This window comes from Dendrobates tinctorius, unplaced genomic scaffold (genome assembly GCF_039654945.1).
Source record: "Dendrobates tinctorius isolate UK_male_01 unplaced genomic scaffold, ASM3965494v1 ptg000326l, whole genome shotgun sequence".
Taxonomy (NCBI): domain Eukaryota; kingdom Metazoa; phylum Chordata; class Amphibia; order Anura; family Dendrobatidae; genus Dendrobates; species Dendrobates tinctorius.
Genome location: NW_027361993.1, coordinates 6273854 through 6418032, shown reverse-complemented (window position 1 = coordinate 6418032; position 144179 = coordinate 6273854). Strand labels below are relative to the sequence as shown.

Here is a 144179-nt window from a genome sequence, read left to right as displayed (position 1 = left end):
ATTTCTGGCTTCTTCAGTATCCCCATGTGGTGGACCAGGCCCCAAAACTGCATCATTTCAACTGAGTCCACAGGAGACCAGTTAGAATATGATGAACCGGGGTTTTGCGCCAAAAATTGACGAGCGTACAAATTAGTTTGCTTCGACATGAGGTTAACAAAATCATCAGAGAAAAAGACTTTGAAAAAGTCTATTTCTGTGAGGCCGGTGGTGTCAAACTTGATTCCTGATTCTGCCACAAAATCAGGAATCAGTGGCTCGTAATTTTCAGGGGGCGAGGTCCATACAGGGTCTGCTGAATCAGCTTCGGGCATGGTGGGCGCTGCCTCATCTTCTGTCCTGGAGCGTCTGCGTGGTGGTTCCGCAGGACCCAAGGAGGAAGATGAGGAGGGGGAAGAGGAAGAGGATGAAGAATCCGAAAAATAAAGAAAAGTGGGATTCTCTCCCTCGCTATCAGTGTCGAAGGCAAAGAAAGAATATGCCTCCTCCATTGAACAGCGCTGTTGGGACGAACGTGATGAGCGGGACATTTTTTGTGAATATGGTGCTTGGGTGTACTTTATTTATAACTATGTGTATGTGTAGAGGGGGCTAGAGATTGGTGCACAGTATTCTGTAAAGAAAAAGCTAAAAGAAAAAAGGAAATGGGGAGAAAAATACCTGTAAAAACAAAAGTCTAAAACAGCAGGCCGTAGCTCTGATAAGTGAACGGCGTCACTTATCAATGTTCAGTGGCTGCTGCTGGGTGTGCGTACAGATGTGGTGCAAGGGGGGGTGAAAAAAAAGGAAATCAGCAGGCACAAGCTCTGATAAGTGAACTATGTCACTTATCAAAGTTTGGCGGCTGCGGGATGCAAATATGGAGTTGGCGCAAAGGGGGCTGCTAAATGTGCGCACAGAGGCGGCGCAAAGGGGGATGGAGGGGGTAAAAAAAGGGGGAAGGGAGGATGAAGAGAGATCGGACAGGGATCAGGGATTAGCACTTACGATTGTACTCAGGAGGCGCAAAGGGGGGTGAAAAAAAAGGAAATCAGAAGACACAAGCACTGATAAGTGAACTATGTCACTTATCAAAGTTTGGCGACTGTGAGATGCAAATACGGAGTTGATGCAAAGGGGGCTGAGGAAAAAAAAACAAGCATGAGTGTTGATCGGTGAACTGCGTCACTAATCAACGCTCGGCGGCTGCTAAATGTGTGCATGAAGGCGGCGCAAAGGGGGGTGGAGGGGAGTAAAAAGAGAGGGTAGGGGAAAGTGGAGATGGGGGGATTGGGGGGGTGAAGATAGATTGGGGGTGAAGATAGATTGGGGGGTGAAGATAGATTGGGCAGGGATCGGGGATAAGGCAATACAGTTGTAGGGTTTTTCTTCTTTCTTCAGCAGGGATTGTGATGCTACAAGCTGCTGTGGCACCACAATACCCAGCACACCAGGAGATCCAGACATATGACCACTCTCTAGAGAATCCTCAGCTAGTGTGAGGACCCCCTGCAGAGCTTTCATACAGGTCACAGGCAGGTCAGGGACAGGTCACAGAGCGGTCACATCGCTGCTGTGACCTGTCATTGGTGGGATCGAATGATAACATTGATCCACCAATCCCTGCTCTGCCTGGTGACCATGGCAACCACCTAGGATCGAAGCTCACAGCTCCGATTCCAAGTCAAGTCATGGCCAGGTCACCAGCAGGGCACAGAGCCTGACCACAGCTGTGCCCTGTGATGGCGGGATCGACGATGACATCGATCACGCCAATCAGCTCCTACAGACCCTGCTGGGCCTGTACCAGGCTCCGGCCTAGGATTGGTGCTAATACATCTCGATCCTAGCCTAGGACCTCATTGTTTCAGCCGCTTGATTGGCTGAAACAATGAGAAGCGCTGTGATTGGCTGTTTCGATTTGAACAGCCAATCACAGCGCTTGGGAGGAAGGGAGGGTGGCAACAAACCCTGGGATACCGAGGCCATCTACCATAAGGTAAGATGGCATCGGAATTTTAATGCGACCACAGCGACTTAAGTCGCGATGTCGCATTAAATGCCATGACGTACTATCCCGTCCATGGGAGCTAAGTCCCAGGTCACATGGATGGGATAGTATGCAATGGCAGACAGGGGTTAAAGCACATCCGCTTGCTTGGAGTTGACTGTGCAAGATTGTTAGTTTGTTCCCTACACGCTTGCTAGTTCTCAGGTCCCTGTCCGCTCGTACCCACTACTTCTGCTAGTTTCCGCCTGTCTGCCCCTAACCTTCTTCCTAGTACCTACTTGTCAAGTCTGTATTTCAGCCAGTACCTGCTGTGGCCATCTGTATATCAGCTGGACCTGTGTGAACCTGCCATGCCAGCCTGTATATCAGCCGGACCTGCCTGCATCTGTCGTGCCAATCTGTATATCAGCCGGACCCGCGTACATCTGCCGTGCCAGCCTGTATATCAGGCTGACCCGCCTGCATCTACCGTGCCAGCCTTTAAATCAACAGCACACGCTTGCACCTGCCGTGCCGATCTGTATATCAGCCGGACCAACCTGTACCTGCCATGTCAGTCTGTATATCAGCCATAGGCCGGTGTCCCACTTGCAACTGCAACGCGAGAAACTCGCGCGAGTCTCTCGTCTCAATACCCGGCACTGCCGCCGGCACTCGGGACCGGAGTGTGCGACTGCATGTATTTCTATGCAGCTGAACGCTCCGGTCCCAACTGCCGGAGGCGAGGGGGGAGACTCGCGTGAGTTTCTCGCATTGCAGTTGCCAGTGGGGCACTGGCCATACTCTCTTACTGGACCGTTCCAGCTACCTGTCCTTTGAGGGTCAGATGCCGTGCATCCGAGGTCTGTTCTCGAGTAGCACTTGGTGTCCATCGGGAGTCAAGCCTAGCTTCACCATCAGGGGCTCTAGTGAAGTCAGGTGCTCACCTAGTCTTGCCCCTCCAGGCTCTCCTCCGACCAGGGAACAGTCGTTCCATCACTCCCGTTACAATATCCTCAAGGATTCCTTATCATTGTTTCCTTTGTCACTAGACATTATATATTTATGTATACTGGATATTCTGTATATTTCATGCACAGTGCACTATATAGATAGGCCATGTGTCAGTTGTGAACAGTCGCTATTGTCTGCAAAAGCTGTGTAATGACATGGCAAACTATATTCCACCCGTGCTTGGTGGGAAACAGCACGTCACACAGTAAATCTTATTTAGATGCTGCTGAGGAAAATCTGCACTTTTGCACGATCTTGACACAACTTGTTCAGGTCGACCACTTGTCATCCTTTGATTATACAAATTGGTTTTCTTTAATGCTATGGAGTCGGTGTTCTTTTTCTTAGTTTTCGCTTCAGTCAATAATCACCTGGGAGTCAAGTATTTAACATTGTAGTATGAAATCTAAAAAGGTTTTATTAGGACTCGGAACAAATAATGCAGTGTTCTTGGAATTTTTTAGAGGCAGGAAAGAAAAAACATGAAAGTAGGATTTGTACTTTTGGCTTGTACTTTTGTTCCAAAAAACCCTTCATGTGTGATTCCTGTTTATAAAAACCCCTGATAGGTCTGTTTTTGAAACATGCTTATATTCCTCATTAAATGATATGCCGCAAATTTTCTTTGAACACCGCATTGTGTTTTGTCAAAATGGGGAGTTGATATGGTTGGTACTAATTGTATATTGTGTGCAGGAACCTGCCTTATTGACAAAGGGAATGGTAATTACCAGTATTCATATATTTCCAAGAGGAATAACAATAGAGAAGCACAATGCAGAGGTGTAATAAATAGGCTTCCGAATTGTCATTTTGCTGACAGGGTCCCTTTAAGGCTCCCCAGCCTCTGTATCAGGTGCCACAACTTCCACTGTTGGCTTTGCACTTACCATAGGCATCTGATGAAAATTCGTGAAAACTAATATGATGCTTAAATTTGCTGAGGTTGTTTTTACTTTTGATACATTTCATGCAGGCCTATAGAAAAATTGTGTCTTTTTATATTTCATCATCATTATTGCATTGTTAGTAGCTCATCTATTACATAATCTATTTAGTCTATTGAACCTTCAGTATTCTATCACCTTAGGGTGACCAATGAAAAAACACCAACTCAGCTCCGATGATGTAATCCTAATTACAGTTGCATCACCTACTTCTTTAAATGCTCTCTGTGTAAGGTATACAGTTTTAGGATTTCTTAGCTATTTTTCTTAGCATACTGACATGTTTCTATATGTTTTTTCAGATATGCCTCATTCTTGCATTAACAAAGCGGGTAGTTTTTACTAGATATGCGGAGAAGTCACTTTTGCATCACAAAGGCGAAACTTGACTACCATTATAAGGAAAGCCTACAAACTGTATTTTGGCAGCGGAATAGGAGATCAGGACAACAGTTGGGCTCCACACATATTCTTGTATGGGGAGAAGCAATCTATGTCTTTTGTAGTCCCAATGATCTGGAGAGAGCCAAGTGATCACGCTAACAATTGCTATTTCTGCATGGCGCCCCCATTAGGAAAGGAGTTTCAAAAAAGAAGTGGACTTTACAGTATCCAAAATTCCATCTGCAATACTCTCAGTACCACATACAGAAGAATTGCTGGTTCCAAAAGCACCAGAAACATTTTTAGTTGAGTCAAATGGTGAAGAAGGGGCCCTTGGTATCATGAAGCATCTTCCTCTCACGACCCAGATTTCTGTCAGCAGCCTCAACTGAATCATACCTTATAATACTAAGTGAACTGAAAGATCTTGTTAGAGATTTCGATGTGCCGAAGAGTAAGACTGAGCTCTTAGGTTCCCGGCTACAGCTGTGGAATCTCCTAGTGGACGATTTTCAGAATTCTTTGTTCCGCAACCATTATAAAGATCTTGTCCAGTACTTCTCATAGAGAGCTATCTTGTGACATATAACAACATTAACAGTATAATGGAAGCTCTGAAGATACATCATAATCCAAAGGAATAGAAGCTCTTCATTGATTCGTCCAAAACAAGCCTAAAAGCCGTCCTTCTGCATAATGGCAATGCTCTACCTTTAATTCCAGTTGGTTATGCAGTGCACATGAAAGAAACCTATGACAACATGTTATAACCAACATTTGTGGCCCCTCTGTGGTGACTTAAAGGTGGTTGCCAGGGTGGATACACAATGTACTAATGCTTTCTGTGTTAGTGAAATAGTCGTGCCAGAGAATATCACTACACTAAGAGACTGGCCTCTCTGACAGTCACTTCAGTCAGGGAGTAAAAATGTCCTGCATCCAGCGATTGTTGACCCACATCAGACTTTGTTACACTCATTTTTATATATATACTAGCTGAAGAGCCCGGCGTTGCCCGTGCATAGTAACTAACTATGGTCAGTAATAACAAATTATAATGGGTGGGGCTATGTGGAGTGGGCGTGGCCAATACACGCATACACTTATTTTTATATATATATAGATAGATGGTGGTATGTATGTGTGTGTGTGTGTGTGTGTCAGCCACGCCAACTCCACATAGCCCCACCCAATCACTAAGCATCTTTCATTTCACCAGAACTGTTTAAAAGAAGCTGAGCTGTGATTGGTTGCTATGAGCAACAGTTTTCCTTGTAGACAGTTGTGGTAACTGAGGCCTATTATTCTTATCATTTCTATTGTGTTATCGTCCTTCTGTAAAGCTGGAAATAACACAATTAATTACTGTGCTTACACAGAACACCCTCTGACACAGACTGCAGGGGGGGGTCCAGAGGGAGCCCAGTATCACACAGGATTGGATTAGATACACAACTCAGCAGAGAGTATCAACCAGCTTAGGATTAGATACACAGCTCAGCAGTCAGTAACACAGGATAGGATTATATACACAGCTCAGCAGTCAGTATCACACAGGATAGGATTAGATACACAGCTCAGCAGTCAGTAACACAGGATAGGATTAGATACACAGCTCAGCAGTCAGTATCACACAGGATAGGATTAGATACACAGCTTAGCAACAGGATGTGCCAAAGGAGAGGACATTTTCACTCCAAGAATTCCACTCATTCCATCTGATTTGCCTTTTGATTTTAAACGCCTCCAGTTTCCACTTCAACTGGCATTTGCAATGTCCATTAACAATGCTCAGGAAAAGTTCTTGAAAGTAGTAGGGATCAATTTGCAATCTCCATGCTTTTCTCATGGTCAACTTTACGTGGCCTGTTCAAGAGTTGGAACTGCCAAAAATCTGTTCATCTTTGCACCGAAAGGAAAAACCAAAAATGTTGTTTATCAAAAGGCTCTTGAATGAGTTGAAAATAAAATACTATTAATACTTCTTTTCCTCATAGATTGTAAGCTTGCAAGCAGGGCCCTCAATCCTCTTGGTATCTGTTATGATCTAGGTGATTATTGTAATGATGTAATGTCTATCGTCTGTACAAGTCCCCTCTGAAATGTAAAGTGCTGCGGAATATGTCGGTGCTATAGAAATAAAATGTATTATTATTATTACTTATGTAATCGTTTAGTTAATTTGTGTTGCAAATCTGTAGTGTTGACCATATGATGTGAAATGTTTTTATGTGCAATATAATGATTATAATTTGTTATAACTGACCATAGTTAGTTACTATGCCCGGGCAACGCCGGGCTCTTCAGCTAGTTGCAGATAAAGTTGGACCTAATGAAAAACTTTGTAAAGGCAAAGTATAAAAATGGAAAAGCATTCATTGATAAATTTCTAAGGTTTGAATGAAGCAAAAATAAAAGGAAAGAGTCTTTAATGGACCTCATATTCATAAGCTTCTTCAAGATGAGGAATTTCTCCATTTGTTGCAGGGTGAGGAAAAGGCTCCATGGGTAGCAATCACATCAGTGGTAACTCAATTTTTGGGAAAGTTAAGAGCAGATGACTATGAAGAATTGGTGGAAAATCTCCTCAAAACATGTAGGGATATTGGCTGTAACATGTCCTTAAAGATTCATTTCTTAGATTCGCATCTAGACTTTTTTCCACCAAACCGCGGAGCAGTGAGTGACAAACACAATGAGAGATTTCACCAAGATATTGAAGCTATGGAAAAAGATATCAAGAAAAATGAAATCCTTCAATGCTTGCACATTACTGTTGGACAATTGTAAGAGATAATCTGATGTAGGAGTACAAGAGATAAGCAAAAAAAAGAGTTGACACTGAATGAGAAGTAAATTTTGTAGTGCAATTTCTGTAACCGATTATAATTCATAATTGTGTGCTAAGTTTCCTCTAAATAAATATCAAAATTGGTATAAAATATTCTGCATCTTTATACTTGTAAAAAATTGTTTCAAAGTTCTGAAACTTTTATGCATTAAATACAGTATATGCAGCAGTAAAAGGAAAACTGTTGTCATAATGTGACTCGACCCCAACGCGTGGTCGGTCAACGGACGGCGCAACTCACACACAACGGGATGGAAAAGGCGAAAGGAAGGTTCTAACGATAGGGAATGAGGGATGGTCATCACCTGAGCTCAGCCTGAGCCAGTCCCTACATTCTCCTAACACCCTATGCAGGTCCTTCCCTCTGAAATTAACCCCAATGACCTGAAAGGAAAAAAATATTTAACTTAGTGGAGCCAGAACTGCCACAAATCCAAACATGGATCGTGACAAATGTTTAATATCATATAAACAAGAGCCAATGTAAAATTGTCATTGTCAGATTTGAATTCAAGAGGTCAAAATCATTAAGAATGGCTTATTTCATATCTGAACCTGACAACTTGTGAAAATATATAGAGCAGGAGATTCACAGTTTCCAGCATATCCTGCCTAGTTCCATCTAAGCAACTTCATCACTCTTCCTGCTCTTATGTTTTGGTAATACCACTACAATTGGATCGGTGAATGCTTGTCACAAGTATACGCAGATTGATTACTGATGGCCTATTGAATGATGCTGCTGTACCAGTAGCTGATGAAATATTGGTTAGGTACGGTAATGCTAAACTCTGAGCAGATGCACATTCCCAATATCCACTTTTTCTAGTGGTTTTACACCTACAGAGCTAGTGTACACTTTATAAATTTCTGGTCCTATACAGACTAAGCCAGAGGTGTATCTAGATTTTCTAGCACCCGGGGAAAAATTCAGTTTGACACCCCCCCCCCCCCCCCCAAGCACATATGTGATTTTCATACTTAGTCACGTGCTGACGAGCCGCTCTAATTCTCTCAATGTTCAGTGAAAAGCTGAGAGAAGCAGGAAGAAAAGCTCGTTGTCACGTGACACTTATTATCAATCTTTTCATCATAAAATAACTTAAACTAACAATAACCCTTTATTTTATTACAGAAGAAAAATTAAAAAGAAGAAAAAGGAGAAGTGAGTTCGTTTTTTTGTCTTTTTCTTCTTTTTTCCCTTTTTTTCTTTTTTTCTTTCCTTCTCCTTTTTCTTCTTTTTAAGTTTTCTTCTGTAATAAAATAAAGGGTTATTGTTAGTTTAAGTTATTTTATGATGAAAAGATTGATAATTATGTCATTTTAGGCGTTTGAACTTTGACTCCTTGCATGTGACTATTGGCGCCCATTTTTTTACATTTTGAGTGTATATAGTCCTGGGATAACGCCGTCTGCTCATGTTTGTCATCCCCTGAGGAAGAAGTGATCCCACTTCGAAACGCGTTGGGAATAAATGATAATTCTTCAATCATAATTGGAATCCTGTACTTTGTCGAGCAGCGCACGGAAGTCCAAAAAACAAGTACCGTAAGAATTGACACTGATAGGATTGGCATGCTTCATTTTATAATTAAAGAGCTTGTCCATTTTTGAGATGAAAGTCTGCAGTCACTCAAGATGACCACAACCTTCTTAATTCTCAAAGTGCATGCACTGCTCACTTTTAGGATTCTCCCTCCCTTGCCGGTGGCAAGAGTGGATGGTCATGTAAGCACACGTATGTGTCTCATCACACTAAATCTTCCCTCACCCACACACTAAATCTCCCCTCTTTTACACTAAATCTTCGGTGTCTTTAGCTTCACTAGAGCACTTATCACCAATGTGCACCTCTGCAGCGCCGGCGAGTGACATCAGCAGCGTGATCACATGACACTGCTGTTGTCGCCCTGGCCCAGTGGTCAGAGCTTCAATAATTCTCTCCTTTCTGAAAGATTGACAACCATCTCAGAGAACGGCCGACTCCTATTCCAGGGTTGGAATGGCAAAATGCAGCCATCGAGGGAGACACATCGGACCATGCATTAGGAGGCCCGACGGCACCCCCTGACAACTGCGTCTGGGGCAAATGCCCTGCCTGTCCCCCCCCCCTAAATATGCCTCTGGAGTAAGCCAATGTCAATTTGCCATCTTTTCCATAAAACACTTGAAACTTCAGGGAGAAATCCAATGTTCTTACATTCACACTGCGCCTTTTGTTTTGTTAACCCATAGGGCCTTATTGCTAAGTCAGAAGTCAGCCAAAATAGCAGCTGTCTCTGCTGATTTAATGATGGAATGATGGATGGCATTTTTTATTATGTCTCTTTTCCCCTTTTTTTTAATTTATAACCCATCTTATTGAAATTACCTTTTACCTGAAAATGGTAAAGTGCAGGGAAGGTTCAGCATAAAGAATGGGTAATTTAATATCCGTTAAGGGATTTAAAGGGGTTTACTAGTCTGACACACTATGACAAGGCCTGCATCTGTATGAGCAGGACTTGATCAGGGTGGGTTTTAAGATTTTGGATGTAAAAATTAACAGCACACAGAGAGGTTAAATTAGCAAAATGCAAAGCCTACTATGAAATTCATATGCAATGCAACTGCGGAGCAGTTGCGCGCAGTCTCCACCAGGGGGCGCTGTTACAGGAAAGAAGGGTCGCACTTACTATGCAGCACCTTGGTGCAGAAGTGTAGGCTGCCACAAGGAGGCGGCAGAGTAGTCAGACAGACCAGAGTCAGCAAGAAACAGGAAGACGAAGTACCAGAGGTCACAGCAATGCACGAGCCAAATGTCAGAGCCAGACGGGAGCGCGGTATCCAAAACGTGAGACGGAAAGCGGAGTCAAGGTGCAAACCAGTGGGTCAAAAGCCGGTCGGAGAACATAGTACCAGAGACAGAAAAACTGGAGACAGAGCTCAGAGTTCAAGCCGAATCATACACTTTAGGGAAATCATCAAACGTACACAAAGTCAGGGATCCGGAATAGGTCAGACACAAACATGGGAAGTCAGAGGCAGAAGGATCACTGCAGTATACAGATCAGCTGCTCAAGCAAAGGACTAGAACTATCACTGACAAAGACTACCAAAAATAGCACCAATAAATAGCCACCCAAGTACCAAAGAGAGGCAGGAAAAGTTAACCCCTCCATGACCAGGCCGGTGAAAGACAACCAAGAAGCAAACCCTGACCTGGATCATGAAAAAATAGCTTTTAAGTACATGCACATTAGTTCCTTTTCCCAGTTCCTGGCAGGGCGGACACTCATCCTAGAGTATCATTTCTGGTGAGTAGCAGACATGTAATATTAGTAGAACTATAAAGCTCAGCACAAGTTCTGCTGTAACACATTCAGCCATCTGTGGTTTTCTGAGTCTACAGCGTTATTACTATACTAGATGGTGGCCCGATTCTAACGCATCGGGTATTCTAGAATATGGCCAGCGGGAGACTGACATTCAAAAGATGGTCCAGGACGATCCACCATCTGGTCGCCGCTGTGTGTCACACTGCAACTCCCGCCGCAGGAAAAACGCATGCGAATTTGCATGCATTTTCCCGCAGAATTCAAGCGCATTCCAAGTGATTTGAAGCATCGCTTGGAATGTGACTGACAGTTGGTCACACTTGTCAAGCATGGTGTTTGACAATTGTGATCAACTTTTTACTATTGATGCTGCCTATGCAGCATCAATAGTAAAAGAATGTAAAAAATAATAAAAAAAATTTAAAAAAAGGTTATTCTCACCTTCCAACGGCCCCCGATCTCCTCTTCACGCTCCCGGCATCTTCCAGTCCCAGTAATGCTTAGCGCGAAGGACCGGAGATGATGTCACTCTCGCGAGAGCATGATGTCATCAGCGGTCTTTCGCGCAAGGCATTACTGGGACCGGAAGATGCCGGGTGCATGGTGAGAGGAGGGCGCGACCAATCAGCGACGCGGATTTCCGTTACAGACAGACAGAATTAGACGATTATATAGTAGATTTGCATATAGAGAGAACAGGGCATTTGAACATGCACACAGCTCCGGTAGTGATTAGGAGAACTGCATTGATAGCAGCCTTTAGTGGAAACTGGTGATTTTGCATGATTTATAACAGCAGCTTGTAAGGGCAAAAATTGGGAGGGAGTTTTTGAAATCAATGAATCAATGGGCTGGAGAGAGGCAGCTGGTATAAAGTTAACCCCTCTCTTGAAATGTAAGTACTGCACCCTATTAGCCAGGATCTTGGGAGGCAGTAATGTAAGATAAATAAATAAAAGTTCTCATTGCCGGAGAATGACAGCATATAGAAAAAGCAAGTCAATTGTAAACTTGATTATTTTCATGCAGTCTAAGTAAATCAATGTAATAGCTTGAGAATACTCATTTAAAAATGAACTGTCTCTAGGCCAAAAGTGTCAAGCTTTGCCCTCATTTTATACCTTCTGGTCCCTTGAGTATTTTTTTTTCTTCTATAAAATCTGCAATACAATTTCAGAGATATGGGCCTTTGTAAACAGTGCAAATTCTTGTGTTCTTTTTCAAGGAGGTGCTGCTCACAGGGTTATTATGCAGAGCGGCCCAAAGATTCTCCCCCAGAATCCACCTCCCCCATGTCCAGGGAAATAGATGCTTTGCTGGACTATTTCTGGCTAATTAGCATATCAGAAGCAATATAAAGTTTGGGGGCCTTGGGGAACCGATTCACACCAGGATATATAATTGTCACATGTTACAATAAACGCAGCAAATAGAGTCCTGTTTTTCCTTAGTTTTATACCATTTTAGGCACTTGAGTCCCAAGTTTCTGCTTCATGTACTATGTCATGTACTTTGTGCCCTTTCTTTCCTAAGTTGTGCCCCCTTATCCCTCCAGTAATGAAGATGCATATTTTCCCTTTATCCAACTGAGTGTTCACCACAGAGCGTCTATATGGGCATTTGGCCAGAGTCAAAGAAAAAGGCAATCAAAACATGTCTGCTTCATAGAGGAAAAAAATGGCCCCTGAAAAGGTCACATCTGAAGGGTGTCTCAGCATGGTTTCCAAAGATGAGATTATCTCACATGACCATGCTAAGAACTCTGCAGTCATCAGGTCATCATGTTTGCTCCTAGTATTGGAGCAGAAGAGAGAAGCATTATTGGAGTGCCAGGCCCATTTGTCTTGCAGCCGATGTGGTAATTGCAAAGATCTCGGCTTGGTAACGTGACAAATATCATTATAGGAGAATACGTTGTGACTTTGTGGGTGCTTGCTTTTTTCCCTCTATGATTAAATCATGTTTTGATTAGCCAGCATCATAGAGGGAAAAAAGCAAACGCCCACAAAGTTCTATGGTACAGTGGGTACGGAAAGTATTCAGACTCCTTTAAATTTTTCAATTTGTTTCATTGCAGCCATTTGGTAAATTCAAAAAAGTTTATTTTGTTCTCATTAATGTACAGTCTAAACCCCATCTTGACTGAAAAAAAAACAGAAATGTAGACATTTTTGCAAATTTATTAAAAAAGAAAAACTGAAATATCACATGGTCATAAGTAGTCAGACCCTTTGCTCAGTATTGAGTAGAAGCACCCTTTTGAGCTAGTACAGCCATGAGCCTTCTTGGGAATGATGCAAGAAGTTTTTCATACCTGGATTTGGGGATCCTTTGCCATTCTTCCTTGCAGATCCCCTCCAGTTCCGTCAGGTTGGATGGTAAATGTTGGCGGACAGCCATTTTCAGGTCTCTCCAGAGATGCTCAACTGGGTTTATGCCAGGGCTCTGAAGCCACTCCTTTGTAATTTTAGCTGTGTGCTTAGGGTCATTGACTTGTTGGAAGGTGAACCTTCAGCCAAGTCTGAGGTCCAGAGCACTCTGGAAGAGGTTTTCATCCAGGATATCTCTGCACTTGGCCGCATTAATGTTTTCTTCAATGGCCACAAGTCATCCTGTCCCTGCAGCTGAAAAACACCCCCGTAGCATGATGCTGCCACCACCATGTTTCCCTGTTGGGATTGTATTGGGCAAGTGATGAGCAATGCTTGGTTTTCTCCACACATACCACTTACAATTATCACATGCACCTACACCTGCGGTCAATAGCCGGCAGCGCTTTAGATGCAGCGGACATGTGCAGCATCCAAAGCGCTGTCAATTACTGAATGTCTGCACATACCCTAAAGAGGCCACGAAACAAGCATTGAACGACTTCAATTTTGTTGATTGCTTAGCGGCCTGAACTCAGCGCATGTAAATACAACAAATGTTTCTGTGTGATGGTGCAATATGTGAGTATTTGGGACCCCACTAAAAACTTTTGCCCACGGCCCCACTTTGTCTAATACCGGCCCTGGTTACTCTACATTGTAGTTTGGCTCATCATGTCACTTAGAAATGGTGTCAGTACCTACAAACCCACATAGAAGCTGCTCATCCTGTTTCCAGGGATGGACAGGAAGCACCATGTGTAATCCTGTTCCCAGTGTTACAGGACAGAAGATTCTCAGTTGATGATTAATGGACATTCTTACATAACTCATCTCACTTAGCAGGAACTGCAGTGAGCTCCACGTGTCTGCCTCTCATCTCTTGTTCTAAGAGAAACAACCAGTAAAAACTGCAATTAAAGACATATGTATGCACGCCGAAGATGCTAGTACAGGTCTTGCTATTATTTACAGCTTTTCAAATTCATTAATATTTTTACTCAACGGAGCACAGCAGTTATGGTTCGCTTACGCGAGTGCATAAATCGGACTAGTGCAATGCGAGAAAACATCGCCTTGTACTCTGACAAATGTTATTCAATGAGGCAGTGCTCATCTGCGAGTATCTCCTCAGTTCTAATCGAACTGAGGAAAAAAATTGAGTGAACGCAAGAATCAGATTGGACTCGCAAATGCAAGTCAATGGGTGCGAGAAAAAAATTATACGGCGTATGGACCATGCGTATGCTGTCCGATTTTTACGCACACATCTCAAAGGAAACCCGGAATTTCAGCAGCCAAGTACAGTAAATTCACAGCCAGAACCCTCAGAATAGAGAGAACAGATAAATGTCCTGTAGCTATTTAATGTCACAACCCCCCTACATACAATAAACTTGCAACCTTTAGTGCCTTTCATGTGGCATTAAAGGGTGTTTCGCCATATTTAACCTATTCAATAAATAAATAATAATAAAAAAAGATGTGAGGTTCCCCCTATTTTTGATAACCATCCAAGGTAAAGCAGACAGTTGCGGGTATATATTATCAGGCCTGGTTATTGGACCCTTCCCAGCCTAAAAAAACAGCCCGCCGCCACCCCAGAATTGGCGTATCACATGAGATGCGCCAATTCTGGCGCTTCGTCCGGCTCTTCCAGATTGCCCTGGAGCAGGGGTAATTGGGGTAATGATATTGGGGTTAATCACAGCTGCCATCAAACCCTCTGGTTAGTAATGGAGAGGTGTCTATCAGACACCCTTATCGCTAACCCCATAATAAAAATAAAATCACACACACAGAAAAAAACACTTTATTTGAATAAAAACTCCCGCACACTATCCCTTGTTCACCAATTTACTGGAAAAAAAAAATTCCACGCCGGTCTGACATAATCCACCTAATCCAAAGTAGTCCAGAAAAGGAAAAACCTGAAAAATATAGAAAGACAAAAATAAAAACAAGAGACACTCACCAGTTCACAAATATATTACTCAAAATATTTCCACGAAGCTCCGCCATAGTCCTCATCCCTCAAATCTGTTTTCGGTGACTGTGTATAGCAGCAAAGTTCCTGCTATTCACATGCGCCGGGTAGTGACGACAATGCTCATCAAAGTTGCCAGGTCTTGCTGAATGTAGCATGAGCAGTGACGATGATGAACATTGTCGTGATTACCTGAAGCCTGTGAAAAGCGGTCACTTAACTGCTATTCACAGTCGCTGGAGACATCTGGGAACATGGACTACGGCGGAGCTTCGTGGAAATATTTTGGGTAATTAATTGGTGAATGAATGACTCTCGCTTATTTTAGTTTCTGTCTTTTTATGTGATGCACCAATTCTGGGACGGCTGTTTGCTAGTATTTTTAGGTGGGATTTCATGCATATAATCCAAAATGGAGTCTCTCTCGTCCCTCACACCTCCCCATTATAGAGGGCGCTAGGGGGTATCACATTCCTGTGTTCCACCGCACACTTCCGCAACCTCCCCTTGCCGGGATAACCCATCAGCATTCCCATGGTTGCGCCCCCTTTTGTGGTGAATGGTGAATTGGTATCGCGTGAGGGTCCAGCATAGCAACCTCCCATTCGTCCCGGAGACCGTGTGCAACCAGCTGAGGGGGTTGAGGTCCGTTTCCACAATAAAGGGATGCCAGTACAAATAGGGCTGCAGACACTGCAGGGCCCATACAATTGCCAGGCATTCCTTTTCCATCGTGGAGTAGGCCACCTCTCTCGGCACTAGCTTTCTGCTCAGGTACAGGACGGAATGACCCTGGCCTGCTGCGTTGACCTGGCTGAGCACGGCACCAAAGCCAAAATCACTGGTATCGGTCTGCACTAAAAACGGCCGCCATTCAAGGTCTGCAGCTTGTAGTACTGGGGAGCTGGAGAGAGCGGTCTTGAGCACCTGAAAAGCGGTCTCGCTGGCGACTGACCAGTTGACCGCAAGAGGCAGCTTTTTCTTGGTGAGGTCCGTCAGGGGCTTGGCGAAAGTACTATAGTGTGTAACAAACCTGCTATAGTACCCAGTGGTCCCCAGGAAGGACATCACCTGTTTCTTGGTCCTGAGGGTGGGCCAAGATGCGATGGCATCCACTTTCCTGGGTTCTGGCTTGGTGCTGTCTTTTGCAAGGATGTCTTTTTTAAGGATAACATCAGAAATATGCCAGACATAACTCCCTGCTGTAGATGCTTCATTATTATGATTACTATGCTTCATTGTTGCTATCAATCTGACAAACAATCTGCTTCCTTCTCAGGTATGTCCACTGGCTGCTGCAATACCATAACCCATCTTTCCTGATCCCAATCACCCTGTATCTCTCTGTTACTGGTATGTCCACTGGCTGCTTTCTCATCTTATTTCCATGATTCTAACACACAATTTGGCCTTATCTGTCCATTCGAATCTATCTCCTTTTGCATTTTCTCTTCTGACTTCTAATTAATCATCTCCTGTGTCTGTGTCCAGTCTTCCTGCTGCTCCTCCCTTCAGATCACACCTGGGCCTTTTAATGTGCTGTTAAGTTGCTATAAATTCAGAGACACAGGGCTGTCTAGACCTTGGGCTGTCTTTTGCAAGGATGTCTTTCTTAAGGATAACATCAGAATTATGCCAGAAATGAGCCAGTAGTGACCAGAAGGTATGACTACCTGCTGTGTTTACATGAACTAAATATATTTTGCCTTCAAACTTACTCTCACCATGCTGACATACGCTATAACAGTTTTGGCTCCATTACTCCTCACTAGAGTTGAGCGACTTTGGTCGGATCGGGTTTCGTGAAACCCGAATGAAACAAAATAAGTTTCAGATGAAACTCGTCCGACTAGAGCAAAAAAAGTCGGAGTTTCGTCCGACTTTTATTTCCCATTGACTTGCATTGGGGTCGGGTTTCGGACGAAACTCCGACTTTGTTTTGCTCTAGTCGGACGAGTTTCATCTGAAACTTATTTTGTTTCATTCGGGTTTCACGAAACCCGATCCGACCAAAGTCGCTCAACTCTACTCCTCACTCTACTTCACTATCCGCAAACCCCAGCACCCACTAACCAAATAATAATCTTGCCTTCCCTCTTGCCTCCCCACCTGACCTCCTCTGCTGACCTACTCCTTGACTTCAGAGCTCTCCTAATAAAATACAAAACAAGTCGCCCACCCTCCTTCTCCCACATGCTCTCCCTCTCTCTGCTTCTCCTCACTGCTGGCGACATATCAACCAACCCTGGACCCCCACAGCTCATACTTCCCATTATTACCCCTTCTATCATTCCCAACCCAATACAAACACCAGAAATCTTTCCCACCTCAAATCCGTGCCCTTGACAACCACCACCCTGCTCCCACTCTCTGGATCACTCTGGAATGCCCGCTCCATCTGCAATAAACTCCATGTTATTCACGACCTCTTTACGTCTCGTAATTTCTCCTTCCTTGGCCTCACCGAAACATGGCTGACACCCTTCGACACCGCCTTCCCTGCTGCGCTATGTTACGGCGGCCTCCATTTCACCCACACTCCTTGCCCTGGTAACAGAAATGGTGGAGGAGTGGGCCTTCTCCTTTCTTCCAACTGCACCTTCAACCCAATCCCACCTCTTCCCTCCCCAATCCTCCCCTCTTTGCATGCCAGACCAATGCCCAAACCCCAAACCTCCCTACCTAACATCACTGAAGGGGAGCTTGCCAAATCACACCTCACCACTTGTGCACGTGACCCTATCCCATCCCACCTCCTCCCCAACATCACCACCACTCTTATCCCATCTCTAACCCACCTCTTCAACCTATCACTAACTTCCGGTACCTTCCCTTCTGCCTTCAAGCATGCCACAATCACGCCTAGCCTTAAAAAGCCAACCCTCGACCCAACAGCAATGTCCAGCTATCACCCAATATCACTGCTCCCAATCGTTTCTAAACTCCTGGAACAACATGTCCACGCTGAACTTTCCTCCCACCTCTCATATAACTTGCTCTTTGACAATCTACAATCTGGTTTCCTTCCCCATCATTCCACTGAGACAGCCCTGACCAAAATTACCAACGACCTACTTACAGCCAAAGCTAGCGGACAATACTCTATACTCCTCCTTCTAGACCTGTCCTCTGCTTTTGACACAGTTGACCACTGCCTCCTACTACAGATCCTCTCCTCCTTTGGCATCAAAGACCTCGCCCTATCCTGGATCTCCTCATACCTTTCCAACCGCATATTCAGCGTCTCCCACTAACACACTACCTCCTCATCTCACCCTCTCTCTGTTTGAGTCCCCCAAGGCTCTGTTCTAGGACTCCTACTCTTCTCAATCTATACACTTGGCCTGGTTCAACTCATAAAGTCCCATGGATTCTAGTACCACCTTTATGCCGATGATACTCAGATCTACCTCTCTGGCCCAGACGTCACCTCTCTGCTGTCCAGAATCCCGGAGCGTCTATCAGCCATATCCTCCTTCTTCTCCTCTCGCTTCCTCAAACTCAATGTGGGCAAACCTGAACTGATCATCTTTCCCCATCTCACAGATTTTCCTTACCCGACCTATCTATAACAATTGACGACATCACACTTTCCCCCATACCAGAGGTCCGCTGCCTTGGAGTAACCCTTGATTCTGCCCTGTCCTTCAAACCACACATCCAAGCTCTCTCCATCTGCTGTCGCATCCAGCTCAAAAATATTTCCAGAATCCGTCCCTTCCTCAACCCTCATTCTATTAAAACGCTTGTACATGCCCTCATCTTCTCCTGCCTCGACTATTGCAACATCCTTTTCTGTGGCCTCCCTGCTAACACCCTCGCACCTCTCCAGTCCATCCTTAACTCTGCCGCCTGACTAATTCATCTCTCTCCTCGCTACTCCTCCGCTTCTCCACTCTACAAATCTCTTCACTGGCTCCCATTCCCTCAGCGCATCCAATTCAAATTACTAATACTGACCTACAAGGCCATCTATAACCTGTCTCCTCCATATATCTCTAAGCTAATCTCCCGATATCTTCCCCCACGTAATCTCTGTTCCTCTCAAGACCTCCTGCTCTCCTCCACACTTATTAGCTCCTCACCGAACCGCCTCCAAGACTTCTCCCGAATAGCCCCCATCCTCTGGAATTCTTTGCCCCAACACGTCCGACTATCAACCACAATCGGATTCTTCAGACGGAACCTGAAAACCCATCTCTTCAGGAAAGCCTGCAGCCTGCAATGATCCCTGCTGCCTCCCCACCACTACTGGAGCTATGTTCATGTGGAAGGCCTTCCTCCTTCCACGGGCATGGCCTAGGGTGACCAGGTACCTAACGTCATTGAGCCGCTGGTGCACTAGTTATGGGTCCGCCCAGGCTGCCTGAAGCTTGTCCTGTTGTACGGGGACCAGTACCCACACTTTCTGACCCACCTGGTAGGTCCTTTCACAAGCGTTCTGGTCGTACCAGTGCTTCTGGTCAGCCTGAGCCTGGGTCATATTGTCCTGCACCAGCCGCAACAAAGCTGTCATTTTGTCCCAGAAGCGCATGATGTACTCAACGATCACTCCAGGGGTGGCCAAGTATCCTTCCCATGCCTCTTTCACCAGAGCAAGGGGCCCTCGTACACGCCACCCATACAAGAGCTCGAAGGCGGCGAACCTCGTTGAGGCCTGTGGAGCCTCCCGGTAGGCAGATAGTAGGTGTGGGAGGTACCACTCCCAGTCACTCTCATGGGAATCAACCAACATCTTAAGCATCTGCTTGTGGGTGCCATTGAACCTCTCATACAGACCATTAGTATGCAGATGGTACAGGCTGGCCATCTGATGTTGCACTTGTATTTGCTTACAAATGGACTCCATCAGCTGCGACATGAACTGTGTCCCTCGGTCGGTGAGCACTTCCTGGGGGAAATCCCACTCGTCATGACGAGTGGATGACAAAGCTATCGCTTATGGGTACAGGGTGGCATGAACCTCTACAATTAGTATGTAGCGTTTCCCGTTGCGGCTGGGAACGGACAGTGGTCCGATGAGATCTGCAGCCACCCTCCGGAAAGGTTTTTCAATGATGGGCAGTAGCACCAGTGGGGCTTTGGGATGCTGCCCCACCTTCCCCACCCTCTGACAGGTGTCACACAAAAGGCATTAGGCAGCCACATCGGCCCCCATTTTAGGCCAGTAGAAATGCTGGGCTAGCCTGGCCTTGGTCTTAGCGATCCCCAAGTGTCCAGCCATCGGAACATCATGTGCGATCCGCAACAACTTAGCCCGGAATGGATAGAGTACCACTAACTGTTGGTCCCTAGGTCACGCCTCTGGTGACTCTTACTGAACCAACACCCGGGAAGCCTTCCCTGGTCCCAGACCACCCGCTTGAGGTCTGAGTCCGTGAACGGCTGTGCTGCCTGCTCCTTAAGGGCCTTCAGGCTCTTGTCGGCTTCCAATGCTGCCTGTAACCCCTGACTGGACATGGCCAGAATGGATGAAACTGCCACGTCTTCTGTCAGTTCCCCAGGACCCATCTCCAAGCCTCCCTCTGGCTCAGCCGCCACTTGGTCAGAAGGTGGAAGGCCGTCTGACCTCCATGAGGCTCCTTGGGCTCCAGCACTCACACTCCTGGTGACAGCCGCCACAACTGCTGTAACCCTGGGTAGTGCCTGCTTCCCCTCAGCTTCCACACAAGTTGCTGAGTCTGGTGGACCAACCCGGTCTCCTGACATCCTGGGTGTGGGAACCTCCTGCCCTGGGGCCTTACCTGGAAGCTCCACCTCTCCTGTGACAGCCCCAATCCCATTAGTGCATTTCCCTTTCTGCAGCAGTACAGAACCCAGCAGTCTGAACTCATCTAGGGGCACTACAATCACTGCGGCAGCCACTCCCGCCAATTCTGCTTCTGGCCTTGCAGCTACATGCCCCCTACCAGCACACTGTCTCATCACACCTGGGGGCATTCTCACACCTTGCTGTGTCTTCTGGCTCCGTCTCATCTGCATGCGCTGCATGTGTCCTGTCAGCACAGGAGTGACTCTCAGCTCTCATATCCTCCCTTGATGCAGAAGGGATAGGCAACACACTTACAACATTACTAGCAGCAGACAAATCAAGACACAGGACCAGGACTTGGAGTCTCAGTAGCCACATAAAGTGACACTAGCCGCCCCAAATCCGTCGCAAGTAAAACATTCATGGGAATATTCGCCGACATGCCCACCTCCCTCATTCCTATCCTGGTGCCCCAGTCCAAGTTGACCCTAGCGTAAGGCAGCGCCGCTTCAACCCCTCCAATCCTGGATACGGGGAGGTGCTATGATTGGGTCACCGAGGAGGAGAGCAGGCCCCGGCTAAGCCTCAGAAAACCAGAGAGGTTTGTAACTAAGCGGATTGCAGACCCCTGATCCTATCCACACAACTAGCAGTAGCCGTGGAGCGTACCTACGATAATCCTAGACGCCTCGGCACAGCTGGAGAGCTAACTAAGCCTAAAGCAAGAAAGGGGAAATCTAAACTGCCCCACTGCAGACCCCAAAGGAATAGATAACCCCCAAACATATATTGTCGGTGAGACAAGATGAAAACACAAACGCAGGCACGAAAATAGACTGAGCAAATGATGGGGCCCACAGTGACTAGACAGGACAGGAAAGGAAAGACACTGTCTGCAATCACGCAAAAAGTCCAACACGTCTGATGCACAAAAACACTGAAGTCACACGACTTCACACCCCACTATATCAGCACTCTGGTATATATTCTGAAAGCAGAGCAAAACGAGGCCAATCTAACAGGGGACAAAACAAACTTGCACAAGCAGTAACATATGGGCGTGATTCGGCACAGCCCCAGCCGGAGTTGGCTGACCCGCACAAAACAGAGATAGACAAAACCAGATCAAATGCAAACAGAATAGCAAATGAACCACTTAGCTGAACATGCAGGGACAGAGCTGGAGACATTAGACCTCAGGAGGCACAGGAAGAAAATCACCAGCAGGGATAGAGGGAGTCGGCTGTCTTAAATCCCAATCTGAAACTCCAGATCTCCAATCGTCATCCTCATTATCAGGTGGCAAGCCTCTGTCAATCAGATCAGCTCCATTACCTCCAGTAACCACCAGAGGGAGCCCAGAAAGAGAACTCACAACAGGGAGGGTTTTTCCGGGTATCAAGTCCTGGGGGGCACCATCTCAGGCCGCACGAAGGTCATCTTGGTGCCGGTGTCCCGCAGTCCCATAGCAGTGGTGTGGTTTATGGTTATGGGCTGGTAATTGTCACGGGACTGCCCACCACCCCCACCCACAAACATGAAAGGGGACGGTATTGGGGATGAGGACGGGGCCTTGTGGCACTGGTGACACATGGCCCTAAAGTCACTATTAGAACAAAAGTATTAAACCGCACCTCTCAAATGTCAAAATCTTATAGACAAAGTTCCTGAGGCGCACGTCAAATACCAGGGAGTCCAACCTGATGGGCTTTTATTTTTTAAATCGACTACAGGATGGTAGGGGGGCAGTCCATTTCTTCCCCTGGCCCAAGTTTTCCATGTGGTCCATGGCCACAGATTCCAGTTAAAAACCCTGCAGTAAAGGGTTTGAGTGTGTCAAGGTCAGTGTCAGATTTAGTTTGGTCTTGCAAGCATACAGAGCAGAAGGCTCTTCAGAGAGCTCCACCCTTGTGAGGCAACGCAGGCCAGGCACCCTTCAGCATACAAGGCGCCATGGCAACGGGTCTTGGAGGTAGACGGTCCGGTGCCCGGCTGCGATCCGGAGGTGGACTGGCGTGTTTATCGACTGCAATCCAGAGGATATGTTTCCCAGCTGCGATCTGGAGGATATCATGTGCTGTGTCTTGCTGTGAGTTGAGCATTAGGCTTCTTTCACACATCAGTTCTTAAGCATCAGGCGCGATGCGGCGAAAAATGTAAAAGCCGGATCCGGCGCTGGATGCCACTGGATCCGGCTTTTTTCCCATAGACTAGCATTATCGCTGCATTGCGCCTGATGGCCATGCGGCGTGTCCGGCTTTTGCTGGATACGGCAAAAAATGCCTGTCCGGCGTCAGCAAAAAACATTCCCTGCAACGTTTTTTGACAGCGCCGGATCGCTTTTTTCCACTGCGCATGCCCGAAGACTCTCTCGCCCTCTCCCTCTCCTGCACCATCTCCGGCCTCAACAGATGATCCGACGGGCTGCGGCTTCTACCGGATCAGGTTTGACAACTTTTCAACGCAGCCCGCCGGATTTAAAAAGCTGAAGTCTGAAAGTAGCCTTAAAGAGACTTTTGTTTGGACTTTGCTGGGTCACTGCCTCATCACTGCTCAGTGTGGATACTGGTGCGCTACAGCACACAGTTTTTTTACTAGTTTTTATAGCGTAAACTATCCAAATCCTCCTAAAAATCTCAAGACTCGAGTAAAACATTTAGGCTACTTTCACACATCAGTTTTTTGCCGTCAGGCAGGATCCGGCTATTTTTAGAAAAAACGGATCCGGCATAAATTTTGGAGAACTGTAGAAACGGATCCGTTTTTTTGCTGGATCCGTCTAGCAGGTTATATCTGTTCCTGGGGGCTGGCCAATTGGATCTGAGCATGCGCAGACTTAAAAAAACCGGATCCGGTGGCTGGATCCGTCTTTTTCTGGGTCCGGCGCATTCCGGCGCCCATAAACTTTCATTGTAGCAAAAAGCTGGAAGCGCCGGATCCGGCGCTTCCGGCTTTTTCGCCGGAGACAAAAAACGTTACAGTAGCCGTTTTTTCCAGACGCCGGAATGAGACAAGTTGCCGGATCCGGCAAAAAACGGATGAAACGCAATGCCATCCGGCGCGATCCGGCGCTAATGCAAGTCAATGGGGAAAAACTGGATCCGGCATTGCATTTTGCCAGATCCGGTTTTACAAAAAAAAGCCGGATCGCGCCTGAAGGCAAAAAACTGATGTGTGAAAGAGGCCTTAGTTTCTGCTCTGAAAACTCAGCAAAAAGACCCAGTGTGCACATAGCCTAAAAGTGGACTGCTGGTCAAAGCGGACTTCTCCTTTAAAGTTCATCAACTTCTGTCTGAATGTGTTAAAATATAACTAATAAATAAATGATGTAAAAGGAAGTAGCTGCGCTCCATAATTAAAAAAGCAAACAATATGCGGAGCAGATAAAACAAAAGGTCATGTTAGTACAGTTGTGGGCAGTGTGAATGGCCTTACACGCTAATTGTTCATGAGGCTGATGCAATGTGAAGCAGATTCAGAGTATATGGATTTTAATTGCGTATCTGAAAAGTAAAATTTATTAATTTATCAACTGCTGTTGCCTGAATATACTAGACTACACAACACATGCCTAATAATGGCAGCTTGACCTTGTTCCCTGGAGCAGGAAAATGAAAGTCATTTAAGGGTATGTAGACTTTTGCAACGGTTTGTTTTAATCCATCTACAATAATAAATTATGCAACTGTGGGTGAGATATAGAAGCAATTCCCTTTTTTTCTTTTTTTTTTAAACAACTCCTTAGAAAATAGTCTTGGATCGGGGTATGCTAAAACTGGGTGGCAAACGATATGGCCGCTGTTGCATCTGTTCTTCCGATTCAGAACACTGAATAGTATATTTTCCTAAATTTGCTAGTATATGGTCTCTTTGCATATCTAGGAAGTTTTGACATTCCAGGCTGCAGGAAAGCTGTGGCAGGAAGGTCAGCGGCAAACTTATTCCTATAGGGAGAAGCAACTGGGGACCCGCATGTCCGATTAGTCTCCTGTGCAGCTCAGTCCCTGGTGGGCTGCAAAGTATGTTTTTCTCTGAAATGCCGCAGTAATTCAGAATTAAACATACCTGGATATGAATAAGACAGATTAAGCATTCCAGGGATCATCTGTTGGCTTAGCCCTAGCATAACTTTCCCTCAGACATCCCTAATCAGTTGTCCCTTCCTTGCTGCGGAGGTTGGCACACTAACTTGTATGCAATATGGCGCACCCGCTCAATGGTGGCTCACTCTCACTTCCCCTCTAACCTCTCCCTCTAGCTATCTACTTAAACAAAAGAGAGGGGATTGGTGGAGAATCAGAGGAAAGAAAAGGGACAACAGGGACATGAAAAACAAAAAACAAGAGCATGGTGTTTTACAAAAGATAATATCAGCAAAAAAGTGCCAAAGTGCATATGACAGTCAATAGGAGAGATCAGCATTCAACTTAATTGTGGAAAAAAATGAGAGGAAAGTGAATGGAACTAAGACCAAATCTTCAGGCTTGCAGTACTGGAGAAAACGGCATAAAGTGAACAGCAGTATGCTTGCTTAGGGTTATTGGTGCACAGCACTGAAAAAACATCGAAAATTAGAAAAAGGTAGAAGAAATGCAGCACTCACCCATAAGGCCTCTTTCACACTTTAGTTATTTGCATCAGTTACAATCCGCCAAAAAGGCAGACAAGCGGATCCGTTGTCAACTGATGTGAACAGATGGCACAGGATCCGTTTTTAGACGGATCCTGAAAATGAGGAAATTTAAAGGAATCGCTGGCCGGGGAGAGAGAGAGAGAGAATTTTTTTTTTGTCCGGCACCCAGACAGATTTTGGGGTTAATTCAGTGTCTGGAGGATCCACCGGCCAAAAAAACGTTGCAAGCTCCGTTTTGAAATCTTTCAGGATGGTGACGGACACTAAGATTCTGGCGGATCCTCAAAAAAACGGATGCAACGGACGGCAATCAGTCAGGATCCGCCAATAATGAAAGTCAATGGGAAAAAAACGGATGCTCAAAGAAAAATAGAGGGGAAAGAAATAGAAAGAAAGAGAGAGGGGAAAGAAAGAACAGAGAGAGAGAAAGAACAGAGATAAAAAGATAAAAAGAAAGATTAGAGAGAGAAAGAAAGAACAGAGAGAGAAAAAAACAAGAAAGAAAGAACAGAGAGAAAGAAAGAGGGGAAAGAAAGAAAGAACAGAGAAAAAGAAAGAAAGAGAAAGAAAGAACAGAGAGAGAAAGAAAGAGGGGACAGAAAGAACAGAGAGAGAAAGAGAAAGGAAGAACAGAGAGAGAGAAAGGAAGAGGGGAAAGAAAGAAAGAGCAGAGAGCGAAAGAACAGAGAGAGAGAAAGGAAGAGGGGAAAGAAAGAAAGAAAGAAAGAAAGAAAGAAAGAAAGAGCAGAGAGTGAAAGAACAGAGAGAGAAAGAAAGGGGAAAGAAAGAACAGAGAAAGAAAGACGGGAAATTAAAAAAGAAAGAACAGAGAGAGAGAAAGAAAGAGAGGGAAAGAAAGAACAGAGAGAGAAAGAAAGAGGGGACAGAAAAAGAACAGAGGGAGAGCGAAAGAAAGAAAGAGGGGAAAGAATTAAAGAACAGAGAGAGAAAGAAAGAGGGGAAAGAAAGAATAGAGAGAGAAAGAAAGAAAGAGAAAAAAAGAAAGATAGAAAGAATGAGGGAAAAATAAGAAAGAAAGAAAGAACAGAGCGATAGAGACAAAGAAAGAGGGGAAAGAAAGAACAGAGAGAGAAGGAGAAAGAAAGAGAAAAAAAGAGAAAGAAAGAGGAGAAAGGTAGAGCAGAAAGAGAAAGAAAGAAAGAACAGAGAGAAAGAAAGAGAGGAAAGAAAAAGAAAAAAAGAGGGGACAGAAAGAACAGAGAGAGAAAAAGAAAGAAAGAACAGAGAGAGAACGAAAGAGGGGAAAGAAAGAAAGTACAGAGAGATAGAGAGAAAGAAAGAAAGAGGGGAAAGAACAGAGAGAAACAGAGAAAGAACAGCGAGAGAGAAAGAAAGAAAGAAAAAAAGGAAAGAAAAAGAAAGAAAGATGGAAAAGAAAGAACAGAGAGAGAAAGAAAAAAGAAAGATTAGAGAGAGAAAGAAAGAACAGAGAAAGAAATAAACAGATAGAGAGAAAGAAAGATTCTATAAAGATACTATAGCAGCCCGGCTCCCATTGTAATGCCCACCTGAGCCTCCCGGTCAAGGACATATCATGAACCGCTCAAATGGCTGGCATCACCGATTCCAAGGCGATCCTGCTGTCCGCGCTGTCGAAGCATTCCTGGTTCCGTCACAATCTCCTCATGAAATTTCCTAATTTCTGGACAGCTTCCAGCACATCACTTCCAGTGGACCGTCATGTGCGAGTTTTAAAGTGCTCTTCGGTGCTCCGCCGTGTACTCCTGTGTCTGTGGGAAAAGCCCGCTTTGTATGCCTTGTACACACTTGGCTCTGCTCCTTACATCCCATACATATATGGCTTCACTCCGTACACACATGGCTCCACTCCGCATACCCCATATACACATGGCTCCACTCCGTACACCAAGTACACACATGACTCCGCTCCGTACACCTCATACACGTGCGGCTCTGCTCCATACACCTCGTACACACGCGGCTCCGCTCCGTACACATGCGGCTCCTCTCCGTATGCCCCGTACAGATGCGGCTCCGCTCCGTACACCTCGTACACGAACGGCTCTGCTCCGTACACCTCGTACATGCGCGGCTCCACTCTGTACACCTCGTACATGTGCGGCTCTGCTCTGTACTACTCGTACAGGCGCGGCTTCACTCCGTACACACGCGGCTCCGCTCCGTATGCCCCGTACACACGTGGTTTCACTCTGTACACCTCATACACATGTGGCTCTGTACACCTCGTACACACGTGGCTCCGCTCTGTACACCTCGTACACACACGGCTCCACTCCATACACACGTGGTTTCGCTCTGTACACCTCATACACACATGGCTCCATACACCTCGTACACACGCGGCTCCGCTCCGTACACCTTGTACACACGTGGCTCGACTCCGTACACCTCGTACACACACGGCTCCGCTCCGTACACCTCGTACACATGCGGCTCCGCTCCGTACACATCATACACACGTGGCTCCATATACCTCGTACATGCACGGTTCCGCTCTGTGCACCTCATACACGCGTGGCTCTGCTCCGTACACCTCGTACACATGCAGCTCCATACACCTCGTACACACACGGCTCCGCTCTGTACACCTCGAACACACGGCTCCACTCCGCACACCTCGCACACACACGGCTCCGCTCCATACACCTCGTACATGCGCGGCTCTGCTCTGTACACCTTGTACACACACAGCTCCGCTACGTTCACCTCATACACCCATGGCTCTGCTACATCCACCCTGTAAACCCCTCCTGACCCCACACAGAAACTTACCCCATCCAGCACCATGTGTCATGGTTAGGACATGGTTAAAGTCCTGTTCTCACAGGGTTAACTTTGGATCTGAGAGGGGTATTTATACTCACTCCAAACTAGCATTCTCTGTCAGTTATACTGCTGTTCTGGTGTGTCTGACCCCTGGTGTGCGTGTACTCTGCGTTGTTTGTTTGCTTCCCATGTATGACCCGGCTTGTTCCTTCACTCTGTGCTCCGTCTCTCATTTTGGTGCTATTGTCTTTTCTGGTTCTGACCTCCTGGCTTGGCTATCGTTACTCCGTTACAGTTTACCCCTATTGTACCGTCTAATGCCCGTTCTGGTTTTCTGATCTATTGCTACGTCTTGACTATCCATTCTGTCTAATCCGTTGGTACTGTATTGCTATCTCGTGCTTTGACCTCAGCTTGATCTGGTTTCTGTCTCTGTCTATGCCCCTTAGTAACATTGTCCTGCAGTCACCTTTCTAGGAGATTCCCTGCAGCTCCTAGCTCTGTGGAGCTTAGGCCACGCCTCCAGCAGTCACGTGCTTCAGGTCTTGGAGCATGCATTGTCACCACTGCTGCCCGCTCCGCAGGTATCTTTGTGCACAGTCTTTGTACTCAGGACACACGCACTGGCTCAGTGAGCAAGTGCAGTGCGGTGTTCCTGACATTATAACTGACCGTTTCAGTTTTTCTTTCCTCTGAAGAGAAAAAAAAAAAGGTGTGTGTTATCTTCATGGATCCTATACAAGCTTTGGCTGATCAGGTCAAGCACCTGACCCAAATGTTCCATAAACTCAATGTGGAACAGCGCACGATGGCCCATACCCAGCAACAGTTGGTGGTTACTCTGCAAGGGGCTGTCGATGCAGGGGCTTCTAGTTCTGGGGGTAGAGATGTGTCATTAGCATCCCCTGAATCTCCGGTCAAATTGCCCGACCCTTTCTCAGGGGATAAAAAGGAGTTCAGGTCTTTCAGAGAAGGATGCAAGCTTTTTTTTTCTCTAAGGCCCCACTCCTCCGGGGATGAGTTCCAGAGGGTGGGGGTCATTATTTCCCTACTTCGGGGGGCTCTGCAAGCATGGGCTTTCTCTCTGTCTTCCTCTGCTCCTGAACATATGTCAGTGAACTTGTTCTTTGAGGCTCTGGGGCACATCTATGACGAGCCTGATAGAGTGCATCTGGCTGAGGATATGGTGATGAGTGTGACACAGGGGAGGCACTCTGCTGAATGGTTCTGCTCAGAGTTTAGACGTTGGACCGCCGAAGTATCCTGGAACGCCGCCGCCCTGAGGGGGTTGTTTCGCAGGAGCCTTTCTGACCATCTGCAGGACGCTCTGGCATTACATCCGCCTCCTGATACCCTGGAGGACGCCATGATGCAGGCGGTCCGTATGGACCGGAGACTCCGTGCTAGAGGAATGATGCAACAAGAGTCTCCCTTGTACCCCAAATTGTGTGACACTGCACCTGTATCGGAGCCCATGAAGGTTGAGTCAGTCTCGGTTAAGGAGAAAGCGAGAAGGCACCGTAGAGACAACCTACTATGCTTTTACTGTGGAGCCTCTGGACATTGGAAAAGGAATTGCCCCTCCTGTCCTTCTTCAGAGAAACCATCAGAGAAACGACTGAGTCTGGGCAACAATCAAGGAGGTTGTCCAGACTCCCAGGTACATTTTTTATCATGTACAAAAATGGTGCTCCAGGTTGAATTGGAAATTGCTGGCGGTCCTGTTATGACCACCGCCTTTGTTGACTGTGGTTCTTCCATTAATCTGATTGTGACTCTTAATAAGATAGGGACAGTCAGGTTAAAAGAACCTGTTAAAATTGTGGCTGTGGATTCATCCTCTCTTACCCGGGATGGAATTTGTTTAATGTCTGAAGTTTTTTCTGTGGGTTCCACTTATGTGGAAAATTTAAGTTGTTTCATTATGAATAATCTGCCTGCAGGACTGGTATTGGGAATGCCCTGGTTGCAACGCCACAATCCTCTTATTGATTGGGTGAAGGGGGAGATCACCCGATAGGGATGTAATGATAATGGTCTGTTTTGTAACCCGGTTCCTTTTGTCAATCCAATAAAATCCGTATCTGTGTCATCTGTCGGTCTGGAGGGTATTCCGGAGCACCTGAGAGACTTTAAAGATGTGTTTTCCGAAAGTGAGGCTGAGGCGCTCCCACCACATAGACCATATGATTGTGCTATCGATTTAGTACCTGGAGCCAAATTACCCAAGGCTTGTTTGTTTAATTTGTCCGGGCCTGAGCGCCAAGCTATGAAAGAGTACATTAAAGAAAGCCTTCGCAAGGGGCAAATTCGGCCCTCGGTCTCACCCGTGGCAGCGGTTTTTTTCTTTGTAAAGAAAAAAGATGGTGGGTTGCGACCGTGCTTCGACTTTCGAGAACTGAACAAAATTACTGTTAAGAACACATACCCTCTCCCGTTGATTCCTGATCTATTCAATCAACTCACGGGGGCCAAATGGTTTTCTAAGCTCGATGTACGAGGGGCTTATAACCTTATAAGGATCCGGGAGGGGGACGAATGGAAAACAGCGTTCCTGACAACTGAGGGGCTGTTTGAAAATCTGGTTATGCCCTTTGGCCTCACTAACGCTCCTGCAGTTTTTCAGAACTTTATTAATGTTGTTTTTTCTGACTTGATTGGACGTTACGTAGTCATTTACCTGGATGACATCTTGATTTACTCTGAGGACAGTCAGTCACACTTGCATCATCTGCGTATGGTGCTTTTGAGACTCCGGGAGAACCATTTGTATGCTAAGCTGGAGAAGTGCTCATTTTTTATGCAAGAACTGTCTTTTCTGGGTGTAATTGAATCCGGGGCAGGATTCCGCATGGATCCAGGGAAGGTTCAGGCCATTACAGATTGGGTGCAGCCTCATGACCTGAAGGGGTTGCAGCGATTTCTGGGCTTCGCTAATTATTATAGAAATAAAGGGTTCTCGTAGGTGGTAAAACACTTGACGGACCTCACTCTTAAAGGGGCAGATGTAAAAAATTGGTCCGTGGCCGCAAAAAATTCCTTCCTGGCATTAAAGAAGTGTTTTACTACAGCCCCTGTGTTGGTACAACCCAATTCGTCAAGACCTTTTATCATCGAGGTCGACGCTTCGGAGGTGGGGGCAGTATTGTCACAGGGCCCCTCTACCCTGACTAACCTTAAACCCTGTGCCTTTTTCTCTAAGAAGTTCTCTTCGGCCGAGAGAAACTATGATGTCGGTAACGGAATTGTTAGCAGTTAAATTGGCCTTCGAAGAATGGAGGCATTTTTTGGAGAGGGCCGCTCATCCCATTACGGTCATCACTGATCATAAAAACCTGGCCTATATCGAGTCTGCTAAGAGATTGACCCCCAGACAGGCTCGGTGGGCACTTTTTTTTTCTCAATTTCATTTTACCATCACGTTCCGACCAGGGTCTAAAAATGTAAAGGCAGATGCCTTACCCCGAAGTCTGGTTGTCCACCCGTAACATCAAACTTAAAATACCCTCTATGAAGTTGGGCCCCAAATTTATTGGCCCATACAAGATTGTAGAGGTGATCAACCCGGTGGCATACAGATTACAGTTGCCCACCTCCTTCAAAATCTCTAACGTCTTCCACAGGTCCCTATTAAAACCTGTGGGGACAGTTAGAGAAGATCCCTCATCTGTGGCTCCACCAGTGTTGGTAGAGGGGCAAATGGAGTATGAGGTAGGGCGCATCGTTGATTCGTGGTGGGTGCGCCGGAGACTTCAGTACCTTATCCATTGGAAGGGATATTCCGTTGAGGATCGGCCGTGGGTTCCGGCCAGTTCGGTGCATGCTGATCGACTGGTGCGGGCTTTTCATGCCAGGTACCCTGAGAAACCTGGGGGTCCAGTGGCCCCCCATTAAGAGGGTACTATCATCGTTAGGACATGGTTAATGTCCTGTTCTCACAGGGTTAACTTTTGCCGGCCTCTCTTTGGATCTGGGAGAGGTATTTATACTCGCTCCAAACTAGCATTCTCTGTCAGTTATACTGCTGTTCTGGTGTGTCTGACCCCTGGTGTGTGTGTACTCTGCATTGTTTGTTTGCTTCCCGTGTATGACCCGGCTTGTTCCTTCACTCTGTGCTCCGTCTCTCGTTTTGGTACTATTGGCTTTTCTGGTTCTGACCTCCTGGCTTGGCTATCGTTACTCCATTACAGTTTACCCCTATTGTACCGTCTAATGCCCGTTCTGGTTTTCTGATCTATTGCTACGTCCTGACTATCCATTCTGTCTAATCCTTTGGTACTGTATTGCTATCTCGTGCTTTGACCTCGGCTTGATCTGGTTTCTGTCTCTGTCTATGCCCCTTGGTAACATTGTCCTGCAGTCACCTTTCTAGGAGTTTCCCTGCAGCTCCTAGCTCTGTGGAGCTTAGGCCATGCCTCCGGCAGTCACGTGCTTCAGGTCTTGGAGCATGCATTGTCACCACTGCTGCTCGCTCCGCAGGTATCTTTGTGCACAGTCTTTGTACTCAGGACACACGCACTGGCTCAGTGAGCAAGTGCAGTGCGGTGTTCCTGACACCATGACAACCAGCACAGCAGAGTCCTGCAGACACGGAGGTCCCTGATCATGTGACCCCTGACTCCTCCCCTCCTGTGACCTCATCACAGGTCCTGTGCGCGCAGCCACAGAACAGCCCCGCCACATCATTGCAGGCTGCGGTGGCTCTCTGGGAGGGCCAGGATGGTGTTGGTGCATGGGGTGGCGTGGCGGCCCAGTGCAATGCAGGAAAAATAGCGTCCCGAGCGGAACGCGAGTGGGAAGTGTCAAAAACGGGACTGTCCCACGAGAATCGGGACAGTTGGGAGCTATGCACTACTCGTTCATGTGCTGAATTTAAGATAGAGGAAGGATATCCCCTTTTCAAAGAAACATGATTTTAATTAATCTACTTGTGTTTCAAAAATAGTATTGTCATTATTGAGTTTTCGTAGTCTGACCATTTGACTGTAAGGAAGGCTTTTTTTTCATATGGGACGGGTGTGCACTATTAAAATGTAGGACTGAGTTAGTTGCTGTTCCTTTTCAGTGCCCTTTTGTTACAATATTAACACCCACAATTTCAATTTTTACATCTAGAAATTCTAGACAGTGATGTCCAAAACAAAAAGTAAAACTCATGTTGTCTTCATTTGTTTCATTCAAATGGCGGACAAAGCAGATAAATTCATGTTCCGGACCATCCCATATAATAAAGATGTCGTCCACAAATCTTAAGAATAAGCAGATATATTTCAAAATGTCAAAAATGGATTATTTACATTAATAATATATTTGCTCTCAAATACCGCTAAAAACAGATTTGCAAAGACGCATGCTACGGGGGGTCCCCATTGCGGTAACGGTTCTTTGTAAGTACCACTGGTTCATGAATTTAAATGCATTGTGGGACAAAACAAAATCGAGAGACCCTCCACAATGAATTAAATCAGATCTGGGGCTTTATCAGAATTACACAAGATTTTTTGTGTCTCTTGAATTCCTGACTTTTGAAGGATTCGAGTATATAAATTCTCGACATCTATTGATGCCAAAGAAAAACTTGATTGCCAGTCAAAGTTTTTTAAAGATAGTATGAAATCACCTGAATCTTTAATATATGAGGGTATTGATGGTAAAAGTGGTTTAAGTAACCAATCGAGATATTGGGAGATGGGTTCAGTTAATGAGTTGATCCCTCATATGATGGGACGACCAGGAGGTGCAGTAACAGCTTTGTGTATTTTTGGAATGCTATAGCAATGTGCGGTCTCAGGGTATTCAGGAAACAAATTCTTAGCTCTCTTTTTTCTAAGCACACCTTTTTCTACATTTTTTCTGAGAAAACTTCTCAGTTTTTCTTTAAATTTATGAGTAGTATTATAATCCAACTCTAGGTAGGTGTCCGCGTTATTTAATTGCGATAGAGCTTCATTTATATCGTATTCCTTCTCCAAAAGAATTATGTTTCCTCCTTTGTCTGCTCTATGTAAAATAACATTGTTCCATTTTTTTATCTCTTGTAGAGCTTGCAGCTCTCCATTCGACAAATTTTTAGGAGGCGTGTTATAATACAAAGCCTCAACATCTTTAATCACAAGATCCTGAAACAAGTCAATAACATTACTTGGTGAAATCAGAGGCATATAATTAGACCTAACCCCTCCTGTAAAAGGTTGCACATATTTAGTGAGGATCGCATCACTTAAACCCTCTACACTAACAGCTGCTTCAGTTAGACTCATCAGGGTAGTTACATTATTTACATGCTCTGAATCATTAGAAGAATATGCCATAAATCCAAGTGTTCCTCTTGAGATTTGTGTCTCACTAGTTAACACCTGGCTTTTATTGGTATTAATGAATGATTTATGTAGGTTCAACTTTCTCACAGATTTAAATAAATCAATTTTTAAGTCCGTTAAATTGAATTTTTCCAGTAAGCAGAAGTTCAGTCCTTTCGACAATAAAGAAATATGATCTGCTGTTAAAGGAAATCTGTCACCCCTTTTTTGAGATATCATATAATGATATCATTCAGTTTTGTGTTACCTAAGTATTGTAGTCATATTTTTCCCCCCTGTCCCCGCACCATTGATGCATAAATACCTTTGTTATCATTCTTCAGATTTATGGAAATCGCCGCGGTCCGGTCTGATGGACGGATGGATATTTTGTTATAGGAAGTCTTGCGTTCCGGCAGGTAGTGTGTCAGCGGCTGCGCATTGCAAACACCGTTCGCGCTTGCGCAGTATGCTTTGCCCAACTATGGGCAAAGTATCTCATCGCTACTGCGCATGCGCCAGTATTTTTCCCGGCGTCTATGACCCAGAAGTCTTCATCTGCCTGAGAGACGCTCTTCCTGGACGCCAGATCATTGAGGAAAGCCCTGAGCAGGGCACAAACACCGGACCGTGAGGAAGAAAATCATCTCCTCAGGGTCCGGTGTTTGCGCTCTGCTCAGGGCTTTCCTCAGGTATCCGGCATCCAGGAAGAGTGTCTATCAGGCAGATGAAGACTTCCAGGTCATAGACGCCGGGAAAAATACTGGCGCATGCGCAGTAACGGTTATATGCTTTGCCCACATTTGGGCAAAGCATACTGTGCAAGCGCGAGCGGCCTTATTAATGCACAGGTGCGAATAAACAACGCCATCTGTTAGATTCACAGAAAAAATTAAGCCAACCAAGCCAAGGTGGGGGAAGAATAACCTACACCCATCGGACCGGACCGCGGCGATTTCCATAAATCTGAAGAGTGATAACAAAGGTATTTATGCATCAAAGGTGCGGGAAAAAAAATACGACTACAATACTTAGGTAACACAAAATTGAATTATATCATTATATGACATCTCAAAAAAGGGGTGACAGATTCCATGTAAAGCTTTTTTTGTCAAATTCACAATACGTAACTCATCATTGGGGGTCATTGACGTCTCCATGAAACATGCTTGCGTTTTTTTGTGGGATTTATGCCTTCTGCCACCTCTTCTGATTTTTTTCCTAAAGGGAGAGATGGTCCTGCTGTATCAGATGATATATCGGGCTGATCTTCCACTGCATTGGAATCAGAGTCCGTAATCCAGCCGTCACCAACAGATTTTTTTCTTTCTAAATCTGAGGGCATGGGTTTTATTAAAAGATGCAAATTTTTTTGACAGATTTCAAGAAAAAATATGATCCGTATAAAAATTGTATTTATCACGGAAAAATGTTTCTTTTCCTGTTTTGTTTCAATTCGAACCAAGACCAGTTTTCTCTCCAATTTATTCAGAAAGTTTTTATTTTGATCCTCACTCAGACGGGAAGATAATTCATTTTTCGCCTTCTCTAATTGTTCACAGAGGGAAGAATATTCCTTTTCATTCTGTGATGTGACCAGTCGTAGTAGGTTTTGTAAACATTCAAGATGGATTTGTTTCCATTCTTTTTGAAACTGGTATTGCACTTTTCCCTGCAGGGTCAAACACCTGATTTTCCAGTGTCTAAACACAGCGTCAATTGCCACATTGCAAATATTCTTTTGACACATACTCTTAAAGTTATAGGGGTGAGACATGTATACTGTGCCTCTCTGACCTTTCCCAGCGCCTGCGCACTGCAGTACTTACCTCTGCCTTCAGCAGGGCAGGATTACGCCTGCGCAGGAACACGATGCTGGGGAGCGATGAAGCAAGCAGGAGGGCGGCATCGCAAGAAGATGGGAGGTGCCGTACCAGCACCTGCGACACCCATCAGACCAGACCTTCCACAGGTGAGTATAATAAAACTTATTTTTCTACTCTTGCAGGTCGGATTGGGGGCTTATCTGAAAGGCGGTGGCCGTAACTCATAATGGCCAAACCTTGTGACAGGTTCACTTGTAAGCAGCGCATATCAGGGACGTCATGCGCTGATTGCAAGCTGAAGGGCAGCTGCCGTAATGCTCAATGCACTGCACACCGGGACTGTGCGCGCATAAAGCACTGAGTACTCATTGCTCTCTAACAAGCACAGTGTCAGCCGAAGACTTCCTGCAGCTGCCGGCGGTCACGTGTGCTGCTACTTAAGAGAAATTAATATTCACTCCATTACATGAATATTAATTTCTCTTACGTATCGGCACATGTGACCACCCGGCAGTTGCATGAAATCTCCGGCTGACACTGTGCTCACTAGAGAGCAGTGAATACTCACTGCTTTGTGTGCACACAGTCCCTGCGCGCAGAGCAATGAGTATTCTGACAGCTGCCTTTCGGCTTTAAAGCAGCGTATGATGTCTCTGCCATGTGCTGCTTACAAGCGTTAAGCAGTTGCTGGCATTGGAACAGGATTGTCATGATCCATGCTAGATCATGACAGATAAAGGCACATGTAACCTTTTTTTTTTCCCTTAAGCTTTGTGCTTAAGTTTGGTTTTGCCCCGGTGGCCATTAGGATTATTACACAGTAGTGTCTTTTGTTCTAGTTTGCCCCCGGTGGTGGTGAGCGTCATTGCACTCTGGTTTCTTTAGTTTAGTGCATGTGATATTAAAGCATGTGTGATTGCTGGCTCTTACCTATAAAAGAGTGTCAGGTGTTATAATCACTGTTGGTGATAGTGTTCATTTCAACCATCCTTGGTGGAGGAAGGATTTAGAGAGAGGTCCTGGCAGCTGAGTCAGAGCCCTGTTGTGGAAGGAGTCAGAGGGGATTTCCTTGCAGCTCTGACAGAGCTTGGTGGCAGCTATTCAGGAGGAAAGCTGCATTCTGGTGGTGAACTCTGTTGCTGGGAGCAAGAGCAACAGAGCAAAGCTAAGTGGTGTTTCCCTGTCTATATTTTTCCCTGGTGTGTATTAGTACAGCGGTGGGGCCAGTGCCTGCCTCACCCAGCTCCCTAGCAAGGGATAGGTGTAGGGTGTGCTAGGGTGACAGGTATCCTGAACGGCTCCCGGTGCGGAACCGGCCTAGGGAACATTAGGAGGTGAGGAACACTGACTCAGGGGATTGCAGGAGGTCTCCACGTCCCCGTTCCCTATCGCAGGGCCCACCATTGTAACTGTTTCCCCTTTCCCCGTGTCTTGTTGTTTTAGTTACCGGCCTGCGGGCCGTGTCACACAGGACAGTTTCACGTGCCATGTCTTGTTTCAGTTACCGGCCTGCTGGTCGCGTCAGACAGGACGGGACTTCGTGACATGGATGCTGCGAGGGAGCGCCAGGAAGATAAGTGTAATAGTTTGTTTTTTTAATGTTTTCTGATGGGGCCATGCATACCAGGATTAGGGAGGGGGGCAATCATATTAGGATAAGGATGTGACCAAGCATACCAGGACCGGGATGGGGGCCAATCATATCAGGATAAGGTTGGGACCATGCATTCCAGGACTGGGATGGGGCCTTTCAAACCAGGGTAAGGATGGTATCATGCATACCAGGACCGGAAACGGGGCCAATCATACCAGGATAAAGATGGGGCCATGCATTCCAGGACCAGGATGGGGCCTTTCATACCAGGGTAAGGATGGGGCCCTGCATACCAGGATAGGGATGAGGACGATCATTCCTGCCAGGATAGGGATTGGGGGGACCATTCCTATCAGGATAGGGATAAGGGAGAGCATGCATACCAGTCTAGGGATGAGGAGGCATGCATACCAGGATGGGGAGGTGGGCCATGCACACCAGAATAGGGATGAGGCAGCCATGCATACCAGTGTAGGTATGAGGGGGGCCATGCATACCAGGATAGGGATGAGGGGGCCATGTGTATCAGGATGGGGATGAGGGGACCATATATACCTGGATAGGGGATATTAAGTACAGAATTGACCACATTTTTTGCTTAATTTTTTTTTCCTAATTTCTTCCTCTAAAACCTAGGTGCGTCTTATAGTCCCATGTGTCTTATAGTCCGGAAAATGCGGTATTATGAGTATGCTGACAAGTGTGGTCACCTATGATGAGACTATTGCATCCATGATGACAGAGAAGTGTTCGGGAAAGTTAGTAACTTCAAAGTTAACTATGCTAAATTTGAAGCTCATAACATCCTGACATGGTCCCGTGTTTACTCTTCCATTTAAATGGCAATGAACATATGTAAGGGTAACAGGTTTATTTACAGGGGAATACTCCACGCAGGGAGGTAAAAGGTGGAACAGTATAAATGGCAATAGGTTTTGCAAGGTGAAGTACAACGGTACAATTATCGGCAGTTCAGTAGCAAATGTATAAGGAAGTTACAAAACTGCAGCTCCTGCTGCGAACTCAATGGCACCAGCAACTGCCAACACAGTGTCCTTTAATGGGGCTCAATAGAACAACAATACCCCCCGTCTTCTGGTGACAGTGGTGTCCGATACCTTCCACTGCCCCTAGTCTATATACCATGGTGGCTGAACAATGATGAGGGCCACGGTATTGTCTAAGCAGACGTGACTCCTGCACCACTCTCCTCACAGTCTCGGTCAAGCGAGCCCAAAGTGGCTGATGGCAATACAGATCAGAGTCTTGTACAAGCCTTAGGTGGCTCGGCAGGGGCTTATTGGCGCAGTCAGGGTGCTGGCGTCTGTCCTGTCCCTGATCACTCTTGTGAGGCACGTGTGTAATACTCACGGACACGGAGCGTTCTGTGCTTCGCTTCCCAAAAGTCATCAGACTCACGCTGGACTTCTCTTTCTGTCTGATCCCCGCTGTTGGTGGCAGGCGACGACAGGCACTAGCTAACACGCTGCTAGTGCTCTCAGGGCATGGCACTTCTCTCTCAGTTTGCTCAATGGCTAGCTCAGCTCTACTCGGAGTGCACGGCTCCGAGTGCATAGTCTATCAAACTTGCACTTCTATGGAAAACCTTATATTACAGTCACTCCAAAGAATCTGTATCACATACTTTGAAGTCTTTCAGAATCTACTCCACCCATCCAGCTCTAGGAACAGAAGATATCTGCAGATAATTGACATAAGATACATGTCCTTGTGTATAAACTACTTCTAGACTGTAGTGCACAGGAGAGAAATTATAAAACCATGACTCATTGGCATCATTGTGCCACTTTACTGTATAAACTTTTTTTCTGTATCGGAATCATGTTGGCAATGTGACAATGCCCCCAGATCTATATCACACATCTGGTGATAATCTCCTAAATGTCCTACAATTCATAGATTTTGCAACAAAATTGTTTCACTGTTCAGTAGTCTTGCTGGTGATCATTTCAGTGCCACTCCTCAGATTTACCTATTGTCTGTCATACCAGATTCTCTTTCTTATACAAAGAAAGGAAAAATCCACCATTTTTTAACTGCACCAAGAATGGTTTTCCATAGACATTGAAAGTCTTCTGTTATCCCTTCTCTGAATGAGGCCGAGGTCACACTTGTGAGAAACTCACATGAGTCTCGCGTCTCAATACCCGGCACTCGGGACCGGAGAGTGCAGCTGCATGTATTTCTATGCAGCCGAGCGCTCCGATCCGAGTGCCGGCGGCAGTCCCGGGTATTGAGGCTAGAGACTCGCGCGAGTTTCTCTCAAGTGGGACCCGGGTTGCTGACATGAATTACCTTATAAGATTGGAGAGAATGACTGTGGAGGTCAATGGCTGAAATAATGCATTTATCCGTAAGTGGGCGGTTTGGGAAATGTTCATATTTCTCTATTAAGCCATAATGTAATAATCCTTCCTTCCTTTCCTCCTCTCCTTCCTTAACATCTTCTCTTTCCTTCCTGCCTTCCTTCCTCCCTTCCCTTTCTACTCCATTCCTCCTTCCGTCCTTCCTTCCTTCTTTCCCTTTTTACTCCATTCCTCTTTCTTTCCTTCCTTCCTCTCCTACCTCCTTCCTTCTTTCTACCTTTCCTTTCCTCCTCTCCTTCTTAACCATCTTCTCCTTCCTTCCTGTCTTCTTTCCTTTCCTTCCCTTTTTACCACATTCTTCTTTCCTTCCTTTCTTCCCTTTTTACTCCATTCCTCTTTCCTTCTTTCCTTCCCTCCCTCCTTCCTTCTTCCCTTCCCTCCTTCATCTCTTTGTTGTGTTTCTCTCCTTTCTTCCTTCCTTCCTTCCGTCTTCTCTCTCTTTCTTCCTCCTGTCCTTCCTATATTTCGACCCTTCACCTCTTTCCTCAACTTCTCTCTTCCTTTCTTCTTTCCAATCTTTCCTCCATTCTTCTCTTTCTTCTTTTACTCTCTTTCCTCACTTTTAATTCTTTACTACTTTCCTCTCTTCCTGTCATCTTTTATCTTTTTACTCTTTCTACGTTCTTGCCTTGTACCTTTCAATACTGAAAGAAAGGATAAAGGAATCACCTGCAGCACTGCACAGCATAGATCTGTGAATCATATAGTGGCCTCGGCAGCTGGGAACTGCACATCTACCCCCTACTGATTCCGGAAACAGATAATCAGTGGAGGTGTCAGTGTTGCACTCGTCTCCCATCAATCAGATATTGATGACCTATCTACGGATAGGCCATTAATGTGAAAGTCCTGGACAACCTCTTTATGAAACTGTGTATAGTAATGTTGAGCAGAAAATACCTGTAAGTGCAACATTAACATTAGGTACTCAATGTGAGCCAAATTGAAATACTGGTGATGCTGCACAGAATTTTGTGTTAGCCAATAAGGGATTAATTTCACTGATAATTAGTGAAAGTGCCTTGTCCTGATACGGTGAGTGAGACCCCTCTCAGTGATGTGAGTGAATGGCTAATTTCACATGAGCCATCTACACAGCCTGCAGAAGATATTCTGGACATTATCGCGGACGCTCAGCCATACATTCAGTGAACGAAGTCCAGATTATGTAACAATCAGTAGCAGACGAGGTTGTTTTTTAAGCACAATCAGACGTCAGTAAGCCTGCAGCTGAGGAGAGCTCCAGCACTGATCCACCTGCTGACCGACCTCAGCTCAGGAAACTACTCCAGCGTCACAAGACAGGCTAATCCCCCACCTCAGAAGAAGAACAGGGTCAGAATAAAGTACACTGGACTAGAGGAGAACATCCCCTCCAGAATCTGTACTGGACAAGTGCTGCTGAAAGAGTTCATGAAAAATAAGGCATATGACGCATACACTCTGATCCACATTCCCCCCAACAGGGTCTATGACATTAGCGCTAAGCTGCAGTGCCATCTCGATCTGTTCTGGAACATCTATAATGAGACTAAATAGAATACGATCTGGGATCATTTTCATTGCACCCAACTGTCTAGCTTGTAGGTAATAATAGCCACTGTCCTGTTCCAGTCCGAGGTGGTGACGTTGTCAGATCTGTAGGACTGGCTGAGCCGGTGCACGGTGAGAAGTCATCCAGAGATTTATGATGAGGAGCAGATATGGAACAGATGATATTCAGTGAAGATCCAGCTCATACAAGAGAATGATGTGACTAGACACCTACCTGGGCTCAGAGAGAGGGATATACTACTACACTATTCACCCTCCCACTGCCTCCAACAGTTGGACCCTGCTGTCCCTATCAACCCACTGCACCTGAACTTGACCTTCACTATGCACTTCACTAACTCTCTCTGAATGCACTCTATCAGGAAGTGTCCCTCTTTTTATTAACACTAGTGCCCACCCACTTGCCTAGTTCTATCATTAATTATTTCCTAACCTCATAGGCTGTTACTAACCCACTTACTGTATAAGCCATACTTATGGAATCCTAAGCTTATCCTATACTATACTTTACTCACATTAGGCATTAACACTTCACATACTGTATATTATCATAAGCAAGCCTCCCAACCATCCCAGATCCAGCGGGACAGCCTTGATTTTAACAGTCTGTCCCACTGTCCCACCCGGGAGTTTACTTTTCCCGCACTGCACTGATAAGCCACCACGCCCCCCCATGCACTGACCCCATCTATTCATCACCCTCCCAGAGAGGCCCACCACAGTCCCTCAATGCTAATCAATCCCAGCAATGACGTCACTAGGCTGTTCTGTGTGCACAGGACCTGTGATGAGGTCACAGGAGGGAAGGAGTCAGGAGTCACATGATCAGGGGCCTCAGTGCATGCAGGACTCTGCTGTGCTGGTTGTCATGTTGCTGGATGAGGAGTTGTTTATGTGTGGGGTCAGGAGGGGTTTACAGGGTGGATGTAGTAGAGGTGTGTGTGTGCGAGGTGTATGGAGCGGAGCCGTATGTGTATGAGGTGTACGAAGAGGAGCCGCATGTGTATGAGGTGTACGGAGTGGAGCCATGTGTGTACAAGGAGTACGGAGCGGAGTCGTGTGTGTACGTGGTGTACGGATCAGAGCCGCGTGTGTACGAGGTGTACGGAGCGGAGCTGTGTGTGTATGAAGTGTACGGAGCAGAGCCGTGTGTGTACGAGGTGTACAGAATGGAGCCCTGTGTGTATGAAGTGTACGGAGCCGTGTATGTGTACAGGTGTATTCGAGCGAAGCCCTGTGTGTACGAAGTGTACGGAGCTGAGCCGTGTGTGTACAGAAAGTAGCAGAGCCATGTGTGTACGAGGTTTATGGAGTGGAGCCATGTGTGTACTGAGTGGAGACGTGTGTGGAAGGTGTACGGAGCGGATCCGTGTGTGTACGAGGCATACAAAGCGGAGCCGTGCATGTACAAGGTGTATGGTGGGGAACATTCATACCTCCCAACCATCCCGGATCCAGAGGGACAGTACCGATTTTGAGAGTCCGCCCCGCTGTCTCGGCCAAGAGCTTACTTTTTCCGAGGACGCAGGAGTACATGGTGGAGCCCCGAGGACCACTTTAAAACACGCACGTGACGTTCCACCAGAAGTGATGTGCTGGGAGCTGACCGGAAATGAGGTAATTTCGGGAGGAGACTGTGATGGAACCATGGAGGCACTTCAGGGAATGCTTCAGATCCATCACCGTGCCCTCCTCCGACAGCACGGACAGCAGGATCGCCTTGTAATCAGGAATGCCGGCCATGTGAGCAGATTATGACATGTCCTGCACCGTGAGGGTCAGGTGGGCTCTACAATGGGAGCCAGGCTGCTATAGTATTTTTATAGAATCTTTCTTTCTCTCTCTGTTTCTTTCTTTTTCTGTTCTTTCTTTCTCTCTCTGTTCTTTCTCTCTGTTCTTTCTTTCTCTCTCTGTTCTTTCTGTTCTTTCTTTCCCCTCTTTCTTTCTCTCTGTTCTTCCTCTCTCCATTCTTTCTTTCTTTCTCTCTGTTCTTTCTCTCTCTAATATTTCTTTTTTCCTTTCTCTCTCTGTTCTTTCTTTTTTCTCTCTGTTCTTTCTTTCTCTCTCTGTTCTTTCTTGCTTTCCCCTCTTTCTTTCTCTTTGTTCTCTTTCTTTCTCTTCTTTCTTTCTTTCTTTCTTTCTTTCTGTTCTTTCTTTCTCTCTGTTCTTTTTCTTTCTCTTTCTTTCTTTCTCTCTCCATTCTTTCTTTCTTTCCTTCCCCTCTTTCTTTCTTTCTTTTTTTCTCTCTCTGTTCTTTCTTCCCCTTTTTCTTTCACTCTCTCTCTGTTTTCTTTCCACTCTTTCCTTCTCTCTCCCTCTCTGTTCTTTCTTTCCCCTTTCTTCCTTTCTCTTTCTGTTCCTTATTTCTCTCTCTGTTGTTTCTTTCCCCTCTTTCTTTCTTTCTTTCTTTCTTTCACTCTCTGTTCTTTCTTTCCACTCTTTCTTTCTCTCTCCCTCTCTGTTCTTTCTTTCTTTCCCCTTTCTTCCTCTCTCTCTTTCTGTTCCTTATTTCTCTCTCTGTTCTTTCTTTCTTTCCCCTCTTTCTTTCTTTCTTTGCTTCACTCTCTGTTCTTTCTTTCCACTCTTTCTTTCTCTCTCCCTCTCTGTTCATTCTTTTTTCCCCTCTTTCTTTCTTTCTTTCTTTCTTTCTTTCTCTCTCTGCTCTTTTTTCTGTCCCCTCTTTCTTTCTCTCTCTGTTCTTTCTTTCCCATCTTTCTTTCCCCCTTCTTTCTCGCTCTCTCTGTTCTTTCTTTCTTTCTCTCTCTGTTCTGTCTTTCTTCCCCTATTTCTTTTTCTCTCTCTGTTCTTTCTTTCTCTCTCTGTTCTTTCTTTCTCTCTCTGTTCTTTCTTTCTCTCTTTCTGTTCTGTCTTTCTCTCTGTTCTTTCTTTCTCTCTCTGCCCTTTCTTTCTCTCTCCTTTCTTTCTTTCTCTCTGTTCTTTCTTTCCCTCTCTCTTTGTTCTTTCTTTCCCCTCTTTATATCTGTTCTTTTTTATTTCACTCTGTTGTTTCTTTCTCTCTCTATACAAGGTGTATGGAGCAGAACTGTGTGTGTAATTTGTGTACGGAGCAGAGTCGTGGGTGTATGAGGTGTACAGAATGGAGCCCTGTGTGTATGAAGTGTACGGAGCCGTGTATCTGTATGGGTGTATGGAGCGAAGCCCTGTGTGTACTAAGTGTACAGAGCTGAGCCGTGTGTGTACAGAGAGTAGCAGAGCCGTGTGTGTACGAGGTTTATGGAGTGGAGCCATGTGTGTACTGAGTGGAAACGTGTATGTGGAAGGTGTACGGAGTGGAGCCATGTGTGTACGAGGCATACAAAGCGGAGCCGTGCATGTACAAGGTGTATAGTGGGGAGCATTCATACCTCCCAACCATCCCGGATCCAGAGGGACAGTACCGATTTTGAGAGTTTGCCCTGCTATCCCGGCCGGGAGCTTACTTTTTCCGCAGACACCGGAGTACACGGTGTAGCCCCGATGAGCACTTTAAAACTCGCATGTGACGTTCCACCGGAAGTGATGTGTTGGAAGCTGACTGGAAATGAGGTAATTTCGGGAGGAGATTGTGATGGAACCATGGAGGCACTTCAGGGAATGCTTCAGATCCATCACCGTGCCCTCCTCCGACAGCGCAGACAGCAGGATTGCCTTGGAATTGGGGATGCCGGCCATGTAAGCAGATTATGATATGTCCTGCACCAGGAGGCTCAGGTGGGCTCTACAATGGGAGCCGGGCTGCTATAGTATTTTTTATAGAATCTTTCTTTCTTTCTCTCTGTTTCTTTTTCTTTCTGTTCATTCTTTCTCTCTCTGTTCTTTTTCTCTCTGTTCTTTCTTTCTCTCTGTTATTTCTTTCTCTCTCCGTTCTTTCTTTCTCTCTGTTCTTTCTTTCTCTCTAATCTTTATTTTTTCCTTTCTCTCTCTCTGTTCTTTCTTTCTCTCTTCTTTCTTTTTTCTCTCTGTTCTTTCTTTCTCTCTCTGTTCTTTCTTACTTTCCCCGCTTTCTTTTCTCTCTGTTCTCTTTCTTTCCCCTCTTTCTTTCTCTCTGTTCTTTCTTTCTCTCTGTTCTTTTTCTTTCTCTTTCTTTCTTTCTCTCTGTTCTTTGTTTCTTCCCCTCTATCTTTCTCTCTATCTCTCCATTCTTTCTTTCCCCTCTTTCTTTCTTTCTTTCTTTCTTTCTCTCTCTGTTATTTCTTTCCTCTCTTTCTTTCACTCTCTCTGTTCTTTCTTTCCACTCTTTCTTTCTCTCTCCCTCGCTGTTCTTTCTTTCTTTTCCCATTTCTTTCTTTCTTTCTATCTCTCTGTTCTTTTTTCTGTCCCCTTTTTCTTACTCTCTCTGTTCTTTATTTCCCATCTTTCTTTCCACTTTTTTTCTTGCTTTCGCTCTCTGTTCTTTCTTTCTTTCTATCTTTCTTTCTTTTTTTTCTCTCTCTCTGTTCTTCATTTCTCTCTCTCTGTTCTTTCTTTCTCTAATCTTTCTTTCTCTCTCTTTCTGTTCTGTCTTTCTCTCTGTTCTATCTTTCTCTCTCTCTGCTCTTTCTTTCTCTCTCCATTATTTCTTTCTCTCTGTTCTTTCTCTCTTTGTTCTTTCTTTCCCCTCTTTCTCTCTCTGTTCTTTTTTATTTCACTCTGTTGTTTCTTTCTCTCTCTGTTCTTTCTTTCCCCTCTTTCTCTCTCTGTTCTTTCTTTCTCTCTCCCTCTCTGTTCTTTCTTTCTTTCTCTTTCTTTCTCTTTCTGTTCTTTTTTCTGTCCCCTCTTTCTTTCTCTCTCTGTTCTTTCTTTCTCTCTGTTCTTTTTTTCTTTGTTTGTTTCTTTCTTTCTCTGTTCTTTCTTTCTTTCCCCTCTTTCTTTCTCTCTCTGTTCTTTCTTTCACTCTGTTCTTTCCCCTCTTTCTTTCGCTCTCTGTTCTTTCTTTCTCTGTTCTTTCTTTCTCTGTTTGTTCTTTCTTTCTCTCTGTGTGTTCTTTATTTCTTTCCCCTCTTTCTTTCTCTCTCTGTTCTTTCTTTCCCTTCTTTCTCTCTCTCTGTTCTTTCTTTCTTTCCCTTCTTTCTTTCTCTCTCTGTTCTTTCTTTCCCTTCTTTCTCTCTCTGTTCTTTCTTTCTCTCTCCCTCTCTGTTCTTTCTTTCTTTCTCTTTCTTTCTCTTTCTGTTCTTTTTTCTGTCCCCTCTTTCTTTCTCTCTCTGTTCTTTCTTTCTCTCTGTTCTTTTTTTCTTTGTTTGTTTCTTTCTTTCTCTGTTCTTTCTTTCTTTCCCCTCTTTCTTTCTCTCTCTGTTCTTTCTTTTACTCTCTGTTCTTTCCCCTCTTTCTTTCGCTCTCTGTTCTTTCTTTCTCTGTTCTTTCTTTCTCTGTTTGTTCTTTCTTTCTCTCTGTGTGTTCTTTATTTCTTTTCCCTCTTTCTTTCTCTCTCTGTTCTTTCTTTCCCTTCTTTCTCTCTCTCTGTTCTTTCTTTCTTTCCCTTCTTTCTTTCTCTCTCTGTTCTTTCTTTCCCTTCTTTCTCTCTCTGTTCTTTCTTTCTTTCTCTATCTGTTTTTTCTTTCTCTCTCTGTTCTTTCTTTCTTTCCCCTTTTTCTTTCTTTTTCTCTCTTCTTTCTTTCTATATTTCTTTCGTTTTCTCTCTGTTTCTTTTTTCTCTCTCTGTTTCTTATTTCTGTTTCTTTCTTTCTTTCTTTCCCTCTCTCTCTCTGTTCTTTCTTTTCCTCAGTACCAGTCAGTGTGCCCACGATACCAGTTACTGTGTCCTTAATGCCAGCCACTGTGCCCTCAATACCAGTCAGTGTGATCAGCAGTGTTAAATAGGCGCAGTTGGGGCATGGACATAGGTGTGACTAGTTGTGAAATGGGTTGGGGGGTGTCTCCTAAGATTTGCCACAGCGCACTATGCGCGCCGCAGCCTTTGTCCCTCTTTCCCTTCTTCAAAAGATGGCAGGTATGCAGAATATAATCATTTCTAGGGTTAAGTTAATGTAGCTACATTTAGCACTTATAGTCTATACTAAAATAAAATCAAGACTATTGTTGTGAATTATATTCCACTTTTATACCAGGATGCAACTTTTAATAAAATCTTGAAACAAGGTTACAGGCTCATAGGAAGGAGAGGCCTGTTCTTTTTGCTAAACTATGTTGCTATCATTAAAAGGCTTTTTCAAATGTACATAAAAATGTAACGTATGTAATATGCCGAAAAGCCAGAGGTTTAGCACCAATCACTCTACACATTCTTATTTATTATCATACCAACCATGTTATTTCTTACATTTAGTACAATATTTGCAATGTGAAATATGTCAGCTGCACCAAGAGAAAATTAAAGAATAAGATAGTGATGACATCTTCCACCATGAATAGCAGCAACAGAACATATTCAGATGCAGTAAACCACTTTGTAAACCATGGGTCCTCAAACTATGGCCCGCGGGCCACATGCGGCCCGCCAAGGACTTTTATCCGGCCCCCCGCCAGGCCGACAATGAACTCATGAACTATTGTGTGCATAGGAATTTATTCATAATTTTTTTTAAACTATATTCCGGCACTCCAACGGTCCGAGGGACCGTAATCTGGCCCCCTGATTAAAAAGTTTGAGGACCCCTGTTGTAGACAAACATGATGGAAGTACATATGGTCTGATGCTTTTTTGAATTGAAGGGGGTTAGTGCTGGCACAGAAGGCGAAAGGAACAAAGCTGTTCCTAAGGCCTCATTCAGGCATTCATGTATCACGTAACGTATGTGTTGAATCTGTTTCTTTCACGTAAACAGCACGTACCCATTATAATCTATGGTGTGCTATTCACATGTTAGTTTATTTCCGTTTTTCTTGATAAAAGGACCAAAATAAGTCTATAGATCCATGATAATCACGTATAGCACAAAGATGGCATATGTACAATATCCATGTGTTGTCCATATTTAACATTACAAAGGATAAAATAAGCTTTTTAATTAATTTATCCATCCATGAAAAACACTGATGGTAAAAATGCACACACGGACCACACTAGCGAATCACATCCAATGTGAGAGCATGGAACGTGATATGCTGATGACACACGACTCCTGCTCTGCTGCAAGTGTGAGATGAGTGTCAGTTCTCTGTGCTCCTATCCTCTCGCTTAAAAGCATCAGAGCACAGCTGCAGTGGAGACAAATAAAGTAACTTCTCCATCTCCTCTGCTGTCGGCGGGAATTGCACTGCACTCAGGTGATATCTGAGTGCAGTGCGATGTTTCACGTGTAAGGGGGTGAAGAGAAGGAGGAACTAAAATGGGGTTACCTCTCCTGCTCCATGTCTGGAATCACCTCGCCAGCAGCGTTTCCTGGGGGAAGGTTATCAGACCTGGACCGACCCGATACTTGGCTGTTTTTCAACAGCGTTTTTTGCCTGATATCTTATTGCCACTTATTTATGCGGCGTCTTTCATGCAGATCCACATTAGTGTGGTTTTCACTTGGTATTATCATGGCTTCTTGAATAATATCTGCCTGTATGATACTTTATTACCACTCATTTAAGTGGTTTTATGTGTGCAGCTCAGCATCCAGTGCGGTTATTTATTTATTCATCTTTATGGGATTGAACCATTTTGTGCACATGTTGTGCGCTGGTCTACATATATTTTTTCTGGACCTTCATCTCAAGTATTGTGGATGTTATATATTCTATTAGACTATGTGGCACTTCAGCTGTGATTGACATGAGATCCATGGTATTTTTCCACGTGAAGGCTGTTTTATTGTGTGAGTCTCCAGCATTAGGGCTATTTGATCAGGATTGTGCGCCATTAGGTGCTCTTTGCTGTAATTATATATTTACATCTATCATATGGATACACCTTATTGTGGATGTTTTTCCTTTTTTTGTTCCTTTATTTATGCTGATTATATATGCATGAGACTCAATTCAAAACACATTTGTTCAGAGCGGCCTATCACATTCAGTAATCAAAGTCATATTATGTTTGTGTGTGTGTAGCCCATTCACTATCTCCATCTAACCCCCACCCCCTGAAGGTGACTGGACCATCATTGTAAATACATCATTGTAAATACAAACCTGTGCTTTGTATCTCCCCCACCTCATTGTAGATTGTAAGCTCCCACGAGCAGGGTCGTCTTATTTCGCTTTAATTATTGTATTGTTAACGTTGTTACTTATGACTGTTGTGTTTGAAACTGTTTAACTGTAAAGCGCTGCGGAATATGTTGGCGCTATATAAATAAAGATTATTATTATTATTATATTATTGTATTGATCAGGACTAACAAGGGGATTGTATTCCCTTTTTGTTTTTATATGTTTTTAAATTTATATTGTTGTCAATAAAGCTTTTCCTGTTATTATTATATATATCGGTGGTGTGCATTTTTATGTGGTCTTCACGATCTCAATTCCAGCCCCTTCTGAGCTCTGCCAGGCTCCAAACAATGAATATACCTGCATATTGTCACAGATCCTAGAGTGGACCCACTGGATCACGGGACCGACCGATCCCGGGCAAGCTGACCAGGTTGAACTGCCCCCTAAACAGGGAGCGTTAGGATTAGGCCCGGGGGGTAGGCACACCGCAATGGCTAGTACCAGGGACCAGCTCATAGGAGACAGAGACCAAGGTGGCACAGGTTGCATACAGGGAAAGGTGACGGAGATCAGGGCAGAGCTGAGCTTGTACCAGGTAATGTATGGGACACCTGGACAGAGCAGAGCACACACAGGATAAAGTACAGGAGACCAGGACAAAGCAGAGCGTGTACCGAGTAATGTACAGGAGACCTGGCCAGAGCTGGGTATGCACAGAATATAATATAGAACAGGACAAAGCAGAGTGTGCACAGGGTAAAGTACAGGGAGACCTGGACAGAGCAGAGCACACACAGGATAAAGTACAGGAGACCAGGACAAAGCAGAGCGTGTACCGAGTAATGTACAGGAGACCTGGCCAGAGCTGGGTATGCACAGAATATAATATAGAACAGGACAAAGCAGAGTGTGCACAGGGTAAAGTACAGGGAGACCTGGACAGAGCAGGGTATGCACAGAATATAGTATAGGAGACCAGGACAGAGGAGAGCGCGTACCAGGTAAAGTATGGGAGACCTGGACAGAGCAGGGTACGCACAGGATATAATACAGGAGATATGAGAGAAAGCAAAGCATGCACCCTGGGGAGATCGCTGGGACTTGAGCCACACCAGTACAGGGCATGAACCCAAGTGAATCACCAGGCGCGGATGTGAGAGAGAGAGAGAGAGAGAGAAAGAGAGAGCACCAGATATACTGATGCCAGACACAGAGGAGGAGAGCACTTCCGGGTCGGGTCACCTGGAAACCAAACAAAGGAACTAAGCAAGCGTGTGCCCGCAGCCTAAGGAGGCGTGGACCGCAGACGCCCCGGGAGGTACACAAGCCCGGAGGCACCCGACGTGAGCCCACATCACCAGCGCAGGAGACCCTGGGAGCGGCGGCAGGGCGGCCAGCCGCGGCGTTGACAGTACCCCCTCCCTTACGCCCCTCCTTCTTAAGACAAGCAAGGTACTTTCCGAGGATATGCGGAGCATGAATGTTCTCTTCTTCATGGCAAGAATATCTCTTACCTCAAAAACATCCCCGGTGTTAACGGATGGTGGAGTATGACTGGATGTGACATTTAAGCGGTTGAGCACCACAGGTTTAAGAAGCGATACATGGAAGGGTTCGGGGACACTGAGCGAGGCAGGCAACTCCAACTTGTAAGTGACCTCATTGAGTTGCTTCAAAACTTCAAAGGGACCGATATACTGGGGACCCAGCTTGTAAGACTCTTGAGTCTGATATACTTGGATGCGAGCCACACCTTTTCACCCGGAAGAAATTTAGTGGCGTCCAAGCGCCTCTTGTCAGCTTGTCTTTTGATCTTGTAGGAGGCTTTCTCAAGTGAATCTTTGGTCTCTTTCCAAATCTGGGAAAAATCCATCGACATGGTGTCGGCCGCTGGCACACCCGAGACAAGGGGTACTGGGAGAGGCATGATGGGGTGTTGACCTGACACGATGAAGAACAGAGACTTGGCAGAGGATTCGCTGGAATGATTGTTATATGCGAACTCTGCACAGGAAAAAAGACTGACCCAATCATCCTGATGGACATTATAGACGTGCCGAAGATAAGAAGTCAGGATCTGGTTAACGTGCTCCACCTGGCCGTTAGTTTGGGGGTGATAGGACAAGGAAAAATCTAGGGTCACCTTCATGAGTTTGCATGGAGCTCTCCAGGAGCTGGACGTATATTGTACCCCTCTATCGGATACTATGTGTAGGGGGAAGCCATGGTACTTGAAGATATGGTTAAAAAGATTTTTGCCAATTCCGGTGGCGAAGGTAGGCCGGGTAATGGAATGAAGTGTGCCATTTTAGAAAAACGGTCCACAACCACAAAAAGGACCATACAATCCGATGAACATGGTAGATCAGTAATAAAATCCATGGCTATATGCTGCCAGGGAGCAGAGGGCACAGGAAGAGGTTGCAAGAGCCCGGTAGGAAGTTGCCGAGGGATCTAGTTCTTGGCACAGGACGGGCAAGAAGCTGTAAAGTCTTCCACATCTCGACGGAGAGAAGGCCACCAATAGTAGCGAGAGATGTGAGCCATCGTTTTCCTGACACCTGCATGGCCAGCTAATTTAGAGGAGTGACCCCAGCGGAGAATCTTTATTCTGTCGACCTCTGCCACAAATGTCTTACCCGGTGGAAGATGAGAAAGTCTGAGCGGAGTTATGGTGATAACTCTGGTGGGATTGATAATATGAGAGGGTTCTTCTTCAGTATCCTCCGACAGGAAGGCTCTGGACAACGCGTCAGCTTTGGCATTCTTAATACCTGGCCGAAAGCGGAGTTCGAAGTCAAACTGAGCAAAAAAAAAAGACCACCTAGCTTGTCGGGGATTAAGCCCCTGAGCGGACTGTATGTACGATAAATTCTTCTGGTCAATGTAGATGACCAACGGGTGTACAGATCCCTCCAGAGATACCACCATTCCTCCAATGCCAACTTAATGGCTAATAACTCCCTGTCCCCAATGGAATAGTTGCGCTTGGAGGTAGTGAAGCCTCTGGAGCAAAAACCGTAGGGAACTAAATGGCCAGAGGGTGACTTCTGAGAGAGTACAGCACCCGCTCCTGTGGATGAATCGTCCACCTCGAGAATGAATGGCTTGCTGGCCTCTGGATGATGTAGTAGTGGCGCTTCTGCAAACGCCCATTTTAAGGTGACAAAAGCACTCTCCGCTGCTGCCGACCAGACCTTGTGATTGGACCCCTTACGGATGAGGGACAAGATTGGCTGAGATAAAGAAGACAAATGAGGGATTAATTGTCGGTAGCAATTCGCAAAGCCCAGGAAACCTATGGCTTTAATGCCCTGAGGTCGTGGCCAGTTGAGGATAGCGGACACCGTCTCCTCCGGTTCCATCATAAGACCAGAATCCGAAATAATAAACCTAGCAATACCAGACGAACATTTCTTCGGTGGGTAGGAAGATCTGGAGAAAAAAACAAGATGTTGTCCATGTACACCACCACACAAGAATATAAGAGGTCCCGGAAGATATCATTAACTAACTCCTGTAAAACTGCAGGAGTGTTGCAGAGGCCGAAGGGCATGACCAGGTACTCGCAATGGCTGTGCTGGGTATTGAAGGCAGTCTTCCACTTGTCCCCAGCGCAAATCCGGACCAAAGCCCCGCGAAGATCAAGTTTAGTGAAGAGCCAAGCTCCCCGTAGTCGATCAGAAAGCTCAGGGATGAGTGGCAGAGGGTGCTTATTCTTGATGGTGATGTCATTAAGGCCTCCATAATTGATGCAGGGACGAAGGGAGCCATCTTTTTTTTTTTACAAAAAAGAATTCTGCGCCAGCAGGAGAAGTGGACTTCCAAATGAAGCCTTTAGCCAAATTTTCCTGGATATAATCCGACATAGCCTGGGTTTCGGCTGGAGAGGGAGGGTAGATTCTACCTCGAGGTGGGGTAGAGCCAGGATTAAGATCAATCGGGCATTCATAGGCACTATGAGGCGGGAAGTTCTCTGGCTCCTTCTTGCAGTAGACATCAGCGAAGGACCAACAGGCGGCTGGTAATCCGACTGGAACGGAGGCTGGTCGAGAATCTGACAGGACGAACGGATGCCAGACAACGATCCTGGCAGTTCTGAAGCCAGCGCAGAACATCCCTGGACCGCCAATCAAGGATCGGTTCGTGTGTCCTTAACCAGGGAAGACCAAGGAGAATGGCATGTGATAAGTGAAGCAATACGTAGAATGCAATTCTCTTGCGATGCAGAGCTCCAATCTGTAGCTCTAACTCTCCAGTAACCTTAGTCACAATCTCTTGCAGGGGTCCACTGTCCACCGAAGAAATCAACCGTGGGTTTGCCAGATCCTTTACAGGAATGTGGTATTTGTTGACCTCCTCGAGACCTATGAAGTTCCCTGCCGCACCCGAATCCACATAAGCCACCTCCGAGTATCGATTTGGACCTAAATTATTCTGGACAAAAAGAGTCAAAGGCAGAGAGGAACCATGTTCACCTATGAGGGCCTCTCCCACCAGACCTAGGTGGAAGAGTTTCCTGGGCGTACCGGACAAGAATAGAGTAAGTGAGAGGCACTGCCAGAGTAGAAATATAGATCTTGAGCGACTCTCTCTCTGCGATGCTGCTCCGTCATCTTGACCCGATCCACTTGCATTGGTTCAGGCATGGACACGGGAGATGACGCAGTAAGTCGCAGACTGGGAGGCTTAGAGGTGACTGGGTGAGGACAATTAACCTTACGTTCCCTGGCAGACTCGCGGGAATACTCTTGAAAACGTAGGTCAATACATGTGGCCAAAGAGATTACCTCTAAGGAGGTAGGAGTATCTCGACCGGCAAGTTCATCCTTGATACGGCCCAACAAGCCCCTCCAAAAAGCCCCAACCAGAGCCTCCTTATTCCAAACCAACTCTGAAGATAGCGTGCGGAAACGAATGGCGTATTGCCCAACAGTAAGGGAACCTTGGTGAAGATTAAAAAGAGATTCTGTAGCTGAAGCTGCGGGACCCGGTTCATCAAAAACTTTACGAAAGGTCTCCAAAAAAGTGGAAAATTGAGAGATAATAGGGTCATCACGCTCCCATAGCGCATTTACCCAAGCCAAAGCTTCTCCCTCTAAATATGATAACACAATAATAATTCAAAGTGAAGATGGCACTGGTTCAAAAAACCCTGACATAGCTTGGGGTCACGACTATACCAAAGTGGTTTACTCAGACGAGGAGGAGGATGAGAAGCACTAGAGTCACGGAACAGAACCTGCACAGAAGCCGTGGTGGTAGACTGCAGGGAGAGCAGATGGTAATCCACCGAGGCCTTATAACCAGTAGCGTAGCTACCGGGGGGGCAGAGGGGGCGGTGGCCCAGGGCCCCGCGCTCTGATGGGGCCCACCCGAGCTATGCTATGTAACTATATCGGCATGCAGATCGCGTCGATACAATTACATGCTGCAGCAGGGAGTGAGTCATGTGACCGCTCTTCTGCAGAGGAGAGGGGGAGGGGAGGTCACTCACCCAATCCTGGGTGAGCGCGCTCTCCTCGAAAGCTCCCTGCTGCAGAGAAGTCATCAGCTCCAGCAGCAGCCTGGACACAGGGGGCTCTGCCTCTGCCTGTGAGCTGAGTTCACTGTCTGCTCTACACTTGATTGCTTCTGACTGAGAGGAGCCTGAAAGCTGAGGAGCGTGCTGCTCCAGGACCAGTGGACACGCTGCACACAGCATGGGAATTGATGAGTATCTATGTTAATTACTATTTGAAGTGTCTGATCTGTTGCTTTGGATATATACATACAACTTACTGCTATTTGGGTGTAATATTCATTACATGATGCTCTCCTTACGTGTTACATCGTTTTCAGGCACTTTGCAGCGGTCACTGATGCGCTATATGGCGATGCTTTGTCTTGGCCTGGGAATTTACTGCACTTTGGGACTGAGAGAAAGCCAGGAAAAGTGCAAACTAGAGATCGCACTGCTGGCTGCAGTCATTGAGCTGTGCAGAGAAAGTGGCGCATCCTCCCTGGCAGGCAGAGGGAGGGTTAAACCAGTGTATCGATCACCTTATCTCGGCTGTTTATGCTGGCATGTAATTATTAACCTACCCGTTACCAGGCTGACAGCGAGTCCTAGAGGATTAGGGTATGTGCACACGTTGTGGATTACTCTGCGGATTTTTCCGCGCGGATTAGGCTAAATCCACAGGTATATCCGCAGGTTAAATGACCTGCGTTTTACCTGCGGATTTAGTGCAGATTTTGTGCGGATTTCCCCTGGGTTTTTATACCTGCGGATTCCTATAATGGAGCAGGTGTCAAAACGCTGTGGATTCCGCACAAAGAATTGACATGCTGCAGATTTAAATCTGCAGAAAATCCGCAGCATGTGCACTGTGTTTTTCATTTCTCATAGACTGTACTGTACAACGCAGCAGAAACTGCTGCGGATCCGCAGGACCAAATCCACTGCGGAACCGCAGCAGAATCCGCAACATGTGCACACACCCTAACTAGTGTTTGCTGCTCCCAGAGTGCTCCTACTGGGAAGTTAAGTCTGGCACTTGTAGTGCCACAGCAGCAGTTAGTGCTTGATGACAAATAGCTGTGGAATAGTGTTTTTCTATACAGCGATTGTTAGTGGCATGGACATTTTACTAGTGTGATATAATATATTAGTATCAGTAATGCAGGTGACTTATTGTTGGAGTGAATCCTACAATGTGGTGAGCTACAGGGGGGAGGGAGGTCATCCCGGGACCAGCGCTTTGAGGGGACCCACCCACAGCACGCCGATAGTGTTACATTCTGCGGCAGATCAGGCAGAATCGATCTCCCTGATCTGCCACCCGGCCGCTATGGGGCCCTTGAGCAGGCACAGGGGCCCTGCGCCAGCAGTGGGTCCCCACCTGTCATTGCAAAATCAACTGTGTTGGCTGGATGCCATTTCAGCTGACTACATTGATGAGAGAAGGAGCATTACACTCCCTCTCCCATCATCCCTCTCTCATCAGCTTCTGATGTCACTAACGCCAACACTGACAGGGGGTTGCAATGACGTCACTACTCGGAGCCTACAGTCCGGAGATGTGCGGGAGCTCGCAGCAGTGAAGAAACCAGGAGGAAAGGTGAGCTTTGGATTTATTTTTTATGAGGCTGCCTATGGGATGCATTATATAAAGGGCTGCATTATTCTATAGGGTCTGCCTATGTGGAGTGCATTATACTATATTGGGGACTATAGTGAACTTGTCTGGCACATTATACTATATGGAGGCTATCTAGTGGGCCATCATACAGTGTGGAGAATACAGCGTTGGAGCTATCAAACAATTTGGGGAATAATAAGCGGTCAGTATATATACAGTGAGGGGGAATTAGACTGTGTACAAGAGAGCATCATACTGTGTATAGGGGAGCATCATACAGTGTATAGGGGAGCTGTACAGGGGGGGAGACTCATGACATTATTAAATGTAAAGTGGGCACTTATTGTTATAGGGAACTCAGGTAACTGTGACTGTCAAAGGGGCACAAATGGCGCTATTACTTTCTAGGGGACAAAATATGGGCACTGTTTTCGAGAGTTGCTTTAGAATTTAGAGGGCACAGAGAACCACACAGCAGGTACAGTTAAAGGGACACATACAGCAGCAGCGGCTCAGCATTGGGGTATCAGCAGGGTAAGAAGTTTGTGCAGGTAGGGAGTAGTCCCATTGGTGACAGTGCTGAAAATATGAGACATGAAATTAATCTTTGTTGTAATCTCTGCAGACGAGTCCGGCTGGAAGAAGTTGTCATGTTGGTCTGGGCCAGATGGAAAAGTGAACGATTCCATCAGAAAGAACGTCAGCTGTAAGTTACCATCTGTAACTGTGCTGTGATCTCTTATACGGTATGTTGTGTAGGACAGGTATCTACCACTCACTATACGGCGGTAATATCAATATTGGTCTTTATTTAGAAATTATATTCAGCAACAGCGTGGTCCTCTGCTGAGGTTCTCCTCCACTATTATTGTGCGTCACCGAGTTGTAATCAAGGTTACCTGGTTGGGGGCCCACTCAGAAGTTTTGCCCCCCCTGAACCAAAACCCTAGCTACGCCTCTGCTTATAACCCAATATGTGGGCCTGAGTATCACACTGCTGAACAAGCTCCTGCTAAAGGCCTGCGAGCTGGGTAGCGTTACTTGGGTCAGCAGGTTGTAGGGTAGACATCCGGGATTCCATGGACTTTAAAAAGGACATGATTCTCCAGCAAAATTAGCAATTCTTTTTGAGGGGCCGCAGAGGCACTAGCGGGATCCTTGGCCTGGTGATTCTGTCACGGTTCCTAGAGTGGACCCACTGGATCACGGGACCAACCGATCCCAGGCGAACTGACCAGGTGGAACCGCCCCCTATACAGGCAGCTTTAGGAGCAGGCCCGGGGGGTAGGCACATCGCAATGGCTAGTACCAGGGACCGGCTCGTAGGAGGCAAAGCGGCGTGGGTTGCATAAAGGCAAATGAGACGGAGATCAGGGCAGAGCTGAGTGCGTACCAGGTAATGTATGGGAGACCTGGACAGAGCAGAGCATGCACAGGGTAAGGTACAGGAGACCAGAACAGAGCAGAGTACGCACAGGATAAAGTACAGGAGACCAGGGCAGAGCGCGTACCGGGTAATGTACGGGAGACCTGGACAGAGCAGAGCGCACACAGGGTAAAGTACAGGAGAAGTAAGAAAAAGGCCAGCTCACCTGTAGGCATGTGTTGTGGGAAGCACGGACCACGTGCAGTCATCACGCATGTACCAGAGCAAAAAGGAAGGAAAAAGTCCAGCTTCACAAAAAAGTCCAATTTATTGCAGTAAAATTTTGCCACTATCATGAAGTACAATATGTCAGGAGTAGACAATGTCAGAATCACCGGGATCCATGGAAGCGTTCCAGAGTTATTACCTCATAAACAGACAGTGGTCAGAATTATAAAAATTGGCCTGGTCATTAACATGCAAACCACTCTTGGGGGTAAAGGGCGATAGCAACATCACATCCGAAACATTTTAGAGGTTTCCAGTCATGGGGAATTTTTAACTGTTTGGAACTAAAGATTTGGACTTTTGGAAGATGAATGAACCGGTACCTCATATTTCCCTTTGTGCATGAAGTTTACTGTTGGAGTGGCAACCATAATGATATGACCTTGCAGCGCTGGAGTCCTGGGTTCGAATCCCACCAAGGACAACATCTGCAAGGAGGTGGTATGTTCTCCCCGTGTTTGCGTAGGTTTCCTCCGGGTACTCCGGTTTCCTCCCACAATCCAAAGACATACAGATAGGGAATTTAGATTGTGAGCCCCATCGGGGACAGTGATGAAATGTGTGCAAACTGTAAAACTCTGCGGAATATGTTAGCGCTATATAAAAATAAAGATTATTATTTATTTATATGGTTTCCCTGCTTTAATTACTTGGTGAGCTCAGTCTATAATATCATTACATACAAGTGCACCAGCACATACTGTACTCATAGCTTTAGGCTATGTGCACACGTTGCGGATTCTACTGCGTTTCCGCAGCGGTTTTGGCCCTGTGGAAATGCAGCAGTTCCGCTGACATGGTACAGTACAATGAAAGCCTATGGGTTTTCAAAAACGCTGTGCTCACGCTGCGGTTTTTTCCCCACGGTTTTGCTCCGGTTTACAAACCGCAGCACGTCAATTGTTTGGGCGGTTTCCGCAACGGTTTCACACCTTTAACATAGTAGAAGTGTGAAACCGCAGGGCAAAATCGCAGAACAAAATGCAGGAAAACCGCAGGTCACTTTACCTGCGGTTCCGCGCGGAAAAACCCGCAGCGGAATCCGCAACGTGTGCACATAGCCTTACAGTGCAGGACTCAGGGCGCAACCATACAAGAGGTCTACGGAGTATTGGCTAACTGGTATGTGCCCTGCTTTCATCCCATGCATTTTGGAGGGACACTTAGGGTACGTGCACACGCTGCGGAATCCGCTGCGGATTAATCCGCACGGATTTTGCAAAAACCGCAGATAATCCGCAGGTCCAAAGACCTGCGGATTATCTGCGGTTTTGCCTGCGGTTTGGTCCTGCGGATTCACTATCTCCACAATGGTGGAGATAGGAACCCGCAGCGGTTTCCGCAGAAAGAATTGACATGCAATTCTTTCTGCGGATTCAAAACCGCAGCAAATCCGCGCGTTTTTTTCCGCAGCGTCGGCACAGCGGTTTTTTTTTACCATTCAAATGAATGGTACTGTACACCGCAGCTAATACTGCTGCGTGTCCGCAGCGGCCAAAACCGCTGCGGAAACGCAGCGGAATCCGCAGCGTGTGCACACAGCCTTAGGTGAAGGATGAAGTTTTTTTTCTGCTACTTTTCTATTTTTCAAAGTTTGTCCTTTACTGACATTGTGTTCCATTTTATAACCTACTTTTCCTGCGCTTTATATCAGACAAGTCTTCATAGTCAATGTCTTTTCATAATATAAATGACGCTGCTGATACAATGTATCCTCAGGTTTGCTGTGGAAATGTTACTTAGTGAGGTCACAGTGAGTGAAAAATAACTTTTTATATCTATAGAAGAAGCCTTGTTTCTATTTCTAAACATCCAGCTGAGTAATTACTATTAAGATGATGATTTCTCCCCTCCCCTGCTCTATATAATAACTCCAGATTTACAATACTGTCATTTACAAAGTGTGAAGAATGTAATTTGGATGGAAATATGACACAATCAGGCATTTTGAATATAAATGTCTTTGTTATGTGTTATTATTATGAAACATCTAAGCTTCCACATAGAACTAAAAACTCCGTCTGGCGTCATCAGACTCTGATGAATGGAAAGTGAGTTATTTTACTGTAAGAAAGAGCGGAAATCATTATTTAAATGAGCAAGTAAATGATAGAATGATAGGTGTTATAATTGTAACAGGATACCCCTCACACAATGGCTGCAATATCCTCTCATTTATAAATACAGATCACTTTTGTAAAGTAGAGAAAAGTAGACGAGGACCACTTATGTGTGCGTAATCTCCACTTTACAAAGAATATTAGTGCAAGTATATGAACCCAGGGCAGGATGATACTGTTCTGGCTTATTAACTTATATTTAATATGTGGCTAATTATACATTAATTGTGTGGTGCTTATTTTTATTCAGGGGCACAGTGTGGAAAATGTTGTATTCAGGAGTATATACAGTATGTATGTAACCTTGCTATTTTCAGGCGACGTATTATTTTATTTATTTGATTATTTACTTTTTATTTATGAATGAAACAAAAACACAGCAAATATATAGATAAAGCAATAGATTTGACATATTTCCCAAAACATCTGTAAAGTGAACAAGAATCCACATTGTGACCTTGTTTCGTCCAATTTTCATATTAACATAGGGAGGAGAAGGACAGCGAAGAGAAAAGAGTAGAACTTCTGGCATGAAGAAAAAGACAAAAAGGGAAAAGTAGACAGGGGGAGAAATAAAAGTGTGAAGTAAGGAAAAGAAGAAAAAGGGGGGATGTGAGGGGGGATAGAGCCCCCCAATCCAGGCATCCAAATAAAAACCCAAATGACATTCAAGTCTGAGGGTCAAGTTGCACAAGGCTACCATATTCACTGGAGTGCTTGAATTCCATCCGATAGAACCATGTTTTATAGAAGACCTCATATCTACTGTAGAGAGAAGCCGTCAAGTCATCCATGTACATTAAATCATTGACCTTAGAAATCCACAGGCGACGTATTAAACTGCAGAAGAGATAAGCAGCAGACTACTGTCCAGCAAAATCTGATTGGAAAAAGGAGACACAAAGGTCTTACTAGATGATGAAATTAAAGAAAAGACTCCCTTATTATGTATAGCACAATTCATTGTTACAGTGTCCTCCCTTATTACATATTGCTCCATCCATTAATACAGTGTTCTCCCTTACTTCATGCACTAACACGTGACTCTATATATGATTTATAGTCTCCAAGAGTGTGACAGGTATTAATTTTGAAGAGTTAAATGCATTCAGTAGGTCTATGGATAATGGAGAAATTAAAATTTTCGCTCTCTTTTATTGCTTCTCAGACATGAACCTGAGCAATGATGTGTATGAAGGATCATTTAATCAACACACAGGTGATGTTGGGCGCCATGCATTCTGAATTGCCAGGGGCCCTGACTACCCTTAATTTTGCCCCTGCCTTTCGCGTTACTTTCTAGCTTATCAGCCAATCCAACCAAACATAACCAACTCCTTAAGCAATATTTAGACTCCTGACAATTTCTGTCTTGCACCTCAAGCTTTGTGAGTTCTCATTTCACCATTTTCCTTTGAAGGACTTGATTAGTACTGTTTAAGAGCTTTCCCAAATGAAGTCCTGTGCCCCAGATGTTTTTTACCTATCTATATTAGACTTTCCTAGCCATCCTAGCCCCACAATATATGTCCTATGTGTATATAAAGTGCTAGAGAGCTGTAGTCAGGACCAAGCTGCTGTCTGGTTGCGCTTTACAGACAAGGGGAGTCCCAGTCCCCATGTGCTGCAGGATGTGGGGTGCATCACACTCACTTGTAACGCACAGGCCTCTGCAACCTCCAGGGTTCAGGAGCAGATGCACACAATGCATAGGACACCAGGTTCTTTGCTACAGTCAAACTTTTACTAAACAGTCCAAGTTCATCAGGTGGATACAGGTGGGATAGTACAAATCCTTTTCTGTTCCGCCAAATTTTCTGGACTACCCCCAACCCCGCTGACTCCATCAGCCTCAGGTATTCGCTGTCTACTCTGGTAGTGCACCCAGGGCCTGCTCCACATGTGACTACGTTATAAACTTCTGTGAAACAACTGCGGGTTCAAGGTGCTCACCAAACATCTAAATACATTTCTTGAATCTACTTTCTTGAGTCTAGTTTCCAAAATGGGGTCACTTGTGGCTAGATTCCAGCCATTTTTGTGTACAAAAAATCAAACGGTGCTCCTTCCTTTCCTAGACCTGCCGTGAGCCCAAACTGTGGATTTCTTCCACATATGAGGTATCCTCAGGATAAATTGCACAACAAAATTTAGGGTCCATTTTATCCTTTTACCCTTGTGAAAATAACAAATATGGGGTATTTGAGGTACCATATGGGGAATCTGCATACTCAGGAGAAATTGCACAACAAAATTTGGGGTCCATTGTATCCTGTTACCGTTGAAAAAAAAAAAACAATTTTGAGCTAAAGTAAAATTTTTCTGAAGAAAGAAAAGTTCATTTTTTCCTTCCACATACTTTTAGCTCCTGTGAAGGGTTAATAAACTTCTTGAACATGGTTTTGAGCACTTTGAGGGGTGAAGATTTTATAATTGTGTCACTTTTAGTTATTGTCTGTCGTATAGGACCCCCAAATTCCCTTCAAATGTGATTTCATAATTACAAAAACGGTTTTGTAAATTTTGCTTGAACAATGACAAGTTGCTGACCAACTTTTAACCCTTCTAACTTCATAACCCACATTTTTTTTTTAAATTATACAGATGTAAAGTATACGAGCTCATGCTCACTTGCCATGAAATCGAACGAATTCAATTCGATAAAAAATCGGATTGAACTCGGACCAATGTTAATCTATAATTGTGTGCTCATCTGCTGTTTTTTTCCAGCTCAGATCGGATCAAGATCAAGCTGGAAAAAAATTGCAGCATGCTGCAATTGTCATCAGAAAATGGATCGCATCCCGCAATAGAAGTCATTTAGTGTGCTAAAAAATCGCACAGCAATCGTACCATGCGAGTGCTGTGCCATTTTTACGCACCAGTGTCCTTTGAAAAGTTGGCAATTCATATGCGGCTATACAGTACAAATACTGACAGGTTACAAAAGAATAGATAGAATACATATATACACATAGAATAGGTGGTTGATGGGCATACAGTGGGGAAAAAAAGTATTTAGTCAGTCAGCAATAGTGCAAGTTCCACCACTTAAAAAGATGAGAGGCGTCTGTAATTTACATCATAGGTAGACCTCAACTATGGGAGACAAACTGAGAAAAAAAAATCCAGAAAATCACATTGTCTGTTTTTTTTTCATTTTATTTGCATATTATGGTGGAAAATAAGTATTTGGTCAGAAACAAGCAATCAAGATTTCTGGCTCTCACAGACCTGTAACTTCTTCTTTAAGAGTCTCCTCTTTCCTCCAGTCATTACCTGAAGTAATGGCACCAGTTTAAACTTGTTATCAGTATAAAAAGACACCTGTGCACACCCTCAAACAGTCTGACTCCAAACTCCACTATGGTGAAGACCAAAGAGCTGTCAAAGGACACCAGAAACAAAATTGTAGCCCTGCACCAGGCTGGGAAGACTGAATCTGCAATAGCCAACCAGCTTGGAGTGAAGAAATCAACTGTGGGAGCAATAATTAGAAAATGGAAGACATACAAGACCACTGATAATCTCCCTCGATCTGGTGCTCCACGCAAAATCCCACCCCGTGGGGTCAGAATGATCACAAGAACGGTGAGCAAAAATCCCAGAACCACGCGGGGGGACCTAGTGAATGAACTGCAGAGAGCTGGGACCAATGTAACAAGGCCTACCATAAGTAACACACTACGCCACCATGGACTCAGATCCTGCAGTGCCAGACGTGTCCCACTGCTTAAGCCTGTACATGTCCGGGCCCGTCTGAAGTTTGCTAGAGAGCATTTGGATGATCCAGAGGAGTTTTGGGAGAATGTCCTATGGTCTGATGAAACCAAACTGGAACTGTTTAGTAGAAACACAACTTGTCGTGTTTGGAGGAAAAAGAATACTGAGTTGCATCCATCAAACACCATACCTACTGTAAAGCATGGTGGTGGAAACATCATGCTTTGGGGCTGTTTCTCTGCAAAGGGGCCAGGACGACTGATCCGGGTACATGAAAGAATGAATGGGGCCATGTATCGTGAGATTTTGAGTGCAAACCTCCTTCCATCAGCAAGGGCATTGAAGATGAAACGTGGCTGGGTCTTTCAACATGACAATGATCCAAAGCACACCGCCAGGGCAACGAAGGAGTGGCTTCGTAAGAAGCATTTCAAGGTCCTGGAGTGGCCTAGTCAACCCTATAGAAAACCGTTGGAGGGAGTTGAAAGTCCGTGTTGCCAAGCGAAAAGCCAAAAACATCACTGCTCTAGAGGAGATCTGCATGGAGGAATGGGCCAACATACCAACAACAGTGTGTGGCAACCTTGTGAAGACTTACAGAAAACGTTTGACCTCTGTCATTGCCAACAAAGGATATATCACAAAGTATTGAGATGAAATTTTGTTTCTGACCAAATACTTATTTTCCACCATAATATGCAAATAAAATGAAAAAAAAAAACAGACAATGTGATTTTCTGGATTTTTTTTTCTCAGTTTGTCTCCCATAGTTGAGGTCTACCTATGATGTAAATTACAGACGCCTCTCATCTTTTTAAGTGGTGGAACTTGCACTATTGCTGACTGACTAAATACTTTTTTTCCCCACTGTACATGAATTGGCCAATCTGTGCACTTATAACCTTCTTTTTTCATCTATTACTGTAATTAAAAAAAAAAAAATTCTAAAAAATTATTTGAAAAATTTTGAGAAGTTTAATCTAAATTGAATGTTTTTAATGTTTTTCTGTGTTTTCACATGGCCTAGATTCATGCACATGTGCTGCTGTGTTCTTTCTTGTCTATATTATACAGTTTTCGCAGCTTGCATGTATTCACACTAGGAGGTGCTGATCTTTTTTTTTTTTCGCTTATTTAAGTTAGTTGGATGCTAGCTGCCTCCAGTCTGATCTTGCACCCCTTCCATTGGCCTTGCAGATGCCGCAATCAGCTCTACCTGCCCATAAATTGTAGACTTAGCCCAGTAGTGACATGTTTGTCCAAAATTGTAGGCTGGTGGCCCAGAAGTGGTGTAAGGGACAGCGGAACGCACTAAATAATAAATAATAGAAAGTGAGTTTGCCGCCCGGGATCCACCGTGCAGAGGTGTTACACTGCTGCTTTGTAATGGCAGACGCTCGATATGGTGCTATAGCACACGCGGGTTGAACGTCACCCGGTGTGCGCTGGGCGGACTCTGTTAATTCACAGACACGCCGAGGCGTTAAACACAAATGCTGAACCTGTTGAACTCACAGGTCTCAGCGGAATGCACGCACGGTATATGGTCACAGAACTAGGGCCCAAGACACAGGGTCAGCGTCCTTCTAGACCTACCGTGCGTGTGGCATCGCAACCGCGGACGCCAATAAGTACTGCTGACTGCAGCGTGGTGACAGACACTGCCGCAGGACGACAATGCCCGGTAGCAGGCACACTGTCGGACGCTAGTACCATGGATGATATGCACTGTGGCCTGTAGCTTGCCACTGACTGGCGCTGACTGTATCACTAGTTCCCTATCCACACACGTAATATCAGAGGGAGGGGAATCTTAATGAGTCATTTGCAAGTCCATGCATCCGTCATCATTCACACAGGTAGCAACTAGAGTCTATACTAGCGCATGGCCGAGCAACCATGCGAACCTTTTATAGCCGGGACCTTCCGGAAGCTTCCAGATCCCTGAGATGGACCAATCAGATCTGGAGAAGGACCTGTGCATGTGACTCCCGATCTCCAATGGGAGATCGTCTTGTGAGCATGCTCAGTGGAGCGACGGAAGGACTTAACCTCTGGAGTGGCTTGCTGCTGAGCATCCTGCGTTGCTATTGCTGGCCCAGAGGTGGCAGCAACAGCCAGAACCACAGAGCTCGTCTGAGCAGAGCGTCGGGAACAACGGGACTGCTGAGCACGCTCCTCTGCGGTCAATGGAGAATGGGAGACCGCTGAATGCAAGGCTCTGGATCTCTGCTGTGCAGTTGCAGGAACCCGACGCCTAACAAGTGGCTTATAGTGTAGAGCAGGAAGCCCAGATTCTGGATCTAAATGTGCAGCTGGCAACACTGAGATCCATAGACAATATGGAAAGGAGTCTTCTGCTCACTGAGCAGATGCTCAATGGGATAGATGAGGGGAGGTGCTAGGTTGGAGCTGCAGGACAGTGAAGCAGCCAGCTGGGTGACAGTTAGAAGGCAGGGTAGAGGGAAGAACGCCAGGAAGGCTAGTCCTGATCTGGCACACCCCAATAAGTTTGCTAAGGTGGCAGATGAGAGGAGTGTCAGTGCAGGAGTAGCACTGCTGCAGCAAGTCATATCCTCTGAAAGCCAGAGGAGTGTCTGCTCCAGTAAGGGGGGAAATAGGAGAGCAGGGCAGGCCAGACAGGTGCTGGTCGTGGGGGACTCAATTATTAGGGGAACAGATAGGGCAATCTGTCACAAAGACAGGGATCATCGAACGGTGTGCTGCCTACCTGGCGCTCGAGTCCAACACATCGCTGATCGGGTTGACATATTACTGGAGGGGCTGGTGAAGATCCAGCGGTCATGGTGCACATTGGCACAAATGACAAAGTTGGAGGTAGGTGGAAGGTCCTTAAAGATGATTTCAGGGAATTGGCCTGCAAGCTTAAAGCAAGGACCTCCAAGGTGGAATTTTCGGAAATACTTCCTGTACCACGTGGCACGCCAGAGAGGCAACGTGTAAGCATCGTTCCTATTCTGCTGTGTTCCGGACTTTGCCCTTACTGTTGCCCTTAAGCCTGGCTTCATTCGGCCATACTGGTTCCTGTGACATCACCGCCTGTTGGTCCCGCCCGCCGGGTTTAAATAGCTTTCCTGGACGTGACTACCTTGCTTGTATATCTCGTCCTGTACCTGATCTGCTAGCTGGGAGTTGCACGCTGTGCTACCTCCTTCCTTCCTGCTGAATCCACCTGGATTACCTGCTGCCTAACTGCCACCGCCTGGACCTTCTGACGGTGTCTGCCTGAAGGCTCCTTCCAGCTCTGCCTCCACCGCTCACCGCTACTACAGCACTCACGGTATGCGCTGAAGATCTTGATTGCTGTGTGCGTTTCACCTGAGAGACCTATCCCTGCTACCTTTAATCATCCAGTATCAATTACCTAGTGACTTTCTCTGCCACTGCACTGTGCCCGAAGATTCCCCTCCCGCAAGGGAGAGGGCTAAGTGACTGTCCTTGCCTGCATCCTTAAGACTGTGTCTGCTTACATCTACATAGTGCTGGTGTACAACTTGCTATCTACTGGACTGAGTTCTGCTGCTGTTACCACTGCTGTCATTGTCTGGCTCCGCCAGCACCTGTGCTGTTCTGTGCTGCTTGTTTAATACAAACTACTTTCACGTATACCTGTGTCTGTGACTCTATCATCTAGCCACTGTCTTCATAGAAACCTACTATACATCATTACAGGATATACAAGCCACCAATATGGAGACCGCAGGTGTAGAGTCCCTGGAGAAACGTGTAAGCAAGCAGCTTGCTTTGATACGGCAGGATGTGGCAGGCATTAGGACCCAGCTGGACACGATGGAGCAACGTATCGAACACAACGCCGGGGCAGCAGAGGCACAGTTGCAACGACTGGCAAATCGGATTACGGCGCTGGAACAAGCAGCTCCTCTTCAGGGTGATCATGTTCTGGCGTTGGAGCAAGCGATTCCTATGCAGCTCGATCGGATTGCTGCTCTGGAACAGGCCCCAGCCGCGCAGGTAGCAGGTGCTGCCCGGGATACTACACCGACCTTCCCGAAGCTTCCACCCTTCCGGTTCGCTGGTGAGAGGGATAAATTCCGAGGATTTTTGAACCAGTGCCGGATCTTCTTTGCTGCTCATGCCCCACAGTTCACTACTGAACGCTCCAAAGTTCTGACTATAGTCATGCTGCTGTCTGGTAAGGCGCTCGCGTGGGCCAACCCTTTGATTGAGACCGACGACCCTCTGCTTAACTCTATGGACAATTTCATTGCCGCAATGACGCAGATGTTTGATGACCCGAACCGAGCTAATACTGCTGAGACGACGCTGCTGACCCTTCGGCAGGGGAAGCGTTCGGTGCTGGAGTATGCATTGGACTTCCGTAGATGGGCTTTAGACACCACCTGGAACGGGGCAGCCAAGCAGGCCATCTTCCGCAGGGGATTGTCTACGGCAGTTAAGGATGAACTGGCACGCGGGGACTCGCCCGTGCTTCTTGGGGACTTCATCAATCACTGCATCCGCATTGACAATCGACTCTCCGAGCGCAGACAGGAGCGCTGGTCTGATCTACGGTTTAATAACACTGTTCCGTTCTCTTCTCCCTCCAGAGATGTCACCAGCAGGAGGAATCCCGAGCCCGAGCCCGAACCGATGCAGGTGGATGCCGTACGTAGAAATCCTCCTGATGCCCGCAAGGAGCATCGCTTTAAGGAAAACCTGTGCTTCTACTGCGGGGGGACCGGTCACTTCATCTCCGAGTGTCCAGTCAGGAGACGTAAGACGGCTGCAGCTATCATTGATTGTAACTCCGAGGCGGGGGAGTCCTGCGTCCTAGATCTGAACAATTCGGGGGGCAGAGACAATCAGAGAGACCTGGACTTTGCCGATATGAATTCGCTGGCATCTCTTCCATTGAACGCAGTGGTGATCTCGATGACATCCGTCGTTTCCTCCTACTTCGCTACTAAGAAGAATTCCCACTATTACCTATCCTTGAGGATCTGCTTCCAGGGTCGGTGTGTCGAGAGCGCCGCCATGTTGGACTCCGGGGCCAGTGGGAACTTCATGGATTTCGCGTTTGCAAGGAAGCATGGAATCAGGGCAGTGAAGAGGGAGTCGTCAGTCTTGATGGAGACAGTAGACGGGTCGCCACTTACATCTGAACCGGTAACCATGGAGACTGAGTCGGTGAAGGTATGCATTGGAGAGGAACATGTGGAACATTTGTCCTTTTTACTAATATCTTCTCCTCACTTCCCTATTATCCTGGGGTTACCTTGGCTCCAGGTTCAGAATCCTCGCATCAACTGGGAGACCAGGGAAGTGCAGTTCCCTCCAAGTTCTAACAGCAACCCCGCTATTCCTAAGGTTGCTGCTATCCCCAAGGTAGTAGCTACGACTGAGGGACAATTACCACCGGAGTATCAGGATCTGGCAGAGGTATGTGACAAGAAGAGGGCAGATATGTTACCTCCCCACCGGCCTTATGATTGCCCGATAGAACTGGTATCTGGGGCGGAGATCCCATTCGGGCGTATTTACCCTTTGTCTGGTCCTGAATTAGAGGCCTTGAAGGACTTCATCGACGAGAATCTCGCCAAGGGCTTCATCCGACCGTCTACTTCTCCTGCGGGTGCACCAATCTTCTTCGTGAAGAAAAAGGACGGGGGTCTGCGTCCTTGCATGGACTACCGTGATTTAAACAAGGTAACGGTCATGAATCGGCACCCGCTACCCTTAATCTCTGAACTACTGGAGAGGGTGAAGCAGGCTAAGATATTCACCAAACTGGATCTTCGGGGAGCCTACAATCTCGTGAGAATTCGGTCTGGAGATGAGTGGAAGACGGCCTTCCGCTGCCGTTATGGACACTTCGAGTCACGGGTCATGCCGTTCGGACTACGAAATGCTCCTGCAACCTTTCAGCATTTTGTTAATGACATTTTCCGAGATGTGCTTGATGTATTTATGGTTGTGTATCTCGATGACATTTTAATCTTTTCCAGTGATCTCGAGGAACATCGGCTCCACGTGAGGACAGTGCTGCAACGCCTGCTGCATAACCATCTCTACATCAAATTGGAGAAATGCGAGTTCCACAGGGCAACAGTGCAGTTCCTCGGTTATGTCATCTCTCCACAGGGTCTCCAGATGGACGATCAAAAGACCAGAGCGATCCAGGAGTGGCCAGTGCCAGGATCGGTGAAAGAAGTTCAGAGGTTTGTGGGATTCGCCAACTTCTATAGGCGCTTCATCCGTAACTTCTCTGAGATTGTGGCACCCATCACCCAACTGACTAAGAAGGGGGTACCGTTCCGGTGGACTCCGCAAGCCCAGGAGGCGTTCACACGGCTGAAGGACAAATTTGTGTCGGCTCCCATCTTAAGACATCCAGACCCAGACCTGAGCTTTACTCTTGAGGTGGACGCATCGGATGTCGCCATCGGCGCAGTGTTGTCACAGAGAGGAGGTGAGAAGGCAGTTCTTCATCCTTGTGCCTTTCTTTCTCAGAAGCTATCCCCGGCGCAGAAGAACTATGACGTAGGGAACAAGGAGTTACTGGCGATTGTGACGGCGTTCAAGGAGTGGAGACACTTGCTGCTGGGGTCCTCAACTCCGATTACAGTTCTTACCGACCACCGAAACTTGGAATTCATGCAGTCCGTAAGATGTTTGAACCCACGTCAGGCACGTTGGAGCTTGTTTCTAAACCAATTCAACTTCATCATCTCCTACAGGTCGGGGGCACGGAATGGTAAGGCAGATGCGCTATCTAGGATTGCTGCTCCTGAGGAAGTGATTGAGTCGTCTCCTAGTACTGTTGTGTCTCCCGCTCATTTCATCTCTGCAATCCATCATCAGGATCTTCTGTCTGAGATCAAAGCAGCATACGCAGCAGATCCGTTGCTAAGGCAACCTACCCCCGAAGTAAGCCTAAATTTCAGTGGAGGAGTGTGGTTACAGGAGAATCGGCTGTATGTACCAGAGGTGACAAGACTTGAAGTCCTCCGACTGATCCATGATTCTAAGATTGGGGGACATCGTGGAATAACGAAGACCCAAGAGTTCCTGGCTCGGTACTTCTGGTGGCCTTCGTACCGGAAGGACGTGGAGGGATACGTGTCATCCTGCGAGGTATGTGCTCGGTTCAAGACGCCTCGTGCGTCGCCTTCCGGGTTGTTACAACCCTTGCCTATACCATCTCGTCCCTGGAGATCCATCTCAATGGACTTTATTGTTGAACTACCGGTCTCCAAGGGTAAGAACACCATTCTAGTGGTCGTGGACCGCCTCACTAAGGCAGCACACTTTATCCCTTGCGCTGGATTACCCACAGCAAAACAGACTGCAGACTTGTTGATTCAAGAGGTGGTCCGTCTGCACGGAGTCCCGGATGAGGTGATCTCGGATCGTGGGGTGCAGTTCACATCTAGGTTCTGGAGGTGTTTCTGCGCGGCTCTGGATATTAGAGTAAGTCTGTCTTCGGCTTACCATCCACAGACCAATGGACAGACGGAACGTACGAATCAGACCCTGGAGCAGTACCTCCGTTGCTACTTAAGTCATCTGCAGGACGATTGGGTAGATCTGCTTCCCCTGGCAGAGTTCACATATAACAACTCGCAGCACTCCTCGACTAAGCAGTCACCGTTCTTTGCTAATCAGGGTTACCACCCAAGCATCTTGCCGCAGTTCCCCAAGGAGGCTGCAGTGCCTGCTGTGTCTGACCATCTTTCTTTCTTACAGCAGAATTTGGAAGCTCTGAAGACCACCTTGACGACAGCGCAGGAGAGGTATAAGAGAGCAGCAGATCGTACCAGGAGGCCGGCTCCGGTGTATAGGGTGGGAGATACGGTCTGGTTGTCTACCAAGAATCTGAGGGTGAGGGCACCGACTGTCAAGCTTGGGCAGAAGTTTGTAGGGCCATACAAGATCGTGGCTCTAGTGAATTCGGTAGCGGTGCGTCTGAAATTACCCCCTGCCTGGAAGGTTCACCCGGTGTTCCATGTTTCCCTACTAAAGCCAGTTGTACCAAATTCCTTCCCAGGGCGTACTTCCTCTCCTCCAGCTCCAGTGCTCGTTGATGGACATGAACAATATGTCGTGGAGAAGATTCTGGATTCACGGATCTTCAGAAGGAAGCTGCAATACCTGGTCAAGTGGCAAGGATACTCTGTCGAGGAGAATTCCTGGGAACCGGTGGAGAATATCTGTGCTCCGCGGCTGCTGGAGCAGTTTCATCTAAGGTACCCGGACAAGCCTGGTCGAAGATTGTCCGGAGGACATTCTTTAAGGGGGGAATAATGTAAGCATCGTTCCTATTCTGCTGTGTTCCGGACTTTGCCCTTACTGTTGCCCTTAAGCCTGGCTTCATTCGGCCATACTGGTTCCTGTGACATCACCGCCTGTTGGTCCCGCCCGCCGGGTTTAAATAGCTTTCCTGGACATGACTACCTTGCTTGTATATCTCGTCCTGTACCTGATCTGCTAGCTGGGAGTTGCACGCTGTGCTACCTCCTTCCTTCCTGCTGAATCCACCTGGATTACCTGCTGCCTAACTGCCACCGCCTGGACCTTCTGACGGTGTCTGCCTGAAGGCTCCTTCCAGCTCTGCCTCCACCGCTCACCGCTACTACAGCACTCACGGTATGCGCTGAAGATCTTGATTGCTGTGTGCGTTTCACCTGAGAGACCTATCCCTGCTACCTTTAATCATCCAGTATCAATTACCTAGTGACTTTCTCTGCCACTGCACTGTGCCCGAAGATTCCCCTCCCGCAAGGGAGAGGGCTAAGTGACTGTCCTTGCCTGCATCCTTAAGACTGTGTCTGCTTACATCTACATAATGCTGGTGTACAACTTGCTATCTACTGGACTGAGTTCTGCTGCTGTTACCACTGCTGTCATTGTCTGGCTCCGCCAGCACCTGTGCTGTTCTGTGCTGCTTGTTTAATACAAACTACTTTCACGTATACCTGTGTCTGTGACTCTATCATCTAGCCACTGTCTTCATAGAAACCTACTATACATCATTACACAACGGGAGATTAGGGAGGTTAATAAGTGGCTCAGTAATTGGTGTAGGAAGGAGGGGTTTGGGTTCCTGAAGAACTGGGCCAACTTCTCAGTTGGCTACAGGTTCTACGCTAGGGATGGGCTGCACCTCAATGGGGAGGGTGCAGCTGTGCTGTGGGACAAAATGGCTAGAATGTTGGAGGAGTGTTTAAACTAGGGACGGGGGGGTATTCCTTTTATAGGAGGGGAAGACAGTGCAGATAGAGACCTGGGCACAAATAATGAAATTGGGGGTGGGGGTGGGGGTGGCATGGGAGGTGGGGTTAGAGCAGTTAATAATTTAAGAAAGAATAGAGGTACAGAGAGATACATAAAGTGCATGTATACTAATGCCAGAAGCCTCGCCAACAAAATGGAGGAATTGGAATTACTTTTGTTTTAACATAATTATGACATGGTGGGGATATCTGAGACATGGCTGGACGAGAGCCATGACTGGGCGGTTAATTTACAGGGCTATAGTCTGTTTAGAAATGACCGTACAAATAAGCGAGGGGAAGGAGTGTGTTTATATGTAAAATCATCCTTAAAATCCATCCTGCATGATAATATATATGAATCTAATGAAAATGTAGAGTCCTTGTGGGTGGAGATAAGGGGAGGGGGGAAAAATAATAAATTACTGATAGGGGTTTGTTATAAGTCTCCAAAAATAATGGAAGCAACAGAGAATATCCTCATAAAGCAAATAGATGAAGCTGCGACTCAAGGAGAAGTCATTATTATGGGGGACTTCAACTACCCTGAAATACATTGGGGAACAGAAACCTGCAGTTCCAGCAAAGGTAATAGGTTTTTGACAACTATGAGAGACAATTACCTTTCACAACTGGTTCAGGACCCAACAAGAGGGGGGCACTGCTAGACCTAATATTAACCAACAGGCCAGACCACATATCAAATATAAGGGTTGGGGGTCACTTGGGTAATAGTGATCACAAATTAATAAGTTTTCAGGTATCCTTTAATAAGATATGTAGTAGAGGGGTTACAAGGACACTGAACTTCAGGAAAGCAAATTTCCAACGGATGAGAGATGATCTTTGTGCAATTAACTGGGACGATATCCTGAGACATAAAAACACACAAAGAAAATGGGAGATGTTTATTAGCATCCTGAATAGGACCTGTGTACAATATATACCATATGGGAATAAACATGCGAGAAATAGGAGGAAACCACTATAGCTAAATAGAGCTGTAAGAGGTGCAATAAGAGATAAAAATAAAGCATTTAGAGAATTAAAGGAAGTAGGTAGTGATGAGACATTAAAGAAATAAACAAAATTAAATAAATTCTGTAAAAAGCAAATCAAGGCAGCTAAGATTGAGACAGAGAGACTCATTGCCAGAGAAAGTAAAAATAATCCCAAAATATTCTTTAACTACATAAATAGTAAGAAACTAAAAATGATAGTGTTGTCCCCCTTAAAAATAGTCTGGGTGAAATGGTGGATGAGGATGAGGAAAAAGCCAATATGCTAAATGACTTTTTTTCAACAGTATTTGCACAAGAAAATCCCATGACGGATAACATGATCAATGATAAAAATTCTTTATTAAATGTCACCTGCTTAACCCAGCAGGAAGTACGGCGGCGTCTAAAAATCACTAAAATTGACAAATCCCCAGGCCCGGATGGGATACACCCCAGAGTACTGCAGGAATTAAGTACAGTCATAGATAGACCATTATTTTTAATCTTTAAAGATTCCACAATAACAGGGTCTGTACCACAGGACTGGCGTATGGCAAATGTGGTGCCAATAGTCAAAAAGGGGACAAAAACTGAACTTGGAAATTATAGGCCAGTAAGTTTAATCTCAACTGTGGGTAAAATCCTGGAGGGTTTTCTAAGAGATACTATACTGGAGTATCTAAAGAAGAATAACCTCATGACCCAATATCAGCATGGGTTTACAAGGGACCGTTCCTGTCAGACTAATCTGATAGGCTTTTATGAAGAGGTAAGTTCCGGACTGGACCAAGGGAATGCAGTGGACGTGGTGTACATGGACTTTTCAAAAGCTTTTGATACGGTGCCACACAAAAGATTGATGCATAAAATGAGAACAATGGGGATAGGGGAAAATATGTGTAAGTGGGTTAAGAGCTGGCTCAGGGATAGGAAACAAAAGGTCATTATTAATGGAGCACACCCGGACTGGGTCACGTTTAGCAGTGGGGTACCACAGGGGCCCTCTTCTTTTTAACATATTATTAATGACCTTGTAGGGGGCATAGAGAGTAGAATTTCAATATTTGCAGATGACACTAAACTCTGCAGGGTAATCAATACAGAGGAGGACAATTTTATATTACAGGAGGATTTATGTAAACTAGAAGCTTGGGCTGATAAATGGCAAATGAGCTTTAATAAGGATAAGTGTAAGGTCATGTACTTGGGTAGAACAAACACGATGTATAATTATGTGCTCAATTGTAAAACACTGGGAAAAACTGTCACTGAAAAAGACCTGGGTGTATGGGTGGACGACAAACTCACATTTAGTGGCCAGTGTCATGTAGCTGCTGCAAAGGCAAGTAAAATAATGGGATGCATTAAAAGAGGCATAGATGCTCATGAGGAGAACATAATTTTACCTCTATATAAGTCACTAGTGCGACCACACTTAGAATACTGTGTACAGTTCTGGTCTCCGGTGTATAAGAAAAACATAGCTGAACTGGAGTGGGTGCAGAGAAGAGTAACCAAGGTTATTAGGGAACTGGGGGGGTCTGCAATACCAAGACAGGTTATTACACTTGGGGTTATTTAGTTTGGAAAATTGAAGGCTTAGGGGTGATCTTATTACAATGTATAAATATATGCGGGGACAGTACAAAGACCTTTCTAATGATCTTTCTACTCTTAGACCTGTGATGGGGACAAGGGGGCATCCTCTACGTCTGGAGGAAAGAACGTTCAAGCATAATCACAGACGCGGATTCTTTACTGTAAGAGCAGTGAGACTATGGAACTCTGCCATATGATTTTGTAATGAGTGATTCCCTACTAAAATATAAGAAGGGACTGGATGCCTTTCTTGAAAAGTATAATATTACAGGGTATACACACTAGTTTCCTTAATATTGCGTTGATCCAGGGAGCTAGTCTGATTGCCGTATGTGGCGTCGGGAAGGAATTTTTTTCCCCAATGTGAAGCTTACTGTTTGTCACATGGGTTTTTTTTGCCTTCCTCTGAATCAACATGTTAGGGCAAGTTAGGATAAGATATGGGTTGAACTAGATGGACTTCCTTCAACCTTAATAACTATGGTACTACGCTACTATGTTAGATTTGGCTTGATGCCATTTCACATTTGGAGAGCCCCTGATGTGCCTAAACAGTGGAAACCTCCCACAAATGACAACATTTTGGAAACTAGACCCCCCAATGAACTTATCTAGATGTGTGGTGAGAACTTTGAACCCCCAAGAGCTTCACATAAGTTTATAACGCACAGTCGTAAAATTAAAAAATCATATTTTTTCCACAAAAATAACCTTTGCACCCCCAATTTTTATTTTCCCAAGGGAAACAAGACCCAAAAAGTTATTGTGCAATTTGTCCTGAGTACGCTGATACCCCATATGTGGGGGTTAAACCAATGTTTTGGCGCATGGCAGAGCTTGGAAGGGAAGGAGCGCTGTTTGACTTTTTCAAAATTGGCTAGAATTGAGATCGGGTGCCATGTTGCCTTTGGAGAGCCCCTGTTAGGAACAGCAGAACGCACTAAATAAATAAATAATAAAGTGCGTTCGCCGCTCGGGGTCCACCGTGCAGTAGGTGTTAAACTGCTGCTAGATAATAGCAGACGCGCTATGTAGCGGTATATTGCACGCGGGTTAGACGTCACCCGGTGTGCGCTGGGCGTACTCTGTTAGCTTCACAGAGACGCCTAAGGAATTAACATAAATGCTGAGCCTGTTGGACTCACAGGTCTCAGATAAGAGCACGCACGATATATGGTCAAAGGAGCTGGGCCCTAGACAGAAGGTCAGAGTCTAGACCTACCGAGCGTGTGGCGTTGCAATTGCGGATGCCAAGAGGTGCTGCAGACTGCAGCGCGGCGACAGACACTGCCGCTAATCGACAATGCCCGGTAGCAAGCGCACTGTCGGACGCTAGCACTGTGGAGGATGCTGTTGTGGCTTGCAGCTTGCCACTAGCTGGCGCAAACTCTAAACTTAAGTCCCTATACACACTCGTAATATCAGAGGAAGGGGATCTTAATGAGTCATTCGCAGGTTCATGCATCCATCATCATTCACACAGTAGCAATTAGAGACTATAATGTACTAGCGCATGGCTGAGCGGCCATGCGGGCCTTTTATAGCCATGCGCTTCCAGGACCTTCCAGAACTCTGAGATGGACAAATCAGATCTGGAGAAGGACCTGAGCACGTGACTCCCGATCTCCAATGGGAGATCGACTTGTGAGCATGCCCAGTAGAGTGACGGAGGGACTTAGCCTCTGGAGCGATTTGCTGCTGAACAGCCTGCATTGCTATTGCTGACCCAAAGGTGGCAGCAACTGCCAGACACAGAGCAGGACTGGGCAGAGCGTCTGGGACGCCGTGATGGCTGAGCAATCTCCTCTGCCGTCGATGGATAATGGGAGACTGCAGAATGTGAGGCTCTGGATTCCTGTTGAGCTGCTGCAGGAATCTGCCGCCTAACAGCCCCTGATGTGCCTATACAGTGGAAACCCCCCACAAGTGACCCCATTTTGGAAACTAGACCCCCCAAGGAACTTCTCTAGATATGCGGTGACCACTTTGAACCCCCAAGTGCTTCACAGAAGTTTATAATGCCCGGGCTTGAAAATAAAAAAATCATATTTTTTTCCACAAATATGATCTTTTAGTTCCCAATTTTTTTATTTTCACAAAGGTAACAAGAGAAATTGGACCCCAAAAGTTGTTGTCCAATTTGTCCTGAGTACGCTGATACCCCATATGTGGGAGAAAACTACTGTATGGGCACACGTCAGGGCTCGGAAGGGAAGTAGTGATGTTTTGGAATGCAGACTTGGATGGAATGGTCTGCGGGTGTTATGTTGCGTTTGGAGAGCCCCTGTTGTGCCTAAGGCCTGGATCACACTTCCGTTTTTTTAAATCTGTCCAAATCCATCATGTTTTTGGCGGATCCGTTTTTTTCCCCATAGACTTGCATTAGCAGCTACTGCGGATCCGTCAAAAAAACGGATCCAAACGGATCCGTTAGCATCCGTTAGCGGCAAAAAACGGAAACGGATCCGTTTGGCGGACACAAAAAACGGATGTGTGAAACAGGGCTAAACTGTGGAAACCCCCTACAAGTGACCCCATTTTGGAAACTAGACCCGCAAGGAAATTATCTAGATGTGTGGTGAGCACTTTGAACCCCTAAGTGCTTCACAGAAGTTAATAACGTAGAGCCATTAAAAAAAATCATATTTTTTCCACAAAAATGATATTTTTGCCCCCAATTTTTTATTTTCCCAAGGGTAACAGGAGAAATTGGACCCCAAAAGTTTTTGTGCAATTTGTCCTGAGTACGCTGATACCCCATATGTGGGGGCAAACCACATGGCAGAGCTTGGAAAGGGAAGGAGCACCGGAGCACTGTTTGACTTTTTCAGAATTGGCTGGAATTGAGATCAGATGCCATGTTGTGTTTGGAGAGCCCCTGATGTGCTTAAACAGTGGAAATCCCCCAATTCTACCCCTAACCCTAATCTCAGCCCTAGCCCTAACCCTAATGGGAAAATGGAAATAAATACTTTTTTTAAATTTATTATTTTTCCCTTAATAGGGGGGTGATAAATTGGGGTTTGATTTACTATTTATGGCGGGTTTTTATGTTTGGCAGCTGTCACACGCTAAAAGATGCTTTTTATTGTAAAAATAGTTTTTGCATCACCTCACCACATATTGACAGCTATAATTTTTCCATATTTTGACCCACAGAGTCATGTGAGGTTTTATTTTTTGCGGGACGTGTTGACATTTTCATTGGTACCATTTTCGGGCACTTGACATTTTTTTATTCCGATTTTTGTGACGCAGAATGAACAAAAACCAGCATTTCATGAATTTCTTTTGGGGAGACGTTTACATCGTTCAGCGTGTGGTAAAATTGATAAAACGGTTTTATTTTTCGGGTGAGTACGACTACAGCGATACCTCATTTATTTTTTTTATGTTTTGGCGCTTTTTTACAATAAAACCAATTTGATATAAAAAAATAATTATTTTTGCATCGCTTTATTCTGCGAGCTATAACTTTTTTATTTTTTCGCCGATGACACTGTGTGGTGGCTCATTTTTTGCGGGACAAGATGACATTTTCAGCGGTACCGTGTTTATATCTGTCTTTTTAATCACGTGTTATTGCACTTTTTGTTCGGCAGTATGATGATAAAGCATTGTTTTTTGTCTTGTTTTTTTTTTTGAAGGGGTTCACTAAAGCGGTTAATTAGTGGGACAGTGGTATAGGGCGGGTCGATACAGACGTGGTGATGTTAAATACGTGTATTTTTATTGTTTTATTTAATTTACAAAAAAAAAAAAGAATTTATTAGGGATTTTTTTTATTTTTTTATTTTAGTGTGCCCAAACAGTGGTTTTCTCCCACATATGGAGTATCAACATACTCAGTACAAATTGGACAACAACTTTTGGAGTCCAATTTCTCCTGTTACGCTTGGGAAAATAAAAAAATTGGGGACTAAAAGATCATGTTTGTGGAAAAAATATGATTTTTTTATTTTCACTCCTGGAGGTTATAAACTTCTGTGAAGCACTTGGGGGTTCAAATTGCTCACCACACATTTAGATAAGTTCCTTGGGGGGATCTAGTTTCCAAAATGGCGTCACTTGTGGGGGTTTCCACTGTTTAGGCACATCAGGGGCTTTCAAAACTCAACATGACACCTGCAGACCATTCCATCAAAGTCTGCATTCCAAAACGTCACTACTTCCCTTCTGAGCCCCAACATGTGCCCATACAGTAGTTTTCTCCCACATATGAGGTATCAGCGTACTCAGGACAAATTGGACAACAACTTTTGTGGTCCAAATTCTCCTGTTACCCTTGAGAAAATAAAAAAATCGGGGACTAAACGATCATGTTTGTGGAAAAAATACGATTTTTTTATTTTCACGGCCGGGCATTATAAACTTCTGTGAAGCACAAGTTCCTTTGGAGGTCTAGGTTCCAAACTGGGATCCCTTGTGGGACGTTTCCACTGTTCAGGCACATCAGGGGCTCTCCAAACGCGACATGGCGCCCAAACTCAAGTACAGCCAATTTTGGGTCAAACGGCGCTCCTTCCCTTCCGAGCTCTGCAATGTGCCCAAACAGTGGTTTACCCCCACATATGGGGTATCAGCGTACTCAGAACAAATTGCACAATAACGTTTGGGGTCCTGTTTCCCTTGAGAAAATAAAAATTGGGAGTGAAAAGATCATTTTTGTGGAAAAAAAATATGATTTTTTAATTTTACGGCTGAACGTTATAAACTTATGTGAATCCCTTGGGGGTTCAAAGCTCTAACTACACATCTAGATAAGTTCCTTGGGGGGGGTCTAGTTTCCAAAATGGTGTCATTTGTGGGGGATTTCCACTGTTTAGGCACATCAGGGGCTCACCAAATGCGATATGGCGTCAAGCCAATTCTGCGTTGAAAAAGTCAAACAGCGCTCATTCCCGTCCGAGCTCTGCCATGCGCCCAAACATTGGTTTACCCCCACATATGGGGTATCAGCAAATTCAGGACAAATTGCACAATAACTTTTTGCATCCTGTTTCCCTTGGGAAAATAAAAATTGGGTGTGAAAAGATGATTTTTTTTTGGAAAAAATATGATCTTTTAATTGTACAGCTGTACGTTATAAACTTCTGTGAAGCCCTTGGGGGTTCAAAGTTCTCACCACATATCTAGATAAGTTCCTTGGGGGGTCTAGTTTCCAAAATGGGGTCACTTGTGGGGGTATCAGCGTACTCAGAACAAATTGCACAACAACTTTTGGGGTCCAATTTCTCCTGTTACCCTTGGGAAAATAAAAAAAATGGGGACTAAAAGGGGTTTCCACTGTTTAGGCACATCAGGGGCTCTCCAAACGTGACATGGCGTCCGATCTCATTTCCAGCCAATTTTGCGTTGAAAAAGTCAAACGGCGCTCCTTCCCTTTTGAGCTCTGCCATGCGCCCAAACAGTGGTTCCCCGCCACATAAGGGGTATCAGCGTACTCAGTACAAATTGCACAATAACTTTTGCATCCAACTTCTCCTGTTACCCTTGGTAAAATAAAAAAATTGGACCTGAAGTAATTTTTTTGTGATTAAAAGTTAAATGTTAACATTCAAAAAATTCCTGTGAAGCACCTGAAGGGTTAATAAACTTCTTGAATGTGGTTGTGAGTACCGTCAGGGGTGCAGTTTTTAGAATGGTGTCACTTTTGGGTATTTTCTCTCACATAGACCCCTCAAAGTGACTTCAAATGTGATGTGGTCCCTAAAAAAAAATGGTGTTGTAAAAATGAGAAATCGCTGGTCAACTTTTAACCCTTATAACTTCCTAACAAAAATAAAATTGGTTACAAAATTGTGCTGATGTAGAAATGTGGGAAATGTTGCTTATTAAGTTTTTTGTGTGCCATATCTCTGTGATTTAAGGGTATAAAAATTCAAAGTTGGAAAATTGCGACATTTTCAAAATTCTCACCAAATTTCCATTTTTTTTTCCACAAATAAGCGCAAGTTATATCAATGAAATTTTACCACTAGCATGAAGTACAATATGTCACGAGAAAAGCAATGTCAGAATCACCGGGATCCATGGAAGCGTTCCAGAGTTATTACCTCATGAAGGGACAGTGGTAAGAATTGTAAAAATTGACCCGGTCATTAACGTTCAAGCCACCCTTCGGAGTAAAGGAGTTAACCTACAGGTGATTCACAAAACTTTATAACATTTAGACGTGACCACAAAAAATATAATTTTTTCCACTAAAATACTGTTTTATCACCTAATTTATAATTTTCACAAGGGATAATGGGAGAAATTGGACCCCACAATTTGTTATGTAATTTCTTTCCGATTGTGGTGGTACCCCATATGTGGTTGTACTCTACTGTTTGAGCACATGGCAGGGATCGGATGGGAAGGAGTGCTACTTGGCTTTTAGAATGCAGATTTTGCTTGAATAGATTGTGAGCTCCATTATCAGAGCCCCTGAGGTGCCAGAACAGCAGAAACCCCCTACCAAGTAACCCCATATTGTAAACTTCTCTGCCTAACGAATTCATTTAGGGGTGTAGTGAGTATTTTGAACACACAGGTGTCTCACAGAAGTTTAAAACATTGAGACATTGAAATATGACATTTTAGTGGTAAACATGTATTTTTTATTTGCTGCAAACTCATCAGGTATGCAAGGGTTAATAGGTGAAACTGGACCTCCTAATTTATTGTGCAATTTCTCCTGAACATGATGCCCCATATGTTGTCATGAATTACTGACTGGTCACATGTCAGGGCTGAGAAGGCAGGAGCGCTACTTGGCTTTTGGAACACAGATTTTGCAAAAATAGTTTGCGGGCAATATTTGCGGAACCCCCGAAGGCGCCAGAACAGCATTAAAAAAACAAAAGATACACCATTGTAGAAATTGCACATCTAAATGAATTCATCTATGGCTGTAATGACTATTTTGTAACATCCACAACAGGCTTTTTTTCTGGAGAATTGCAAATATGCCAGTATAGGGCCAATGCATTGTTCCCCCATACAATGTAGAGCCCTATATATTGCAACACCCCCATACATTGCGCCTTCATACAGTGCAGAGTCCCCATTTACTATAGCGCCCCAAGAAATTGTGTCCAGCTTGTGGGCCTCAGAAGGAGGGGGCATTTTGATTTGGGAGCGCAGAATTCGCTGGATTTTATTTGAGGCCTCAGGTTGTGAGACCCAGCTTATGGCCACGTTCACTCAGTATTTGGTCAGTATTTGACCTCTGTAAGCCAAAACCAGGAGTGAGTGAGAAATCCAGAGGTGGTGAGGTGTTTCTATTATACTTTTCCTCTGATTGTTCCACTCCTGGTTTTGGATTACAAATACTGATGTAAATTACTGACCAAATACTGACCGTGGCCTATAGCTGGATCTCACATTTAACCTTCGGGACTTGTAATTCTCATTGCGGGGGTCTGATGGGTACTAAGGGGGTTTTGTGATCCCCTTGCAACAACTTAACTACCGTTGTTACGATTGACAGCGGTACTTAAGGGGTTAATCAGCCCCGATTGGCTTCAAAACTGCAGGGTGCCGATACTGCAGGGTGTTGGCTGTCATGTACAGCTGACACCCGCGGAAATTGCTGCCACCGGGTGGCGCTATTCTCATATTCCTCAGCCCTGCTAAAAAAAATGGCGCTGAGGAATAAGGCCCCTTAAGGTCCACTGTTAAAAGGCGTATCAGCAGTCGTTAAGGGGTTAAATCTGCAGCATGTCAATTCTTTCAGTATTTCTGCAGCGTTTTTTCATCAGTAAGTAAAAAAAAAAACGTAACAAAATTTTTTGCGGTGTTATTGGTGAATAAAACTAACTTTATTAAACATCTACTGTAATCCGCAGACAAAAAGCTCAGAAAATTGGGTATTTTGAACACAGTGTTTTTACTGCCAAGAGAGCAGGTTTTGGCCACAAAAAAGCACCAAAAACGCCACTAGAAATCATATTCCTTGTGTTGTTACTGTGAAACTCCTCTGCATTTTTCCCACATTAATAAAAAACTAAAAAGCTAAAAAAAAAAACAAAGTGCAGCAGAAACGCAATGTGTGAATTAGTCCCTCAGGCTGTTGTCACATGGCATTTTCTTCATAAGCTTTTCCAACAGAAATGCTCGTCTTAGGCTGTGTGCCCACGTAGCGATTTTTAAGCGTTTTTGCCGCGATTTTCAGCGCGAAAAAGTTTAAAAATCGTGTACAGAACGCCCCCCATGCATTCCTATGGCATTCCGCACATGCTGTGCTAATGCTGCGCTTTTTTCCGCGGCAGAATCGCATCGCGGAAAAAATCGCAGCATGCTCATTCTTTTGTGCGGAATCGCAAAGAATTGCCGCGATTCCGCACCCATAGGAATGCATGAGAATCGCTTACTTCCCGCATGTGGCTATGCCCACCATGCGGGAAGTTAAGCGTCTCATGTGCGGTTGGTACCCACGGTGTGGAGGAGAGGAGACTGTCCTCCAGGCCCTGGGTACCATACTCCTGTAAAAAAAAGAATAAGGCTATGTGCACACGCTAGCGTTTTTAAAAGCTCAGGAAAAGGATCCCCTTTCCAGAAATCGCGCGTCTTTTTCCGCACGTTTTTTTGCGCGATTTTTGACGCGTTTTTGACGCTTTTTTTGACACGCGATTTCTGGGATCATTGGGGATGGCTAAAAACGCTCAGCAATGCGGAAATTAATGAGCATGCTGCGTTTTTAGCCGCTAAGCGATTCCTGAGCGGTTAAAAACGCATGCATTGGCACAGAAAGCCAAAAACGCATGCTAATTAATTTGATGCATCTTTTAAGCGTTTCTGCAGCGTCTGAGCCGGCTCAAACGCTGCGGAAACGCTTAAAAAAACGCATCAATAGTAAAAGATAGAATGATAAAAATAATTAAAAAAATAAAAAATCGGGGTATATTTACCTTCCAACGTCCCGCGTTGCATTCCCGGACCTCAGCGTTCCCAGTAATGCCTGTAATGACGTGGTCTCGCGAGATCGCTATACAACGCGAGACCAACGTCATCACAGGTCTCGCAAGGCATCGCTGGGAACGGAGCGTCACTGAGACTGCGCAGGACGTCGGAAGGTAAATATACCCCGATTTTTTATTTTTTTAATTATTTTTAACATTCTATCTTTTACTATTGATGCCGCATAGGCAGCCTCAATAGTAAAAACCTGGTCACGCTTGTCAAACACTATGTTTGACGAGTGTGACCAACCTGTCAATCACTTTCCAAGCGATGCTTCAAATCGCTTGGAAAGTGCTTGAATATCGCACGCGAAAATCGCGACAAAATCGCGGTAAAATTGCGCGGGGAAAAAAACGCGCAATTTCTGGGAAGGAGTCCAGTTTTTAGGCTATGTGCACACGCTGCGGTTTTTGCTGCGGTTTTGGCCCTTCGGAACCGCAGCAGTTCCGCAGACATGGTACAGTACCATGTAACCCTATGGGTTTTCAAAACCGCTGTGCTCACGCTGCGGTTTTTTCCGCTCGGTTTTGCTGTGGTTTTTTTTCCGCAGCATGTCAATTGTTTCTGCGGATTCTGCTGCGGTTTCACACCTTTAACATAGTAGAGGTGTGAAACCGCAGGGCAAAACCGCAGGGCAAAACGCAGCAAAACTGCAGGTCACTTTACCTGCGGTTCCGCGGGAAAAAACCCGCAGGTGAATCTGCAGCGTGTGCACATAGCCTTAGTGTCCGGAAAAAACGCTACGTGGGCACATAGCCTTAGGGAGGTTTTTTAAGGCATTTTTAGTTTCCTGAAGTGTTTTTGCAGCCTTCTGATTGGGCAGGGCGTAGTTTGGAGAGATTTCCTTTCCTGCCCTTTTTTTTTCCCCAATAGCTGTTTTTAAGAACCTAGAAATAAAAAAATGTAATCTCGTCAAATGAACAGCAAAGTGGCTCTCCCATAAAATGAATAGGTAGTTTCCTGAGGAAAAGAGTATCTGGAAAGAAAAACAATTACCCAAAAGGAGCATTGCCACACGTAAGGATTTTTGTCAGCCTGAGGAATCCCTGTGTGAACACAACCTTAATCTGTGCGGTAAAGTAGAAACGAGCGTGTGACAGCGGAGACCCCGGGGCGTCCGCAGCGCCGCCAGCTGACCGCCCTGCGCGTCCTCACTGCTGCCTGGGCGGTCCCTATACGGCAGGGGGCGGGGCGGGGCGAGTGAGCGACACGCCCTCCAGTGTTCAGCTCCTCGGCTGTCCTTGCAACGTGCCTAGACAGGTGACAGGCTACCGTGTCCCGGAAAGAGCACCAATGGTCGGCTGGAAACCCGACCCCCTCTTTCACCCCCGACCAATGAGAGTAGGCATGCTGGAATGTGCAGCCAATGGGGAAGAGGAGGGTGTGGTCTCGTCACGTTGCACGGTGAATGTGTGTTGTGTGTGTGTGAGAACATGGGGAGTCAGAAGGGGAGCGGAGTGTGAAGTGGGCGCCGGACACAGAGCTGTGCGCTGCGGAGCTGACCAACTGCGCCACCCGACCGTGGAGCACCCGGCCTGCTAGTGGAGTTACCGCCTGCCTTGGAGGCCTAACACACAACATGAGGCCCCGTGGGAGCTGCCACCTGGGTAAGTGCTGTGGACAATGGTGTACATGTACGTAAAGTATGGTGTATATATATCTGAACTGTATATATGGTGTGTGTATAGCTATATATATGTGTGGGCACTGTGCATATCTATATGTGTACTGTGTATAGGATATATATATAATGTGTACACTGCATGTCTGTATGTATATGTCTAATTGTTTCCATCTATGTGTTTTTAGATCTGCATATGTGTTCATATATTTCTGTATTTATATGCCTACTGTATAAGTTTGTTGTACCTTGTAACACAGATATATAATATGTACTGTATACATGTATTGTGTGTGTGTATATAGTGTATTTTTATGCAGTACATATAAATTATCCTATATATACAGTGCACAAACTCTATAATATATATTGGTGTACGCTGTATGCCTGGCAGTGCCCACTAATCAAGGCTCCTTTTCCCCCTGAAGTTTACTGTCCTGGACATTTATCTTGGTGGTAGACATTTTCCGACCTCCCCCACCCAACCATTGTGGTCCCGGTCAGTCACCAGGACCGGTCACTTCTCTGCCAAGATGCCAATATTTCATTACAAATCCCCACAATGACATTGGTAGAAGACAACAACCTGTTTAGTGTTGATCCTTGCAGGCCGTGTATGTGCCCATTGTCTGTATATTGGGGGAGGACGCCCCTACAGGCGCAGACATACCATTGGTACAGGGGCCCAAGAGATAAGGGGGCCACTGCCATCTCCAAACTCAGCAGGCAGCTTCTGTCCCAGACACGGAGGGGCCGTATATTGTTCTTGCACAGGGGCCCTCTTCCGTCTGTGTCCGCCACTGTTACCTCCTTTGTTATTTCACCTCTAGAAATCAGTGACTTTGACAATTTTGAAAATGTACAAAACACGGGGTGCTGGGAGCCCCTGTTCCTGAGGTCCTGTGGCTTTTGCGGTTTGCTGGGAGTTGTAGTTGCACAGTTCTGCTGCACTTGGCACTGATGTGCTGACAGCTGGTGGGGGTCGTGCCCACTGCTCCCTATATTTCTTGGTGCCGCTGTTTACAGGGATTTTGTAGGCTTGTTGGATTATTTCTTTTCCATTGTTGATTGATCACTTAGGTCCTAAGTCTTAGGACGTCAGAGGCCGAGGAGCCGGTGACAGGATCATGTGGAGGTGGACACCTGACCTCATGCCTCACTGCTGGTGCTCAGCTATGTCGTTATTTGCAACCTGCACTCGCTGCTGGGACACTACAACTCCCAGCATGCTCCGGCAACTGCAGGCTCTTAGGGCATGGTAGGAATTGTAGATCCCAGGCAAATGGAAAACTTTAGGTTGCCTATCATTGCACTAGAATGTATGTTGCTCGTCCATCAGTAATATTTATTTTGCTAGCAAAAAAGAAAAGTGATGCATGTGATTTGTAACTCTGCTGAGAGTTGTAGTTCTACAATAATTATAGAACCAGTGATTGTATTTCTGACAGTGGGCAAAATTACTGGGGAATGTAAAAGCAAAGCATGTTGGGAGTTGTAGTTGCACAGCAGTTGGCAGTCAACAGGTTGCTGACCCCTAATTGCATTGCTATAAAGGGAAGCTTAGTAGTCTGAGTTGGTGGGAAGTGTCAGTGCATGCTGAGAGTTGTAGTTGCACAGCAGCTGGAGATCCACAGGTTGTTGACCCCTGATTGCATTGCCATAGGGGCTGCTCAGTGGTCTATATATGTAGGAAGGGTCAGTACATATTGAGATTGGGTGTTGCGCAGCAGCCAGAGACTCACAAGTTGTTCGTTACTTTCTGAGGGCATTAATAAAGGCATTAGCTGGTGGGCTGTCAGAGTATGCTGGGAGTTGTTGTTCCACTATAGCTAGGGCATTATCAGGTGCAGATTGCTGCCCCATTGTATTGTTATGATGCACGAAAATCCAATGGGGGTATTATTTGGATATGTATATGTGGGCAAGGGTCTTCTACGCTACGGTGTTCTGCTGAAACTTCTAGAATTTGTGTTTCCTCCTCCCAGAATATTCAGGGATGAGGATAAACCTCATCATTGCAGGTCTGTACCAGACACATGCAGTAGATTGACACTTAGGGCAGAGCCAATGAGAGCGCCAGGCTCAGCCTGGTCTCTCCATTGGTCCTTCCCTGTTTGGAAGCTGTCGGGTTCGGGGATTCACGTGAAGCAGACATGCTTTTCTGAGATGCTGAGCTCTGCACATGTCTCCCCCCGCAGCAGCTGCAGAGTCTCAGCTCTTACAGAAAAACCCTCTGTCGGCCATTGACTTGGCGGAGGTTTACCAAATCCTATTGTTTTCTGGGCTGCAGATTTTGCAGAACGATCTGCTTTTCTGTCGTTCCAGAACACAATGCATGGTCTTTACAGATGTGTGAATCCACATGTATATGGTATCCAGATGTATAGAAATGCATCTAATCCAGCAAAACTCTGATTATTCCTGAAGTGTAATGTGATATGGCAGAAGAAAAACCAACGTGTATCATGATTCAGGTGCGTTTCAGGCCGTCATATTATGGATGCATTTTTAACTTTACTTGGAACCTTCAGAAATATTGCACTGGTCATCCCCAAACCCCCGAGGATAATGTACAACTGCATAAATGGCAATTCCATAATATTAGAGTCCTTTAATGGGGGCATCAGTGGGGCCTGATGGCAGCCGAGATATAGGTTGTTTTGAATTGGTGTTTGACAGATGAATCAATCTTTTTTTCAAGTTTGGTGTCAAAACTCTGCTAGAGTCAGGAGCAATTTTCCAATATTATTTTGGCTGCAGAGTATCTGCATTTCTGTGGCTATGTTCACACGTGCAGTAATGATCGATTAGATCGCATCCAGCAGAAATCAGTTAGGGAAAGCGTTGTGCTGACACTACTTTTTAGTCAGTTATTCACTAACTGATCTCTGCCGGATCTGTTTAACATTATTCAATGGGCAACGGATCCGTTAATGGGGCATGTGTTGTCGTCTATTTCTAACGGATCCATCAAGAAAACGCTTTTTAGAGGGTTTTTTTTTTTAACACTTTGATAAAACTGATCCATCGTGTAAGGCGTTGTTCACACATTATGTTTTTGCAGTATTCTATAAATGCTGTGATAAATCCCCGGTCCGACCTCCAAGATAAGAAAATTGTTTTATTATACTCACCTGGGGGGGGGCGGTCTGGTCCGATAGGTGTCGCAGGTCCGGGTCCGGCGCCTCTCATCCTCTTGAGACACCACCTTCCTGCTTGCTTGGTCAATCCCCAGCATCGCACTCCTGCTCAGGCATACTGATTTGCCCTGTTGAGGGCAGAGTAAAATCCTGCAGTGCGCAGGCGCTGGACCTCTCTGACCTTTCACGTCGCTTGCGCACTGCAGTACTTTGCTCTGCCCTCAACAGGGCAAATCAGTATTTCTGCGCAGGAGTGTGATGCCGGGGAGCGACGATGCAAGCAGTAGGACGGCATCGCAAGAGGATGGGAGGCATCGGATTGGTGAGTATAATACAACTTATTTTTCTTATCTTTCACGTCGGACCGGTGGCTAATCTACAGCATTATAGAATGCTGTAGAGAAGCCGTGAAAGGCAGTGGCTGCATCTTATAGCGGCCAAAACAGGTGACAGGTTCACTTTAAATTGGGGACAGTTGCTTTCTGGTTGCACACAGCATTGTTGATTGGTGGGTGCAGTTTATCTCAACTGCAGGTTTTTTTTTATTTTTTATAAAAATTAAAACAATTGTGATTAGGATCAAATTCTAAAAGTCTAGAAGCAGCATACACTGGATAGGACCCTAGCCCCCTATAGCAGCTTTACTTTTCTGAATCCCAGCTGTTCTGCACTTAAGAAAAAAAAATTACCGTAAATGCTGGGTTAAATCTACACCAAAAAGGGGATACATTAAAAAAAAAAAAAAAAATAAAAAACAACAATTTCAGAGCAGATTGCTATTGTGTGGTTGGAACATGGCCCTAAAGAGCTGTTTTTTTTTTTATGGGAGCCTTACATCGGAATTTTACACTGCAAGCAGGTGCGCACAGTGCCTTATATGTGTTCCTTTATGTGGATCAGTCCGTTCTAGTGTATGGCGGGAAATTCCACTTTATAGTCCAGTTATATGAATGTCCTGTGCCCAGGTGGCTCAGTAGGCGACACCCTTTCTGTTCCAGCCCTAGGAGCGGGTGTGTTTGTTGTGTAATGAGTACAGTGTGGGCCGTGTACCTGCAGCGTGTCCCTTAGAAGAGCATGTTCCTACATCCTAATCACACCCTTCCCCTCTGGGCGGGCACCCTTCGGATCCACCTTCCTTGTAAATACCTTGTGCCCAGTTTGGAGAGATGCTATAGTGCTTTTCTCACCCGGGCTCGGATGACGTTTCCTAGTGGTAAGCTCTCAGGACTAATTCTAACTATTCCTGATCTAGTGAAATGCCATAACGACTCTTTAATTTCGCCCTGACTTCTTACGTGTCTCCAGTGACTCAACTTTTGGCATTTGTTGTCTATGAGCAGAGATGAAAGCTGCGCTCTGTATTGACGCTTGGATATCAGCTCTGTTTCTTTAGCACCTACATATTTCGGAGAGCTTTACGTGGAGCACAGGATTACAACACTGTTCTGCATGGCTGATGTTCCAGCAATCCTATAAACTGTGGCTGGTGGAATTGTTTATAATTGTGGGGTCTGAACTCTGGTCTCCAGCAATATCCAACCATAAGTGGTGGTCTCCGCCGTACGGATTAATATAACGAAAGTCACGCTGCACTAAATTAGCGCTGTGGTCCCTTCGTTCTAATGATCATCATGGATTTCAAAGGTTTGATATGTTCTTATCGAAAGTTATAGAATCTTTCGTTTTTGCACTACTTTTTTTGTAGTTTTCAAGTTATTTGCTGCGGTCATTGAATGGCAACCTTCATTGTAAGGGCTGTGATGTTTATACTGTAATCCTGCATTCCCTGTCTTCTTGAGTTGGCGAGGTTCTGCGGTATATCAGGGAGAGCTGTTTTTTAGTCTGCGGGTTTCTATGTCCACAAGAATGCTTTTTTTTTTTTTTTTTTTCCCCCAGGCATTCAAAAACAAGTTTTTCAAAGCACTTCAAAAAAATGCTCAATTTTAAGAGATTTTTTTTTTTTTTTTTTGGAGGAGGAGTCTGTCTCTATTTTTCTTAAATAGTTTTGGAAAAGGTTGTTTTCTTGGGTCTTTCTTTCCAGCCTCCTGATTGGACAGTGTCTATTTTGGAGTGGATTCCATCAGGACCTGCTTTGGAAAAGTGACATGCACTTTGGTATTCAAAAGCTTACACCCCCCCACATCACCCCATAAGTGACAAGTAGTGTATCCCCCTGCAGAGGACTGCCTCAGCCAGTAGAGGGAGCACGTCTGTATGGATGATGTAGGCAGATCGTGGGACCACCAGTAGTAGAGTCATGACATCTCAGCATTTAGCGATTTGTGGACTTTTCATCTTGCACCAAAGTGCAGTAATCCGCCATAACTGAGAAAGCCCCACATAATGGGAGGGGGTACAGTTTGTACTATGTTTGGTACCTGTGAGCCCTCCTCGCCGCTCCTTTTCTATTCTGGATAGCAGTTTCCTGGAGGCAGGTTATTTACTATAGTTAGAGTACAGCCTGTGCAGCATCTCTTCCCTTTAACCTGGCAGCCGTTCACTGTTGCCACTGACTCGATGCCAGCTTTCTGTTCCAGCCTTGGGTTATGTAATGTTGCACTTACTACAAATGTGGCATTGAACATTATGTTCAGATGTGTGTTCTCTCGCCCGTCCTACAAATATTCTGTTAAGATAAGTTCCAGAACAGGGAGCAGGGCACGTGGACGGCACACATGGGGTCTGGCCATAAACTAGTAACACTGTGGCAGAGGTCACCTCTCATGCAGGAAATAAAATGAGTTGTCCGGAATCTGTAGTTGTTGTTGCAAGACTACAACTCTCAGCCTGTGGTTGTTAGGGAATGCTGTGTGTTGTAGTGTTAGATTGATGAAATGATGGGGTGTACTACAGTCCTTGTGTGCAGTCCGATGCCCTCAGAGAAGGGTTGGGTATACAGTCCTTCTTGTGTTAAAAGGGTTCTCTACTTTGGACAGTGTTTAATTGCTGGAATGATCCTTGATAATGGGCTCCTCAGAGAGTGTCCCTCGCCTTGCACCCTGAGTTGTCTGCTGTTGTGTGGGGAACCCTGGTAGTTTAATGTCATTACAGGGGATAGCTTGGCATTACACCGTGTATCCAGAGCAAGAGACGTTCATTATGGAGGTCAGATGAGGATCCTAAACGGTGCTTCTCCTCTCATCTACTCCCTAGAAGGTTTATATGAAAATACATTTTCAAAACTGGACATCCTCCTTAACATGGATGCTAAGCTCCGTGGCAGGGGAGTAATTTCTAACTTGTACCATTATAACAAAGGGGATTGTACAGATGCGTCATACTTATAAGCTCAAGTGTAGCGTAAAGTCGAGTTCAGACACTGCCCACCTGGCGGATATTTCACTCAGTTACACTGGTCAATGGCCTCCAAAAAAAAAAATAAAAAAGCTCATCGGCCATCACGGTGGGATGTGCTTCAGCTGCTTGCTGCGTCCGCTCCAGCTAATCTCATCCTTTTTTTTTTTTTTTTTTTTTTTTTTTTTTAATCCCCAGCATGTTAAGGGTATGCGCACACGCTGCGGATCCGCGGAAGTTTCTGCTGTGTTGTACAGTACCATTAAAATCTATGAAAAACAAAAAACGCAGTGCACATGCTGCAGATTTTTCCACGCGGATTTGCTGCGGTTTCTAATCTGCAGCATGTCAATTCTTTGTGCTGATTCCGCAGCGGTTTTACAACTGCTCCATAAACAGGTGTCAAGCCGCAGGGCAAAACCGCAGGCTAATCCGTAGGTCTTTTGACCTGCGGATTTTGCAAAATTCGTGCGGAAAAATCCGCAGCACAATCCGCAACGTGTGCACATACCCTAAGATTGTCTTGCATGTATCAACATTGGCTTGATACATTTTATATTTATCAAGATGTGTTGCTTTTGGTTTAATGTTGCCGATTACATTCTGTGTACAAATGCTTGCTTTTTTTTTTTTTTTTGAGCAAGTGAAGGGATCTGAGTAACCTAGACATGGGCCGAATTGCAATAGTTAAGCGACCTTGTCAGAGCCTCTCGGAGACAGAACTTGTGGGGTGTTCCCAGATTGTGGTGACTAATACCTGCCTAAAGTGGTCACAGGGAGGAGGTCCAGTTTGGCAAGGACGGAGTCATGAGCATAAATTTCTCAGAGATTATGCAGACTGTGGTAGGAAGGAGTAAGATTACGCTGTACATCAGACTGCTGCATACGGGGCTTTGCAGCCTGTATATTAAACCTATGATGTCTGGGGGAGTAGGGGATCCGGCATCTCCAATGTTGGCTTCTAATCCTTTTGCTCTTGGTGCACTAAGCTGACACTCAGCGTCTCTCCCATAGAAGACAAGAGTGCTCATATTTATTGAATAGTCAGAGAGGGGAACTGCCGACCATTCGCCCGGCAGCCATCTATTTTGTGCCTGACCCCTTAGTAAGGACTTAGGAAGTACAGTAACTTGTTTACTATGTTTTCTGTAGCGTCTGAACTTCCTCATCAGATCGTTGAGAACAGCCTCACGTGGCGCGGCACTCCCCAATGTACAGTGTGTTCAGCCAGTAGTAGGTGTGTCGCCAGACTGTACACGACGTGCTGATTAATACGTCGCTAGCTGCTTTAGAGTTACAGCAGATAAATATAACTTCGCCACAAGTCATGGTGTCCCCGGCATGACTCTCTAGGACAAATTTTTTTTTTGTTTGTTTATTTTTGCAGAATTGTTATTTCCTAAACAAACGTAATAATTGCCCCTCTCCGCTTCCCTTAACCAATTTTTTACTGCCGTCAGCAAAAACGCATATGTGCAGAAGGGGAGGGGGAGTGCTGCTTACGTAGAGTTAGAAATTGCTTTAAATTGCTGGTTAACTCTAAGGGGGCTTGAAAACCGGATGCACTTAGTTCCCTTTTTGTCGCCTAATAACGACCTAATTACAATCATTACCTTTTTTGTGTCGGAGTCTTTTTTTTTTTTTTTTTTTCCTGTTGTACATTAACGTCACAGGACGGCTGCAGGGATGATGAGGGCTGCGGTGCTCATGAAATGGACTTTATGAAAGAAGTCAGCAGGAGAGTTTTGGGCATTAGAGAGCAGACATTAAAACACTGCTCCGCTCTAGTCAGTAGCAGTAAAGTTACTGTTGATTCGACATTAAAAATCTTCCAGATTTGTTTTTTTCTTTTAAGACATTAAAAAATGGTTCCAAAGGTGATCACATCCTTCATGCTGGTCATAGACGTAACGAGTGTTCGGTTTGTTTGTGCACTTCACTTTTCAGAAGACGTAATCTTCCGAGTCTAATTGTTGGAGCCATTAAAACAATTTCTAAGACGTTCCATGAAATGATAAATGCGGTTGGCTGAATGCCCTAACCCAGTTTTCCAAGTTATGTTGTATCTGCATGTAGGATGAAGTCACATAAGGTTGGCACATAGTTACCTGAAAACACCCGGTATGGCCACCACGTGGGCGGCCGGCTGACAGCAGTGCACTCTCCATGATTAAGTACTATGAAGATGATGATGGAGGTGATCACGTCCCATCGCTCTGTAATCTACAGTACATCAGCATTTGCTAATGGTGTGATTCCCTTTAGCTCATTGTCATTTAATCATTTCCTGCACATCATTAGAATTAACTGCACTTATAGAACGGTCCTGAGGAGGCAGCGTGGGTATCAGCTATGGGCGATGGTAGCCCGCTCGTGGATGCTTCATCTGTGCTGGTTTTTTGTCTTGTTTTTTTTTTTTTGTGGTTACTGCAATAAAATCAGCGATGGCCAGGCTGCCGCTGCAGGGGGGGTGCCCCAGACTACTGGACGAGACTGCCGCTGCAGGGGGGGTGCCCCAGACTACAGGACGAGACTGCCGCTGCAGGGGGGGTGCCCCAGACTACAGGACGAGACTGCCGCTGCAGGGGGGGTGCCCCAGACTACAGGACGAGACTGCCGCTGCAGGGGGGGTGCCCCAGACTACAGGACGAGACTGCCGCTGCAGGGGGGGTGCCCCAGACTACAGGACGAGACTGCCGCTGCAGGGGGGGTGCCCCAGACTACAGGACGAGACTGCCGCTGCAGGGGGGGTGCCCCAGACTACGCGGCGAGACTGCCGCTGCAGGGGGGGTGCCCCAGACTACGCGGCGAGACTGCCGCTGCTCCAAATTGTGTGATGGGTGTTCCAGACTGCCGCTGCAGGGAGGTGGGCACTTCAGCCGTGCAGATAAAATAATAAAAAAAAAATAAATATCACTGACAATAACTTTTGTATTGAAGTAGTTTAGTTTGATTTTCATTTTTTTTTTTTTTTTTCCATATAGGAAGCTTATAATACGTTCCAGACTTCGTGTTTCTGAAGCTGCTTGGATAACCGTAGGAGAACCACAAATGCCACAAACTTGGAAATCTCCTCTGAATCGTTTTGTTCTACCCATCTTATACCGGAAGTTAGAGGCGCAAATATAAACTTGAGCAGTATTGTTCCAGATCATCATCATGAGCACAGAGGCCCAAAGTGAGGACTTGATCCCAAATGAGGCCTGGTCTACAGCCACTAGAACGGAGGAGGGAAGCCCTCCCGAAAAGACTTTTAACTGTGAAACTTCAGAGGAGCATAGCTCCGAGCACCACGAGGACATGGAGATGAACTCCAACAGCAACGAATCCAGTGGAAATGACTGCAATGGTCACGAGTCTAGCGGAACAGATTCCAATGTGAATGAATCCAACAGAAGATCAAACTGCAACTTCCGGAGACTGAGCAAATCCATCGGCAGCAGCAATAACAGGTAATCACAGCATAGTATCTCTATACAGTGTGGGAAGAAAGAACAGGAGAGGTAAATTCACACTGGGGAGATCTACTATGGATTTATGGGTGTAAACTTTGCATCTTGTTCCAGTACAAAACGGATGTCCTGTGCAAAATCATGTAGAAATTAACAGGTGGCAACCTTTTTCACTGTTTGCGATATATCAGATGAAATCTGCAACAAAAGCCACATGTTGTACAAGCAGACTACAAAGCTTTAGCCTTGCATCACTGTTCAACGCTTGTTTTATTTATCTCCTACAGTGAACAAATGGACAGGATCCGTTCACACAAAGAGCTGATGAATGTGGTGCAGGAGATGAAGCGGCGACTGCCACCTGAAAAGCTGAACCACAGCAAACCCAATACTTTCGATGCGCTGAACTATGCTTTGAAGTGTGTTCGACAGGTTCAAGGTGAGAAGAGCCTTTTTTTTTTTTTTTTTTAATTTCCTGTTGATGGTATAATGTCTTATCTGGTCGTGTTACGTTGAAGTTTAGCCATGGCTAGGATTTGACAAAAAATTTTTTTTTTTTACTTTTCAGCAAACAGCGCTTTTTTTCAGGTCCTCAGTGACAGCGGTACCTCGAGAGTGGACACAAATGTACATACCATTGAAAATCTTGGGACCATAACGTCAGAGCATCCACCAGTAAGTCCCCGTGCCAAATACTTCTAGAGCAACACATACCCCAAGTACATGGAAAGTGGTAGGAATGGTTTGGGTGGCACCATAGCATCAGATCCTCAGCTTATACAAGCCTCAAAGACTCTTTTGGGCTCCATCTGACATATTGATATGCACAACAGATGCTCCTGGAGTTATCACCGTGCATATGCCAAATGTTGATTGAACATAGTTTTACAATGGTTTAAGCAAAAAAAAAAGTTACATAGTTTTAAATATTTGTTAAAGCACAAACGAAACAAAAAACACTTACAGCGCCCCATTTCCCATTCTGTAAATAAAAAAAAAAAAATAAAATATCTAAAAGGAACCTCCTACATCCCCCCTCCCCCCAAAAAAAAAACATATTTGGTATCACTTTATTTGTAAAAATTCTCAATTTTATAAAATATCATATTGCTTACCCTGCGCCCAGGTTTCCCAGAAACGTCTGACATTCTTAGATTTGCAGTAATCCATCACCACCGATACAAATAATATAAATATTATATATGGCCATCTTGTTTCTGCAGCCGCTGGGCTATTAACACATCTGACGTAGATCCCTTCTATTCTCCGTTCCTTCTTCTAGGACACCTTTGTAATCGTGGTTTCTCTGGCCTCTGGGAAGATGGTGTACATCTCCAGTCAGGCAGCCTACATTCTGAACTGTAAGAAGAAGCTGCTGGACTCCTCATGCTTCGTGGAGCTTCTGGCCCCTCAGGACGTTAGCGTCTTCTACAAGCACACCACACAATCGCATCTTCTACCGTGGAACATCGGAGCAGAAACTGGTAAGAGCCTCAAAACGCAGCCTGTAAGGACCAACCGCAGTATTGGGAAGGATCCTTTCTGTTCAGTTCTTATTTTCTTGCTGAAAGTCAATTATAATTGGTGACATATCTATAGATGCAGGTGACTTCTATGGGGAACAGTGCTGTATATTATACTAGCTATGAACCCGTTCTACGCCCGGGTGGTGAGCATTTTTATTGGTATATGGTCTCCTATTCTGCTATGTGCTGCCACCCTCCTAACCTGGTATGCATGGCACCCCTCATTCCTATCCTGGTATGCATGGCACCCCATTCTTCTTCCTGGTATGCATGGTCACCTCACTCAACCCCCAATCCTGGTATGCATGGTACTCGCTCATCCCTATCCTGGTATGCATGGTACTCCCTCATCCCTATCCTGGTATGCATGGTACTCCCTCATCCCTATCCTGGTATGCATGGTACCCCCTCATCCCCCAATCCTGGTATGCATGGTACCCCTCGTCCCCCAATCCTGGTATGCATGGTACCCCTCGTCCCCCAATCCTGGTATGCATTGTACCCCTCATCCCCCTATCCTGGTATGCATGGTACACCTCATCCCCCTATCCTGGTATGCATGGTACACCTCATCCCCCTATCCTGGTATGCATGGTACACCTCATCCCCCTATCCTGGTATGCATGGTACACCTCATCCCCCTATCCTGGTATGCATGGTACACCTCATCCCCCAATCCTGGTATGCATGGTACCCCTCATCCCCCAATCCTGGTATGCATGGTCTCCTCACCCTCCAATCCTGGTATGCATGGTCTCCTCACCCCCCCCCCCCCTTCTGGTATGCATGGTACCCTCACTCCCCCCTATCCTGGTGTGCTTGGTCCCCCCCATCCTCCAATCCTGGTATGCATGGTCCTCTCACCCTCCAATCCTGGTATGCATGGCCCCCTCACCCTCCAATCCTGGTATGCATGGCCCCCTCACCCCCTAATCCTGGTATGCATGGTACCCCTCACCCCCCTATCCTGGTATGCATGGTCCTCTCACCTCCCCTATCGTGGTTTGCATGGTCCCCTCACTCCTATTAAAAGTACACAAAAAAAAAAAAAACATTTATACTCACCCTTCTTTCCTGTGCTCCAGCGCTGTTCTGCTGGAGGCCGGGGCAGGAGTGCGGCCGGAATCGCGTATGCCCATAGCTCTGTCCGGCGCCATATTGCTGAAGACACACTGCAAGTGTGTCTTCAGTAAAATGGCGCCGGATCGCGCAGCGCAATTCCGGACCGTCTCCGGGCGAAGAGAAGCCCCGCGGCAACGCTCCTCCCAGTCAGGTAAGTATGGCGTCGGAGATGGCGGTATGCAGTGTGTACGGTACCGCCATCTCCGACGCCATACACACTGCTCACCGCTGGCTGCCTCACTCTGTCTGGAGCCAGACTGCGCAGGCGCGTCGCGCTTGTGCAGCCTATAAAGGCTTCGGACAGAGTGACGCTTACAGCGTTATATTATAGATTGTTGAGTCATAGAGGCTTCCCACAGCTGCCACTAGGGGGAGCCCACTGCAGAGAGACTATACACCTGCCTTGCGCTCCCCCTAGTGGTGGCTACATGTAACTAGTATAATGCAAAATAAAATATCTCCAGTGTTCAGATATCTTGTATAATCACTCAATTATTTTTTAAATGTAGTAAGTGGTTAACTTTAAATGGGTATTCCCGTCTAATCTGACTAAGTCCTCATTCAGCTGTTGGTGTTTGTTCACGTACATAAAAAAGTGGCATGAGTGCTTTCGATCTTACTTTCAGTATTTTTCATGTATAAACAAATAAATTACAAAGATTGTCTTTTTACAGTGTTAATCACAGACTACGCACGGACTACTCACTGTTGCCATCCGTGTGCTAATGGTGATTTTTCTCTGACCCATAGACTTGTATTGGTCCTTTTTTATTTTTATCTGTGATGCCAGGAAAAAGAAAATTCTTCATGATTTTTGCATGGGCGCATGGTCCGCCAAAAAAAAGACAAGTGAACAGCACCATAGACTACAATAGATTCGTTTGTTTTATTTTTTTATCCATGAAACTCTCAAAATGTGTGAAAAACATGACCGTCTGAATGAGGATTAATACATGCCATCACTCTGATTGGGGGCATGGCGGCATTGCTTTAGCATGGAGCCCCCGTTCATGTTTTTCTTGCTCCACTGTATTTCTGGCCAGCACTGATCACCTGAATGGGACTGTTCTGCTGTTCCCTTCCGTCTATGGACTCCTTCACTTATTACACAGGGTTTGTGTTAACCCCACATCCCAGAAAGCAAGCTGTCAGTAGACCCTGAACCAGCAGGGTAATGGGGGGTGATTTCGGTTCTGATGTTGCTTGTGGTTAGTTTACTAGACAGCGTATATCTTTATAGTAACCTGTGTTTCACTTTTGCAGCTTCGGTTTATGAATATACTCAGGTGAAGTCCTTTTTCTGCAGAATAAGGTAAGCTTGCTGTTGGTTTACACACATTTTGGAGAATGTTTCATGCAGCAGACTTTTCTTTTGTGTCATTTAAGATTTGGCCATAAAATTAAAGTGTTTGTAACAAAGTAACTGTAAGGTAGCGCTGTCATTCGGGTAGGGGTACTCGCTTGGCAGCCAATAAATCACATCCGGCACAGGTTTCTTAACGTAACACCAACAGTCCATGCGGTTTATTAGGCATCATAAACCCACAGCAGCAACTTAAAGTTCATATAATCAGCATAGCGTTCACGACAGAGCTTCACTCTGTTTATCCTGTGGTCACACAGGTTGTGCAATGTCCTGCACACAGGCTCTCGGGCCTCACAGTTATATCCCCTGTCTGGGTTTACCTCATGGCTGCTTCTCAGCACAGGCGTTCATTCCCTCCAGGGAACTCTCAGGCACTTACAGCCATTACTCACAGCATTCACGTGCTGTCAGGCAGGAAGCCCCATCTCCCAGCGGGACCTTCCACAACGGACCAACCTGGTCCAAGCATTCACCCTTGTGACCTACCCTGGCCACCTTATATGGTCCGTAGCCATGCCCACCGGGTCACATGGCTATGACCTCATCACAGGTCCTATAAGCATTCATACATTCTTTAGTATGGCGTTCTAGACACACCCCTGGGTGGATTTGTAGGTAGCTGGTCCTGCCCGTCTCTCCAGCTACCTGAAGACTTCTCCCTGACACGTTGGAACGAAAGATCAGCTCTGCTGATCAGCACATAAGCAAGCCTTCATCTCAAGGCCACCCACCTTGAGATACATTACGATCCTTCAGCATCCTACTCCGATGAGGACACTGGAAATGCTTATACGCCTGTCCTGGGACACCCACACAGCGCCCCCTAGCTGACACAGTGGTCACTACACCACATAACAAACACAACCCCCAGGTCTAATGCTGCCTCCCAGCCACTGCCACTGACTTTTTTTTTTTTTCGACAGTCTGCAGTAATGACATCTGCACCGCAGTGCAAGTGACCGCTGCAGTCAGTCGGTGAGCTCAGTAGCTTGTGCCGTCTACATCGACATCACCAATCTAAAACTTTTGCCTTTCAAAATATGGCGACACAAACATAGGCCTGGTCTTTACAGGCTTAAAACAGAAAAAGATTTCTAGAGGGGATGATTATTTTACACTAGAAACTCATAATATAATTACATTTCCAGGTCTTTTGCTTGAAAATGGAAATAGTTTCTGGATGATCGAATATTGGATTAAAAAAAACAAAAAAAACTACACTTTGTACATATATCACTAGAGTGATATTTAGAAAGGCACAAGTAGAGGACATTCCCTTATTCTAGCATCTAATAATTCAGAAAAGCAAAGTTCTGGAAACAAGTTCTAGATTATCATTTAACTAGAAGCAGATGACTGAGCAGAGAAAAATAATTTTGTCTTTCTAACAAAAGCATTTTACATACTTTACAATGACTTTCTAATAATCTGGCTGCTACTAGGTCTATAGATACGGGATTATTCTCACATGCAGAATATCAGAATGATTTTTATTTTTTTGAGGCTATTAATGCAGTCCTTTACTAGGATGCATCAGGTACGTGGTACTCTCCCGCGCCTCTTTGTTACACCCCTCCTGTACAATAAATGTCGACCTGCTAATGAGTCATTGCGACGGTCGCATCGGTGTGAGCGGTGGTCTTTTTTTGGGAATATTGATGTTCTGTCTAATCTATAAATAACACTAAGAGGCACTTCTGATGAAAGGCACTGAGCAGAGCATGAAATTATTGTTTCAGACCCAATTCTCCCAACTGCTGCTGTTAATGAGTGCGAGATATTCCAGTTAAGTAATCCTCTTTAACTGAGAACTTTCCATGTGCAGTTAATTTAAAGGAACAGTTCAGATAAAATGGGTGCCTACAGCACAGCAGGAATAGAGAAAAACCTTCTCTCTTTCTGCTTTAGTTTTAGTACTGTGTATCAGCACCTTCTTGTAGTGCGCCTTTAATCCCAGTACGATTAGTGCACAAGAACGATCTTTCAGAATGTAAAATACATTTTTTTTTTTTTTTTAAACAAATTTAGTGTGATTACAATTAGAAATACACCCCCCCCCGCTATCATCAGTGGGAAAGTTGCTTATCTAGGTTCCAATATATGGTAGTGCTTTCAGAAACCTCATTCCTACTAGTGATCGCAGCAGTCTATAAAGTGTAATGTAAATGTAAGATGTCTTGCTGTACAAAATGTCCATCCTACTGAAATCAAGTTGCCAATCTAAAAATGACCATATAATTGAACGATTTAAAAAAAATTTATATATTTCTGTACATGAAGAAAAAAAGCATTTGGAATTGAGTTTCACAACAGGCTGTAAAGTGACATGTGTTGCTAGATAAAATATCTATTCTACTGACACCTGATAGTGGATGATCTGAAAATGGCCATCTAACTGAATTTTTTGAAGCCACTAATTATATATATATATATATATATATATATATATATATATATATATATATATATATATATATATATATATATATATATATATATTATATATTTTTGTGCTTTAGAAGAGGCCTTTTTTGGTTTTATCGGAAGAATATAGATAGTATTTTCTTATTTTTATGTATTAAATTAGTTCAGATGCTGAAAGATACAAGTGCTCGCCTGGCATTCACTGCCACCCCACCGCCTTGATATGTGTAATTACATAATAGTAATTGCCTCATGTTGAGACGATTAGATCAACAGCTGCTTTATCTAGGAGCATTTAGTGAGAGTCACATGGTCCTGCGCTGGCATAATAATGATAGTCTTGTAAATTAAGTTTTGTCCTGTTTTATTTGTATCTCGCAGCAAACGTCAGTACATTGACGGCCGAAGGGCAACTTTACACGCTGCGTTAACTCCTTTGTAACTCATGTTTAGAATCTTTAAAATGAACTAAACTGAGAAATTGATGACGAAAAAAGTAATGACTGAATGCAAACACCCAGGGATAAAAGACAGGGGCCTTTGAGGGATAAATGGGTGGGGCTTAACATGATATGGGGTCTAACCCTGACAGTACAGCATCCGCTCAATAGTTGGACAGACAGGGTGGACAGCAGCATGAGCAACCTCTTCTTACCGCAGCTTCCCTGGTATATCCAGTGATTGATCAGACAGGGTGGACAGCAGTGGGAGCAACCTCTTCTTCTTACACAAGCTTCCCTGGTATATCCAGTGATTGATCAGATAGATCGATAGGGTGGACAGCAGTGTCGGCAACCTCTTATTACCGCAGCTTCCATGGTATATCCAGTGATAGATCAGATAGACAGGGTGGACAGCAGCATGAGCAGCCTCTTCTTACCGCAGCTTCCCTGGTATATCCAGTTTTAAATCGAACCACTGGTGTCTCCAGTATTAGATCTGATGTCCAGCAATGTGAGCAGCCTCTTCTTCCCCCCGAACCACTGGTATATCCAGTATTTCGATCTGATAGACAGGGTGGACAGTAGTGTGAACAGCCTCTTCTTCTTACCTCAGCACCCCTGGTACCTCCAGTATTAGACCCCTCACCCACCAATTTCGTCAGTACAGTCTGACCTTATAACATGTATAGAGGTATTTCAATTTTCTGCTAACAGCATGTTAGGAGAAAGTTGTACTTTTGATTGTAAATTTGCCTGGGAACACCTACCTGCCCAGGTATAAGTGCATGTGTACGAGGGATAGCTTTTGGCCAAGTATTTCTGTGGCCACAATCTTCAGTGTGTTGCCTGCTTTATTTAGCTCATGGCTGGACATGTGATTTCTCCCATTTGTGCAGCAGTAACAGTAATAATTATTGGAATCGTCTCCTCCATCTGCACTAATCAGCCCATTAGAGATCAGTGCCGACAGCGGGTCTTCTAAGTGCCGACTCCTTTTGTGCACTTGTGGTAACACTTGGAGCCGCTGCTCTTTAATCCCATTACTTGTTGAACACTATTTCCTTTTCAATCAATCTCTCATCAAAGCAACTAGCAATTAAGCGCGGACAAGCCATGCCTCCCCTCCTCTATTCTTCTTACATAACCGTATGCCAGAAAGTGGCAAGAACACGTTACACAAAAAATGCCGCATCTGCAGCCTTCACAATGGAAGCGCCGACCTTCTGCTGAAAAGACAGGAGACCCGTCATTTTTAGCCTCGTATTATCACAGCAAGTGAAAGTATAGTCAAGTAGCTAAACCGCCGGCTTTATGCAAAGACAGACATTGATGAAAATAGATTGCAGGATCCTAAAATAAACCCTTTATTGTCTGCAACGGACACGTCCTTCTGTACAATGCAATGTAATGTTACCTCCTGTTCCAGCAGGGCTCTCATCCTCTCCGGTCATTGCTGTCTGCTCATTACATAATGCTGGAACTTGGTCTTTAAAGTACACCTGCTTTGGCCGCTATAAGCTGCGGCCACCACCTTTCAGGGCTTATCTACAGCATTCTGTAATGCTGTAGATAATAAGCCACCGGTCCGACCTGCAAGATAAGAAACATAAGTTTTATTATACTCACCCGGGGGGAGCGGTCTGATGCGGTCCGGTCCGATGGGTGTCGCAGGTCTTGGTCCAGCACCTCCCATCTCTTTGTGACGTCGTTCTCCTGCTTGCTTTATCGCTCCCGGCATCGCACTTCTGCGCAGACATACTTCTCTGCCCTCTTGAGGGCAGAACAAAGTACTGCAGTGTGCAGTCATCGGGAATGGTCAGGGAGTCCCAAGACCTGCACACTGCAGTACTTTGCTCTGCCCTCCGAAGCTGGGAGAGAGGAAGCAAGCAGGAAGGCGGCATTGCAAGAAGATGGTAGGCACCGAACTCGCACCTGCGACCCCCATCGTAAACTGCATATAGCCTTGGTCTAAAGACGTGCTACCCTATGTGTGTCCATGATTACAGACTTCATACAGAAATCTGTCTAGCCTGACTGTAGTTTTTCTCCCCTCCTTGTCACTTCTGCTCCACTTCACTCTTGCTTTACCTTTTGTGTCTGCATTTTAATTCCTTATCTTCAAGATCTCTGGTTGCCATCATTGAATGGAAACTATTTCAATAACTTAAGAATTGAAAATGCGCCACTTGCAGAGCTTGTTACCAGATTTGGGCCGCTGCATATCCATGGCCTTTGGCTCTACATGTCAGCAGTCGGGAGGGTTTTCTCAAACTTTAGTTAATGTATTCATTTAGCGTTAACGTCATCAAGGATTGCAATTTAATTTTTTTCAGAAATGGCAAGGACCAGGATCACGAAGTCCGATACAATCCCTACCGAATGACACCCTACTGTGTCAGAGTCCGCAGTTCTCCTGATGTTGAGCCAGAGCCTTGTTGCCTCGCATTGGTGGAAAAGATTCACTCGGGATATGAGGGTAAGTGGAGACAAAACTTCTGTCATTAGGACGGGTTGTCTGTATGTGATCGGTGGAGCTCTACCCTATTATTTGATTAAGTAATATTGCTTTTATTGGGGGATATGAGCCTGAAATCTCACTAGGTTGCTCGTATCATAAAAGTACCAGTATGATTATACAAACATGGCAGATACTGGGGTCTTAAGCAAGCGCCCCCCACCCCCCCCCCCCCCCCCCATGCCATGACCATGCCATCGGCACCCTACAACTTGTGACGAGGCCGGTGAGCATCAATGGGGATACCTACCCTTGTTTCCTACCTCTTAGATACCACTCTCATCCTTTGACATTGCATCGGTTAACCATCTAGATGCCAATCGGAGCTCTGTTTAATGCAGCCTGCACCTGTGCTGTATGGACATGTGCCGTGCATATCTGCCATACATGTATGACACGTCACCAGTGGAAATATGGCTGTGTGGACTCTCATCCACAGTGGGTTCCCTGGGTGCTGCGGTCACTGGCCAAGCCCTTACCGATCAGACAGGCCATCAATATACATTGAGAGGGCTCATTTACCCTATTAGAGACCACCATCAGGATAATCACAGATTTATTATGCCTTCAGAAGGGCTGCTTATAAGACTGATGTATATTCTTCTTGCAGCCCCCAGAATCCCCCTGGATAAGCGGATATTTACCACCACACACACGCCCGGCTGCATGTTTCTGGAGGTAGACGACCGGTGAGTTGTTGTGTTTTTCTCCTTCTATTCTGTGTGTAGCAATGGCTTTCAGCAGCGCAGCTCTGAGTCATGTAATGACCGTCTCTGAGGTCACCACAGTTGTTGCGTATGTGCAGGTCTCTTCATTGTGGGCATTGTCACCTCGTGTACCCAGAATTTATTAACTCCTTGTGACCCAGATACTGTTAGGAGGCTTCATTTTTGCAGTTTGAGTCATTTTCTACCGTATTCTCTCTTTTAGAGCCGTACCATTATTGGGTTACTTGCCACAGGACCTGGTAGGAACCTCGGTGTTAACATACTTGCACCCTGAAGATCGTAATTTGATGCTGGCCATGCACAGGAAAAGTAAGTTATTTTTCGTAACAATTGGGAGAGGGTTGTACTTTTTGACACTGAGATTTTGCTAAACGTCTCGATGTAATATCCCACTCTTTGCACTATCTAGCTGCAACATCCTGATGTGTATGGATGATTATGGTTTCTAAAATGCCCCCTATTATCCAGACAGTAATATCTGAAGGAAAAGTGCAATAAGGCTATGTTCACAAATTGCATTTTTTCTTAATTTTTTTTAAAATAAATTTAAAGCTGCGGTTTAGGCTATGTGCACATGTTGCGGAATTCCATTCCGCGGGAAATATACAAGCATTTTAATTTTCGCCTATTTCCCGTGGAAAAGCTAGCGATTTGCAAGCCTAATTAGCTTGCAGAATGCTAGCGTTTTCCAAGCGATCTGTAGCATCGCTTGGCAAACTGATAGGTTGGTCACACTCGTCAAACATAGTGTTTGACAAGTGTGACCAACTTTTTACAATTGAGGCTGCCTATGCAGCATCACAAGTAAAAAGATCTAATGTTAAAAATAATTAAAAAAAAAAAAAAAAAAAAAATCGTGTTTTTCTTACCTTCCAGTGTCCCGTGCAGCGTCCCTGATCATCGCGATGCTCCCGGCAGGTCCCGTTCCCAGTGGTGCATTGCGCCAATGACCTTTGACGTCGCGGTCTCGCGAGACCGCGACATCATCAAAGGTCATTGCCGCATTGCATCACTGGGAACGGGACCTGCCGGGAGCATCGCGGAGGCCTTGTGACGCTGCGAGGGACATCAGAAGGTGGGAATATGACTATTTATTTTAATTCTATTTTTTGCAGGGATATGGTACCCAGAGCCTGGAGGAGAATCTCCTTTCCTCCACCCCCTGGGTGGGCACAGCCACATGCGGAAAGTAAGCAGAACAATGCATTCCTATGTGGGCGGAATCGCTGCAATTCCGCAAAATTAATGAGCATGCTGCGTATTTTTCCGCCATGCAATTCCGCCGCAGAAAAATCCGCAGCATTAGCACAGCATTGCGGAATCCCATAGGATTGCATAGGATACTTTTTTGCTTTTTCGTGGCAAATCACACGTTTAAAAACGCTACGTATGAACGCAGCCTTTATAGTACCAGCAAAGTCTAATATTTCAGAACTCTCATGCACATTTGGTTTTGTTTTCTTTCCTGCCTGATTTGGAAAACTGCTGCGTTTTTGCAGCATGTCACTTCGTTCAGCGTTATTTCAGTGTATTCTCAGCATTTTTTTCACTTGTAGAAAGCAAATGGGTAGGTGCAAAAATGGAGAGAAAAAGAGCAGGTATTGGGTTGAAAATGTACTTTTAGACCACTACTTGACCTCCGGGTCAGGTGAATGATAGACTGGATGTCATCACATGGATATCTGATTTAATTTTTTCTTCTGTGCACTGTGATAATTTTCTATAAAGAAGGTTTCCCTGCTGTCTTTTGAAAAACCACACACCTATGTATTCTCATGCCATCCCACATCAACCTGAGACTTTGCAGCTGCACTAGAATTTAGATATGTATTACTCATCATGTGTTGCTCTTGGGTTTGGCGTAGGCAATCATATGTAATAGTAAAACATCTCCTTTCTCTCATCCTGTTTCCTTCAGTCCTAAAGTATGCCGGGCAGCCTCCGTTCGAGCATTCCCCAATTAGGTTTTGCACTCAAAATGGTGACTACATCACCCTGGACACCAGCTGGTCGAGCTTCGTAAACCCCTGGAGCAGAAAAGTGGCGTTCATCATTGGTCGGCACAAAGTCAGAACGTAAGTATCATCAGAGGGGCTCCCTAGATTGCTGATCAGAGATAGCTCTAACTATGTAGGTCTCGGGGTGACTGTATTACTCTGTGCAGCAACTGGCACCATGTTTTACTACTTTCCTATAGCTGCTTGGACCCCTGGCAATCGGTCCATCTATGGAAAGGGGAACACCACTATTAATGACTGTGAATATAAAGTGATCACTAATGTAATTGCTCATGAGTAGAGTTGGCCCAAATCGATTCTCATGTCTCATACCATCGGCCTGTGGCTGCTGCACAGAAGCAGGAGTATCACCTCTTAGGCTAGTTTCACACTAGTGTATGACCGAGCTGCGGAGGGATACAGACTTCCTCCGTGAAGCTCCGCCCACGGCCGCACCTCCTCCGGTCAGCTCCGCCTACGTCTTCATGCGGCGTGCACATCCTATCTTTAGCATTGGGTATGCAGGCTGTGCCGATATATGCGGAAGCCTCCGCATGCATTGTTTTGAGGGTGCGGCGACGCACCAAAATGCAATTCGTTGCGTTCGGCGCAGGTCGCCGCACTTTCAAAACGACGCATGCGGAGCCTTCCGCATACATCGGCACGGCCTGTATACCCAATGCTAAAGATAGGGTCCGCATGCCGGCATAGGTGGAGCTGACCGGAGGAGATGTGGCCGTGGGCGGAGCTTCATTGAGGAAGTCCGCATCCCTCCGCAGCTTGGCCATATGCTAGTGTGAAACTAGCCTTACATCCACTGCTTCTCTTTTGATTATCCAACTTGGCACGGTTATGTTAAGTTGCGGCCAGGTGGCTAATTAGAAGAAAAGCCAGACAAGAGGCGCTACTGCCGCTCTCATGCAGAGGCTACAGACCACGATTGTGGCTAGAGGAATGGGACTGTACTAATGGACAATTTCATAGTTATATAATTTGGTTTGACAGTAGTGAATGTAAAGTCTGATTTCTATAAACTCAACTAATTTCAATTTTTTTTTTTTTTTTTTTTATAGGGGTCCCCTCAATGAAGACGTCTTTGCTGCCCGAAGCACAGAAATTAACAACGTTGACAAGGAGATTAAGGAATTGCAAGGACAGATCTACAAAGTACTTCTGCAGGTACAGTCAGTGTTAATGAACTATTAAACGTTTAGGCGGTGTAGTATTCCTTTCATTTCCAGTTCTTCTCGGAAAACTAAAGGGCCCCCTACTCACATTAGATAAATGTCGGCAGGGTTTCTCATTCATCTGATGCCTTTTTGGAAGTTGGGGGGGCTTCCTCTGAAGGGCTGGCAGTGTTATTCCTGCAAGTCTCCTTTGCCATGCAGTCTGATCACCTCTCTTGGTCCTCATTCCTTCTCTGTGGCTATGGTCGGCGTCCAGCGTTACATTGGTGTAAGAAGTTTTGCAGAACATAGTTTTTAGTCCGCCAAGTATTTATGGTGTCTCAGAACAAAGCGATTATGTAAACAAGTAAATAAATGAGAAGAGAATTGTTTTTTTAGGGTGTATTTAGGCCAGGGTGATTGTTTCCAGGCAGTCTCTGAAAGGTCCTCCATTGTTGCTTTCCTCCACTGTCACTGTGAAAGGTAATTTGCCACTGCAGGGAAGAATGGCGTATTACATCACTGCCCGCCGCACTGAGCTGCTAATATCCGGTCGTCTTACATAGGACACATTTCCCTGACCAATCTGCCAGCAGCGTGCGCGGTGACTCAGTGCCATCACATGGATCTGTATCTGCAGCCTTCTGCTGCCTATAAGAAATGCCACTCGGCTTTGGCTTTGTCTCCAGTTCTTTTCTCTATAGGTTGTTTTCTCTTTTTGCATACAATGGGACATGTGTCAAGCCACACAAGTACTGAAAAGAGCACGCAATACTTTGTTGAAAGGTTCCAATAGAAGCTTGGAAATAAAATGTTCCAATTTTTTTTGTTTTTTTTAGAAGAAAATTTTCTATTATAAATTTTCTCTCTCTCGCTCCAGTCTTGAGTGTTACTGAAAAAAAAAACAAAAAAAAAAAAACAAGCATTTTATTTGGCAAGAATGAAACTTTATAACTTTCTGAGTCGGTTCCTCACAATTTCCATGAACGTTCCTTGCTGTCAATGGATGGAAACATTCTTGTTCATTTTTTATTTATTTTGTACAGCTTACCAAATTGGACCATAATGCTGAGACTGGCCAACGGCTCTCCCAATCCGAGCGTGACCGCTTCCTATTTCTATGCAGTGTTCACGCTCAGATTGGCAGAGCTGCGGCTATTCCGAGCATTGCGGCCTGAGCTCAGTCCGGTTTTATACGGCCATCTTGCGGCGCCCTTAGGCTGATAGTAGACATACAGGACTGGAGAAAGATTTGCATTGCTGACAAGGAGAGACACCAGTAGACTCCTTTATCTGATGACGAGCCCTCCACACTAATTCCTTGAAGTAAACTCTTATGTAATTTTATGTATAGCAATGACCCTGTGTCAGCATTGATAATACTTCTTCCCCTGTAATAATCCTCTCCTGTATACACGTCACCATTCACACTGATCGATAAGGACTTTGATCTTCAAAAGAAAAGTAAATGACTCTTATATTTCATGGTTACACAATCCAATGACCCACTTTGGAGATGTAAATGCTCCAAGTGCTACACTTCTGTAGACCCCTCTCATAAGACTTTAAACAGACTTCTTCTAAACTTTTTACTGCTCTCCAGTGGATGCTTTTTTGAATGCAATCTTTTGTTCCCTGTTATCAGCCATTTCTGGGCTGACCTGAGCATTTTCTGAATGATCGTTCTAATAGGATACTGCTAGGGAACGAGGTTCAGGTTGGATGAACAATAATGTACATGCTCAATAAATTAAGGTTTCATTTCCAGGAGAACTAGGAGAGGAGACGGGTAAAGAAAGCCAGCTTGCCAGAATCCTACATATGGGGGGCATGCAGAGGCTCCATGTGGGGGGCCCAGTGACTTATCATATGCCCCCTAGTGTCATCCTACAATACAGGGCACATCAGTACTTGGTTAAACTGTCATATGCACCATGTATATCATGTGCTGTGGTCTGCAAGATGGCGGCACAGATATACATTTTGCTTTTTGTCGCAGATTTAGATTGATTGTGCAGCAATTATCATTGCATGTTGTGTCCTTTTTATGTATAATTTGGCCGGATTTGACATCTTCAATCGTTTCCATGCAGCCTGTTCACAACAATGGCTCCAGCGGCTACGGGAGTCTGGGAAGCAACGGCTCTTATGAACATTACATAAGCATGGCCTCGTCCAGTGATTCCAATGGCAATTGTGTGGATGAGATGCACAAAGAACCGGTAAGGAATATCAATTAGAAGTGTCTAAATATTTGGTCCTTTAAACATCTTCCCCCTCCCAGTCATAGAAATAAGTCACAGTCCTGAAGTAGTAGAGGCACCTTGGAGCCCCATCCCGGCCATTGTGCCAATGCCGCCACCTGCACTAATGCCGCCACCTCTGGCCCCAGCATGCAGCTTCTTGTGGCAGCCATGGATTATGTTGCTTAAGTGCCTCAAATGTTTTAAGTCCCTACAAATTTCCAATGCCATTCTGCAGATGTTTTCTTTTCTCTGTGTTTTATAGTCTTGCTATGACTGATATGATGTTATTAAAAAATATACTATATTTTGTGACCATGCCGTCAGTACCTTTCAATGTCCTCGTGTTGTAACGTGTGCGTGTGAATAGGAAACAACTTAAAAAAAATAAACCATATATAATTTGTAACAATCATATAGAAAAACAATGTACATCAGAACAAAATTTTGTATCAAATTTAATTTATTGAAATTGAAATAAATCATACACTGATTAAAATCTGTAAAATAGTGGGAAACCACCAGGTGGCTCCACACTCCCACAAAAAGTTAGTACAGGCAACAGATGTGAGACCATCCAGTGATCCTACCTATATATGATGTATCCATGACCCACCAGTATTGTGTTAATGCAACACATGGATAAACTACTATAATATAAATTGCATATAGGATTTATAATTGAAAAGAAGCGGCAAACCTAAGATGTTCATAGTGTACAGATCATGGGGAAACAAATGTGTACAAACAAAAGTTGTAACCTGTGTACGAATGTGGAGAAAGTCCCCCAACGTACGTTTCGGCGTACTGCCGCCTTGTTCTTGTTTGTTCACATTTGATACTCGATTTGCAAATTTGGTTCTGGTGTAGATTTTTTTTTTTTTTTTCCTGCATGATTGATGTTCCTCTATGTATTGAACCGGTTAATCTGTCCATGCAGAGAGATTAATCTGACACATTAATTTGCATGTATTTGTGTATATTTGTGATGTGGCTGTAGACACACTTGCTAAATATATAATTAGTATGTTTTGGTGTTTTTTTTCACACTCTCTATTATATGCTGTGTATATATAATATACACTGCTAAAAAAAATAAAGGCAACACTTAAACAACAGAATATAACTCCAAGTAAATCAAACTTCTGTGAAATCAAACTGTCCACTTAGGAAGCAACAGATTGTCAATCAATTTCACATTCTGTTGTGCAAATGTAATAGACAACAGATGAAAATTATTAGCAATTATCAAGACACCCTCAATAAAGGAGTGGTTCTGCAGGTGGGGACCACAGACCACATCTCAGTGCCAATGCTTTCTGGCTGATGTTTTGGTCACTTTTGAATATTGGTTGTGCTTTCACACTTGTAGTAGCGTGAGACGGACTCTACAACCCACACAAGTGGCTCAGGTAGTGCAGCTCATCCAGGATGGCACATCAATGCATGCTGTGGCAAGACTGTTTGCTGTGTCTGTTAGTGTAGTGTCCAGAGGCTGGAGGAGCTACCAGGAGTTAGGCCAGTACACCAGGAGACATGGAGGGGGCCGTAGGAGGGCAACAACCCACCAGCAGAACCGGTACCTCCGCCTTTGTGCAAGGTTGAATAGGAGGAGCACTGCCAGAGCTCTTTAAAATGACCTCCAGCAGGCCACAAATGTGCATGTGTCTGCACAAACGGTTAGAAACCGACTCCATGAGGATGGTCTGAGGGCCCAACATCCACAGCCACAGATGGGGATTGTGCTCACAGCCCAACACTGTGCAGGACGCTTGGCATTTACCACAGAACACCAGGATTGGCAAATTCGCCACTGGTGCTCTGTGCTCTTCACAGATGAAAGCAGGTTCACACTGAGCACATGTGCCAGACATGACAGAGTGTGGAGACTCCGTGGAGAGCGATCTGCTACCTGCAACATCCTTCAGCATGACCGGTGTGGCAGTAGGTCTTTAATGGTGTGGGGTGGCATTTCTTTGGAGGGCCGTACAGCCCTCCATGTGCTTGCGAGAGGTAGCCTGACTGCCATTAGGTACTGAGATGAGATCCTCAGACCCCTTGTGAGACCATATGCTGGTGCGGTTGGCCCTGGGTTCCTCCTAATGCAGGACAATGCTAGACCTCATGTGGCTGGAGTGTGTAAGCAGTTCCTGCAAGATGAAGCCATTGAAGCTATGCACTGACCCGCCCATTCCCCAGACCTGAATCCGATTGAGCACATCTGGGACATCATGTCTTGCTCCATCCACCAACGTCACGTTGCACCACAGACTGTCCAGGAGTTGGCGGATGCTTTAGTCCAGGTCTGGGAGGAGATCCCTTGGAGACCATCCGATGCCTCATCAGGAGCATGCCTAGGTGTTGTAGGGAGGTCATACAGGCACGTGGAGGCCACACACACTACTGAGCATCTTTTCCTTGTCATGAGGCATTTCCACTGAAGTTGGATCAGCCTGTAATTTGATTTTCCACTTTGATTTTGAGTATTATTCCAAATCCAGACCTCCATGGGATATTCATTTTGATTTACATTGATAATTATGTTTAATTGTTCTGAACACATTCCACTATACAATAAATAAAAATTTGCAGCTGGAATATATTTCATTCAGAGATATCTAGGATGTGGTATTTTAGTGTTCCCTTTATTTTTTTTGAGCAGTTGTATATACTTGAGTATAAGCCAACCCAAGTATAAGTGGAGGCACTTAATTTTAACACAAAAAACTGGGAAAACTTATTGACTCGAGTATAAGCCTAGGGTCGGAAATGCATCCATATAACGCTCCATAAAGTTAATGATGGGCCTCATAAGAGCCTCCATACAAAATACACCCCATATAATGCTCCATGCAAAATACATCCTATATAATGCTTCATTAAGTTCATTATGGGCCCCATAAGATGCTCCATACAAAATACACTCCATATAATGCTCCATAAAGTTAATGATGGGCCCCATAAGATGCCCATATAATGCTCCATGCAGTTTATGCTAATCCCCATATACCGTATATTGCTGCTGCAAAAAAAAATGACATCCTCTCATAGCTGACCTCTGCTCCTCAGCGTCGCCGTCTCTCTGCACTGTGACTGTTCAGGCAGTGGGCGCACACTAATCACGTCATCGCGCCCTCTTACCTGAACGTCACAGCCAGAGGACTCGGAAGACAATCGCAGCGGTGGAATGGGGAAAGGTGAATATCACAAGTACCGGTGGCCTGAGCAAGCTGCGGCACAGGCACCTAGCCCCCTTAGTGTACCAATGTCCCCATTTGCTCAGGACCCCTACGCTTGCCCAGGTGCTAATGCTGACCCCAACAGCCCTGTCAGCAGTCACCGGAACACTCGCAGAGTCTGCAGGCGCCCGCAGATGAGTGGGAGAGACCGGGAAACACCCACACTGCAGCGGAGAACTAGTAAGTGGGAATGTGACTCGTGTATAAGCCTAGGGGTCTTTTCCAGCAAAAAAAAAAGTGCTGAAAACCTCAGCTTATACTCGAGTATATACGGTACTTGATGTCTGTAAAACCATATAGGAATGAATGGCACTTTATAAACAAGAAAAATAAATACATTATTTGAATACATTCTCCATCGGTTTATGTGACTTGTTTTCCCCCACCCTCGTTTTTACAGATGACATTAAAGAAGGTGTGCACAGACATTACCCGCCTCAAGGACATGGGGCAACAGGCATACATAGATACCAGAAGTAAACATCCGTCCAAGAGACGAGAGGTGCTGGACAAGGAGCTTGTGAAAGGTGATTGTACCCCACATCTTCTTGGGTTATGTGGTTTCTGAGTGTCCCAAGCGGAGTTGTGGACATGTGTGGCACATACCTACTCAACCATAGGTCCTACTAGTGTCTTGTAGCCACATTGTGCCAATAATAATAATTATCCCATAATAAGTGTAATTGTGCCACCTAGTGGTGAAGTAGTAAAATAAAAAAAAAAAAATCTGTCGGTTGTTGACCAAGGAAATGAAAAGAACTGATCATTTGTTCTTTTAACAGCCAAACCGAATCAAAACGCTTTCTTCAGGCCCCATCAGGAGAATGTGATGGTGGAGGGACAAGCTGCGTCATCATGCGATGCCTCCAGAAAAGGCCAGCAAATCCCCTCCTACCAGCAGATCAATTGTGTGGACAGTATTATTAGGTAAGGCACAAGTGTTGGCATTTTCTAGGGTCATTTATTATCAGCATTTGGGATTGATAAGATTTTAATATAATTTTTTTACAGATGTGATTTTTGTTTTCTGCTCTATTTGCATCTAAAGCCAAAGAGCAGACAGAACAGACCATCACTGGCTGATGGCTACTCCTACCGGAGGCCAGCAGGCTCACACACTTAGCCCAATTCTAGTGATTGCATTTTACTTCTGGACAAACATAGTTAAATAACCTGTCTCTGATGTGTCAGAAACATGATGCGCCACAACACACGTTTTCTCTACTGATATTTCTACATGTAAATCAAAATAATTTGAGCAATTAGACAGCTAAGGTGTTAGCAGGGAGTGTGGCTGAAAGTCTGCTGATTTATTTCTAGCAGATATTTTGTAGAATCGTGAGTGCAGCTTAGCAGTATAATGCAACATGTAATTGAAGATCAGTACAGGATAAGTAATGTATGTACACAATGCACCATCAGAATAGTGAGTGCAGCTCTGGAGTATAATACAGTATAAATAATGTAATGTATGAGCCCAGTGAGTGCAGCTTTGGAGTATATTACAGTATAAGTAATGTAATGTATAAGCCCAGTGAGTGCAGCTCTGGGGTATAATACTGGATGTAACTCAGGATCAGTACAGGATCCGTAATGTATGTACACAGTGACTGCACCATCAGAATAGTGAGTGCAGCTCTGGAGTATAATACAGGATATAACTCCGGATCAGTAATGTAATTTATGTATACAGTGACTGCACCAGCAGAATAGTGAGTGCAGCTCTGGGGTATACTGCAGAATCTGTACAGGATCGGTAATGTATGTACATAGTGACTGAACCAGCAGAATAGTGAGTGCAGCTCTGGGGTATAATACAGGATGTAACTCTGGATCAGTACAGGAAAATTAATGTATTGTATGTACACAGTGACTACACCAGCAGAATAGTGAGTGCAGCTCTGGGGTAGAATACAGGATGTAGCTCAGGATCAGTACAGGATAAGTAATGTATGTACACAGTGACTCCACCAGCAGAATAGTGAGTGCAGCTCTGGAGTATAATACAGGATGTAACACAGGATCAGAACAGGATAAGTAATGTATGTACACAGTGACTGCACCAGCTAAAATGAGTACAACTCTGTACCGAGATACATCTTGTACTATACTATATATGTTGTAACTTGGGATCAGTAAGATAAGTAATGTGTGTAGAATTTTGTAATTCTCCTTTTCTCCTCTTCACAGGTATCTGGAAAGCTACAACATCCCAGCTTTAAAGAGGAAATGTGAGTCCTGCACCAATACAACCTCCTCCTCTGAGGACGACAAACAGGGTGTCCCTGGACAGAATGACCTAGAGACTTTGGAAGGTAAAAACTATCTATGTGTGGGGGTTTGAGCAGCTTTATTCAATGGGAACACTCACTTTATTTATTTTTATTTTTTAACTTCATGAAAAGTCATCACAAAAAACACACAAATGTTTGTATATATTATGGCTGTGATGACTTGCCTAATCATAATGTCCATTTATAAAGCCAAATACCTTATGAAGTAGATCTGCTTTGTATTAATATCCTATTCTTCCTTTTTTTTTTTTTTTTTTTTTTTAATTTCTGTTGCCTGTCTTTTGGAATAGGTGGTGGGGTTATCACAATATTGCTTTGCAAAGAGTAAAGGCAGACCAGTGTTTTTTTTTTTTTTTTTGTTTTTTTTAAGTGAAGGTTTTTATTGAGATGGTTTTGCACCCCTAATGTGATGGGTTTTTATTGCACATGCCCTAATATGTAATTTTTCCTTTACTCTAATTTTGCAATATGACAATGTTTAGTCGATTAGAGGCATAAATATACCATAACCACAATCGGATGTTTGTGCTGATTATTCTGAGGATTGTAGTAGGCAACATGATTTTTTTTTCCTATATATTTGCTATGTTATCTGAATCTTAAAAGTTTTGTATTTACAGAAACCCCATTTTTTTCTCATTGATTTCTGTGTGCAGATACTCCCACTGCATTTTATGTAAGAGGCCAGTTATATACCGTGAACCTCATGGCTATAAAAAAATAACGTATTTTCTGGCGTATAAGACGACCCCCAACTTTTCTAGTTAAAATATAGAGTTTGGGATATACTCTCTGTATAAGACTACCCATCTTCCAGTGTCTGCTGCGCTGTTATATGCATGACAGCGCCGCAAACGCCACTTCTGGTTGGCTGGGAAATCATCCCCGCCGGTCAGAGTGCCGCGGTTCCCACGCTGTCAAAACAGCGTGAGGTCTCAGATGTGATAAGTTTACCTCTGGTCACTGGTGTCAGCTGATGGGACTACAGCTCCCGTCATCCGATACCTACTGCCGCAAATTACAGTGAGAACAGAAGCGGCGGATAGGAATATTCTTTTGCCGCTCCTGCTCTGTAAATCGGTAGTTTAAAGAAAAAAAAATCCGGCATGGGTTCCCCCCCCCCCCCCCCCTATTTTTGATAACCAGCCAGACCAATGACACAGCTGGGGGCTGCAACCCTCAGCTGTCAGCTTCAGCAAGGCTAGTTATCAAGAATAGAGGGGTCCCCACATCTAATAGATGTGCCTTTTCTTGGCAGCTGCGGGCTGCTATTTTTAGGGTTGGGGGAGGCAATATCCAATGTCCCCTTTACAGCCTGAGAATATCACCTCCCAGCTGTCTGCTTTTGCAAGGTTAGCTGTCAAAAATGGGGGGACATTTTTTTTTTTTTTTTTAAATTATTTATTTCCATAATTAAAAAAACATTGTAGGGACCCCTACTTTCTTGATAACTAGCCTTGTTGAAGCTGATAGTTGCAGCCCCCCAAGCTGTCAGTTTTGTCTAGCTGTTCATCAAAAATAGGGGGGAACCCATGCCCCCTTTTTTTTTTTTTTTTTACTTCTATCATATTTATTTACAACACAGAAGTGGTAGATGAATACTCCCATCCGCTGCTACTACTCTCACTGTAATTAGCGGCTGTAGGTATCGGATGATGGGAACAGTAGTCCCATCAACTGACACCAGTGACCGGAGGTAAAGTTTATACCTCCGATACAGCGTGGGAACCGCGGCTCTCTGACCGGCGGGGATGATCAGAAGCGGTGTTTGGCGCACTATTATGCACATGACAGCGTGACAAACACCCGGTGTCCGGGCTGCCGAACCGGGACAGTATGGAACTTTACTATTCGGGTTCGCCCATCTATATTTCTGAGGACTGCAGTGAAGTGGCGCAGGCCGCGCTCTCTTTATGTCATACCCCGGGTGTCCCAGACGCCTGCAGCTTGCTTCACTGAAAACGAAACCCTGCGTATAAGATGATCCCTTTTCCTTTTTGATTGGTGGTATAGGTGTTTAATGTGCCTGGTCTGTTACTGCAAAATAATGTGCTGAGATTGTACCTTTTCACATCTGCATTGTTCTTCCACACACAAATCTGACGAGTTTAAAAGGACAGATCCATTAATAAGGCTTTAGACTGGACCCCAATTGCCAAGCATTGTGCTTTCATAGATGTCCATGTCGAGTCTCTCGGGTCATCAAAATTCCACTGCTGAACAAGAGGGAGATTGTGTGCAAATTTGTGAAGAAACTGTGGAAAGTTAAACTCGCCTAATGCCATGTTGCTAAGAAAATAGCCAAGGATCCCAAGTGCTGCAAGGGCCTCTTTAGCCGTGTGGCTCTCTGAGAAACTTCTTTCTTAGCAGAGCTCTTTTTTTATTTATTTTGTTTTTTGTAGAGAGGAACTGCTGAGCTCTTCAGACAGGACTCTTCTATGTCTGAAAGAAACCTGCAGCGCTAGGCTTCAGCTTCATGGTATCTCACGGTAAGGCCACGTTCACACGTTCAGTATTCGGTCAGTATTTGTAAGCCAAAATCAGGAGTGGAACAATCAGAGGAAAAGTATAATAGAATCACGTCACCACTTCTGGATTTATCACCCACTGCTGACTTTGACTTACAAATACTGATGTAAAATACTGACCAAATACTGATAGTGTGAACGTGGCCTAACCTGCAGATTAGGTTGTTTTTTGTTTAGGGAAATAGTAAAGGCACTGATTAGTGGTGGTAACACCACTGATTCACAGATTACTGGTGCCACCATGAAGCTAAATGATTGGGAGAGTTTGCTAACTGAGTGGATACGTCTCCGATGCATCATTAATTACACTTTGAAGGTTTATTCCCTAAATGTTAAGCTATCCTCTATCCGTAATGCACTTAACGACTGTCGATACGCCTTTTAACAGCGGCAGTTAAGAGTACTTATTTCTCAGCGCCGCTTTTTAACTGCGCTGACAAATAAGTGTATAGCGCCCCCCAGCGTCGGAAAGTCTCCGGTGTCTCGGCTACCCGGAGGTAGCCGAGACCTCAGGGAACATATGGGTCTCTTTTTATCGACCACAGTGTTGTGATCACAGTTATTCACGGAATAACGGCGACCGCAAAGCAAAAGTTTGATTTTCAATTTAATTTCTCCTCTGATATGATCTAGCACATCAGAGGAGAGAGAAATGGGGTCCCCCGGTACCTCCGGTGTCCCTGAACCCTCCTGCATCCCCTGGTAATGTCCTACAGCTGTCGACATCTTCTTCCAGGAAGAAAATGGCCGGCACCCGGCAACAATAGGAGATTTTTCCTATTGGTTCATTTTGATCACTGAGATAGGGTCTATCACAGTGATCAAAATAAAAAAAAATAGTAAATCAAACCCCCCTTTATCACCCCCTTAGGTAAAAATAACAAAATTAAAAAATATATTTCCATTTTTCCATTAGGGTTGGGGTTCTAGCCAATGTTAGGGTTGGATCTAGGGTTATGGTTGGGATTATAATTGGAGTTGGGGTTAGGGATTTGTTGGTATTAGGGCTGTGTTAGGGTTGGAGTTAGAATTGGGGGGTTCCACTGTTTAGGTACATTAGGGAGTCTCCAAACGCAACATGGCGCCCGCCATTGATTCCAGACAATTTTGCGTTCAAAAAGTCAAACGGTGCTCCCTCCCTTCCGAGCCCTGCCATGCGCCCAAACAGTGGCTTTCCCCCACATATGGGGTATTGGCGTACTCAAGAGAAATTGCACAACAAATTTTGTGGTCCATTTTCTCTTGATACCCTTGTAAAAGTAAAGTTTGGTTCCAAAGTAAATTTTTTTGTGAAAAAAAAAAAGTAAAATGTTCATTTTTTTTCCTTCCATATTGCTTTAATTTTTGTGAAGCACCTGAAGGGTTAATAAACTTCTTGAATGTGGTTTTGCTCACCTTGAGGGGTGCAGTTTTTAGAATGGTGTCACTCTTGGGTATTTTCTGTCATATTGACCCCCCAAACTCGCTTCAAATCTGAGGTGGTCCCTAAAAAAATGGTTTTGTAAAGTTTGTTGGAAAAATGAGAAATCGCTGGTCAATTTTTAACCCTTATAACGTCCTAACAAAAAAAAAAATTTAGGTTTCCAAAATTGTGCTGATGTAAAGTAGACATGTGGGAAATGTTATTTATTATCTATTTTGTGCGATATGACTCTGATTTAAGGGCACAAAAATTGCTTGAAAATTGCAAAATTTTCAAAATTTTTGCCAAATTTCTTTTTTTTTTTTTCCCTTCTTAAACGCGTCAAATCGAAGAAATTTTTCCACTAACATGAATGAAGTATAATATGTAGCGAAGAAAAACATTCTTGGAATGAGTAGTATCCCTTGATGCATTCCGGAGCTATAACCTCATAAAGTGACAGTGGTCAGAATTGTAAAAATTGGCTTGATCTTTAAGTGCCAAATTGGCTCTGTCACTAAGGGTTTAAGGGATCCATAACTTACCGATTGCTGTTGATCCAACCGCTGGGTCTTCTCCCAGTCCACAGCTGCAATGCTGAGATCAGGGCTTGCAGTGCTCGCTTTGCCCAGCAGTACTATAGATGTTGAATGCAGCCCCAAGGTTGAACATGAGCATTTCCGCTCCGTTCAAGGTTGGGCTTTGCAGATCTCAGATTCAAGAGCACGGTTCTTGTGATCATGGGGAGGAACCCAACGGTCAGATCTACAGCATTCAGTATATTCTGGGATAGTGGATAACTTAACATTTTGGGAATAGCCGTTTTAAAGTAACCGCTCCTCTCAAATTCTGATGCAGTGGGACAACTTCCAGTAACTTTACCTTTCTGATACTTTGCCACCTTGAAGCTTTGCAGTTTTATGGGAATGTTACTGTACTGGCTGAGGATCCCTTCATACGTTTGCACAAATTAGGAAAGAAATCTGGATATTTAAGTGAAAAAAAATTCAAGTGTCCTCAACTTTCTTGTATCGTTGCAAGATGTTCCAGCGCCAATGTCCACGAGTCAGTTATCAGCAGAATCGATGGTCACCGCCGATGCTCAGACAACAGCCGCTGTGGTGGGAGCTCCACTGACCGACCTTACCCTGTCCATCAAGGCAATGAGTGTGGTTTCAGTCACCAGCCAGTGTAGCTACAGCAGTACCATTGTACATGTTCCTCGGCCCGAGTCAGGTGGGTTACATTCCGGGAGAGAACTTCACAAGTTCTTTCTTTTTTCTGCAGATTATTATGTTTGACTTATGCTTAATGCATTTGACTCTTAGTTTGCAGGGTTGTGCTCGAGGAACAAGCCACACTTACTTGCTTCATAAGACTCAAAATATAAGGGAAGCCTCTAGCTAAAGCCTTCTTGGATTTCAGCACAAAATAAAGCTGGCTGTAGCCAAGCTAACCATTAAAAAAAAACTAAGTTATGCAGATGGTGAGCAGCAGTTGGGTATTGTAGACTCCTTGTTACCAGGAGCAATTTCACACCACAGATCTATTTTTTGGCATAAGATCTGGCGGCCCCATAGACATTACACTATTGGACATCTGACGTCTATGTGCTGCTTAACGCCTGGTTTAAAACCTTTTTTTTTTCTAATTCAGATCTGCTAGACTGCAGACTGAGGGGTTAATAAAATCGTCTAATGTCCATAAAGGGCTGTTCTCCACCAGTTACCATTTCGCTGCACTGCATATTTATAACAATGTAAGAAAAAATAAAAGATTTCAAGGAAGATCAAAAAACTTAACTCGATGGAAATTATAATTTTTTTGTGTATTTGTGAAATGTGCCAAAGCCAAAAATTGGTGAAATTTTTTCATAGTCATTTGCAACAAATATATATATTTTTTCCATGTCTTTATGATTTGGATAAATGTATAGAGGGATGAGGGAAACTGATATGGATGTCTCCACCCTCCCTTACTTTCATTTTTTTTTTTTTTCTTTTTTTTTTTTTTATCTGACCGGTCATGAGAAACCTCTGTTGGGTTTCCTACTAGCACAAAATCCAATTACGGGGACTATGGAAGTGGTGTGAAACGTTCTAATAAGTGCACTGTCTGTTTTTTTTACTTTTGCTTTTAATTCCTTGCCGTCTTCAGTCTTTTTGCTGTCGGTGAATAGAAGCCGTCTTGTTTATAAGCAGAAGCTGATAAGTTGTGCACGCCGCAGCTGTGATAAGTATCACGTCTAAACAGCTTTTAGCTTCTGCATGTAAATAACAATGCCATCATTGGAAGCAGAGATCTGATTAGATGGTGAGGAACGGAATTGCAAACTAGATTAGAAGGGTGCATAACATTTTTGTGTTTTTATAAAACTGGGGAGGAGAACCTTTAAAGGGAATCTGTCACCCCTTTTGAGATATCATATAATGATATCATTTAATTGTGTGTCACATAAGGATTCTCTTAGTACTTTTGCTTCCCCCTGACCCCGCACCTTTCATGCATAAATACCTTTTTTATATCGGTTCAGATGTATGTAAACTGTCGCTGTCCGGTCTGCTGGGCGGGGCTTATTCACCTGCTCCCCCCTCCCTGTCTTTCTCTATGCATTTCTTCTTGTGTAGAGTAAGACAGGGAGGGGGAGCAGTTGAATAAGCCCCGCCCAGCGGACCGGACAGCGGCAGTTTACATACATCTGAACCGATATAAAAAAGGTATTTATGCATGAAAGGTGCGGGGTCAGGGGGAAGCAAAAGTACTAAGAGAATCCTTATGTGACACACAATTGAATGATATCATTATATGACATCTCAAAAAAGGGGTGACAGATTCCCTTTAAAGGGAATCTGTCAGCAGGAAAATACAGTCCAATTTGCAGCCATCATGTTATAAAGCAGGGGGAGCAGAGCAGAACAATGTATGGTTTTGTGTGAAAGGATCCAGTATGACCTGTGATTTCATCATTTAATCCTCTCCTCTTCCTGGGATTTGGGGCCCGGTGGGCGGTCCTATCAGTGACTGACAGCTATCCCTGCATGCACACTTATACAAAGAAAACTGTCAGTCACTGATGGGATCGCCCACTGGACCCCAAATTCCAATCAATGACGCTTTCTTTGTATAAGTGTGCATACAGGGATAGCTGTCAATCACTGATAGGACCGCCCACTGGACCCCAAATTCCAGGAAGAGGAGAGGATTAAATGATGAAATCACAGGTCATACTGGATCCTTTCACACAAAACCATACATTGTTCTGCTCTGCTCCCCCTACTTTATAACATGATGGCTGCAAATTGGACTGTATTTTCCTGCTGACAGATTCCCTTTATGCCATGATCCCCATATACCTTGTACAGAGGAGGCAGAGTCTCTGAGCAGGGTGTTTATTAGAAAGCTTCACCCAGCCCCATGTCTGCAGCCATAACTCATATTGACCCCTGTAGTCCACACAAAGCTGCTGATCATTCTTGAGATTTGTTGTATTTTTTCTGCTTTTTTGTTTGCTGAATTTAGTTTGATTATTGCCACTGTTTACCTTTGTTTCCTGTGCTGTGCTGGTTTTATGGACATGTAATTTGGACAAATAACCCTGTTACTTGCCTTCCTCTCCAGAGGTGACAGCCATAGAAGATGCTACAGCTGGTAGTGAACAGATAGATATGAAATCTTCTCAAGCTGCGGGCTCCAGTGTATCCCCAGAGGAGTTTAAGCAGGTCGGATTAACCAAGGAGGTCCTGTCTGCCCATACGCAGAAAGAGGAGCAGAACTATGTACACAGATTCCGGCAGAGGATCATGCAGTCTCCATACAGTAGTTACCTTCAGCAGGATAGCCGGAGCAAAGCCTGCTCCCATGAACAAGGTTTACAAGGTAGCCATCATGGCTGACTGTGTTGTTTTGTATCCTGATAATGCCCAGCGTAGTTATCGCTTTGGCTTTCCACCAAGGGGTGAACGGGGGCAAACTTTAGTTTTTGTGAAGAACGCTTAAGCTAGGAGATGTTTTGGTGTGGTGCCTTGCCAAAAAGAACCATCTTTTTGCTAAATATTATGGGTTCCAGTAACCCGCTTAGAAAGACTACCAAAAAGGTTACAAACACTCCCATCAGCTGATTTCAGCCCAAAATTTATTTATTTAATTATAAAAAAAAATTTCCCCAAAGGTTTTTCCATTTTTTTTCGATACAGCAGTATGTGGGATTTTTTTATTGGACTACTTGTAGTTTTATGTTGGTACCATTTTGCAGTACCGACGACTTCTTGTTTATTTTTTATTCCATTTTTTCTGCCTTTCACCTTGCAAGATCAATAACATGCTCATTTTATAGTAAGGGTTATGATGAGGTGATGTCAGATAAGAGGTGTTTTTCTAGGCTTTGAATGACAAAATGGCAAGCGTTGGCATTAACCCTGATCCCAGCCAACACAGATGGCATGGACACAGCGCTTAAGCCCACTCTATTCCAGCGCCATAACAGTATGGCATGGTGCAGGAAGGTGTTAATTACATTACCATTCCAGTTTCCATAACTCTTGGGATTTTATTGGCTTTGTATTCTCAGGAGAATATTTACCTCAGCGCACTACTCCGGCTGCATGGAAAAAAGGTAAAAAGCAAAGCAAACACAAGAGGCAAAAACCTATGGAATCATCGGACAGTAACGGATCTCACCCTAATCTACCACCACGACCGCGAAGGCAAGGACCTTTGCCACAGTCTTGGCCACCGTCTGAAGTCTCAAACCCAAGTCCTTCAAACATGACCTTCCCAGCTCCAATGATGATTCCAATTCAACCAGCTTATCCCATGCCAGGGTTCCAGGTACCACACGTGGGCACCACGATGGCAGGAGACTGTACCAATTCATCCATAGCGCCTGAGTCCATCCCACAGTCGAACATCTCCTATAACATGCAGCCATTCCCAGCATTCCCTTCCCCATACATGGGCCCATTAATGGCTGTGTTCCTCCCCAATTATAATATGTACCCGCCCATCAACCAGCAGATACCTCAGCCTTTCTTACCTGCTCAATACCCATGTCCACCTTCATATCCATACACTGGTATGCCAGTTGCTCCCCAAACGGTGCCATCCCAAATTCCAACAGACTTTATGGACCCAGCATCTCGCCCATCATCTCCCATGTCAGCAGATGAACAGCAGGACGTTCAGAGTGATGATCCGCATCTTTTTAGTAACTCAAGAAGTAGTTCGCCATTACAGCTCGTCCTTCTCCAAGAAGAGTTGCCAAAACCAGCGGAGCTTACCGAAGGAGCAACAACAGAAATCCAAGCAGACATTAAATGTGTGAGTTGTGTTTTTAGTTTGGGGTAACCATGACATAACATTATGTACAGCAAAGATTGTAATTCTATTTACATAGTAATGTATTCTAGCTCATACCTTATTCTTATTCATGTGTAGGGCAGTATTATTATAGTAGTTGTATATTTGTACATTTGGTCAATATTATAGTAATTGTATTTTTGTATATGAGGCAGTATTATAGTAGTCATAACTACTATAATACTGTTCGTAAGGAACATGAATATAACTAGTATTATTACTGCTCGTATAACTACTATAATACAGCTCGTAAGGAACACAAATATAACTATTATAATACTGCTTGTAAGGAACGTGAATATAACTATTATAATACTGCTCAGAAAAGGAAGGAACATAGCCCCTCAACTGAGGTACAGGTGTACGGATTCAGTGTGGCATCACTGACCACATAGCAAAAGGAAAAAAAAATCCAACACACTTGAATATATATGTAACTCCTTTTATGTAAAAAAAAAATGATATAAATAAATTGTATATATTTTTTTTCTATCCACTTCCAAAATTTTTTCCTTTTTGCTATACTGTAATACTGCCCATATGTGCAAGAATATAACTACTATAACACTGCCCCTATGGACAAGAATATAATTACTATAATACTGCCCCTATGTACAAGAATATAACTACTATAATACTGCTCCTATGTACAAGAATATAACTACTATAATACTGCTCCTATATACAAGAATGTAACTACTATAATACTGCTGCTATGTACAAGAATATAGCTTCTATATTACTGCCCCTATGTACAAGAATATAACTACTATAATACTGCCGTTTATGTACAAGAATATAACTACTATAATACTGCTCTTATGTACAAGAATATAACTACTATAATACTGCCTCTGCCTCTATGTACTAGAATATAACTACTATAATACTGCCCCTTATGTACAATATAACTACTATAATACTGCCCCTATGTACAAGAATATAACTACTATAAGGCCGGAGTCACACTGGCGAGGAATACGGGAGAGTGAGAGGCGCAAAAAGCACGCATTAGACACGGACAAATGATTTTCTATGGGGTCACTCGCACCAGCCGTATATTTCTCCTCCGTATCCTACGCTCCGTGCCACTCGCAGCATGCTGCGATTGTCAGCGTACTACGCCCGTAATACGCCAATGCAAGTCTATGGGTGCGCAAAAAATACGCATTACACACGGAATACACGTGTGACTTGCGAGAAATACGCACCCAGTGTCTTTTAGCAAAGCCGGCAATTCAGTGCACGATACAGTAAACTCATACTGACAGGTTTAATAAAGAAACGAAAGAATAGATATATACACATAGAATGAATGAATATATATATATATATATATATATATATATATATATATATATATATATATATATATATATATATATATATATATATATACACATTCTATTTGTCTATATCTATTCTTTGGTTTCTGTTATAAACCCTGTCAGAGGGCTCCATTATATGTCCATTTTGCACGCCTGTGAGAAAATCTCGCCATACGGATGCCATACGGATGCTGACATGCGCAAAATACGCGACCACACCTTGATTACGGATGACATACGGAGCACTATTTAGGGGTCTGTCATCCGTATTACGCATGTAAAATACAGAGCGTATTTTGCGCAGGTTAGTGTGACTCCAGTACTGCTCCTATGTACAATAACCCCTTATGTACAAGAATATAACTACTATAATTCTGCCCACTATGTACAAAAATATAACCACTATATTACCACCTTTCTATATATATATTTTTGTATATAGGTGTCAGTATTCTAGAAGTTGTACATAAATGTAAAAATATTGAAAGGTTCCAATGCAATATTTATGGGATAGATGATCTTCATTTTCGTCTGATCACGGCCATTCTTGTATTCCTTCTTTAAGGTGGATACGGGAGAGGACAGCGGGAACAATGACAGCCATTCAGCTTCTAGTGAACTCTTCGACCTCTTACTACAGGAGGACTCCCAGTCTGGCACTGGATCGGCCGCTTCAGGAAGCGGATCTGCTAACTCCAGCTCATTGAGGTCTGGGTCAAACGGTTCTACCTCAAATGGGACCTCAGGAAGTGGCATAGGTATGAAGTGACTGAAAGTTTGCTGGTCACCTGAATAAGTAGTGTGTTATTGTAAGTATCCATTATCCTAGTCTGACGATGCTCAAACAATGGACTTAACAGCACAATTAATATGTCTTGTTCTGCTTTGAACTGTATACCAGATTGTTTGGTATCGGTGCATAACTGAATAAAGCGCATACATTCTAGGTGGTGGCAGGGCTGGACAGATCACCTTAGTTGCATTGACCATATAGCCAAGAGCCATGGGTAAGTAACCTGTGACGGCTTTATGTCAAGGCTCTTACTTTTGTGTCTTTCAACAACAATTAACCAGTTGTGAAAATCACTAATCATAAACTTCTCTTATTAAAACCTTTCTAATTTTAGGTTGTTTTTTTTTTTTTCTTTTTTTTTTTTTCCCCGTTTTCTTTTGTTTTTCTTTCCAGTTTTGACCATTGTTTGGTTACTTTACTAAAGATAATTTTTCTAATGTGTTTTACAGGTAACATATGTGTCCTTTCCTTCACTTTCACTTGCCCAGAGTGACCCTGACATTTATGTCTTTTGTTTGGTTTGTATTCACCTTTAAAAGGGATAACATCCAGACATTGGTAGGGTAAAGTACAGTGCGGGAGTAGATATTGTGACATGTGTAGAGGTTGGTCATTTTTCATTAGGACGCTCTATGTAATGTAGCTGGCGTTTGCATTGTAACAGTCTTCTCTTTTTTTGTTTTAGGATGTATAGAAAAGCAATTAAGGGGCACTTCTAATAAGAAAATCCAGGGTACTACACAAGTGTTGGAGACCATAAAACACAATAAATGTGCATACCCAAAAATGACAATAATATCACACCTGTATTGATCGTAATCTAAAGAAGAAATAAGTATCTGCACTCATAGGGCATCATCCAATGTAAGGAAAAGAAATAATGGGAGGTAGGGAACAACTCACCTGGCAAAGATTACAAAACCACAGGCTGAATGAACAACTGCTGCTGAGAGATCCTAATGGAAAGGAGTATTCCATCTGTATTCAACAATCCAACTGCAGAAAAGATGAGCTGTTGGGGGCGCGCTGGTGTCAGTCGTGTCCACTGGAAACTCCCGTTAGCGGCCGGAACAACTTTTATTTCAGCATGCTGTATCAGCTTTCTTTTGGTGACGTGATCTTACCTCTGTATGCTAAGATAAAAGCTGTCCCAGCAATCTTCTAATGGACATATTTGGATCATTGTATTGAATAATGTAGGATGTGAAAGAAGAAATAATAAATATATATATATATATATATATATATATATATATATATATATAATATAATAATTTTTTTTTTTTTTTTTTGCTAGGGAACTTCAATGCGATGTCAAGATCTACACATACCAGTTCTTGACATCGGATTTCAGTTCCCTAGCACAGATGGATAGAATATATATGTACATATACATGCATATTCTTGACGTTCCCTAGCACAGCTTAGTCAGCCTGATAGTAAATAATTTGATATTTACGAGGGGCGCCTAAAAACTTCGAGGCCCACACATGAAATCTTTTTTGCATGGTCTTGTTTTGCAATGCAATATGTTATTTAGTTAGTTGAATGGTCTCATGAACAATCTGGATTTATTTTGATTTTTTTGTTCCCGTTACAGCATTTAAAGTTGGGTTGCAAGGTTGAAATATGGAAATGGAGAAGTTGGCAAAGTTCACACATCGGCTGCTGCAATTCACTCCTGTGGTTTCCAACTGCTTCAGCACCCGCCCTATTCCCCTGACTTGGCTCCCTTGGACTATCACCTATTCCCACAGATGAAATAGCACCTTGGTGGAAGGTGGAATTGCAGCCATTGCAACAGCCGATGTGTGCACTTTGCCAACTTCTCCATTTCCATATTTCAGCCTTGCGATCCAACTTTAAAATGCTGTAACGGAAACAAAAAAAATAAATCCAGATTGCTCATGAGACCATTCAACTAACTAAATAACATACTGCATTGCAAAACAAGACCATGCAAAAAAGATTTCATGGGTGGGCCTCGAAGTTTTCAGGCGCCCCTTGTAGATGCATGCTAAAAGGGATACCCAGAAATCTTTGAAGAGAGAATTGCCTGTTTGGTGTTGCAGCTTTGTCAAGGAGCCCATGATTTCATAAGGTTGTGATAATATTGTCATTTTTGATGTGCTGTCTCTTTGGATATATCTTTTTGATATATAACTAAACAGCTATACGTGACGTTTGCCTGGTAGCCACCTAAAGGGTTAAAAAAAAACAATCAAATATATATTTTAACTACCTGTTTAATTAAAGAGTAGGCTCGCTTTTGAGCTTATTTTTAAGATGCTTTGCAAATTAACCTTTGCACCAGTCACATCCAGAGCTGCATTCAGAAAGCTATAGCACGGCCTCACAACTTGCTACTTTCTGTCTTCATTTATACCGAGCACTCTGCGACTTGATGCATTTATGGAGCTGTGTAATATTTTTTTTTTCCTTTGTTCTACCTCTGTTACACATTTAACAGATTGGGATTCTGAGACCTTTACTGATCAATCAAAAAGACTGCTCTGAAGTGATGAGCTCAGGAGGAAGAAGCGCTGTGCTTCTGTATGCACAGAGCGGTGCGCCAGCTCATAGACTTTCTATTAAGCCCGTACACCACTCTGTCTGCATGTACATGTTGGAGCGCAGTGGTGCAGGGCAGTGTTTTAGAGATAAGTGGGGATGTGTAATATACTTTTACATTACAAAAAATGCAGTTATTGCAGCTTTGGAGATGGAGGGTGGCTTTGTTTGGTTGGACAGTGTGAACCAGCACAAGTACTCTGAGCATCCCCAACACTCTGGCACTCATTTGTCTTCCATGATTGCAGTCTTCAGCTGCAACCTGAAAACTCCTTCTCTTCAGAAACGCCTACAGCCTGCAATTACCCCGCTCTCACCTCGCCACCACCGGAGCTGCTGCATTTCCTCCCGTCTCCTTCCCCACCACCCTGCAGATTGTACGCCCGTGAGGGCAGGATCCCATCTGTACTAGTTTGCTCCTTTTAGTTTCTGCTTATATCTGTTATATGTATGTGAACCCTCTGCATATGTACAGCGCTCTGGAATTAATGGTGCTATACAGTAAGTATAGTAATCGTGTAAGGAGTGGGATAAACACCTCTATGGTTATACTCCTAGCCCCCGCAGTGGAGTGCAAACAGCAGAACTCTGAATGCAGCTCTGGATATATCTGCAGTACATGGTGTAGTACAATTGAAGTTAAGCAAATCATTTGTGAAGTTACTCAGCAATATATGAAGATGTCAAATTGTATTAACAGTGCAGCTACGCATTACATTATTCTAAACAGGACATATTAAAGGGGTTCTCCACTAAGGTGCTCCCCTGTAATGTATGTGGCAGAGGGAGAGATTTTACTCACTACTTGCTATATATATAATATATAGAGGCTGCAAAATCTGCACTTGTCTAATGTACTCTTTTTTGTGACCCTGGAAATCCCATGCACGCTGCGCCCAGTGAGCGAGCTGTAATGCTGGGATGGCATAAGAACGGGCATCTCTGATTACCTCTGTATTCATAAATATTAGCCCATCACCACATACATGATCTTATGGGAAATAAGCTCTTGGTGTAGAGCCCCTTAATTTGTGCCTGTCCATTGTGGCGAGCGCAGACCAGGGAGCTCAGACTGAAAATGGAGCTTGAAAGGGAGACAGCGGAGGCCGTGCAGTGATGACAGACAGATAAATCTGCATAGATTTATTTGGTTTTGTACAGAGTCTGCGCAGGGACCCGCAATCCCCATTTCAACCCCCCTTTATTTTTTGCTTTCAGATGCTCAGAGTGGACACAATGGCAGTGATTTATGTACGTGTTCTGCAGATTGCTTGCACTCTGAGCATTAGTAATCATCTGACGGTCTAGACCTGGATAATGGTGAGCTGTGTACCTGTATGCATGAGAATGGCGGCCTTCATTATAACAGTACCACAAGATTTATTTTTTTTCCATTTTTTTTTTTCTCTATTACGCATCAAAGGGAGTAGTAACAGTAGCAAGTATTTCGCTAGCAAGTCCTCCGATACTTCCAAGAAGGGACATAAACGTCAGGAGGTTGTGCAAGCGGACTCTTTTCCCAAGGCTGCCAGAGACTCCATTTGGACTATGATCGAGCGTACACCTACCCCTATTATGATGACGTATCAGGTTCCTGCGAGGTAAGAATGGGAATGGCTGGAACCAGTATTGTGCTGCTTATAGGGGCACTACAATAAAATGGCAAATTTTGACTTTTCTATGCACCCTGTCCTAATGCTGCCCCCCAGCAATGACCGCGGGCGTTTATTGAGAGTTAATGTTGGGGCTATTGGTAGACAAAAACATGTCTCATGGAAATGCATTGTATGTAAATGAAAAGTTTTAACACAAGAATGTGGGTGAATCGATTTTTTTTTTTTTTTTTTTTTTTTTATACAACTTTAAGCTTCATGATAAAGTGGGGTTATATAAAAGAAAGTTGTCAGCTTTCCCAATTTATGTTTACAATCTATTCCCCCATGTATATACTTACACTGCCATCATTTGCAACAGCAGCAAGTGGATTTGCGTTCTACCTGCTGCTGTGAACCAGTTCAATGCCTGTCAGTCTCTGACCGCAGCATTTAAAGCGCACATACAGTGCTGTGCAAATTAATTGGGACAAAGCATTTTTTTAAGTAAAATTGTAAGTTGGTTACCAGTCAGTGATTCAAACCAGTTTTAACTGCTTTGAACAGGTGTGAGTGCCTGTTCAAAGCAGTTAAAACTGGTTTGAATCACTGACTGGTAACCAACTTACGATTTTACTTAAAGGGAAGGTGCCATCCAAAAAAATTTTTTTCAGCAATTGAAAAAATGCAAAGAATTAATGTTTACATGTTCTTAAAATATATTATCATTTGTTTTTAATTTTGCAAAATGTGAAAAATAATTTTAAAAAGTTTGGCAATTCCACTTCTTAACACTAGGGGGAGTTGCTACTGAAATTTGGCACAAAAACCTAGTGTACAACTAGCTCACATTACTGCCCTGCAGTAATTATGGGCGGAATCTGCTGACATGGGTGTGGTGTCACTCCTCTCCTCCCCTTCTGGGTGTTTGCTAAGGGAAAAGAGGATGACATCTAGGAACACAGTGAGCAGCCATTTTGATGGGGCCTGCAAAGTTACTGACTGTCTTTGCACGTAAAGTCTGGATCAGAACAGGCCATCAATCAGAAGAAATATTTCCTGGATTTCTGTGGAGCAGACAAGAAGACGGTCCATCCATGTGTATAAAACACAGCGCTCTATGTACAATCCCTGGCACTGAACAGGGTGCCCCCCATAGACCAGCACACTGCTCTCCTGAAATACTCTGTGCTGCTGTCGCCCTGCTCCTTCCACCATACATTAGGCCCCTGTTGCCTCGCTTTCACACATCGCCAGGACAGGATCTGAGGAGAGGAATGGGGTCTTCGGTCACCGAGGATGGCAGGCAGCAAGGATTCTGGGAGCAGGGTGACAGCAGCACAGAGTATTTCAGGAGAGCAGTGTGCTGGTCTATGGGGGGCACAGAGGGAGATATATGGGGGAGGAGCAGGGTGACAGCACCACAGAAATCCAGGAAACATTTCTGCTGATTGATGGCCTGTTCTGATCCAGACTTTGCATGCAAAGACCCCATTCCCCTCCTCAGATCCTGTCCTGGCGATGTGTGAAAGCGAGGCGACAGGTGCAGTCTGGGGTGACGCTGGGAAGCGGGCTTTGGGGAAATGGAGCCATTCAGTAACGATAAAAATGAGACCCCTCTCTTCAGCTGCCTCACCATCCCTCCCCTGACTGCACCTAACTATTACCCCTGACCCGTGTGCAGGTGCTTAGCCAGAACTACCTTAGAATGGGTCCTCTTTTAGCAGATAATACTGCCATAGTGTTCTCACATAATACCGCCATATACTTCACACAATACCACAATGTACAGTGCCGGCAAAAAAAATCTTTACAAGTTCAATGAAACCACAAAATCTTAATATTCAAGTGGATTCAAGTGTTTTAGTGTGGATATTTTATTACAATTAGTATTTTGTCATGTCACCCTTACATTTTATCACCATCTGCAGTCGTTTAGGCATGGATTCAGCAAGTCTGGCTAAGTATGTGGAGACCATGTTTACCCACAGTGTCTTCAGCACCTCCTTAAGATTGTTGATGTTGCTGGGTCATGTCTCTTGAACCTTGTTTTTCATTAAATTCCAGGCATTTTCTATGGGGTTAAGGTCAGGGGAATTACCTGGCCACTCTAAAATGTTAATGTTATGGTCACTGAGAAACTTTCTCACGGCCTTGGCTTTGTGGACAGGGGCTCTATCATGCATAAAGTAATCACCCTGATGTATGACCCAAAAAGTAAGCTTGTGTTCTTCCAAAACAGTAATATAATTGCTTGCTTTCATAATTACCTTCTTGGGAAGGAAGTGCAAACCTGCCCTGCCCCTGCTTCCACTGAATGCACCCCACACCATCACACTGTCAGGGTGTTTAACAGTCTTAACTGTATATTTTGGGTCATACCGTGACACTGTACTCGGACGACGCACAACCTTTGAGCCTCCCCTGACCATCCTGAAAGTGCTCTCATCACTAAACATCACTTTCTTCCACTCTTCAGATGTCTAATCTTGATATTTCTTACAAAAGGCAAGCCTTTTCTTCTTCATTGCTGCTGTGAGCAGAGGCTTCTTTGCGGCACGGCAACTTGGTAGACCCAGGTCCTTCTGCAGGCGGTGACGAATTGTCCTAGTTGCGATGTTCTGGAGGAGCATAGGGTACTTGTTTTTTAGTTCAACAGCAGTTATAGAAGGATGTGACATCACTTCACGCTTCAGAAGCTTATCAGTCCTTGGTGAAGTCTTCTTAGGTGCGCCAGAGCCTGACTTCCTCTGCGGTACCATCCCAGGAGGCAATGATGCCGCCGACCGCTTCAGTTGATAAATTGCTTCTCTTGACACTCCCAGATCTCTAGCTACAGCAATCACCGAATCCCCCTTCTCGAGCAGAGTCAAGGCACGGGATTTCTCTTCCATTTTAAGCTTCTTTCGACCCATTGTGGGAGATAATAAAAAACTGAGGGAGATAATAAAAGACTGCCTAATAGCAAAACTGGCTGAGCTGCACATAACAACCAATCAGAGTGCAGCTTTCGCTTTACCAGAGAAGTGAAAACTGAGCGTTGATTGGTTGATATTTGCAACAAAGCCAGCTTTAATATTAGACAGTTTTTTATTATCTCCCCCATTGTGTACACTTTTAAAAAGTGAAATTATGATGTGGATTTTATATGTAAAGTTTTTTTTTTTGCTGCGCAAGTGTAAAGATTTTTTTTGCCGACACTGTAGATCACACATAAAACCAGCAGGGTGACAGCAGCACAGAGTATTTCAGGAGAGCAGTATCGCACGGGATAGGATTAGATACACGGTTCAGCAGTCAGTATCACACAGGATAGGATTAGATACACGGCTCAGCAGGCAGTATCACACAGGATAGGATTAGATACACGGCTCAGCACACAGTATCACACAGGAGAGGATTAGATACAGGGCTCAGCAGTCAGTATCACACAGGAGAGGATTAGATGTCCAACAGATTGCCAAGTGTTTTGAAACAGCAGGGAGCAGCTCCTCCTATGTTTTGCAAGAGCAGGGGCTGCAGCTGGTGGGGTGTTTTGGAAACAGCAGCTCGGTCTCCAGGAGCTCGTCCTGGTTCCTCTCCTACAGCTGGTTTGTGCAGAGTGAACATCCAAGCCCTGTTATGCTGGAACAGTACAGCATCCAGGGCTTGCAATGGAGTGTAAATGAAGCTAAAAGAAAAGCACTGGGCTCTAATAAGATGGCGCCTGGCCACACCTACAGCTGTGAATTGAGCTGCCCACAGCGGCGTGCCCAGTTCACAGCTGATGCTGCTGCAATGATGCAATGATACAGATAGGGGTCGGGAGCCGACTATTGTCTCTTATGCCCAGGGACTGCCGTAAATGAGCATGGAAAGTGTCGTTCAGCAGCCAGAGAGGTAAGATGGCAGCCTCCAGTGGCTGCATGGCTGCATTACTACAGAAAAAAAAAAAATCCATACACACCACTGAGTCAAGCTTAGGGGACAATATCTTTTTATACTATTTTCTTTTTTACATTAAATTATGAAAAAACACGGCACCTTCCCTTTAAAAAAAATGCTTTGTCCCAATTAATTTGCACAGCACTGTATGGGGCGGTGCCGTGACATGGAGCGATCATCCCAACACGATTGCGGGTTGCTATTGCTGCCAAATGTCCGATGAAGGCGAGTCTGCCTGCCATTAGAGCCTTTGGCTGTCCTTAATAGGAGGCCATGATAACTACTATATTACTTCAGTACTTCAGCGTGTGTGTGTATGTATGTATGTATGTATGTGTGTGTGTATGTGTGTGTGTGTGTGTGTGTATATATATAGGCAACCATAGTAGGTTCAAGTTCTTTAAGATTATAAAATAAAGTAGAAAAAAAACTGATTGTATCACCCCACCCATCCCCTTTAACAGTAAATGTTAATTTCTCAAGAATGCAGCAACAGATAGAAGATGTGAAGGTGACAATGGATTTACATTTCAAATGGCCATATACAGTTAGGTCCATATATATTTGGACAGAGACAACATTTTTCTAATTTTGGTTCTAGACATTACCACAATGTGGTCCCTTTAAAAACAGGGTGGCACATGTTAAGGAGCTGAAACTCCTAAACCCTTCATCCAATTTGAATGTGGATACCCTCAAATGAAAGCTGAAAGTCTGAACTTCAACTGCATCTGAATTGTTTTGTTTAAAATTCATTGTGGTAATGTCTAGAACCAAAATTAAAAAATGTTGTCTCTGTCCAAATATATATGGACCTAACTGTATGTGCTTTCAGGAGTTGATCTTACTGTGGTAGGTCCCCTTTTTAAAGAGGTTATAGTTGTAGGAAATTGAAATGCTTATTGTATTGCTCACTAATTTGGTAGATTTTGCCAAATTTCATTATAAACTCATCAATATTGACATTTCTGTGATTTCCATAATTCCACAGATCATTTACTTATTAACATTTCTGTGGCTCCTGTGATTTCCATAAAGCCATGACTTTCTGATGTTACAATTTCAGAGTATGTGTTAGGTTTCTTTACTTTATAATATGAATGTGTGTACTTAAGGGCAGCTGCACCCAAACATTAAATGATCATGAATGATATATTTAGTTACAAAAGTCTGCCTCATCTGTTTAAAGTGCCGAGTCCTCTTTACTTGCTTCCTGATGCTGAGATGTACCCTTGCTTTAATAGATTATTTCTGGGTTCTCCTTCCTTTTTTACAGGGATAGGGAGACTTTGTTGAAACAAGATCTGGAGAAACTGACTGCCATGCGGAACAAGCAGCCCTGGTTCACGGAAGCGCAAAAGGAGGAGCTGGCAGAGGTGCATTCGTGGATTCGAAACCGGACAATCCCCCAGGAGATAGACACTCAAGTACGGGTTACAATTTCAGTTCTTATTCCTTAAATACTCATCTTATGGCTAGGGTCACACCAGCATTCGTTCTCTCATCCGAGAGAATCGGGCCGATTATGCAAATCACACTCTGATCAGACTGTGATGAGCATGTGGTCCAATTCTTTCGGATGAGAAAAAGATGGAAAAAACATTTCTCCATCTTCTCAATTATGTTAGTCCATGAAAATCAGACTACACTCGGGTCATCTGAGTGCAGTCCAACGGTTTCCATGGACTCGCTTAGTTGCATAACCTAGTGCAATTCGAAAATCAGATCCAGTTTGGATATGGTGAAACTTTATTCCTCGGACCTACTTGCGCCGAGGAAAGCACCACACATATACACTACACCCATAGCATAACATTGGTCTGAGTGTGTCAGGGGATGCAAGTCCGCTGCTTCCAGTCGTCAGGACGCTTACACAATTGATGAGTAACGGACGAGGCTGTAGTTATCTTTCCTATTAGGCTGGTTATTGGGGAACTCACAGTGAGCATATGGTATATACACCTTCGATTCCAACGCATGGAAGAAAAAAAAAATATATATACACTCACACACACGCACGCACGCACGCGCCCCAATCTGGTCACTGCCAACTCCACAGTAACAAAAGGAAATACTAGCTGCCACCACCAATTCTTTATATAGGCCAATTGGACACTTGTTGAGATAGCGTATTGCTTACAGGGATATTGTTTCCAAAGCAAGCGGAAGAGTGCTATTAAATTTTTATGTATTTAATCCTGAAAAGTAGGCAGTGTTTATAATTTTAAAAAAAAAAAAAAATACAAAGATGTTACAAATTGAAAACTAAACAATACGGTATATACAATCACATGGTGTACGAGGGATACCAAAATGGCTAGGAGCTTAGTGGAGGAAAGCACTCCTTAGAGCAATGGACACAACCACAGAGTACTGAGTCTTCCAAAACTGACATCACAAAAACCCAAACCCTGCTTTTTATGAGATCAAGGTTACTCCCATGTACCTCCCCTTGGTGAGCACATATGGGGGGCTGGTTTTGGGATTTGCTAGGTCTTTAAAAGATTGAGATTCCCAACTTTCAGGATATCTTCACCCTTGGAGGTCCTAGGTGAAAGATGAAATCTATAGGAGAACAATACATACTGGCCTGTTTAATAGGGATTAATATAAAAAAAGTATAGCTAGGTAAATTCCTCACCACAGTGCAATATTGTGAGAATCTCTAATGCCTGTATTTTGATGCCAACAGGGATGCATCATGTGTGTGAAGGGCATCACCGCAAATAATGATCTCAAAGACAAAGAAGAAGACAATGAGGAAGAAGACGACACCACCAAAGCGACAGAACAATCAACGACGCAACAAACTCCGTGCCTGCTCAATCTCTGTGACCTAGGAGAAAACACATCTAACTCAGAGACATGACTTTTTTTTTTCTTTGTATATATACATTTTTTATTTTGTATATAAAACTCTTATTTAAGGCCATTCATTGCCGCACAAAGAGGAAATGTCAGCCCAGGGAAAGAAGCCAAGCGCTTTTATGTTTCATGACCGACCCTGTGCCAAAACTCACAGTCCACTTTGAAGTTTGCCATTCTGACTTTCTACACAGTGGTAGCATTTCCTGGTGGACCCACACTGACTTATTTTGGAAAATCCATTCTGATTTTCTGTGAACTTTTTTTTTTTTTTTTATTTTGAGCCGGATTTTTTTTTTGTACATTTGTCCTGTCTGTAAATATCATTAAACATGTACTAGAGCGGAGTGAGTGGTTTCAAGACGTTTCGTTTTTCTTTTTATTTGTAAATTTCTATATTGATAAAAATGAACTTTGAGGATTAAGTTTGTCTATACTTGAATTTTTTCTTGCGTCCTGAAAAATGTTGAATGGATTTACTTTATTTTACTCCGTATTTTGCGGATTATAAGACGCACCCCAAATTTTGAGGAGAAAAATAGGGAAAAAACTTTTAATAAAATGGTGGTGCCTCTTATAATACATGCGTCTTATTGCTTACCAGGGGTGGTGGTTGCTGTGAAGCAGGGTCGCTGCTGGAGGAGGCAAGAGTGGAGCATTGCTGCAGGCCGGGATGAGGGGGTGTTTCAATGTGTGCCGCTGCGGGTGTTCGGTGGTGCGGGGGCTCTGCTGACATTGCTCAGGGAAAATAGCTGCCGGGGCATGCGCAGATGGAGATCTTGGCACCAAGATCTCGGGAGATGAGATTTCCATGCTGACATCGCATCTCCCGAGATCTTGGTGCCAAGATCTCCATCTGCGCATGCCCCGGCAGCTATTTTCCCTGAGTCCACTGCACAGTAAACCATGTAAGTGCGGGGGCTCTGGACTTTCACAAAATGTCAGCAGAGCCCCCGCACCACCGAACACCCACAGTGGCGCACATCAAAACACCCCCTCATTCCAGCCTGCAGCAACGCTCCACTCTTGCCTCCACCAGCAGCGACACTGGGACCCTGCTCCACCGCAGCCGGTAATGTATATCCACATTATAAGAAGCAACCCAATTTACCCCCCAAATTTTCTTGGGGGGAAAAAAAAAAGTGCGTCATAATCCAAAAAATACGGTATACGCCATTAATTCCATACAACTTTACAGACCTTATCGTCGCTGTCCCCATTGGAGCTCACAATCTCCATTCCCTATCAGTATGTCTTTGGAGTGTGGGAGGAAACTGGAGAAAAAAAAACAGAGGAAACCCACGAAAAACATGGGGAGAACATACAAACTCCTTGCAGATGTCCTTGGTGGGATTTCAACCCAGGACCCTGGCGCCGCAGTGCTAACCACTGAGCCACCGTGCTGTCCGTGCTGATCACACATAATTGCCCCCAAGTCCATGTTCACCTGCTGCGTTTCTAAATACCCCTTGTAAGTACATTACTTATCTTGTGCCAAGTTATAGCCTGTGTTGCACTCCACAGTGACGCTCGCAGTTTTGCAAATATCAGAACTTTTCCAGCCTTTCCTGCTTTCTCTGGGGATTTGCATTCTGACAGATGACTCATTCAAATGGGATCTGATATAAGGAGAACATATCCACCCTATTTCTGTCTTTACCAGCAAAATATTGAGCGCAGCCCTCGAGATGTGTGTATGTATGTGTATTATAATATACTTTTAGTGGACATTCTCTCTAACATCTTGGAATGGAAACGGTTATGGAAAAGTTAAGCAGAAAGTATGTATATACATTTACCGTATGTGCCAAATAGCAGTCCTAACATCACTAATGTGTCTTAATTTCTATTTTTGCCAGAGAGGATCATACAACATGGGGAAAAAAAAAATCATGACTAGGTGTAGGAACGTAATGGGCAACAAACAGGCTCAACAGACATGAGATGCACACTAGGTGTAATTGACTCATTTAATGAAAGGGGGTGTTCTAATTAAAAGCAGAGCGAAGTTCAATTAGTGAGGTCATTCATTATGTGAAGAAACCGCTTTCAATTATGGGTTTTAGTTAAAGGAGGGCAGCAAATGTTGTACCTGCTGACTTTAAGCCCTTGCTCAGTGAGTAAAATTGGTCTTTCTAGACATTGTGCTGAAGGAGAAAGAACTCTGATCAAGATGTTGATTGAAGAGGGGAAAACTTACAAAGCAGTGCAGAAAATAATTGGCTGCTCAGCTAAAAATTTCCAATGCTTAAAATCGGTAACTAAAAACTGAAACACGTGGTAAGAAATTAGATACTACCATTTACATAGATCATAAGAATGGCAAAGAAGCACCAATGATCCGCTACAGGGAGATTAAAGAAGATCTTCAGTCATCTGTGAGTAGATGCCTACGTGAGGTCAAACTATCTGCAAGAAACGCTCATAAAGTAACATTGCTGGAAAAAAAAGATGTGTTGAAAAAGTTAGTTTTCCAAAGAACAAAATGACTGGCCTAAAGAGAAGTGGTGCAACATTCTATGTACAGATGAAAGCAAGATTGTTCTTATTGGATCTAAAGGCCACCGCAGACAGTCTGAGATGACCCGTAAACGCTGAATTCAAGCCACAGTACACTGTGAAGACTGTAAAATATGGAGGTGCAAACCTATGGTTTGGGGATGTTTCTCATACTACGGAGTTGGGCCCATTTATCGCATACCAGGGACCATGGATCAGTTTGAATATATACTGGAATTGGTCATGTTGCCTTAGGCTGAAGAAGAAATGCTCTTTAAATGGGTGCTTCAACAGGACGACCCCAAAACCCGCCATCAAGTGGGCAATATCCTGGTTCCAGACCAACAAATTATTATGAAGTGGCCAGCCCGATTCCCAGACCTCAACCCGATTTGAGAATTTGTGTAGTGACAAAAAAAAAAATCCCATTTTTGATACAAAATCTAAAATTGCAAAAGAATTGTGGAATGTAGTGCAGTCAACCTAGGCTGGAATATCTGTTGCCATGTCGAGTTTGTGAATAAGAATGCATACACTTATTTTTTTGAGCAGTCTATTCCCTTTTTGAGCAGTGACCTTTTTATATGTTTTATTTCTTCCAGCATTTTGAAGCAGTCTTTATTTTATACTCCTTTTTTATGGTTGTTTTCAATTCTAATCAGTAATGTAGAAGCCACTATTTGTTTTTTTCAGGCAATAACTCTGACAAAACATTTGCCTCTTTGAGCCTTTTCATTGACTTGTTAAGTGTAGCGCGTCTTAAGTGCAGAAGCCTCCTGAAGAATGGTCAGTTCATTTTTCGACCTCTTACCATCTTGTGTAATATTGAATCCGTTAAATCCCGCTCAAAAAAAAAGTATGAACAGTAATTTTTTTTTTTTTTTACATAAAAATACATGGGTTTATTTTTAAGCTTTTAGTTAGTGTTTTTTCAGTCTGTTTTTGAAGCGAAATCTGCCTGTTAAAGATGTCGTCGGCATATAACAACCTTAGAAACCTGAAAACCTTATCTAATCTCCTGGAGTTATTTTTTTTTTTTTTTTTTTCAAACCTAAAGTTAGATCTGTGTAATCTGAACCTGAAACCATCCATTCTCCACATGTTGTCACCTGTCGGCAGGGATTTATAATTTTCTAAGAAGTAATGAATGAAAAGATGACTCCTGTATCCAGTGAGAGATCTATTGATCTGGGGTCTAGACATGTGGGATGTAATCATTCTGAGGCTTCTGTGTGTTGGGTGTTGTGCTCTACAGATTTAAAGAGCAGCTCCAGGAAAGTCCAGCAGTAACTATCCCTGGCTTAGTCAAGGAATATGATGAAATCTTATAATGTATGGAGTACAGGAAGACATCAAAATGAGCATCTGTCCCTATCTGCCCCTTGGCCTCCATAGCTCATATTTTTAGTTTCAGGTGTATGTGGGCCCTTCCGTATTGCCACATTGTGGGTGCCCTGCCTAACCTTAGCCTTTTTACAAGCACAAACGTTCCTACCCCCAAAACCCAGCGGACTACAAGGGAGATGCCAAAGGCCTACACTGACTACCCAACTTTCCATTTTGTCACATCCATGTAAAACTCTGCTTTAGATAAAGGGGT

General features: G+C 44.5%; 1 protein-coding gene across 5 annotated transcripts; it reads left to right on the top strand.

Moving 5' to 3' along the window:
* The first annotated feature begins 86550 nt into the window (after window positions 1–86550).
* Window positions 86551–140505, top strand: PER3 (period circadian regulator 3). Of its 5 annotated transcripts, none has more exons than XR_012227150.1 (22): window positions 86551–86759; window positions 96192–96659; window positions 96947–97098; window positions 97228–97334; window positions 97942–98143; window positions 100571–100619; window positions 105874–106016; window positions 106666–106744; window positions 106986–107092; window positions 108702–108858; window positions 109854–109959; window positions 112040–112168; window positions 115829–115955; window positions 116211–116355; window positions 117619–117743; window positions 122694–122888; window positions 125271–125528; window positions 126220–126968; window positions 128901–129093; window positions 129283–129342; window positions 129578–129861; window positions 133123–133260. XR_012227150.1 is itself a non-coding variant. In XM_073561718.1 (22 exons), the coding sequence occupies exons 2-22, from the start codon at window positions 96367–96369 to the stop codon at window positions 140082–140084; spliced, it is 3822 nt and encodes a 1273-aa protein (XP_073417819.1). In that variant the 5' UTR covers window positions 86561–86759; window positions 96192–96366; the 3' UTR covers window positions 140085–140505. The 5 variants fall into 5 exon arrangements, 3 of the variants coding, with proteins under 3 accessions (XP_073417822.1, XP_073417819.1, XP_073417820.1); XM_073561718.1 differs by lacking the exons at window positions 129283–129342; window positions 129578–129861 and adding exons at window positions 138492–138642; window positions 139908–140505 and having other exon boundaries at window positions 86561–86759; window positions 133123–133300; XM_073561719.1 differs by lacking the exons at window positions 86551–86759; window positions 129283–129342; window positions 129578–129861 and adding exons at window positions 90990–91126; window positions 138492–138642; window positions 139908–140505 and having other exon boundaries at window positions 133123–133300.
* Window positions 140506–144179: the final 3674 nt, after the last annotated feature.

Excerpts from the sequence above, each read along its gene's own strand:
- PER3 (XM_073561718.1), top strand. The coding sequence starts at position 96,367 with ATGAGCACAGAGGCCCAAAGTGAGGACTTGATCCCAAATGAGGCCTGG. Across the intron at positions 106,745-106,985 it reads TTTCTGGAGGTAGACGACCG|AGCCGTACCATTATTGGGTT; the intron begins GTGAGTTGTTGT and ends TCTCTCTTTTAG. Across the intron at positions 122,889-125,270 it reads TGTTCCTCGGCCCGAGTCAG|AGGTGACAGCCATAGAAGAT; the intron begins GTGGGTTACATT and ends CTTCCTCTCCAG.